At 33.4% G+C, this 144,179-nt stretch overlaps 1 protein-coding gene across 1 annotated transcript; it reads left to right on the forward strand.

The window, feature by feature from the left end:
- The first annotated feature begins 28,900 nt into the window (after positions 1 to 28,900).
- On the forward strand, positions 28,901 to 107,332 carry LOC141394312 (uncharacterized). Its single transcript, XM_073968543.1, is given in 19 exon segments — positions 28,901 to 29,933; positions 85,578 to 85,809; positions 85,878 to 85,945; positions 86,957 to 87,156; positions 87,228 to 87,421; positions 87,477 to 87,642; positions 87,735 to 88,565; positions 88,567 to 88,590; positions 88,765 to 88,977; positions 95,606 to 95,696; positions 96,636 to 97,478; positions 97,575 to 97,708; positions 97,771 to 98,537; positions 104,492 to 104,594; positions 104,648 to 104,818; positions 104,884 to 105,834; positions 105,900 to 106,127; positions 106,192 to 106,431; positions 107,115 to 107,332. Coding segments are annotated over 18 exon segments (5,463 nt in total). The 5' UTR covers positions 28,901 to 29,933; positions 85,578 to 85,627; the 3' UTR covers positions 107,172 to 107,332.
- The last annotated feature ends 36,847 nt before the right edge of the window (positions 107,333 to 144,179 follow it).

The following is a 144,179-nucleotide window of genomic DNA, read 5'->3' on the forward strand; positions in this document are numbered from 1 at the left end:
TGTTCCAACACGTGGTGCACTACGATTTTTAGTGATCCGGCAGTCGGAACACTAAAATGTTTAGTGTTCCGGCAGTAGGAACACTACGATTTTTAGTGCTCCACAGTCGAACACTACGACTTTTTAGTGCTCCATTGTCTAAAAATCAAATCAGATGTTTTACACATTTTCTTCTAATTTTTATTTATTAAATAATAATTTAATAAATAATTTATTAAATAATAAATAAATACATATTTATTTATTCTAAAAACACAAAATATTTAATAAACACATAATAAACAGACGATTATCTTAACATTATTATTAGCGTTTCGGCTCGTGGAACGCTACGATTTTTAGTGTTCCGACAGTCGGAACACTACGATTTTTAGTGCTCTGACAGTCGGAACACTACAATTTTTAATGTTCCGCAGACGAACACTACGACTTTTAGTGCTCCATTGTCCAAAAACCAAATCAGATGCTTTTCACATTTTCTTTTAATTTTTATTTATTAAAAAATATATATAAAATATTTAATTTCCTCAGAAATCATAATAAATTCATGTATGGTTCATTACCTTATAGTTTCAAAACGTGGTACAAAACGATTTTTAGTGCTCCGGCACGACGATCTTTGTGCTTCATTCCACAAAAACTAAATATTGTTTTTTTCATAATTTTGACCAAACTTCGCAATGTGTTTAACTAATTTAAACATACATGGATGTAACAGTTTATCTTAATTTTTATTTGATCAAATTTAACCAAATATTTAATTTTCCTAAGAAACATAATACCTTTATTATTTTTTAGTGCTCCATTGTCCAAAAACCAAATCAGATGCTTTTCACATTTCCTACTAATTTTTATTTCTTAATTTGTATTTATTAAAAAAAACATAAAATATTAAATTTTCCTCACGAATCATAATAAGCTCATGTGTGGTACATTACCTTATTGTATTGCACGTGGTACACTACGATTTTTAGTGCTCCACAACCGAACACTACGATTTTTAGTGCTCCACAGTCGAATACTACGATTTAGTGCTCCATTGTCCAAAAATCAAATCAGATATTTTATTTTACACATTTACTTCTAATTTTTATTTATTAATCAAATTTAACCAAATATTTAATTTTCCTAAGAAACATAATACCTTTATTATTTTTTAGTGTTCCTACACGTGGTGCACTATGATTTTTAGTGATCCGGCAGTCGGAACACTAACATTTTTAGTGCTCCGCAGTCGGAACACTACGATTTTTAGTCCTCCGCAGTCGGAGCACTACGATTTTTAGTGCTCCGGCAGTCGGAACACTAAAATTTTTAGTGCTCCGCAGTCGGAACACTACGATTTTTAGTCCTCCGCAGTCGGAGCACTACGATTTTTAGTGCTCCGGCATGCGGTACACTACAATTATCGTTGTGTTCCGGTACAGTATCACTAAAATATTTTTTAGTGTTTGTGTTCCGGAGCGGTACACTATCGTAGTGTACCTATCCACCTTGGAACGGTACAGAACGGTACGGTACGATACCTTAGTGTTTATTTTCGAACACTGATATTTTGAGAATGTTGTGCAATACTTCTATAATTTGTATTCTTATTATTCTTTAACTGTTTTTGAAAATAGTTTCTAATAAGACCTTGCTATTTATAACAACGCAAGCCAAATGTACATCTACATTATTAATGAAAGTTCTAAAAATTATTTTTGCTGCATTTTCGGGATTAAACTATAGATGCTTCTTACTATCATATTCAAACTCTTAATTTATCTTACACAAAATAGATAATAAGTTTGTATAATAGTTTATAATACCATTATTTGTTGCTCCAAACGCTTATTGATAAAGCTGATGGTACGATTCCTTTATACCAAAATTTTGAATTAATGTTTTTTTCGTTTCACTTCAAACTGGATTGGAACCCAAAAATCTCAGTACATGAAGAGCCTCTCTTTGATTTTTTAGAATAATTCTATTGAATATATAATTGTTTGCATCAACATTCATTTGAACCAATGAAAGCACGGTATCAACTTCTCTTATAAACGATGTTAGAGCAAACTGGTATCACCTCTAAATTCATTAATTCGTTGAGCATCCTTGTGTACCTCATTTATTGAGGTATTATTTCCTTTTCCCTCCAAAATTGAAAAAAATTTGAAAATTTATAGATTCGTTTCTTGCTGCATTTTTCCCTTCAAATTTGTAAAATTTGATTGGTTCTTTCGTTTTCCATCCAAAAATGTAAAATTTAAAAAATTGAATATTTATCGGTTCTTTCCACGAAAGCTTCAGCTTCTTGAAAAAAGGTTAGTTTTTTCTACTGCGCCATCAATATTTTTGATGGTTTAATCTCTTAATATAAATCCTTTTGTTGTTCGTTTTTGAATATTTTATTGGAATTGAATACTTGTTTTGACATTCAAATTATAATTCTTTTGGGCGAAACCTATAACTCTGCGTGTGCGTTCAAAAATACAAAAACAAAATACATGTATTTCAATTTGTTTTTGTTTTTTTTTTTATACGCACACGCAACACGCAGAGTTGTAGGTTTCGCCCTTTATAAAGCAACTTATGCTATGTTCATACCAGCATTTGAATGACGTCGTTCGTTCTCATAATTACGTACACGAATTAACCCGTTCATACGGCATGGTACACAATTCATAGCAACATGATTCACATTTTCATAGTTTTTGTTTATTAATTTGAAGAAAGTTTCAGCCAAAAAACGAGTAAAATTAATTGATATGAACTGAAAAAATATTTGTCCTTCTTACAGTTATCTATTCAATATTAAATTATGTTATTTTCATTCATGTTTTCTGTTTTTTTCTCAAAATTTTGGTGTTTTCAGTATATTTTCAAAATTTTCTATTTTAAAAATTAACGAGATAGATACCTGCCAAAATAACTTTTTGCTATACAGACTTTCCGGCAGGCATTTGATTTTTGTTTCTATATTTGTACGCGAATTTGAAACGATGGACAAGAAATGTAATTGCAAAGAAAGGGAAGACCAAATTTGCTATGATTTGAATGTATACTAGTAGTTAAACCGTTTACTTTTCATTCATATTTTGCAGTTTTTCTAAAAAGGTTTGGATTTGTAATACATTTTTAATTTTTTATTTTTCCTGTCATAATTAATTTATTTCGATAAATTCTCTCATTTGTTAGAGATGGGATCCATTTTATCGTCGTTCTGAGAGTAATTTAAATTGAACAATGTTGTTCGTTCTCAAAATTTTATATGGGAAATGAAGTAATTATATCGTAATTTGGATTCGAACAACGAATATAGACCGAATTAGCCTTAGTATGAACAAGGCACTATTTATTCAAAGGCAAATTCAAAAGTGACAAAATAGAAAATATTTTTGAACTGGAAATGAAAATTATGAATTCAAATATGTTGGTTAGAGAAATTGAGTAAAGTATTAATATTATAATAATGAGGAAAATAAATCATAAGACAATCAACTTAATTAAATCTGGTAAGATTTTGATATTGCTCCAATAGTATACTTGGCCGATTGGGGCCCTTTAATTTAGCCTTATATTGACATATTTTCCATTTTGTCACTTTTCAATTTCCTTTCCAATAAATAAGTTGTAATTTTTAATTTTGAAATATATTGAATTTGAATAATATATTGAAAAAGGAATATAAAACGGATTTATAAATCGGATTAATCATCAAAAACATTACTCCCATATACCACTTCCCATAACCTTCACAGACCCTCACATCCAAATCCAGGGAATAGCGAATACTTCCTGGCATGTAGATATCAGACCGCCTCCCCACCAAATAAGCAATGAAATATACCCCTCCGAAGAAAGAACGTTCGTCAATTTTAACAAGACCGAATGTGAGTTATTCAAAAGGTTGGCAGAAACTGAGTTCTCACTAGACCACCTCCACCTGCCTTGGTAGCTGCAGGAGAAAAACTTTACAGACATATAATCACACAGGCATGCAAAAATGCATACCATAGCCGACCGAAGCCTCGAAGTTAGCCGACCAAAGATACGCCATTAGGAAAGCAAACCCGTCGGACGACAGAGTACAAGATGTCAATAAATATATTGGTATATAGAGGAAACAGATCATCTAAAGGAAACGGATCTTAATACCAAAAGATTTTGGAACACGATCCCACACATCTCAAACCCCACGATTACAGACAATATAAATATTACCATCGACGTTACAATACCAAAAGACAGCAGCTGCATTCTGCAGGCAATTCGTCGGCCTCCCGACAGAGTCACTTCGTGATAGTAGAAGACTACCCGTGCCTTCCGATCAAACACAAACTCAACCACCACAACAATGGATAATGTACATACAAGTATAAAAACCGCCAAAAGCTCCACAGCAATTGTTCCGGATGGCAACAAACGCTGTGTTCCAAAACCTGCAAGAATCAACTAATTTTACTATTTTTACGATAACGTAAAAGAAAAAATTGTTATCATAGTAAAATTTGTGGATTCTTGCAGGTTCTGGAAGAGAGCAAAAGATGCTGAAAGACATTGGGCAACATGGTGCTTACTATCTTGTCAACAACTTCAACATGAAGGTCCCCGACATGTGGAAGGTCAGAAAAATAATCTCGGTATACCACATTCAAGCAAACCGGCTCACATGGGTAGCTCCTACTGTCCCATAACACTGCTATCACCAGTATTGAAGTGTTTTGAGTTCATACTCCTGCCGTACATCACTGAGCACCTGACCGACCATCAAAATGACTTCAGAGCTGGAAGAAGCTCGACCACAGCCCTCAGTGAAGTTACGACAAGGATAACGGAAGGAATAAACAGCAAAAGACCAAGAGAACTGTATTAGTGCCGCTAGACTTGCCAAAAGTCTTCGACACAGTGAAACATAGCATTATCTTGAGTGACACTATTTCATAACTCAACTTTTACGTATCTCATAGCCGAGAACTGCACAGTTGGGCGAAACAATTAAAAAAAAACAATCCTACAAAAATTTGTGCAAATCGGATCGGATTTTGATATAGCTATATATAATCCAAAATACCCAAAATTGGCCAAATATGCATAATGGATCTATTAATAAGAATAATACGGTATTTCATTTAAAATTATGTAATATTTTTATACCATCCAAATAATATGGATATAACTAATTTCGTCATTTCGTTTGTAAAGCATGATCAGCATAAAATTCTAAGTCGATATAACTATGTCCGTCTGTCTGTTGAAAACAAGATACACATCTCAATTTTTAAGATAGAGCTTTATAATTTGGTATAGAAGTTTCTATTACTCCGATGTTTGTTATACATATATCAGTCTATGTTTTGATATAGCCCTCAATATCCCACCGAAATAACTGAAATTTGGTATTCAGTCTTCGTTATGGGTATAGAACTTTCAACCTGAAATTTGTCGGTGTGTGTCCCCGTCTTCATATAGCACCCATAAAACGATACCTCCCGATATTCGGTATTTTAAAGGGTTTAGACTCAGTACAACACTCAAATGGCTGAAAGTTGGTACTTAGTCTTCGTTGAGGGTATAAAACTTTCCACCTGAAATTTGTTGGTATGAGTCCACATCTTTATATAGCCCCCATAGAACGGTACAACCCGATTTTCGATATGTTAAAGGTTGTGGCCTCAATATCCCACCGAAATTTGTTATTTAGTCTTCGTCGGGGGTATAAAACTGTTTACCTGGAGTTTGTCCATATAGGTGCACGTCTTTATGTTACCCCCGCATAACGGTACTTCCCGGATTTCGGTATTTTGAAGATTTTAGCCCTATTATTTCACCGTCTGATATTTAGTCTTTTCATTGAAATTTGTCGGTATAGGTCCGCGTCTTCATATAGCCCCATAGAATAGACCCTCACAATTTTCGGTGTTTTTAAGGTTTTAGCTCCAATGTCCCACCGAAATGGCTCAAATTTTTAGACTTCGTTGGGGTCATAAAACTTTTCCCAAGAAATTTGTCAGTATATAGCTCCCATAGAACGGAACCCCCGGTTTTCGGTATTTTGAAAGTTTTAGCCACATTATTCAACCGAAATGACTGAAATTTGGTATTTAGTCTTCGTTGGAGTTACAAAACTTTTCTCCAAAATCGTCCGTAACTACCGATAGATATAAGGTATTTTCAAGGGTTTCATTTATTTTACATTTTTTCACAGGTGAAAATAAACTTCGATACCTCTAGATTTAAATTATTTAACACCAACTTCTCTGGCAGAAATAGGAATAATTTTCCAATAAGTTTTTATTTTTTTAAAACGCGAGCGTTGAAAGATTTACCTTAATATCTGGTTACCAGATCAGTTTTGGAGAGGTAGAAAGTCTTAGTACAAAAGCTTTATACCTGCTAAGTGAGCTCGATCAATTGTATCCGTGTCTGTTCAAATGTCTGATGTTATTTTAAATAGAGTTGTGTTGTTCCGGAACTAACTAGTTCCAAGGAACCATTCCGGACAATGAACTATATCAAACTCTTGCGTTTATATAGTTCCTTTCGTTCTTCTCCTTATTATATTTAACGCCCTCGTTGCTGTTTATTGACTGCAATTTATTTATTTTTATGTCAATTCATTCACCAAACCATGGAAACATTTCGGTCTCGGAACTATTTGGAACGAAGGAACAAAAAGAAAGATGAATTATTTCGGTCTCGGAACTATTTGGAACGAAAAGAACGATGAAAGAGAAAGATTCGTTGAACTATATCTGTCTCGGAACTATGGAACTAGTTCCTTTTGGGAAAGGGCTCCGGGAACTAGATTGCCCAACCCCAATTTTTAAAAGGGTAATACGTCGAATAGAAAGTTGTTTTATGATATTGAAAGATCTTATCCCATTAAATAAGTAAACCTTTAATGTAGATTTGTGATATTAAATGTTATAGCGTATGTTTATGGGTCAACTTTACGACTAATTATAAATTTGATGAAAAGAAATGTTCTCATTCATTGTTTATAATCACTTTTAAAACAAGTTTGCTTCCGTTAACACGTGTTGGATGTAACGACAATAAATTACGACTACATGTGTATGTATGTGTGTGTTTTTGATCAAAAATGTGTCAGCTACAAACTAACAACTTAAATAAGTATTGATTTGTTACAAATCGATGAATTCGTTACATTCTCTTTTGCTTTTTTTTTAACAAATTATATAAGACACATTTTAAGACAACTTTTAATTTATAAGGAGCTGTATTTGAGTCAAAATACACCATAAGCTGTTTTCAATTCAGACGCAAACGCAATAAATTAATCCGGCACAAAATAATTACATTATAAACCTTATTTCCCGAAATAAAAATATGAAGGTAGGACAACTATATTTTCCCACATTGATAGATAATATAGAAAATTTTATAAATGTAGTTTTTAGCATTTGTTACTGTGCTGCTTTGTTTTGCATTCCTTGCGTCCAGCCAGGTTCTATATCCAGGACTTAAGATTCACCGTGTGCCAGTAATTCAGTCAAATGGGTCCATTCAAATAGTTTCCACTGTTGTGACTGCCCATCCAAGGCCTTTACTGCGGCCAAACCAGTCTCCCCGTCAATTAATACACCAACGTCTTAAAAATCCTAAATACTTTTATACGATTGAAAATAAAGATAAAAAATACTAATTCGAAACCAAATTCTTTCGAATTACTACAAATTTTCTTCTTACTACTAATTTTTTCAGTGAAATCGCTATAGCGTCGGGTTTTTTTTTAATCAAATAAAAAGTAGGATATTGAATATTGTTAACGTTTGACTTTGGGAAATTTAAATTCGGTAAAAATGGATCAATATATTTTTTAAAAGCAAGCAAGAGCGGCAATTAATTCGGCCGGGCCAAACTTTTTATACTCTCTACCACGATTTGTTTTGAAGTAAAATGGAAAAATTACTTTCCTTTAATTTATGAAAGTAATAAGATTTTCCGCCACGTTAAAGCTTATTCATAGGAGAAGTGGAATCTGCTAACTGAACAATATCAATATCATTTAAAAAGGTTTAATACCAATGAGACATCGATGTTTTCTACCCATGGAGAATCCTAACTATCAAGTTACAGCCACTTAAGTAGAAAAGTTCTTCAAAAGACTTCACATAATTTACCTTCTACTCTGAAAACCTGCTATCAAAAACTCAACACAAAATTTTAGCCATTTCAATTTAATAATATGATTTAGACCTTCAAAATTCCGAAAATCGGGAGACAGGTTTTATGGGAGGTATATCAAAACGTGGACAAATACCGAAAGTTTCTGCAGAAATTTTCTATATTCCCAAAGAACACTATATACGGAATTTTATCAATTTCTTTAGCATAATGTGGCTAAAACCCTGAAAATACCGAAAATCAGGCGGAACTGTTCTATAGGGGCTATTGATATAGTGTTGGTCTGTGGACAAATTTCTGCGGAAAGTCGAAAGGAAGACTGAATACCAAATTTCAGCCTTTTCGGTGTAATAATGAGGCTAAACTCTTGAAAATATCTCAATTGGGCGTTAGCGTTCAATGGGCGCTATATCAAAACGTGAACCAGTTGTGAAAAGTTCTGTATCCCCAAAGAAGACTAAATACCACAAGAAAGACTAAATACAATATTCCAGCCATTTCAATGTGAAAATGAAGCTAAAATCTTCAAAATACCGAAAATCGGTAGGTACTGTTTTCTGGGTGCTATATAAAAACGTGGATCGGTACTGACAAATTTCTGCGGGGAAAGTTTGGTACACGCAGAAAAATTTATGTTAGAAATATGTTTGGATCCAAACAAATATATGTTTGGGGCCGGTTGCAAACAAATATATGTTTGGATCCAAACATTATATGTTTGGGTCCAAACAAATATATGTTTGCAACATTTTGTAACATATCTCAATTTGATATGTTTGGCTAAAACATATTTTTTATGTTAGAACATTTTTTTCATGGGTGGAGAGAGGATGTTTGTCAACGAGAGTAATAACAGTGCTCTCGCGGCTGTGGAATGCTGTTTTATAATAAAGAGTTGTGTGTATTGTATAATAGAAGACGTAGAAGCGAAGGAGGCGGCTTTGGTGGCATGTATGCGTCAAACTCGTGTGTTTCTTGTTTTGTTGTTGTTATCCAAGAAGAAGAAAAGAAGAAATGATATAAATTATATTTTTTTCTTTCTTCAGTGTTTTAGTTGCCTTTGTAGAGTCAAGACGGTAAAGTGAGTGAATAAATCAGTGTTTTGTGTTTTCTTAAAGAAATTCTGCTTTTTAGTAAATTAAATGCCCAATACATTTTATAATTGAATCGGAAAGTTGAATGGAATTATTTTATTGGACAAGGAAGAAATCGCATTTAATATTGGTAATTACAAACATACTTATGTATATTTAAAATATGGCATATCCATATTTATTTATTACATTACATAATCATTTGATTCTAGATGCCGATTCCCCGCTGATGATTTCAACTATGAGGACAATTTGTTTTATTTCACAACTAAGGAGAAGCGTTCAACTACGTTTCTATATATTTTTCCTTTTTAAAAGTGTGACTATTTACAAATTATTTCAATCAGTTTTTCCTTTATTAAAGTGTGTTATGTATTTCTTTGGAATTGTGTATGTACCTATGTGTTTGTTGCTCTTTTGCCTTTCAATAAAAAACCACAACATTTGTGTGTATACTATGGAGATAGCCAGTGAGTTCTTACTGAGAGCAAGTGATCACACAATTTTAAGTGTTTTACATTGAATTTTACGCTCCCTTGCTCTCAGTAAGCGCCCACTGGTGCATGTGTTTGTTTTTTTTTGTGCCATTTGGGTTTGTATTTTTTTGCACCCAAACATATAAAATGTTTGCACCCAAACATATAAAATGTTTGCACCCAAACATAAAATTGTTTCCACCCAAACATATCTTTGTTTGCACCCAAACATATATATCTTTGCACCCAAACATAAATATCTTTGCACCCAAACATATATATGTTTGCACCCAAACATATATTTGTTTCCACCCAAACATATATTTGTTTGCAGACCCAAACATATATTATGTTTGGGACTGTTGCAAACATATATATGTTTGCTGCAAAATATGTTTGGGACATATGTTAGAGAGGCCGTTTTTTTGCGTGTAGCCTTAAGGAAGACTAACTGAAAAATTCCAGCCATTTCGGTGTGAAAATGAAGCTTAAACCTTCAAAATACCGAAAACCGGGAGTAACCGTTCTAAGGGGGCTATATCATAACGTGGACCGCTATAGAAAAATTCAAAGCTCTCTCTTTGATATTGCGAGCTGTATCTCTGATATTAACAGACGTTCATGGTTATATCGGCTTAGAATTATATGCTGAAACTTTATAGCGTCTTCGACGAATATTTCGATGTGTTAGAATCGAAATGACAAATTTAATTGTACCCTCCATATTATGGCGGAGGGTATAATAAGCAATGCCAGTAGTGGAATTCTTTAACTCTTTTTTTGGTTACTGACAAAAATGGGGTAAATGCTTATAATTCGGTATTTAACCCTTTGTGGCCCGACGTTGCCTGTGGACAATTTTGCATGTTTGTGTAGGCGAATTTCCCACACCGTTTGAGATATTTATATATACATACTAAGTGGGTTGATTTCAGAAGAATAAAAAAATAAATAGCTAGATTGCTAGATAAATAGCTATTTTAATGATTTTATAAATTGCCTTTAAATGTTAAATTAATTGCATAATTGTAGCCAATTTTTTTTTTAAATCTTACTGAGATGTTGATCTAATAAAAGAAAAAAAAAACATACATACATATTACAGTTCCAATCAGTAGTTATAATAGTAATAAAGTGGTTACATTAGTGAAAGATGCAAATGCTGGTTAGTGGTATTCAGTGAAGTACAAAGGATCGTTGGGACTTTCGGGCTTGTGAAAAATGTTGTATTTTTATACCCTCAGGGTAAAATGTGCCTCATCGAAATAATGGTTTTAGACCCCAAGTATGTTTGGACGAAATGTGTTTCAGACAATTTGGAGTCGATTTAGCAATGTCCGTCCGTCTGTCTGTCTGGTTGGCTGGCTGGTGCGCACGATAACTCTGGAACAGATGAACCGATTTGGTCCAAAATTTGGCTTTCGCCATATACACTTTCATACGGGCAAATATGCCATCGAAATAATGGTTTTAGACCCCAAGTATGTTTGGACGAAATGTGTTTCAGCAATGTCAGTCCGTCTGTCTGTCTGGCTGGTGCGCACGATAACTCTCGAACGGATGAGCCGATTTGATCCAAAATTTGGCTTTCGCAATATTTTGTCCACTACTTCTGGTACCTCCCCCACAAAAGTTCGAAAATGTTCGGAAAATTTGTGCGCACGATAACTCGTGAAGGAAGTAACCGATTTGGTCCATACTTTGCACAACGTGAAATTTCAACCAGACTTAGATGAGGATCCAATATGGACTCAATCGGTTCATTCCTTCGGGTAACTCAAACACAAAATTTTGGATAAATGCACTTTTAGACCTGCTCTCGAATCACTTTTATTTTTGTTGAAGCAACTTGCATTCGATGCCTCAATTACGGCAGTGAAAGTCCATACTTCTTGAGAAAACAGCCCGAAAGTTGTAAAAAACCCTTATGACACACCTATATTATGTTTTTCGCAGGCTAGTGTGATAAAAAAATGCCTATCTATCGACATCCCCGCAAATTTTTGAGCTTTAATCCTATCCATAGAGCCAACATTTTGAAAACCCCCTTAAATATATACATAATATGCTGTTTATATTAGAGCTTTTTGCAGGGTTAACCTTCTTTATAAGGATTTGTTTGAAATATAAGCAATGGAATTGACATTTAAAACCCAGTCGGTTTGTTACGGGGTATAAGTTTTTTTTTTTTTTGGGAAAAAAGTATTTTAATCCACACAGGCTGAGGGTATATCTCTGTTGGCAAAGCCGACTGATACTTTTTTACTTGTTTGGTAGAATATACCGATTCGTTTCGCGTTTATCTTAAAATGTTTATATTTATCCAAGGAAGGATCTGACAAGATATTTTTTTTTTAGATATCGCAAAAAATCAGAGAAAATTTGCAAAAATGTATTTTGAAGAAAGTTAATTGTTTCCTCATATTTCGTTGGAGGCTTTTGTTGTCGACTTATTTCCACATTTTTTAAATTTTTGAGCAAAAAGCGTAAGTGACATTTTATGTTTTAGATTTATCAATATTTGAAAGTTCTAAGAAATTATTTTATTTATGCACTCAAATATTTGAAAGAAATTAAAAATATCCAAATTGTTATTATTAGTGCTTTCGAGTAATGCGATTATTTTTGGGTTATTAATTGGGAAATTAAATACGTTCCGGTGTTAATTTTGTGCCAAGTAACGACAAAAATGTCCTTTATGTGGTTGTTCTATCATATTCCAGTACCGCGGGTTAGAAGATTCGTATATTGATGATCAAGAACACACACAGCGCAGTGTTAAATTTGACGAGTTTCGTGCTTCAAAATATGGATCTTTACCAATTTTTTTCTGTAAGACCTAACAGTTCAGGAAGACCAAATATCACCATTTTTTGAGGCTGAACTCCAAAATACTGCTATCGGGTGGTGTCATTCTATGGGTGTTCCAGATAGTACTTCACCACATTTCTACACCAAAAAAACCTTTGGCACACATAGGGGATAAACAAAACAAAAAAAACTATTTCAATATTAAATCTTCTGTGATATTTATTTAATTTTAAGCCTTCTCTTATATACTTGCTATTTATTATCAAGCATTCAGCTAATTCTGTGATATAATTATATATTTTTTACTTATTTATACACTATATATTGTTCGCGAATTACTTTGTATTCACGCACGGTATTTCACTATTTTATTGTTTATTTTCGTAAACTCTCTATTTGACATTCGCTAAGGCCGGGAGCAAGGCTTTTTCTCTTTCAATCATGTGTTTCATATGGCTACTACATTCATGTGTTAGAATAAGACGATTATAGTTCTAAATATGTATTGTTAATCATTTCCTGTAAATTACACTATTATTGAAAAGAAGAAGACTCAATAAATTCGATTACTTACTTACTCAGCAAACGTGAATGTAACCACCATGGTACAAATACACAGGTAGCCGCATCGGCAATTGTTGGTAACATAAGGTGTCAAAATTTGACATCAATTCAATGCAGTTGACACATTATGTTACCATCAGCTGGCATGATAATGCTACCTGTATTATTGTACCATGGTAACCACTCAGCACATCATAGTCGAAGTAAATTTTAGCAATCGTACTTTTTTTATCTCTTTGCACTGAAAAGTTTGTGGTTTTGTTTTGGTTGTGAGAACGAAACGATTCAGAGAAACTGAAAGATTGTGGCTTTGTGCGATTGGTACAGGAATCGTTTTGTTTGTTTACGTTCATTGTGGGGTAAATGATTTTTTGTAGCTATACCTTATCAGCCGAGTGGAATAGCAAAATATGACTTCAAATTAATTTGTATACCCTACACCAGGTATCGGCACCAATACAAGCGCATTGTTTGCGACCTCACGCATACGACTCTCTCTCCACAAACAGCGTGTGCGTTAATGCATTGCTAAAATTAAAAATCATTGAAACAACCGACAACAGAACCTTCTTCATTGACTTCTTAACGAAGACTGAGTGGTGGTTGTTCTGTTGTTATTCTCATCAAGGGCACGTGTGCCCCTTTTTGCCGGACGTTGCCCTACACCACTATGTGGGGAGGGTATATTAAGTTGGTTTTGGCCAAAAAGTTTGTAACGCATCGAAATAATGGTCGAATACCCATACTTATATATACCAAAATGAATGTCTCGACGAGCTGAGTTGATCTGGCTATGTGTGTCCGTCCGTCTGTCCATCTAAACCTTGTAATCACGCTACAGGTGTAATCACGCTACAGGTCGAAATGATCGGATCGTCGCGAAATTTTGGATGTTGATGGGGGTCCCGGAGGAGTAGAAGCCTATTGATTTTGGTGATGGTCGGATAATATTTAGGGGTCGGAATGGGCAAAAAACTTATGTGGATAAAAAGACACATTTTTTTCAAAGCGAATATCTCAGCTTCTGTATGGGGTATACCAAAAGCAAAACCTGACAATAAAAGTAGAAAATATCACCTTTCTAATAATGTAAAGTAGGTTCTCGTAGGTGATCAACCAACGAAGATAACACAATAGTCCCAAATTAAACCCAAATTTTCATTTTTGCGATTTTAATTATAATGACGAATATCACAGCTTTGGTTGGGGACTTTCCAAAAGAAAATCCTGACTATGAAAGTAGAAGATCCCGTCTTTACAATGATGCAAACTAGGTCGGCGTAGGTGACCAAATAACGGAGATATCGCAATAGTCGGTAATACATACCATTTTTCATTTTTTTTTTTTGAAAATCACGCTAGAGGTCGCAATTTTGATCTGATCGTCACGAAATTTCGAGGATTAATGGAGTCTCTCAGAGGAAGAAGCCTATTGATTTTGGTGATGGTCGGATAATATTTAGGGGTCGGAATGAGCAAAAAATTTATTTGGAGAAAAAGTCATAATTTTATTCCAAAGCAAATATAGCAAAACCTGGCAATGAAAGTAGAAAATATCACCTTTACAACGATGTAAAGTAGATTGCCTTAGGTGGTCAAAAAACGAAGATATCGCAATAGTCGCTAATAGAAACCAACTTTTCATTTTTGCGATTTTAAGAATAATGACGGATATCCCACCTTTTGTTGGGGACCTTCTAAAACCAAAGCCTGGCTATGAAAGTAGAAAATCCCATCTTTAAAATTATGCAAAGTAGGTTGGCGTAGGTGGTCAAATAATAGAGATATCGCAATAGTCGGTAATGCATCCCTTTTTCCACTTTTTCTGCAATCACACTACAGGTCGGAATTTTGATCGGACATCACGAAATTGTCTCACAGAGATAGAAGCAAATTGATGATGGTGATGTCGATAGTAGTCAAATATAAAATTAAATATTAATTATGTTGGTTCAGTTCGTCACTATAGCTTTTTCTCACTTGTTTTTCTAATGTCTAGAGGTTATAGTCCTAATAGAGAACTTGTTTTGACATTGAAATTGCTCCGAAGATGGGGATATTTGTGAATAACTAAAGTTATAGTAAATTTACATTAACAAAATCGAGTGGATTTCAACTTTCAATTCCTTTGTGTATACGACAAATAAAATCTCATCTGAAATCCATTGGATTTCATTTGACGTTTAAGCAATGGAATTGACAGTCGAAATCGAGTGGATTTCGTAAATGTAAACCTAGTATTAGATTTCTAATTCTGTTCTATTTACCGGAGAGCAACGCCTGCAATTTCACATTTTCTGCCTACATCGTGCATATTTACGGCGTTATCACTATTTTGATATTAATTTGATAAAAAAAAACAAGTAAGAACGGCGTTAAGTTCGGCCGGGCCGAACTTTTTATACCCTCCACCACGAGTTATTTTGAAGTAAAATGGAACAATTAGTTTCCTTTTGTTTATGAAGAAGACTAATTACTAAATTTCAGCAAATTGCGTCGATTTATTCCGACAAATTCCTGCGGGAAGTTTTTAAACTCAAAGAAGACTAATTACCAAATTTGCGATATTTCGGTAAGATAATGTGGCTAAAACCTAAAAAATACCAAACATTAACATACTAATAATTCTTTTAGGAATAGATTGTAACCCCCTGGAAAACTAAATAACAAACTTCAGTCATTTCGGTGGGATATTGACGTCACAACCTCTAGAATTACGAAAATCGGGAGGTACCGTTCTATGGGGGGTGAAGCCGAAGATATATACCGGCGAATTCCAAGCGAAATGTTTAATGACCCCTCCGAATACTAAATACCAAATTTCAGTTGTTTGGCTGGATATTGAGGCCAAAACCTTTAAATACCAAAAATCCGGAGGTACCGTTCTATGGAGGCTATATCAAAGCATGGACCTATACTGACGAAATTTAGGTGGAAAGTTTTGTACTTCCAACGAAGACGAAATGCCAAATTTCAGCCATTTCGGGTTCATATTGGGGCCAAAACCTTCAAAATACCGAAAATGTAGAAGTACCGTTCTATGGGGGCTATGTGAAGGCGTGGGCCTATACCAACAAATTTCAGGTGGAACGTTTTATATCCTCAACGAAGACTAATTACCAAATTTCAACCATTTTGATGGGATAATGAAGTTAAAACCTTCAAAATACCGAATATCGGGAGGTACCGTTCTATAGGGGCTATATGAAGGCGTGAACCTATACCAACAAATTTCAGGTGGAAAGTTCTATACACCCCACAATAACTAAATACCAAATTTCAGCCATTTTGGTAGGATAATGAAGCTAAAACTTAAAAAATACCGAAAATCGGGAGGTACCGTTCTGTGGGGGCTATATCAAAACGTGGACCGATATATCCCATTTTCAATACCAACCATCCTGCTAGTAAAAAAAAAACTTCTGTACCAAATATTGGCTCTCTATCTTTAAAATTGCGAGCTGTATATTGATTTCAACAGACAGACGGACGGACAGACGGACATGGTTAAATCGACATAGAATCCCAGCGAAAAGTTTGCCTCCAAAGAGGCAGTTAAATGATATGTACAAGTGATTTGGAAGTGCATCAAATTATGCATTTTCACTCATGATTTTTACAAGGGAGTGACCCCGGAAAGAGGCACTCCATTGCACCGCATTTTAACTGACCCTTTGGCATTGCATTTTAACTGAACCTTTGGCACTGCATTTTAACTGACCCTTTGGCATTGCATTTTAACTGACCCTTTGGGGTAGAATAGGAGGCAGTCCAGAGCTCGTGTTTTGAATAACAAAATAAAATGCATTTATTATTTGTGTAAAACAAAAATATTAATAACTTTATTAAATTAACACAAATTATGAAAATCCTCTATTGAATTCAATCGCAAACATGTGTGTTTCCTCCGCTCTTCATTTAATCCAAGCTTAAGTGCTATTGCTTCATCTGCTAAATGGGTTTGATATTGTCTTCCCATCACCAGTTAAGATTTCGACATGTACTCCAACAGCACTCCATTGAGAAATTTTCTTCTCGTGAGTTATCGGAAAAATGTTCACAAATTAAATATTATTTAGTTTGTATTAACAAATGTTTGGAAATGTTAACACGATTATCTCTTTTTGGAAATGTATTCCGCTGCCTGTAGAGATGTACAAACTGATTTATGTACATGTAGGGATCTCTAACAACTGCTAATAAAATGTAGTGAACGGAGTGCCTTTTTCACGACTCCGCTTGCACTGCATCCGGATGCTGTTAAATTGTGAGGAATTGGAGTGCCTTTTTGAATTGACATTATTTCTGAAGTTTCTGGCCCAAGCACACATGTTTAGGCTTTTCTCGTATGACACGCCACTCTGCCGAAGAAGTACGTATGACTAATACCAGTTTTAAAATTTTGAACTTTCCAAAATAAAATGAAATGATTTGAATAATATAAAAAAATATATAAAAAACAAGTAAGCAAAGGCTATATCGGACGGGGCCGACCATGTGATACCCTACTCCACAACCTGTAGGAATTAGCTATGTGCAACGGACTTGCACTCTGGATGTCCGGGTTCGATTCCCATCAAATTGTCTACGGTTACAAAATACCCCTTAGTAATGTTGGCGATATTTCCTGAGTATTTCAACCATGAAAAACGTCTCTACAAGTGGCAACTTAGGACACGCCGTTCGGACTCGGCGATAAAAAAATAGGTCACATATCAATAACTTAATATGAATCCATTGATATAAGAGAAGCCTCCCTTGTCTTTACTGGGATGTTTGTGGAAAAATATATAAATTTTACATTTCTAAAAAATATTCGAAAATAACACTGTGCAACACGAAAACTATTAACCATATTCTGACACCGCAGTGTGATAGAACACCAAAAATGAGAAGACACGTGTCTCGCCGTTTTTACCTATCTCATCAACTTTCGCGGTTATAGGCCTCCAAAGGTTTGAGGCTTGGATGTAGAAAAGGTAATTTAGTCAGGACTATATCTTCCAAACCGTTAGGAAATTTGAATGTATCTCAGAAGCAAAGTTGTAGCTCGTATCTTAAAGAACAAAAATTGTGAACACATATAACCCATCAAGCTTTATCTGCAAGGTCAAAATCGCCATGGTCAAATTTCTTTTAAATTTTTTTTCTCAAGTTTGGTTTACAGCTTTCAAACCGATCAAGTTTGAAGCAAACAACCAACTACATAAATGTACCTCAGATCTCAGTAAACATCTTTCTAGAATATACGAACTCTGTAGAAATGGATCTTAATAGCCAAAATAGCAAAACAATTGCGATTTTTATCCTCTTTTCTAGGATTCTGCTCCATAGATATTAAACCGTTCAAAATTCAAGAAAACAATCAACAACAATAGTGTAGCAAAGGCTTCAGTAAACGGTTCTTAATGGTAAAAATAGCAAAAATCTTTTGAAAATATACAATTTTTATACTTTTTTCTTTGAATCTGGTCCAAAGATACGCAACCGCCCAAAAATTAAGAATACCGTCGACCACAAAAATGTACCTAAGATTTCAATAAACAACTTTTTAGAACATATGAAGATTCTAGGAATGATTCTTAGGGCTGAAATTCACAAACAATTAAATTTTTTAACATTCCCCCTGCTCAGGTTTGGAAAAAACAAACTGTTCAAAACTCAAGGAAATTTAAAAGGTTTGTTATTTACGGACCTGAACAGGAAAGAATGATCTAAAATTATCGAATTTTGATCTTGAAGAATTGTTCATAGAATCTTCATTTGTTCTAGAAACTTGTTTGTTGAAATCTAAGGTACATTTTTGTGGTTGACGGTATCCTTAATTTTTGGGCGGTTGCGTATCTTTGGACCAGAGTCGGAGAAAAAAGTATAACAATTGTATATTTTCAAAAGATTTTTGCTATTTTTACCATTAAGAACCGTTCATAGACGTTTCGCATATTCCAGAAAGTTGTTTATTGAAGCCTTTGCTACACTATTGTGGTTGATTGTTTTCTTGAATTTTGAACGGTTTAATATCTATGGAGCAGAATCCTAGAAAAGAGGATAAAAATCGCAATTGTTTTGCTATTTTAACCATTAAGATCTATTTTTACAGAGTTCGTATATTCTAGAAAGATGTTTACTGAGATCTGAGGTACATTTTTGTAGTTGGTTGTTTGCTTCAAATTTGATCGGTTTGAAAGCTGTAAACCAAACTTGAGAAAAAATTTTAAAAGAAATTTGACCATGGCGATTTTGACTTTGCAGATGAAGTTTGATGTGTTATATGTGTTCACAATTTATGTTCTCCAAGACAAGAGCTACAACTTTGCCTCTGAGATAAATTTAAATTTCGTAACAGTTTGGAAGATATAGTCCTGACTAAATTACCCTTTTTACATCAAAGCCTCAAACCTTTGGAGGCCTATAACCGCGAAAATTGATGAGAAAAACGGCGAGACACGTGTCTTCTCATTTTTGGTGTTCTATCACACTGTGGTGTCAGAATATGGTTAATAAAACATGACTCAAAAAATTACACACAGTGTAATATATTGTGATATCAAAAATATATTTTATACCGGTAGAAATAAATAACAATGAATAGAAATTAAAAAACATGCATGCAAACAAATGTTTAAATCCCAAAATTATTCATGTACAATTATACAGTAAAGAAGATAGAAGATGTAACACGAGTTTGCTTCAAAATACGTGGAATCTGTAGGTATCGTAATATGGGGCTATACCAAATCAATTTTAGTAAGCTAACTTCTGAGTTTTGGAAAAGTTTGAGAATTACTTTTTCAGATTTGTAATTTTAGTTGGAGCCGGCAGGGGATTTTGGAACTTCTGGACTATAATCTCAGGAAGTATGACTTACCCCGGGAAAGGGACCAGAATAGGGGCAGTAAAAAGAACATTTTTCTTCTTCAAAAAAAAAAGAAAATAATGATCTAATAGATCCGATACGGGTCCTCAAACTGCACTTTTCCCAAATTTTGTGTGGGAGATCCTCGAAGGACGGACCGATATAGTCCATATTCTGACCTGACACATGACTGGATGAAATAATACGATGTGCAAAGTTTCGACCAATCAGAAAACCCCTTGAGAGTTAACTTGCGGATTTGCGGCGCAAGTACAATCTGCTGAAGAAAATTCAAAACAATTCGAGAGGACTCTTAAATTTCCCTTTTCCGAATTTTGTGTGGGAGGTACCCTAAGGACCGATATAGTCTTATCCGATCTATATCTGGAAGGAATTATAATATATGGAAAGTTTGGAGCAAATCGATTACTCAGTTCGCCAGTTATCGTTCACACAATTTTTCGAAAACAATTTTGAACTTATTTGGCGGAGGTGTGGACCGACATAGCCTACATTCGAACTTAAACAAAGTTTGGGCAAAATATTACGTTGTATAAAATTTGGTTCTAATCGGTAGATATGTTCGAGAGTTATCGTGCGCACCAGCCAGTTAGACATTAAGAGAGACAGATGAACAGACAGACTCTAAATTGTCTGAAACGAATTTCGTCCAAATATACTTGGGTCTAAAACCAATATTTCGATGAGACACATATTTGGTCGTATTTTGTTTGTATCCCCTTTACCCAAAATCCTGAGGTATAAAATATGTGGCGAGGCGACCCCATGTTGCAATATTTGTATAAAAATCCAATTTGACAACTGAACTGAAAATTTCTCTGTCGAGAAAGAGACAATTTGTAGCATGGGAGGAAATTGTGGTTATCTGCACAAAACACATTATATATCAGGCAGTAGGTGCGTTATCTAGCAGACACATTATTGCAATTTGCATCAGTGGAAAGGTCAGTAGTTATTATTCCATATGTAGGCTACTTTGCCGGTATATGCCCTCCAGGAATCAAAATATGAACCAAAAATAAAATTTGTATATTTTTCATACAAAAGTAATGTTGTATGTCAACCGCTAAATAATATCAGATCATCATGCAAAATTATAGGCATTTTCTTCAACCTAAACTCTTACCTCGTGCAAAATTTCGTGACTATTGAGCTATAATTGCGACCTCTAGCGGGTTTCTGATTACACTGCAAACAAAAAACTGGATATATTAGGCTGTAACTCTGTTATCTGATCACGTACATCAACATAATTGACATCAATTGAAAGGTCAAGAGATCGTCTTCCAGATATAACTCACGAGTGGGGAATGTGTCTTTCAGGAACAAAGATATAAGCTGTTTATTAAAAATTTTCACAATTTTCCAACAAAAGTTGTGGTCCATTTAACCCTCTAAATATTATCTGATCGCCATCTCAAATTGCAAACTTCTTCTTTGTCATATACTCTTACCTTATTTAAAATTTCGAGGCGATCGGACTATTATTGCGACCTACAGAGCAGCTACAAAATCGGATAAAAGTTATGTTTTTGGTCCATTTCACCCGCTAAATATTTTACGATCATCACCAATTAAAATAGCGATCTATTCTGATGTGAAACCGACCTCCATACCAAATTTCGTGACGATCGGACCAAAATTGGGGCCTGGAGTTTGATTATACCCTACACCACTATGTGGGGAGGGTATTATAAGTTGGTTTTGGCCAAAAAGTTTGTAACGCATCGAAATAATGGTCGCAGACCCATACTTATATATACCAAAATGAATGTCTCGACGAGATGAGTCGATCTGGCTATGTGTGTCCGTCCGTCAGTCCGTCCGTCCGTCCGTCTGTCCGTCTGTCCATCTAAACCTTGTAATCACGCTACAGGTCGCAATTTTGATCGGATCGTCACGAAATTTTGCATGTTGATAGGGGTCCCGGAGGGGAAGAAGCCTATTGATTTTGGTGATGATCGGATAATATTTAGGGGTCGGTAAGGGCAAAAAACTTAGGTGGATAAAATGACAACGATTTTTTCCAAAGCTGATATCTCAGCTTCTATATGGGGTATACCAAAAGCAAAACCTGACAATGAAAGTAGAAAATATCACCTTTCTAATGATGTAAAGCAGGTGCTCGTAGGTGATCAAACAACGAAGATATCACAATAGAAGCAAATAAAACCCCAATTTTCATTTTTGCGATTTTAATTATATTGACAAATATCACAGCTTTGGTTGAAAACTTTCCAAAAGCAAAGCCTGACTCTGAAAGTAGAAGATCCCCTCTTTAGAATGATGCAAACTAGGTCGGCGTAGGTAACCAAATAACGGAGATATCGCAATAGTCGGTAATACATACCATTTTTCTATTTTTTTTGGAAATCTCGCTACAGGTCGCAATTTTGATCGGATCGTCACGAAAATTTGAGGGTTAATGGGGGTCTCATAGATGAAGAAGCCTATTGATTTTGGTGATGGTCGGATAATAATTAGGGGTCGGACTGGGCAAACACTTATTTGGAGAAAAGTCAACATTTTATTTTAAAGCCAATATCTCTGTTTCTTTAAGAGGTATATCAAAAGCAAAACCTGGCAAGGAAAGTAGAAAATATCACCTTTGCAACGATGTAAAGTAGATTATCGAAGGTGGTCAAATAGCAGAGATATGGCAATAGTCGGTAATACATACCATTTTTCTATTTTTTTGGAAATCTCGCTACATGTCGCAATTTTGATCGGATCGTCACGAAATTTTGGGGGTTAATGGGGGTCCCAAAGAGAAAGAAGCCTATTGATTTTGATGATGGTCGGATAATATTCAGGGGTAGGAATGGGCAAACACTTATTTGGATAAAGGTCAACGTTTTATTTCAAAGACATTATCTCTGTTTCTTTAAGAGGTATATCTAAAGCAAAACCTGGCAAGGAAAGTAGAAAATATCACTTTAAAAGGATGTAAAGCAGGTTGTCGTAGATGGTCAAATAGCAGAGATATGGCAATAGTAGATAATGCATCCCATTTTCCGATTTTTTTGTAATCACGCTACAGGTCGCAATTTTGATCGGATCGTCACGAATTTTTTGGGAGTTGAAGCGGGTCCCACAGAGGAAGAAGCCTATTTAGTTTGGTGATGGTCGGATAATATTCAGGAGTCGGACTAAGCGAAAAGCTTATGTGGAGAAAAGTCAACGTTTTTTTTTTTTGCGAATATCTCCGCTTCTGGTTGGAGTATTCCAAAAGGAATACCCGTCAATGGAAGAAGAAAAGATCTCGTTTATTTTGATGCAAAGTATGTTGGCGTAAGGTAGCAAACCGAGATATTGCAAAATTCAGTAATATACCCAATATTTCCATTTTTTGTAATCACGCTACAAGTTAGAATTTTGATCGGATAGTGACGAAATTTTTAAGGGTAGATGGGGGCCCCACAGAAGAAGAAGCCTATTGATTTTGGTGATAGTCGGATAATATTTAGGGGTCGGAATGGGGAAAACCTCATTTGGAGACAAATTCAAAGTTTTATTCTTTGTGAATATATCGGCTTCTAGTAGGGGTATTCCAACGGCAAAGCCTGTTAATGGAAGAAGAAAATATTACCTTTACATTAGTGTAAAGCAGGTTGGCGAAGGTGGTCAAACAAGGGAGATACCACAATAGCCGGTAATGCATCCAATTCTTCCATTTTTTGCAATCAAGCTACAGGTCGTAATTTTGATCGGATGGTCACGAAATTTTGGTTGCTTATGGGGGTCCCAGAGAGAAAGAGGCATATTATTTTTGGTGGTAGTCGGATTATATTCCCTAAAAGTAATGTTTACCAGTGAAAAGTTTATGCACAGGGGTAGTGGTGTAGGGTATCACATGGTCGGCCCCGTCCCGACTATAGCCTTTGCTCACTTGTTACAATTTATAATGGACAGACGGACACACATCTCAAAATCGCTTTATCTCGCCGAGATATGAAGATTGGTATACCACATTGGGGGTCTCCGACGAATATTTCGCGGTGTTACATGAATTTTTCCCAAAACAAACTTATAATACCCTTTCCACATAGTGGTGTAGGGTATAAATATTGAAGCATATAAATTTTACAGCGTGTTATGTATTATCATATTTGTTCATTACTTTGTTGTATATCGTGTCAAAACTTGTCATTTCCCAATTTTTGAAGCAATAACGTACAAATAACAAAACAAATATACCAAAAATGTACTTTCAAAAACTATTGTAATACATTTTGTAAAACGTGCAATTTTGTTACAAATGATTTGGCCACCACTGTACATTATGATTTAATTAATTTGTAAGTAAAAATTATACATATTACAAAAAAAAAGGAATGTAATCACTCTAGCGTCCGCAATAATTGAGACAGAAAGGTAAAATTTTGCACCCTAGTGTATTTTTTTCTATAGGCAGGTCAAGTTCGAAGATGGGCTATATGGGTCCACGTTTTAGTATAGACCCCATATAACGGTACCTCCCGATTTAAAGTATTTTGAGGGTTTTAGCTATATTTTTTGACAATGGCCAAGACATTTCTTTATTTCATTTTCAGTCTATGGTCTATTAAACCTTCCAGACTGAGGAAAAAACTTATATCTATAATTTACATTATTTTAAGTACATAATCTTATAATAATAAAAATATCAATGAAGAAATCTTTGAATATTCTCTCTCAATGCATATTTTGTTGCACTAAAATCAATTTGAGTACATCTATTTAGTAAATTGAAATCCATTAGAGCCCTATTAATGGGGCAATTATTTACGTAATTATTTCTATGACAATTGACATGGAAGAGATTAGCCGTCCTCAAATTACGACTTGGTACATTAAAAGATATATTATACAAAAGATAAGGACAATCTATAGCAGAGTTTATTACATCATATATAAACAAAAAAGTAAGACATTTTCTTCTCCATTCAAGGGATTTCAAATGCATTAATAGGGATCGGGATTCATAACTCGGTAATGGGTGAACAAAATTTAATGACGACAGTGCATATTTAAGAAATTTCTTTTGAACTCGTTCAATGCGATTAATGTGATTTGCAGAAAATGGACCCCATATGAAGCTTCCATATTCAAGTGTAGATCTTACATAAGAAGTATACAGCAATTTCAAGGTATACGGGTCTTTAAAATCACCACTATTTCGTTTTATGAAGGCAAGCATTGAATATGCTTTCGGAATAATATGATCAATATGTTGAATGAAAGTTAGCTTTTAATCAAAAATAATACCATGATCTTCTATCTCATCTACTTTACACAGGACATGCGTACCAAGAAAAAAACTTAATTGGACTGGGTTTCTTGAACGATTAAATGACAGATGGAAACACTTTGAAAAATTAAGCTTTAGCTTATTAACTAAGCACCAAGACTTTAGACTGTTCAAATCATCTTGCAAATGTTGAGCATCAGATAATGAATTCACTTTTAGGAATATTTTCAAGTCATCAGCGTATAACAAAAACTGTGAATGTCAGAAGCATTTGTATATATCATTAATAAAAATGTTAAACAAAAGTGGTCCTAACTACCTTCGAGAAATCTGTATTGATTGTCTCAACATGATACCCAGATCCCATAGACTTTAAACAATAATCAACAAACACGGACAAATTTGAAATTGTCGACCTACCACTGAAAAAACCGTGTTGTTGTGAAATAATTATTGATTTAAATAAAAAATATAATTTATTATGTATAATGTTCTCAAACACTTTAGCAAAAATTCCTTCCTTAAGAGATTTATTAAAAATAATTTTCAAATGCAAATATAGCGAAGAAGAAGTGCGAAGATATACCTTCAGCATCAAAGGAGTGAGAGTTTTTTATATTAGATATTCCCAGTATGACATCCTCATCGGAAAGTGTTACACAACCTAGGTTCAGTGAATTTTCAGTATGATCAACATCAAACAATGTGACGTTTGGGGTTTGCATAGAATCATCATGGTTCCAATTTGATTTAAAGAACTTCGCGAATAAATTGGCGATCTCTTCAGGAGTACTACCAACTTTATCATCATATACAATTGATGAAGGTATATATAATGTGTTTCTTTTAGATTTAATAAAAAATTAAAAACATTTTGGATTTACATTAATTTGGGTTTCAATATTAAGGACATATTGCTTATACAGGAATTTGTTCAAGAAGGTGAATTCTCTTTGACATAAATTGTATTCTTGCATTATTTGTGGATCAGATGACGTAATACATTTTTTATATAATTTATTTCTGCGATTCTTCAATTGCCTTAATCTTTTATTATACCAAGGATGCGATGAACAGGTCTTCTTTTTCCGAGGAACATAGCTATTGCATACAGATAATACAGTATTTAAGAAACATTCATAACTATTGTTTGTATTATGATTTTGTAATATAGAAAACCAATCAATGCTATGAAGGCATGAATTTAGTGCATCAAAATTTACGTACTTGAAATCATGGTTTAATAAGAAAGGTTAGCCAAAGCTTTATGTCAATTTAAATTTTTTCATTCGAGTATGCCTAAAACTTCAAAACAATATAAACAAACTGTGTATGTATGTGTGGTGTTTGAATAATATACCAAACAATTTTAAAAACAATCGAATTCAATGATTTTTAAAATTGTTTTTAGACCATTTGTATGGAAGAAATTGGTGAGATTTGCATTGAAACAGTCGGTTTATCATATTCACAACTCGATTATGTGGAGAAAACTTAACTCTTCATTCATTTTTCGCGTTTTTTATAAAATGCTCACAAAATGCATTGCAAACAAACCCACTTGTTGCTTTTATTTTGAAGTTTTAGGAATTCAAGAAAAACAAGGGTTCTATAGATTTTGTTCATTTAAATCTACCTCTTTACTTATACCATGCTTGAAATTAAAATTTGTTATGTTACTGGAACATGAATCTTCCAAGTAAGTGAAAGTTTCAAGTTCAATACAAATTGCTAAATGATGAACTGTATTTGGAGAAAACGGATTTAGACATTCATGTACTGAGAATTTCACTACTGATGGAATAAATAGTAGATCTAATAGTTTATGTAGCTTATTATATATGTTGTTAACTTGAATAAGGTTCAAACTTAGCAAAGAATCAATGAAATCATTTCAAATTCCTTATTTATATTGGAAGGAATTATATAATTTCCATTTTGGGACCAAACAATGTTATTTAAATTAAAATCACCAAAAATACATAAATTAGTGGATAAATCCACTCCACTAAAAATTGTCATGATATGTCCACGTTGGGGGCTATACCACCTATATAATGGTACCTCCCTATTTAAGGTATTTTGAGGATTTTGGCTACATTTTTGCCCAAATTGGCTCCAATTTAACACATGGAGTTTCAAGAGGTCAAAAAACTTCAACACCAAAAATGGTGGATATAGCTATATTCTGGACCGAATTAGCTGACATTTGACATTTAAGGTTCTCAATGACTAAAAAACTTCTCCACTAAAAAGTAGGTCCAAGGTAGGTCCACATTTGGGTATAGCACCTATATAACGGTATATCCGGATATAAGGTATTTTAAGGCTTTTAGCTACATTTTCTGACCGAATTAGCTGAAATTTTACATTCCCAATGACCAAAGAACTTTTCTACAGAAAATTATCAAGATAGGTCCACGTTTTGGTATAGCACCCATATAACGGCAACTCCCGATTTAAAGTATTTTTGGGATTTTAGCTAAATTTATTGACATTTGAGGTTCTCAATGGTCCCGAAACTTCTCCACCAAAAATCGTCAATATATTTCCATGTTTTGGAATAGCCTCCATATAACGGTACCCCCGATTTACGACATGTTGAGGATTTTAGCTACAATTTTTAACCGATCTAGCTGTAATTTGACACTTTTGATAGGTTTTCAGCGATCACGAAACTTCTTCACCAAAAATCGTCAACATAGGCCCATGTTTTGGTGTAGCCCCCCGATTTTCCTTATTTTGAGGATTTTAGCTATAATTTTAACCGAACTAGCTGTAATTTGACACTTGAAGTTTTCAGCGGTCACGAAACTTTTTCACCAAAAACTTTCCACATATTTTTTGGTATATACCCCATATAAAGGTACAGATTAAAGAAATTTTTAGATACATTTTTTTGCCAAATTTAGGCATTTGGGGTATATGTACGTTTTTTAATTGTCTCTATTCAGGTTGACCTTTCTTTAAAGAAGTAGCGGGTACTTGACATTATATAGTGCTATAAATTCTGTCATTAAAAAGCAATATTTTCTTAAACTGTTGTCACATTAGGCGTATGATTTACATCAGTTTACGTCTTTTAGAAGCAAATTAAACAACATTAGTCGATGTATGTATGTATTTGGGTACAGTTATTTGTAATTCGATTATTTTGTTTTTGTTTTTCTGCTCATATTCGTATTATTCCATTTGTAATTTAAAGGGTTTCACTTGAAATTTGGATTTTTATTTTGTTATACGCAATAAAAAAATTCGATTATTAATTGAAATTTAATATTCAAACTACAAGTGAAATATTGGAATTATTATTTATTTTAAAATTAAATTTTATTCTATATATAAATGTAAAAAATTGAAATTCAAAGGAAATGAAATATGTAATGTGTGTTGAAAATTGTATGTTTACTTCCAGAAAACTATTTAGAATTTATGAGTTGCATTACGAATTGAATATTATTAGAATTTGTTGATAGCGTATCATAATTAAAATAATTGTACAATTTGAAATTTTGAAGTACCTTGAAATTTTTGCAAAATAGACTACAATATGGACATTTCAAAAAATACATTTTCCTATTGGCCAACAAATGGCTCAGTGTGATGCCGAAAATATAAAATAAAGCGCAGAAAGGAAAAAGAGAGCGAGAGGAAAATTGAATTTCCCAAATACTTTGTGGGGCTATACGATCTGTTACAGAAATTCCCACACGTTAGTTCTTCTCCGAGCGTGTTAATGTTTGCAACGAAAATCACAACAGCGGAATCTGTGCCGTACGAAAGGAACGCCCTATACCTGCAGCGAGAGTGAAAGGGATAAATATAGTTTAAATTAAGAATCCATTAAGAAATCGATTTGTGAACAAAAATAAATAAAATAAGCATATTTCCGTTTATAAAAAATACCTATATACAAATAAAATAATATTTCCAAGTGAGAGCTTAGCTGAAAGGAAACTTGTGAAATCCCTTGGTGCACAGTGTAATTGTTAATTTTTCAAGCAAATTTTCTATCGAAAATCAACAGAAAACTTCTGTTGGTTGTGTTGCAATTTCGAAGAATCTGTTCTATTTTTATAACAGAGCTAATTTTTTCAACGAACGCAGTATTTTTTGGTGATAATTCCAAAATAAATTTAGTTCCCCTTCGTTTTCAGTTTAACATAACGGAAGACTGGCTGTCTTTTAAAGTGAAGAATTTAATAAAAAAATAAACATAAACGCACACAAAAACACGCGCGCATACATCAACACCCGGGCAATAATTTATAAAAACGATCGCACTTAAAAAAATGCCACAATTCGATTGCATTTCGATTCCAGGTCAAGAAATTTAGCATTGAGAAGTGAAGAGGCTGTAGCAGCGGCAGTTATAGTAACCCAACTAAATTTTTGAAACTGAAGTGAACGGTCCACGACGCAACGAATACCAAGTACACTGCAAGAAGGCATTACGCAACTTGTTCTTTGTAAAAAGAAGTGGAAAAGTAGCCACAACCACCAAACGCCGCAAACCAAACCAAACGATCGCGCATCATTCATCATCAGTGATTTACGTCGTCGTTGTGAGACTTTTATGCTGTGTGTTGTTGCTGTTTTCTAGGCACCCGGGCGGCCATTTGTACTCTAGTTGTGGCACACAAAGAACTTCCTGCAGTTAGCAGCAAGACACGTCGTCGTCATTGATTGTGTTGTTGTTGGGCGCACTTGCATTTTCCCATTTTGAGCAAATATTCAAAAATATTCTTGTAAGTATCGCTCGCTCGTGTTGTATTTTTTCTACACTTTGATGAAAATTGCTTTGTGTTGGTCTTTGTTCAATCAAAACTATGAATGTAATTCTGTTATATGCCGACTTTTACGTCATACATGTAGGTATATATGTTTCTGTCAGGTGTATGTATACATATATGTATTCATGTTGTTCGAGTTGTTCGCACATACTGTTGGTGTGAACATTAAAAAAAATTTATAAATATTTGTTTTGTTTTCCAAATCTGAATGAATTTGATATTTAAAGTGCATACATATGTATGTATATTACTATAATAAATATTATATACATATATATGTATATCTATTGTAGATATCTGTTATCTTTCCTTTCTTGTGTATAATATAAATATTAAATACCTATCGACATTTTTCAATTGTGTACGATCCAAATATTGGGTGTTGCACCACGGTGACACCCAAGGGTGCAACATTCAGCGAAATTTGTTCTCGGGCATGTTTTGCGTTTCCCTGCATGTCTTGATATCCATATAATGTGCACTGGTCCACGCAAAGGGTTTTTTGTTTCCGGTTCTTTAATATCAAGTCCCAGCCCCGTTCTCCCTCATAGCAATGGCCCATCTGTATAACTGCTAGCAATTGTGTTAGGGTTCAATCGTTCCACATATCTCTGTGAAGATATTAGTGTTTCACACAAGGTAACTACACTTGTTTCGGGTATCTGATCTGAAGTAATATCTACTATTGAATTTCCCCCTGTGACCCTACATATGTTTGGTGGTATGTTCGGTTGTCTCCTTTCAATCACTTGCTGATTAACTTAAGTCTTGTAGCGGCGATGGCTGCTTCATATCTTTCCTGAATTTCTGTGAGATGAACAACCAAATTGTTCTAATGCACTATAGGCCCAATGGGAGGTTTCTGAGGCAAAAAGTCTATTTTTGAAGTCACATATTTGGATAAAATAGTAACGGGATTAGATTCTTAACACACTGAGCCACTTAGAAACAAAATCATTTCAACCTGGCAACGCTTCATGACCACATACAGGGCTGTCAAAGATATTGCATCTTACATTGTAAAACAAATTTGTTTTGCTCGACAACTAAAAACCGCTAACAAAATAAACAGTTTTTTTAATGGATAACACGTGTATAGGTATGTAAAATAAAATTCTGATTAAGAATTAAAAAAAGTTAGATTTGGTAAGGAATATTTGATGTAGACTTGTGGTGTATTTTTCGTGTAGTTTATATTGTACTTTACATATCGACAAAAATTTCTAAAATCGTCTTTTCCATTTCAAAAAAATTAAAAAAAAATTTTGATACTACATCTATGATTTTTGGTACATAGATTAAGAAAAAAATCGTCATTCCAAATCTGTTTTCGTTACCAACTTTGATTGTTGCGCGCAAAAGATATGACCGTTTTAATTATGCTAATTAGAAAAAAATTTTAAAAAAATCGCGGCTTAATATAGTAAGCTGTTATATCCAATTGTCGTTAACTGAATTCGCACCCTTTGAGAATATGCAAAAATAAATTCAAAAAGTTTCAATGGATTCGCGAAAAATTAAATTTGTTAAATAATTTCACGTATTTACAAACATATTATTGAAACAATAGCGCTTATACTTACAAAAAAAATATATAAAAAAATTATAGCAGCATCCGGACATTGTGAGGAATAAAATGAAACCTAAGTCGTGAAGTTTGGAGCTATAGTATTCGTGTTATTTGCAAAAATACAATGAAAATGTGACGAAAAAAATAAAAATTATGTTATTCTAATTTTATTTTTTTATGGTTTTATAGGAAATGTTGAAGAAAAACTGATTGAGTTCTTCGTCATTTTCGTCCAAATTTCACGCAATAATGAAGATATTCCGTTGCAACAACTTTTTCACTTATAGTTTTCCTATTGGCGAATATTTTTAGAACATTATATTAAATCACAAGGAATTCCAATTGTGGCATAACCTTAAAATAATGTTATATTGAATATTACAACATTTGAAACGCATAGAAACTGCGTAATAGTGGAAATCACAAGATGCGCATCCGATTTTCCAAAACAGCGAATCAATCCCTCTTATTTGATATACACTTTGTGAAATTCCATTTGACGACCACGATGTAGCATCAGTTGCATGTTAGGGTGCAAAAAACAGTAAAATGCCCATAATTTCCACGAAGTACATTTGCATTTTATGCGCATCCGATTTCAAGGAACACCATTAAAAAATACATCATCCTATGTCATTTCAATGCGATCCATCAAGAACCGTGGATGTAGCATCGCACTCAGTTTTTAGAAAAAATCTATTATATCTCCGGATTCGCGAACGTTTTTCAATATCTGTTTTCGCACATTTTAAATATGCGTTTCGCTCTATTTATCTAAGTAGGAATAACACATCTAAAACGAGTCTAAATACGCGATATTTTCAAAAATATTTTTTGCATATTTTCGAAATTTGAGGGGTATCATATCCGCCGATCTAGTGGATGGATTTGGACGCATCATGGCTTATTAGATTCAGTTCACGCGGGTCTCACCGACAATTTGATGGCAGTTGCAAATTTTGAATCAAAAAAACATGTTTTTTAAAAAAAAATACGCACAAAAATTTCGACTTTAAGCTGAGCTTGTTGTGAACCTTTGAAGGCTACACGCCCGAGTTATACATCAAAAAATGCGTAATCGCGAGTACTACAATCTCATAATCAGTTTTTAAACGAGTACAGTTGCGCGTTCCGATTAGAGCAAAAATTCAAAAAACCCAATTTTTCAGTCTTCAAAATGTCAGCATCCGTTTGAGATTGATGCGGTGGTTATATTAAAAAATCATACATTAGAAACTTCATCTCTGAAGTGTATTCTTTAACTTCTTCTTTGAACATTATACTCTACATTGTATTGTAAAGCCACTAATTGAAAATTGACTTAAAAAAAATCGTTTCCCTCAACGATTTTTTCCTATTTTTTTACATTAAAACGACCACAGCTTCCGCTCAAATTTCTATTTTCGGACACCCATCGGTGAATCGGACTAAAACAGTTTATTTTACCTAAATGGGTTCAAAAGTTATGGTATATTACAACAATTCGCGAGTTACAATACCCCATACCTCAGTTTCAACATAAGTAAATTTTCTACAAAAAGGCCGATATATGGTTTTTGGAATAGAACTCTCGGTATTGCGACGTATTCACGAAACTATATATATGTGGTAGAAGGTATTAGTGAGTACTATATGTGTAGAAAATTTTATGCCCGTATGGATCCGTAAAGTTATAGAAAAATACTTACAGATAGCGTAACACTTAAAAATTTGAATATTTTTAAAGTATTCGGCTTTGCTGGGAGTGGGACTTTTCAATATGACACAAGTCGCCAAATTTAATAGTTATCTTAATCGAGTTATACAAAGCATTGAAGTCTTTTATGTTCAAGATCTCTTAATTTAGTAACTGGGACTACAAACACCTACTAAATTTAAAAATATTAACCTGTAATTATAAAGTATTCAAAAATCGGACGCGATCGCGGTATTCTACTTCCAAATCATCAATTAATGATGGAGGTCACAATTACTATTGTATTGTATACCAATACGTCTAATAATCTCTGAGATTTTGCGTTTGGCTAAAACCGTTGTGGGGGAGGTCCCCGCCCCCTCTATTTTTTCGGTATAAAAACTACCTTACGATCAATTCTAAACCTAAAGAATCTACAGTCAAAGTTTTATCAAATTCGGTCCAGCCATTTCAGAGGATTTATATGTCGTACATCATGGCAGACCTGAATAATTTTCTATATGTATCTAGATATATATACCTGAACCGATCAGAGCCAAAATTTCCGGACGTGATTCTAAATTGAACATGATTTACCATATCAAATGTTAAAGCGATCGGATGTAAATTGTGACTTTAGTGAGCCTTAAATATAAAATCGGATATAAACGGTTGAAACATATATATGAAAGCTATACCTATATCTGAACCGATTCCTACCAAATTTTGCAGATGTATTTTTATGCTTATTATAAACATCGGGGCTAAATTTGAAAGGTCCAGCAGCTTCCAGTGACTTGTTGCCTCAAAAACCTGTCATTAGGTCCATAGTGTAATGCTCTAGTTGGTGTATGCCTCATTTTCACGCAGATACTTGGGCAACATATTCTGCAGACTTTTTATATCTATCGAGGATTACTCCCAGGTATTTGTTGTTATTTTTTTCAAATTTATTAGTTTAGTGAAGAAAATTTGGCATTGTTTGTCAAGGGAAAAGGCAGCTAGGACTATGGTTTCGATTCTCTCCATAGACTCTCATCAGTTCCCTTGTTTATTTGCGACAATGCCAAATTTTCTCCACTAATAAATTCGTTGTTTAAAAACATTAAAACAACAAAATTGCAACAGCTATCCCAATAAAAACACTCCGCCAATATTCTGTTCTAGAAATGTTTTTGTTAAGTCCAGAGAATTGGTTCCTTGAAAGCCCCCACTTTCTTTCCCAGCAAAATTTATTTGAAGTTGTTCCTTGTGAAGTAGTGATTGAATAGCTTTTTTTGAAGCAATCCACGCAGAGTCATGAAAAATGCAGTCCGTTCTTCACATTTTGACAATGTCCGATTTGAATCCATTTCATAAATTTTTCACATTTTAGAAATTTCAAAATTTTGCAAAAAAAAAAAAACTTAAAAAGACAAAGAACTTAATTTGTTTCTTGTTAATTATAATAACAGCAATATGTTTGCATCCATAAAAAGTAATTTGTATACAAAAAATAATAAAAGTGATTTCGAACTACATCTTTGTTTGTAGCCAAAGAAGTAGTTGAATCATATGTTGTTGTGATTTATTCACTACAAAGAACTAATGCAAAATGTGTGCTTAAGAAGTAAATTAGACAGTATCCTCACTGCACCATGCCCTTGTAAAAATCATGACTTCTTTCACGTAAAAAGATGTAGTCCGGAATCACTTGCACTCATGATTTAACTACTTCTTTGGCTACAAACATTTTGCTGGGTTTTACTACAGAGACCCCATGTTCAGTACCAAAAGTTCATTTGACATAAGTAAGATTTATGCCAAGTTTTGTCAGCCTACGTCAAGTGGTTCGGCAGTTAAAGAGTTTTTACCCAACATTTGGGTAAATACTCGAAATCGGGGTACCCTTATATGGGGGCTATTAGAAAACGTGGACCTATGTTGACAAATTTTTGCAAGTATATTTTCTACATATTGAGAACTCACTGTTCCAAATTGCAGCCACTATTATTGTACAATGAGGCAAATAGACAAAAAATACCTTAAATCGGGAGGTACGGATATATGGGGGCTATATCAAAACATGGACCCAGAGACCCCATGTTCAGTACCAAAAGTTCGTTTGACATAAGTAAGATTTATGCCAAGTTTTGTCAGCCTACGTCGAGTGGATCGGCAGTTATAGAGTTTTTACCCAACATTTGGGTAAATACTCGAAATCGGGGTATCCTTATATGGGGGCTATTAGAAAACGTGGACCTATGTTGACAAATATTTGCAAGGATATTTTCTACATATTGAGAACTTACTATGCCAAGCTACAGCCAATATTATTGTAAAATGTGGCTAATAGACAAAAAATACCTTAAATCGGGAGGTACGGTTTTTTGGGGCTATATCAAAACATGGACCCAGAGACCCCATGTTCAGTACCAGAAGTTCTGTTGACATAAGAAAGATGTAAGCCAAATTTTGTCAGCCTACGTCAAGTGGTTCGGCAGTTAATGAGTTTTTACCCAACACTTGGGTAAATACTCGGGTATTTACCCATGTATTTACCCACTAGTTTAAAGTATTGTAAAACTATCCATTTTGAAACGAATTTACAACCTAAACCCAGGAATAGGGTGTAAAATGTTGTATTTGCCATTCAATATAGTAAATACCCAAATAAATACCAAAAATGGGTATTTACCCACCGTGTGGGTATTTACCGGGTAAATACCCGGTAAATACCATCTCTACTTATCAGTGAAACTCATTTTGTAAGACGTTCGTATATTCACTTCAAAAATTACGTTAGATATCACTCAATACACCCCAGTAATAACGCTCGTGGAGTTAGTGCAGTGATCATCAGAAAATCTATTGAACATTGGACAGAAAGCATAATCAGTTTAGATGAATTCCAAGCCACTATGATACGATACATATCACTCAATACATAACCATAATTGAAAACGGCGTGGCACTTTTGGTTACATCAGTATATAGTTCACCACGCCACAATATTAAATAAGACCAATACGAGAACCTTACAACCTCACACAATCATAGATTCATTATGGGTGGGGACTTCAATGCTAAAAATACTATGCTCTAGCAAGCTAGGGAAGAGAATTATACAAGGCAATAAAATGCAAAGAGTGTCAAATACTCTCGACAGGAACCGATGCAGCTAAAACCCCAGATCTTATAGACTTCTTTGTCACGTGCAAAATTGATACAAACAAGATCTCAGTGCATGATGGGTATGGCCTCACCTCTGACCACTCACCTATCCACTTAACATATGTATAGCAATTAGCCCTCAATGTATTACCCAAGTTATGGACTAACCAACAGATGTAAATTTAAACTCAATGAGTCAATCAAATATGAATCTATAGAGTCTAAAGAGAATATAGAACAAGTGGGAAAAGCGTTAAGTTCGGTCGACCCTCCACCACAAATTTCAGCCATTTCGGTGGATTAATGTGGCCACAACCTTCAAAATACCGAAAATCGGAAGTTACCGTTCTATGGGGGCTATATGATGGCGCGGACCTATACCTAAAAATTTCTGGGGGGGTGGGGGGACGTTTTATACCCCCAACGAAGACTAAATACCAAATTTCAGCCATCTCGGTGTGATAATGAGGCCAAAACCTTCAAAATGCCGAAAATCGGGAGATATCGTCCTATGGGGGCTATATCAAAACGTGGATCTATATAGACACTTTATGTTACAAACGTAGTGACAAACTTAATATACCCCCACCCTATGGTGGATGGTATAAAAAGAAGTAACCACGATTACAAGCATCATTTAACGAGCCTTCTCCACCACAGAAGGTACCACAAACAACACCATCATACCCAAACCACATTAGGGAGTTAGAGAAAAAAAAACGGAAGATGTGTAAAAATGGCAACACTCTAGATCGCCAGAGCATAAAAGAGCCCTAAACAACATTACTCACAGATTAAGCAGGGAAATATAAAGGCGTAATCAGCAAAATCTCAACAATTATCTTACCAATCTTACCTACGATATTAAAACCCACTATTCCTTGTGGAAAGCAGTAAAGCTAAAGAACAAGCCAGTATCTCAGAAGGCTACTATTTTAGCAGAAAACGGCCAATGGACAATGAGTAGTGATGAAAAGGCTAATACACTTGCAGAATATCTACAGACGTTATATAGAGTTTCAAGTAATTCGATAACATGTATTGAAGACAGGGAAACCAGAAAAAATACTTTGCAAACGCCTTCAAACCATGGTGAAGCGAATCATACCAGACCACATTTGGATTCGGGAAAAAACCCTCAACCGTGGAGCAAGTATACAGGGTTATTCACACAATAGAAAATGCATTTGTACCGCTGTTTTTCTGGACCTTTCCCAAGCATTCGACGTGGTATGGCATAGCAAACTTATTGAAAAAAGTGAAACATGACTTTCTCAAAAGTACGCCTACATTTTATCATCTTACCGGTAGTGGAATTCTGTAACTCTTTTTTCGAGTTACCGACAAAATTCGGTAAAATTAAAATGCTTATAATTTCTGTAACTACCGAAAATTGTCGGTAAGTTAACAACCAAAATAAAGCTGTCGCTAAGTCCAACAGATAGCGACAGATTTGTCAACTTTAATTGATACTTTTCATTCATAATTTTGCGTTTTAATTTTACCGTTTTTTGTCGGTAGTTTAAAAAATGTGTTACAGAATTCCACTACTGGACGATAGATTTTCCAGAGTCAGATACGAAAATGAGTTGACCAAATTATATCCAATTAAATCCGGTGTCCCACAGAGCAGTATTCTCATTCTCTACCTCATATACCTTTACACGAAAATTGTTTCATTGGAACTTTCGCGGAGAACACGGTTCTAATGTCAACTGCTCGAAATTCCACCGAATCAACGAAAAAACTCCAATCAGCCCTAAATATTGTAGTAAAATGGACTAACAAATGGAAATTAAATAGCAATAAATCTGTTCGCGTCGACTTTTCAACAAGGCCGATACGATACAAACCATTGTATGTATATAAATATCAATGAGGTACCACATGAATCCTCGGCTAAATATTTAGTGATAACGCTAGATTCAAAAATCAGCTAGAAACAACACAAAGGGAATAATTGAATATCAAGGGTGACATAGGGGATGGAAGATACCAAGGAACGGCCCTGACCGGTTTTAACATGGCAAAGCCCAGGATTTATCTTGGTCCCTCCTTCATCTCAAGTGGACACTGACCTCCCCGTGGTGTCACCTGGGGAACTGCCTTTAACACCCGTTAAAGGTAGTGAGCTAACATGCGCGTTCACCCATAAGAACGTTAAAAACTTGGGTTTGGGCGTCGGGTTAGTAATCCTCCCCTAGAAAAAACAGCCTACTATGAAAAAACGAAAGAAAAGAAAAACAAACCCCTCTAAAGTTGACGAACCCCGCAAACGTTTTAAGAACCATGATCTGCGAATCTGCACCTGGAATGTTCGCACTCTTTATAGAGAAGGTGCAGTCTTCGCATAGGCAGACGTACTTGAAAAGTACAAAGCCGATATTACTGCCATACAGGAAATACGATGGATTGGGAAACAACACAACATCACAACAACACCTAAAGGTGACGACTTGTATTATAGCTGCCATGACGTAAAGCATGAGTTTGGTTGCGGATTTGTAGTTAGTCGGAGACTAAAACATCTGGTATCCAGCTTCACGCCAGTGAATTAAAGACTTGCTGCAATTCGAATAAAAGCTAAATTCTTCAACATCAGCTTTATTTGGGCTCATGCTCCCACTGAAGAAAAGGACGAACAGACCAAATATATATTTTACGAGCGTATGGAAGAAACATATGACCGTTGCCCTGCCCATGACATTAAAATCATTCTAAGCGATTTTAATGCCAAAATTGGAAAGGAGAATATCTTTGGCTCAACAGTCGGGAAATTCAGTCTCCAGAGTGAAACATCTGGCAATGGTATGAGACTGATAGACTTTGCAGCTGCAAAAAACATGGTAGTTAGCAGTACCAGATTTAATCATCTCGATATTCATAAGGGCACCTGGCTGTCTCTAGATCAAAGAACAAGTAATCCAATTGATCATGTTGTGATAGATGGAAGACATTCATCGAGCGTGTTGGATGTACGATCGTTCCGAGGCGCAAACATTGATTCGGATCACTACCTTGTTGCAGCAAAGATACGTACCCGTCTAAACGTTGCAAATAAAGCACGAACAGACACAACGCGGAAGTTGGACATCGATAGGCTGCAAACACAACAGAGAGCCACAGCATATTCCACTCAACTAGCCCAATTGCTTAACGCGAGCACTCCTTGTACCGATAACATAACAACACAATGGCAAAATATTGCCCACTCTATGCAAACAGTCGCAAAATCCATACTTGGATTCCAGAGACCTCCACAAAGGAATTCATGGTATGACCAGGAGTGTCGTGCTGCTACCGAAGAGAAAAATGCGGCATATAGAGCTACTTTATAATGAGTAGCAACACGTAGCGCACGAGAGAGATATCGGGAGAAAAGGAGAGAAATGGAAAAGCGGGAGTGTAAAAAAAACGAGATGTACAGGAGCCAGAATGAAGTCTGAAAATTCTACCAAAGAGTGAAACATCAAACAGATGGTTTTGGTACAGGCACATCCTCCTGTAGAGACCAGCAAGGTAATCTAATGCTCAGGATATGGAAGGAGCATTTTCCAATCTACTGGTATCCAATAGTAGCGAAGACGATGATACCACAGATCCAATCCCAGAAGATGGTATAGAATGTATACCACCCGGCCAAGATGAGGTAAAAACAGCAATCAATCGGCTGAAGAATAATAAAGCAGCAGGAGCCGATGGCTTACCAGCCGATCTGTTCAAAACCGGAGGCGACGCGCTGATAAGGTGTATGCATCAGCTAGTTAGCACCATCTGGCAGGAAGAACGCGTACCCGACGATTGGAACCTGAGCATTCTGTGTCCCGTCCACAAGGAAGGAGATAAGACTGTATGCTCCAACTATAGGGGCATAAGTCTTCTCCCTATTGCCTGTAAGATAGTGTCAGGGATATTGTGCGAACGACTAATGCCAATGGTCAACGAAATAATTGGACCATACCAATGTGGCTTTAGACCTGACAAGTCCACCATTGACCAGATATTTACCTTGCGGCAAATCCTTGAGAAGACCCAAGAGATGCAGATCGACACATATCACCTTTTTGTCGGTTATAAAGCAGCTTTCGACAGTTCCCTCCGATCAAAGGTATTCCATGCAATGTCTGAATTTGGTATCCCCGCAAAGCTCAGTCATCAGTTAAAATTTGAAAGAACCTTTCTGAACAGTTCAGTACCAAAAGAGGTTTCAGACAAGGAGACAGCCTTTCGTGTGACCTATTCAACATTTTGCTGGAAAAGGTAATACGAGATGCAAATGTCAAAAGAAATGGCACGATCTACACCAATAGTCACATGTTACTTGCTTATGCTGATGACATAGACATCATAGGACGATCAGTAAAGGAAGTAACTGATACCTTTAGGAAGGTCGAAGGAGAATCTGCGAAAGTGGGTCTGGCGGTAAACGGCGAAAAGACCAAATTGATGGTGTCGACGCGCCATTTTCTCAGAAAGTATTTACTTGCCCTTGAAAAAACTTGCACCTTAGTCAAAGGGGGTCCGTGAATGCAATTTGCTTCAACAAAAATCAAAGGAATTCGAGAGCAGGTCTTAAAGTGAACTTATCCGAAATTTTGTGTGGGTTGTACCCGAAGGGGTAGATAAATATAGTTCGTATTCGAACGTGATTTATACCTGCTAGATATATTAGGATGTGTAACGTATGGACTAAATCGGTCAATCCCTTCAAGAGTTATCGTGCGCACAATTTTTCCGAACATTTTAGAGCCTTTGTGGGGGAGGTACCTGAAGGAGTGGACCGATATGGCTTATCTTCGAACTTAAACTAAGTTTGGACAAAATATTACGAAGGCCAAATTTGGACCGAATCGGCAGGTCCGTTCGAGAGTTATCTTGCGCTCCAACCACTACACACTGTGTCATAGGGTTTTTTGTACTTTTCAGGCTATTTTCTCAGAAAGTATGGACTTGCCCCTGATGCAACTTATAGCATCGTATGGAATGCAGTGAATACAAGTTACTACAACAAAAATCAAAGCGATTCGAGAGCAGTTCCTAAGCTGAACTTTACCGAAATTTTGTGTGGGAGGTACCCAAAGGTGTGGACTGATTGAGTCCATATTGGAACCTTATCTAAGTCTGAGAAAAATTTGACGATGTGCAAAGTATGGACCCTATCGGTTACTTCCTTTAAGAGTTATCGTGCGCACAAATTTTCCGAACATTTCCGAACTTTTGTGGGGGAGGTACCTGAAGGAGTGGACCGATATGGTTTATCTTCGAACTTAAACTAAGTTTGGACAAAATATTACGAAGGCCAAATGTTGGACCAAATCGGCAGGTCCGTTCGAGATTTATCTTGCGCTCCAACAACTACACACGGTGTCATAGGGGTTGTTTGTAATTTTCAGGCTATTTTGTCAGGAAGTATGGGCTTGTCCCTGATGAAGCTTGTACCGTCGTATGGGGGGCAGCGCATTTAAAAATAAAACACTGTAACTTAATTTTTTAAATATTTATTTTTTATTTTTAATTTTGGAGTAAACACATTTATTTACCACTGAGAACCAAATTAGTCCAATATAAGCCGAAAATGTATATAAAAACCTTATAACGCGTAAAATTGGATGGCTACCGTTATATGGGGGCAATACCAAAACTTGGGCCTATTACCAAAATTTTTGGTGAGGAAGTTTCTGTACTATTGACTCCAAATATCAAAATTCAGCCAATTCGAACAAAAAATGAGGATAAAATCCTTAAAATACCTAAAATTGGGTAGTACCGTTATATGGGGGCTATATAAAACTAGTGAGATAAGGCTATAGTCGGGTCGTCGCCGACTTGTGATACCCTACGCCACTACCCCTGTACATAAGCATAAGAGCGCCTTTGCTCTGAATGTCTTCATTAATACAGCCAATTTTTTGAAACGCATTTAAGTGCATCGTCAGTACAACTCACAAAGTGGGAGGTACTTTTCGTGAGGTTCCGATTAAAACTCCGACCTGCAGTGTGATTGCACAAACATTTTTTTCACATTCCGACCCCTGAATTATATCCGACCATTACCAAAATCAATAGGTATTTCCCTCTGTGGGACCCTCATGAACACCCAAAATTTCGTGACGATCCAATCAAAATTGCGACGATAAAAAATGGGATGTATTACCGACTATTGCGATATCTACGTTATTTGGCCACCTACGCCAACCTACTTTGCATCATTGTAAAGATAGGATTTTCTACTTTCATAGTCAGACTTTGCCTTTGGAAGGTCTCTAACCAAAGCTGTGATATTCGTCATTATTATAAAAATCGCAAAAATGAAAACTTGTGTTCTATTAGCGGCTATTGCGATACCTTCGTTGTTTGACCACCTACGACAACGTGCGTAACATCGTTGCGAATTTGATATTTTCTACTTTCATTAGCAGGTTTTGCTTTTAATATACCCCATATAGAGACGGAAGGACACATATAGCCAGATCGACTCAGCTCGTCGAGACATTGGTCTACGATCCATTATTTCGATGCGTTACAAACTTTTTGGCTAAAACAAACTTATAATACCCTCCCCACATAGTGGTGTAGGGTTTAAAATTGGACCTATATTGGTTTTGGTTTCATATTCATGTAGTGCCATCCAAATCTGAAAAGTTGTAAAAGTTGTAGTTCCATTGGTCAAATACAGCGTGTTGAAAATGAGTTGCTAGATTTGAACTAAACAGACTGACAGACAACAAAAAAGTTAAAAAAACCCTGAAAAATAATTAGTGGAAAATATACCACAACAAAATGGAAGAAATATTTCTTTATTTTATTATATACATATTTTATTTGTTACTAGCTGAACCCGGTGCGCTTCACAACCCCGATTAAACTTAATATATATTATATATATACATATTACCTTGTATTACATTAATATTTACCGTTTATTGTGGATTTTAATGCATAAATATGTATATGAGACATACAGTCGTTTTCCTCCTGGTCAATATTTCTGGTGTAGATTAGGTATGGTAATGTGGTGGTCTACCCTTAAGAAAGTAAGTGGATTACATTTTTCATGTTCTAAGACTTTTACACGCGCTTAATTATTTTCTTAATTTTTTATCATATGGGAATAGTGTTTTCCAAGTGATTATATGAAGCTATTCTGATACTGTAAATTACTCCCAGTACAAATAACACATGTATTGTTTGAAAAAAATTTTGAGTGAAAAATACTACATTTATATGTGGGTCCTATGATGGTAATTGCTTGCTCTGAACCTGCCTGCCTTATATTTTCGCGACTACATACACTGATATAAGATTTATTTTACCAAGGTTCAAATTTCTCACACTTATATTGAGTCAGCAATAGAGTCATATTTAGTATTTGTATCTATCAGGGGACCTTTCCCATCTGATTACCCGCTTACTTTGACCCGTAGCGACATTATAGCACATTGTATGATTATTTTTGTTGTCTACTTTAAAGATTTTTAATCCGATAATAAAGCATAAATTTCAAGAAAATCCGTTTAGCGGTTTTTGAGTTATTGAGGCACAAACAAACGTGCAAACATTTTTATATTTTACTAACAGTACCCGGTGTGCTTCGCAACGCCGACTAAGACCAAATATACATTAATGTACAGGTTCCATTTACCAAGATCTAAGACTTCTAGGGTATTTCGTCAGATAACAGGTACATCTCTCCTGAGGCTAATCTATCCTATAAAGAAATTCGTTTCAGTGGGAATAACACTAAGTTTGAGGACTTCAACCATGAGGATAATTATAAATTATTTTCATCTTTTACCCCATGTTATAAAGTACGAAATGAGGCTACCCGCCTTATTTTTCGCGACTTCGTATATTGCCATAAATTGATCCTTACCGAGGTTGATTTTTCTCAAACATAAAGTGAGTCTGATATATTAAATTTATTATTTTAATACATTATGGGGTACCTTCCCCATGCCACTAGTCTCTTACCTTATTATTAGTGACATTATAAACTATAACGTGGTGATGACTGTTGACATTTGACAATTCTTGATAATAAGGCAGAAATATTAATTTTTGTAGTTTGGTCCTATGGGGTTACTTCCCCCGCCAATTCCTAAAATGAGTTTTTGTTCGTAATATATTTAGTTGGTTTAACCAAAACTTCTTATGAGTTTAAAGCATTTCTAGCTTATAGTGATTCAAATTGATGATATTAAGTATACGCAACACAAAGTGAAGGACAGGTACTCTTGATCCCAACTCGCTTATTTTGTAAGTGATGATTTGCACTTTTTTCGTCCATGTACCAACGTTACACACCAATACTCTCTCTAACTCCAGAAAATACAAATTCCAGCTCTGTCCCTACACCCAACAACAAATTGATTACCATTTATTAATTTTCGAATACTTATGTTAAGTATTTCGACAACCACGTATCTCAACCCTATACTGGCATTAATACAAAATAATAACAGTAAGTTTAATTCCAAATCTCAGGATTCCAGCTGTATCCGTTCATCCAATACCAAATGGTACTAAACTTTTTACCATTTAGTACTCTTCGTACCCATGAGTACGATTTTCCAAAACTACCTGAATCCTACACTTCGACAGTAATCTTAATTCTCAATTCCAGAATTGCAGCTCGTTCGTTCACCCAGATCAAATTGTACCAAATTTAGTACTCCTCGTACCCATAAGCACGAATTTCCTAAACTTGCTCATTCCTACAGGCCAACACTAATCATAATTTCCAATTTAAGGATTCCAGCGCTATCCGTTCACCCAAATCCAAATTGTACGAAATTGTGTACCATTTTATACTTTTCGTACCCATAAGTACGAATTTCCAAAACAACCTCAATCCTACAGCGCTATCCGTTCACCCAAATCCAAATTGTACGAAATTGTGTACCATTTTATACTTTTCGTACCCATAAGTACGAATTTCCAAAACAACCTCAATCCTACACTCCAACAGTAATCTTAATATCTTATATCCGTACACCCAAATCCAAATTGTATCAAATTTAGTACTTTTCGTTCCTTAAGTACCGATTTGCAAAACTTCGTCAATCCTGCACTCAAAAGTAATTTTAATTCCATATTTTAGGGTTCCAGCTTTATCCGTTCAACCAAATTCAAATTGTACCAAATTAAGTACAATGCAGTACGTTTCGTGCCCATAAGTACGAATTTTCTAAACTTCCTAAATCCGTCAGTCCAACAGTAATGTTAATTCCAACGTTCAGGATTTCAGTTCTATCCGTTCGCTCAAATCCAAATTGTACCAAATTTAATACGCTTTGTCCCCTTTAGTACAAATTTCCAAAACAACCTCAATCCTACACTTCCACAGTAATCTTAATTCCAAATTTCAGGATTCGAGTTCTATCCGTACAATTTAGTACTTTTCGTAACAATAAGTATAAATTTCCAAAACTACCTCAATCCTACGTCATAATAGCAATCTTAATTCCAAATTGCAGGATTACAGCTCTATCCGTTCAACCAAATCCAAACATCGTCAATCCTACACTCCCACAGTAATCTTAATTCCAAATTTCACGATTCAAGCTCTATCCGTTCACCCATATCCAAATTGTACCAAATTTGGTACCATTTAGTACTTTCCGTACCCATAAGTACGAATTTCCAAAATTTCCTCAATTCCACACTCCAAAAGTAATCTTAATTTCTAACTCCAGGATTGCAGCTCTATCCGTTCACCCAAATTTAGTACTTTTCGTACCATAAGTAACAATTTCCAAAACTTCGTAAATCCTACACTCCAACAGTAATCTTAGTTCCAAATTTCAGGGTTCTAGCTTTATCCGTTCAACCAAATCTTCAATCCTACACTCCCACAGTAATCTTAATTCCAAATTTCAGCATTCGAGCTCTATCCGTACCATTTAGTACTTTCCGTACCAATAAGTAATTTTCCAAACCTACCTCAATCTTACACCCCAATAGCAATCTTAATACCAAATTTCAGGATTCCAGCTCTATCCGGTCACCCAAATCCAAATTGTACTAAATTTAGTACTTTGCGTATACATAAGTACGAATTTCCAAAACCATTTCCTCATTCCTTGATTCCCATACCAAATATCAAGATTTTAGCTATATCCGTTAAAAATACAAAATTTAGTAACTTTTAGTACTTTTCGTACATTTGTAGTTCGAATTTCTATAAACCCTCTGGTACATCTTTCTACTCTCAATTAGTGATGCCTAATACAAAGGATACCATATTTAGTACCTTTTAGTACTTTTCGTACCCTTCCCGTTGGAATTTCCAAAAACCCAGCCTTATCTCACCCGTACACACCAACAGCAACCCACACTCAAAATTTCGAGCTTCTAGCTTCAGCCGTTTCGTCTGGGCCATGATCTGTCAGTCACTCACTCACTCACTTATCACTAAGCTCTTTTATATAATAACTAGCTGAACCCGGTGCGCTTCGCTACCCTGTCTAAGATAATATATAAAGGAATAGCTATAATTATATAAACTTTTTATTTTTAATACTTTAAATATATAGGGGAGCTATATACAAATGTGAACCGATTTCAGTGTAATTTGGCATACTTATTTCTAGACCAAATTCCGTCACACATTCCAAATTTCATTGAAGTTGGACATACATAGCGTGTTTGGTGCATAAAATACATGAAATGGGAGCTATTTTCAAATCTGAACCGATTTGAATATAGTTTGTCAAATTCCGTTACTTTTTCCAAATGTGGAGACTGTATCTGTAATCGTTCGTTAGATATCAGCATACAAAATCTACATTTTGTGAAGGTACCTCCGATCTTGAGGCTATATCTTCAGATCGACACGAAATTTCAAAAATTCGTATAGCCTATTTTACTTTCATGCGATATTGCAATATACCCAAAAATTTTCAGGAAGATCAGCGGCTTTCGAGTAAATAAATAACAAACAAACGTAGAAACATTTTTCAATTTTATATATATATATATATAATATATATGGGGAATTCCAAGTGAAATCGGACTGTTCGGAGAAAAGTAATTTTTGATTTCAATTGTTTTTGGTTCAATTTATGCTCCTAGCCAAAAGAACATTTTAGTATATTTTAAAATTATTTTTTGACCAACGGTACAGAGATATCGCCTATTGAAATTATCGCATTTTTAAAGAACTATGTTCAAATAACAAAGGTATAAAGGAAAAATTTTATTGACAAATTTTAAAAAATTCAGAAAAAATAGTAATCGTCCGAATCCCATTACCACATAGGGCTTAAAATTTTTGTAATTGAACGTAGTTTAACATAAAATTTTTTTGAAAAAATCGAAGGGTGCAATCATGTTTAAAAATTGATTTTAAATATTAAATCCCGAAAATTGCATTGAAGCCCACTGTGCATTTTTCTTTTAAGTATTTCTTTCGATAGCTGCTAAAAAAACAAACAAATCAAAAAAAGATGGTCCCATTTGGACCAATATTAAAGAAGTTATGAGTATTTTTTTGCATGTAGTTTTTACAGAATTTGACTTTTTCAAGGCGCGATATCTCTGGAACCGTTAGTCAAAAAAAAAATTGAAAATATACTAAAATGTTTTGTTAATCTGCAGCATCGCCACAGCAAAAAATAAAGGAAATCAAAAACCTCATCTTGAAAAAGTGTCCGATTTCACTCAGAAATCCCCATATATATATCGTCACCTGAAATGCCCAAAGACGTAACCCTCAACGTAACCCTTTGAGGCTTACGTCTTTGGCTGACGATATATTAGATAAGATATGAACAAACGTAGTGCAATGGTGCGTATGATTGGCTCATAAAAAATCATACGCTCCTGATCAACCGTCCACTATTGCACACAAATTATTGTCATCTTCTTTGACCAAAGCTCTTATCTCCTGCAAAAATTTGTCAATTTTGTTTGCATTAGATTTTTCTCATTTTGTGCTAAAAATGGGTTGCCGTACTCCAAAAAATAGTAAATCTTTCTCTTTTCTTCTAGACAAATTTGGCCGAGAAAAAACTAGAAGCATGTTTGTTGGCATCTGATTGACTGATACTTTGATTTTGACATTTCTGCCAGATAGTCCCAATTTACATTAGGCGAGTTTACTTACGGCAATTGTCAGTTTGTAGGTGAGAGAGGGTGCTGAGAGGCAAAGGGTTACCATATGCCTCATCTCTCTCTCCAACAAAATGACAATTGCCGCAAGTAAACTCGCTCAATGTAAATTGGACATAGTTAGCAATTTTTGTCAAATTTCCGTCCCCCTTACTTTTTGTACAAATTTGGATGGGGAAATCATTTTTGACAGTTCGCTCTTTTGCTAGCTTTACCATTAAAACGTGGGCACAATGTCGTTACGTCAGTATGGTTGGCATCAAGGGAAAGGTCAAGAGTCCCTTACACAAAATTGTCACTGCTAAATTAGATTTTTTCAACGAACTAGCTGATGTTGATGTTCCAAATGACCAAAAACTTCTCTATTAAAAATAACTGAAGGTAGCTTAACATTTTGTTATAGCCCCCATACAACGATTTAAGGTATTTTTGCGACATAGCTACATTCTTTGACCGAACTAGTTGACATTTGACATTTGAGTTTCTCATTGGTCCCAAAACTTCTCCACCAAAAATAGTCAATACGAGTATAGGTCAATGATTTTGAATAGCCCTCATATAACGGTACCCCCGATTTTCAATACTTTGAGGATTTTAGCTACAATTTTTAACTGAACTAGCTGTAATTTGACACTTGAGGTTTTTATCGGTCCCAAAATACATCCACCAAAAATCACCACATACAAGGTGGCGCAAAAGTAATCCTATCAGAAAATGCTATAATTTTTGCGATTGTTCTGTTTTGACATTTGTGTGGTAAACACTTGTAAAATACACGTTAATAAACAATGTTACGCTACACTGCTCCAGAACTCGGAATATTGGTGACTATTTATTTGACCAATAATCGGTCGGTGACTTTGGCACAACGTGAATTTCGTCGCAGATGTTTAGCCGCTCCCCTCGAAGAAACTGGAACAACACGTGATGCTGCCATGCATGGCAGACCTCGGAGTATCCGTTCTGCAGAGAATATTGCTGATGTAGCCGAGGATGTCATGGAAGCGCCGTAGACATAGGCCAGACGATGTGCCACGCAAATGGGTATTAGTTGGTCTTTACAGCGAATTTTGGTACAAGATTTGAAGATGTTTCCGTACAAAGTCCAGACGGTGCATCAGCTGTTAGATGCTGACCGCCAATCGTGTCTAACATAAGATCAAGCCATCCCTAATCACCACCAAGAGGAAGATGATTTTTCATCAACAATAATCATTAGTGATGAGGAGCTCCAGACTTCTTTTTGTGGGGCTTTTTGAAGTCACGGGTTTATGTCAACAAGCCTCAGACTCTTTCAGCTCTTAAAGACAATGTCCGCCAAGAATGTGAGGACCTATCGCCGGAAGTTTTGGCCAAAGTGATGGAAAATGCCATAAAAAGGGCTCAAAAGACAATAAACTGTGGCGGTGGCCACTTATCTGATGTCATATTTCGACTTGATGTAAAAAAATTAAAAGACCAAATAAAAATAATCCACAAGAAGAATCAAAGTTTTTAATTTTTTTTAATTACAGCCAAAAAACATCGGAATGTTACTTTTGCGCCACCTTGCAGATCCATGTTTTGGTATTTCCCCCATATAAAGGCTACTGTTGGCACTGTTTTGGCATATAGCAGCCAAACCATTGAGATTTTCGATCCAACACTAGTACATTGCAAAAGCATTGGAACGTCATTCCGTCCGTCTGTAGTAATCACTCTAACATCCACAAAAATTGATATAGAACGCTGAAATTTTGGGAAGATGGGTCTTTTGTTTGGGGGCATATTTAGTTCGAAGATGGATATCGGTCCACGTTTTGGCCGAATTAGGTACAATTTGACATTTAGGGTTTGCAGTGATCAAGAAACTTCTCCAACAAAATTTATGGACTTAGGTCCACGTTTTGGTATAGCCCCCATATAATGGTAACTCCGGATTTCAGATATTTTGACGTTTTTTAAAATAAAACGCGGACCTATGACAATCATTTTTGTAAATGCTTTTCTTGATCATGGGGAACTCTAAGTGTCAAATTATAGCTAATTCGGTCTGAAAACGTCGAAATATCTCAAATATGCTGCTCAAAACATTTGTAACTGGAATGACTACTTCACTTTTCATATAGTTCTGAGGTAATTCATGGATTTGAAATGCATTTTTTTAGGTTGATTGTTTATTCACCCTTTTTTACAGATTAAAAAAAAATAATTCGCAGTAAGTGCACTTATTTTACAAAAATATACAAAACAATGCTCGTACTCACTGTTGGCCCTGCTTAAAACATTTGCAACTGAGTAAATTTGATTCAAAATCTAAGGAAATTAGTTTTGTTTTGATAATATATTGTGAACTAAACCTTTTATTTATTATCTGGACACATCAAAAAGGTATCTAATTAAGTAAATAAATTAATATATTTTGGAATCCTGTCTCTAAGGATAATTATTCAATACCAAGTTTTCATTCGATATTTAATAGTTGAGAGCTCATCTTAGGATCCCGGAACCTCCTAGATGAATTTAGATCATTTAAGCTGATTGGTTCCGATAAGAACACAAACAATATTTGCAAAAAATACTAGATTTACGTGGTTAAATATACGTTTAGTGGCGGTATTAAGCCAAAACAACCTATTATACAATATCTGTGGTGTGTACGTGGTGTGATTTCGAAATGTCATATCGACACCTCCAAATAATAGTATGCTAAGTCTAAAAAGTGAGTTTTGCAGGAGAAGCTCTCAAAGTGTGGAAATTTTTTTGAACTTCAGTACTATGCTAAGTCAATATTTGTTTATAACTTCTGTTCGGATTGACCGATTACTACCAAAATTTGACAGAATTTAAGTTAAAGAACGTTCGACACCTCCAAATAATAGTTTGCTAATTCTGAACAGTGAGTTTTGCAGGACAAGCTCTAAAAGTTTGGAAATTTCTTTGACCTTCAGTACTATGCTAAGTAAATATTTGTTTATAACTTCTGTTCGGATTGTCCGATTATTACCAAAATTTGACAGAATTTAAGTTAAAGGACGTTAAATATAAAAATGTAAAGAACTTTAAAACATGCTAAGTCGACATAGCATACTATTGTTTGGAGGCGTCGATATGTCCGGTTATTTTTTAAATCTAATAAATATCTCGACCTCCTGCCTATAGTACCATCTCTGTCCACAAAAATACCTCCAGGTCAATATAAAACACCATCCACCTTTTAGGTAAACTTTTTTATATAAGGGGACAAATTCGATTAAATTTATATAAAAAAATTAAGTTTTCCTGGAAAAGACCGTTTTCCTAAAATTCGCCTATATGGGTACACCTAAAGTGTAGTTTTTGGTACCAAATATGTTCATATCTACCACTAACATGTTATACTTCTCTAAAACAAATTTGTTATGGATTACTTCTTACTGCACTCTTTGCAAAAGTTAGGTGAAAGTAAAATATTAATATCAAGCTAAATGAACACCATATTGACCAAACTTAATTCGAATATTGAAAAACAATATATTAACTTAATTTTTATGCAGTTTTGTGTTTGTTAGGAGGACTTTTGTAATGCCAGTTTTTCAGTATAATTAAATTTCATTTAAAGTTTTAGTTATGTTCCCTCTATTTCCCCTTAACTAAATTTTTTAAAAAGATCAGTAGTAATCTAAAGATTCTATTCAAAATATCAGCTGTATCTGTCCCCATCTTTGGAACTTGTTCTCAAAATACTAAGGATGCCTTTCAGGGTGTTTCTGTCATTGTGCGGTTTAGTTACACTATGCGACACTGAAAATGCAAACAACTTCTAGTATGCATTTTTTGAAAGTACATATTGAGACGACAAAAACCCTAGTAAGGCTTTGTCCTTTCGGATCCAGTTCGGATTTTATGGCCTCATCTAAACCGGGCTAAAACAACAGTTTTTTGCATTTATCGGGCCTTTAACTCTGAACCGATTAGGAATTTGGCATCAGAATCGATAAAATATAGAAAATTTTACAAAATTGCTGAAATGCTGGTCAGTATCAGAAAATCTTCCAAATAAAGTTCTCAGCAATTCTTCAGAACATTCTGAAATACAGTCGAAATCGCTTATAACGTCGTCGTTTATAACGTCATATCGCTTATAGCGACGAAATCCAAAAGTCCCGAATTTCTGTCCTTTATATTCCACACAAACAAATATCGCTTATAACGTCATCGCTTGTAACGTCATATCGGCTGTAACGTCGGTTTTTTGCAAAAATATTTGAATTTTGCTATCGGTTATAACGTCGAATCATACGAAGAAGGAAATTTTTTCTCAATAATTTGTTGTATGTATATTTTTTCAAACTCAAACAACAAAATACCAAACTTATGCACAACATGTTCGAAGATGGCGGTCTCAAGTCAATTATGCTTGAATTTTTGCCACCCAATATCACATCTGTTTTACAACCCATGGACCAAGGTGGAATAAAATCATTAAAATCATGTTGCCGTATCGGCGAATATCCACTATCCTGGCAAGAAGAGAAAAGGATCAAATTACGAAATTAAATGTGGATGCCGTGTTATTGTTAGATGAATCATGGAAAATGTAACGTCTTCTGTCATTGGTAATGTTTTCATCATGCGGGATTGTTAATGGTCCTTTGAACGATTCTGAAGACATTTATCTGCATTCTTATTTCTCCCAACACGTAGAAAATATTGATTAATTAGTTTCCATCGATGACAAAGATTTCACATCTGCCATATGTAATGACGACGACATAATGTTGGAAGTTTTAGATGGAGGCACTTCCAACGAAGAAAGATACAGAATTTCAAATGCCGTCAGATGCGTGTCTAGATGTAGAAACTCTTCAAAAATATATTTACTCAGAAGATGTTACTAACAAAAATGTGGAAACCCTTTCAAAATCTGAGTTAAATTTAAAACTTATGTCAGAATTCCTATCCTATATCCTATTTTAAGGTGATATATCTCCTGAAGAATGAATTTAATATCGTTATGTTTGTTGTTGGTATTTATTGTTGACCTGTTGTGTGTTAATTTGAAGTTATTTTTCGGCTTAAGGTCAGTGAAAAGACTTGTTGATTTTTGTTTATAAGCTTTTTATTCCAATATTTCGGTTGACATCGTCAACCATCTTCAGGGATAAAATTAAATGAGAAAGGCCACTGGCTTCTTCTGCCGTTTGAGCTGAACTTCAAATCGTTATTTTTGTATTATTTTGTTTTTAGTCATTTATACTTATGTATATAGAATAAACAAATAAAACATTTAATTGATTTTATTTATTTACTTAATAAAACAACGTATTTGTACCCAAAAGTCACTATTCATAATATTATTTTACCTCTTTTATAAATATCGTTTATAACGACTATCGCTTATAGCGTCCGATTTTGGCTGGTCCCTTGACCGACGTTATAAGCGATTTCGACTGTATATCATATCTTTTACAACACGTATTTCAAACACAGTTCACTCCAACAGTTTATTTTCGCATGTCGGATTTCACCACATTATTGACATATTTATTAAATAGTAGTTGAAAAATATACTGAAAACAATGTGATAGAGGCATTTTACAATAATGACATGTGTTGAAGAGTTGTGTACTATATTTCAGCGAATATCCTTCCAAAAGAAAACATTAAGAAAAAATTAACGGTTTTGGAGATATGGTGCAAAATCTATACAAATTATGGAAACTTTCGATATTTTATAAAATTTGAGTCAATAAATGTAGTTTTTCGAGTTCATTATTTCTCCAAATATTTTTATTCTTGACCTTATCTTTAAATTTGCTTCAGAGGTCAGACGAAGATTCACATAGGTTTCAGAGATATAGCCCAGAATTTCTTTAAAAAGTCAATATTAAACCATGTTTAGATGGGGCCATAAAATCCATGCTGGATCTGACACAACAAAATCCAACTAGGGTTTTTAACGTTTGGGTCTGTACTTTCAAAAAATCCTAAGCTCAAATTCTTTGCACAAGATTACCTTAAAAATGCTGCACAGTGTTATATGAAGGATACGTCAAAATGTGGTTCTCAATGTATAATTTCGAAAATTCAGCCATTTTGATTGATTATTACGGCTAGCACTCTAAACTTACCGAATATTAGGCGGTACTGATTTATGGGGACCTACATTAATCGACAATTTTCTGGATTAAGCCTACCTCCAGGAAAGATTAGATTTTAGATTAGATTAAAAAAAAATTAAAAATTCCGAAAATCGGGCGATACCATATCAAAATGTGGACCCAATTCAAAACATTTTTGCAAGAAGGTTTTCTAACTCGGGCGATACCATATCAAAATGTGGACCCAATTCAAAACATTTTTGCAAGAAGGTTTTCTAACACTCGGGAGTACCGATAGCCAAATTTTAGCAAATTCCATTGAAAAATGTGGCAAAGACCCCCAAAATGCCAGAAATTAAGTGGTACCGTTCTATGTGGGCTATACCTAACGTTGTACCTATGTTGAATTTTTTGTTGCTTTTTTATTTGTGTTGCTAAACCAACCTTTACTGACATTTTCGTATTGATATCTGCACAGGAAGTATTTCTGGCCGCTCTTCCCATCCAAATTAGACCACCGGTATCCATGTATAGAATAATCGATCCTAAGCCTTTATTTAACACATATTTATGACCTCTGAGAGATCTGCTTAATAATTCGCATTACTATTTGATTATCCCCTAGTTGTCCATTCCCCTTTCTTCTGATTAAAAACATCACATTAAACATCAACATGCCAAGCAATACAAAAAACTCATCAAAAATTAAGTAAAATATATTCGAACCACGAACCATGTTGCTAAAACACGTGATTCTTCGATATTTCATACATTATTATAAAATATGTAAGTGTTAAAAACTGAATAATCATTTTTATATATATACCGTTGAATTGTATTTCTTCATGACCAACGCTTTTTTTGCGCTGCCTTTGAAGTTATTTCAAAAAATAAAAAGGGATTTAAACCCGCGTCCTTTTGCTCAGAACAAACCCAGGAATCAAAAGCGACACACGCCCTTTTAAGGTTCTCAAATCGCCTCGGCCTACTAACAGATTGTAGAAGTTTTTATATACATTTTTATAATCTCAGCATTTATGCTAACGAGGGTAAATCACAAATGCTGTCAATTATATCATATTCCAATAAAAAAAAAAAGTAAAACTATTTTTTTTCGTGCTACATCAAATATTTTTTGTACACAGGTTAAGAAAAATTCCTAGTACGAATCCGCTCCCGAGTCAGTTTTTGGTTGATGTGGACAATAGTTATGGCGGTTTTATTTTTGCTTTAAAGAAAAAATTATTATAAAAACTCTAATTATTATAAAATGAAATAAAAATATATTTACATTTACCCGCCAAAAATTACAACAAAATATGTTATAGCTAAAATAAGCACATATTTGGGTAACAAACAATAAATGTTGGTTTGAGAAAATAGGGAAACCTTCTATGTGAATGCAGATAAAGAAAAATCCGCCCATTTTCTTGTGATTTTCAAGAAATATAAAAGAAGCACTCCCATCTTATTTTCCAATACTTTCAACTCTAGAATGCATGTGAACATTCTAGAGTTGAAAGTATTGGAAAATACGCAAATGCATTCACATAGAAGGTTCCCATTGAGGCAAATTATTGACTTGTTGAGTTAAATCATTAGACTTCTTAAATGGAAGTACAGTTCAAATGAACCGTTTTAATTTAAATGCATTTATAAAATATGTATAACGCGTATATATGTAAAACGCTTAATTATCAAAATTACTTTGTCCGCATGTGATTTTCATGTACAGCAAGACCATATATACCCATATTCCATAGCATTAAAAAGCCTTTAAAACATTCGTAATTTGCGTAAAATACATACACCATGTAAACCTACATCGATATACATATATCCCCTCCAAACATTTTCTATCGCATGCATGACGCAAAAGTCACTGAAAACGGATTGTTGTGTCTACTGCGACAGTCGTATTTGTTTCCGAAAAGACAAAAATGACTAAAGAAACTGTTCCACTTATGCGGTCCAGACTCTATTTTCGCTTCCGTCACTGTTGTATGTTTCTTATGCGATTCAGATGGAGTGTCGGAAGCGGGGCACTTTGAGTGTACATTAGGTACTCATGCAGGTACCGTTTACGAAACTTTCAGTAGTGATGGAACCGACAGTATTTGTAAAAGGCTATTTAGTTTGTTTTATTGTTTATTTAAATATATTATTCATTTGAATTTAATGTTACTGTTACAAAAGATGCATTTTATTATAAAATTGATCAAAAAAGAAACAATTTTTATAATACAATGCACCTTTTATAACGGCATTAACATTGAATTCAAATGAATAATAATTATAATACGCTTGATTTACTTTTTTATAAAAGTTGTAAATATACAACCAAGAAACTAAACAGCTTTATTTTCATTTAAATTTTTGTATCAAGTTTGCACCGATTGCTAACAGAACGTCACAAGAACTGAAGAAATCACGTCAATCAACTCAACTGTTTGCAAGATAAATTGTTTTTGTAATGCTGCCACTATTGTTTTGAAAACATTACTCTCTATAATAGAGAAAAGTATCAATACTCCAGACTTTAAGCATTTGTTTTTGTACAACATAAGGTGTCGCTTTTTATAATACTGTAAGTCGCGCAGTTGTGACCACATACGGATAAAAAAGCGATAACAACATATTTGTTTTTGTAAATAGACAACATTCGCATTTTTAACTGAATGCAGGCACTTTACGGAGACGCATTTACTGAGAGAAGATATATTTAACTTCCAAATGTTTGGAGGGTATTTCAAGGCGATCAATCAATTGTGGATGTAGCATCACACACTATTTTCTGGTATAAAATGAATGTAGTTCCCTTATCATTGAAGTTTTTAAATCTCTGTTTCCGCAAAAACGAAGATGCTGCACTAGTTTTTTCATTGCAGTGGAAACCACCCGCAGAAAACGCGATAAAATACGCGATATTTTCAAAACAATTTCTAGGTATATGGATTTTCACGGGGAATAATTTATTAGATCCGGAACGTCAAAGACTAAAATGTGCAATGAAGTACGAGATAATCGAATGGCAATTGTAAGTATTAGACTCGACAAATATGATTTTTAGAAAAATTTTCGCACAAACTTTCCGCATTTGGATGCAGATTTCTGTGAAGCTGTACATACCCAGCAAAAAAAGTCCTCCCAAAATCATGGGTTTTGTAAGGGATTTTTGGCCATTATTTTTACAAGGGCATGTCGCACTCAATTTCTAGTTATTTTTTGACCACTAGAATAACTAGTTATTCTGTGGCCACTAGAAGTTGAAAAGTTAGGTGAAAGAAATCTATTTTTAGAACAGTTGATGTAGAGAATTTGTTTTTAATTTCATCACAACATCTTACTTTTATTTTACTTTATTTTATTTCGCTGTCTGCCCGAGTTGAACCCACGAACCCTCTGATTTCTATCCAAAGACACTACACACTGTGCCACGCACACGAATATTAAGGGCTTAAATGTGCAGTGCACATGTGCACCACGAACTGGTATTTTTTAATTAACAAAAACTCGCGTGCCGACGGTGAGCGTTGAACACACAACCCTAGGATTTATAGTCGGACACACACACTGTACCACCGTCCTCATTACTTAGTGAGGAGTAAAGTAAGTAGGTTTGCCTTGTAATTTTTTTTAAGAAGTAACCCATTACTTTTCGGATTACCTGTAATGCGAAAAGAAGCTTGTTTACATTACTTTGTAATGGGTTACGTAATGACTAACGGATCCGAATTTTTGCTGGGTACTACATTCACGATGTATGTACCAAATAACTCAAAATCGCATGTACTACAATCCTATAAGTACCTTTTTGAAAAATCTCTTTACGGAATGCGACTAGAAGAAAATGTAAAAAAACACTGTGAATCTGGCTTCAAAATGTCAGTATCAGTTAATGGTAGAAGTACAAATTTTGAAAAGTAATAGAGTAGTAAAATTATCCTTATTTAGTTTGATTCTACTTTTACAAATCGAGAGAAAACAAAAAAGACGCGCTGGCTTCAACCCATTTTACCCATTTTTTAACATAAACATAGCCACAGCTTCCACGCAAATTGACTTTTAAGGTCAATACAATACAAAAAGGGTAAACCTTGGCTTCAGCTATGTTAAAATTTCAAAAATATTGGTGATATACACTTTCATACGGACAAAATGTGCCTCATCGAAATAATGGTTGTAGACCCCAAGTATGTTTGGACGAAATCAGTTTCAGACAATTTGGAGTCGATTTAGCAATGTCTGTCCGTCTGTATGTCTAGCTGGAGCGCACGATAACTCTCGAACGGAATTACCGATTTGGTCCAAAATTTGGCTCTTCTCAAAAATTATGCGCACGATAACTCTCGAAGGGACTAACCGATTTGGTCAATATTTCTACCAGGCATAGATCATGTTCGAATATGCACTTTATCGGTCCATTCCTTCGGGTATCTCCACACAAAATTTCGGAAAAGTGCAGTTTAAGATCATGTACCACCTTTTTGTCGATTATAAAGCAGCCTTCGACAGCCCGCTGCGTTCAAAGGTATTCTAAGCCATGTCTGAATTTGATATCCCCGCAAAGCTCATCCGGCTTTGTAAAATGACTTTAACTGACACGAGATCCCCAGTTAAAATAGGAAAGAACCTCTCCGAAGAGTTTTGTACCAAAAGAGGTTTCAGACAAGGAGACAGCAACACGGATCACATGCACAGATCACACGAAAATCTCTTCAACATCCTGCTGGAAAGGGTCGAAAGATCTACGGACCAATCTGCGTTGACGGTGAATATCGACGCCGCATGAACCACGAGCTGTATCTGCTATACAACGACATCAATATAGTTAAACGTATCGAGATGCAGCGATTGCGTTGACTAGGCCATATCATAAGAATGCGCGAAGGTGAACCCGCTAAAAAGGCGTATAAATACGAACCGCTTGGCGGTGCACGCAGAATTGGCAGGCCAAGGAATAGATGGCGCAAACAAGTGGATGGAGAGATGAAAAGGTACGGTATTTCAGAGTGCGAAGCAACAAATAGAGAGAATTGGAGATCTTTTCTTAGTTCGGTCTATGGAACAAATGTTCTGTAATGGGCCAGCTAAGTAAGATCTCCTCTCGAATAGTGTTGACTTTTTTATAGCAACTTGTATTCGCTGCCCCCATTACGACAGTACAAGTTCTTTCAGTGGCAAGTCAATACTTCCTGAGAAATTGGACCTCTAAATACCCGTTTAGGCACCATATGTCGTGGATTCTTCGCACGATAACTCTCCTACAGGATAAACCAATTCGAACCCAAATTTGGCAGTCGAAATATTTTTGCGAAAACTTAAATCAAGTTCTAAATTGGGCCATATCGATCCACTCCTTTGGGTACCTCCCCCACAACAGTTCAAACATAACTCTCGAAGGCAGTAACCGATTTGATGCTTACTTTGCATATGGTGATATTTCTACGTGACATAGACAGGTTATAATATAGACTATATATGTTAACTCCTTCGGGTAGATCCCACACAAATTTTCGGAAAAATGCAATTTAAGACCTCCTCTCGTGTCGTTTTGATTTTTCTTGCAACAGGTTCCACTCAATGTCCCTATTACGATGGTACAAGTTTTTTTTGAGTGGCACGTCCATACTTCTTAAGAAAATTACCCGAAAGCTGTAAAAAACCTCTACGGCCAGTAAGTGCGAATACTACGTTGGTCCACCCTTAAATAAAATTCGAAGGTGGTGTTTATAGGTCCACTTCTTCCGGTACCTCCCCCACAATACTTCGAATATATTCCCTAAAATGGTACGCGCGATATCTCATAAACGGAGCAATCAATTTGGTCAAACACATTTTAGTTCAGAATATTTTATGGTGGAGGGTATAAAAAGTTCGGCACTGCGAACTTAATGTTTTCTTGTTATAATCTAAAACGTTACAAAGATTGGTCCCAAACGATGATATTTGATGTAAGTTTGAAAGAAATTTTACGATTTGCAGATTTTCGGACAAATCGGATACTCAATTCGTAAGTTTTCGTGCTCATCAGTCATTTGAGTTGATGCTGACAGGGTTATTTAGAGCTTTTGGGATATTATATCATTATTGCCCCCGAAAAAAATGTATCGTCGTGAAAAGGGCTGCGAGCAAAACCTGCTGCAAAAAATAGTCCATATTCGAACCCACATAGTCCATATTCGAAGCTTATCTATGTGTGGAGGAAATATTACGACATGCGAGATGGGGGAGGTATCTGAAGGAGTGGACCGATATGCAACTCGAAAGATGTTTTCAAATTGTATTTTTTAACTAAATTTAATTAAATTTTACAATATTTGTACATTTAAATCATAGTCTGTAAGGAATGTATGTTCTATAGACTGAAATAAATAAATAAATAAATCTATATATATAAAAGAGCTTAGTGATGAGTGAGTGAGTGAGTGAGTGAGTGACTGACATATCATCGCCCAGACGAAACCGCTGAAGCTAGAAAGCTGAAATTTTGACTGTGGGTTGCTGTCGGTGTGTAGGGGTGAGATAAGGCTGGGTTTTTGGAAATTCGACCTAGAAGGGTACGAAAAGTACGAAAAGGTACTAAATATGGTACCCTTTGTATTAGGCAAACGGGAAGAGCTAGAATTCTGAAATTTGGAATGGGGGTAACTGATGGAGAGTTAGAAAGATGTACCAAAGGGTTTTTGGAAATTCGACCTATAAGTGTACGAAAAGTTACTAAATTTGGTACCAATTGTATATTTTGAGTGGATATAGCTACAATGTTCATATTTGGTATGGAAATCAAGGTTGGAAAGTGGTGTTAATAAAAGGAAATGATTTTGGAAGTTCGTACTTATGTGTACGAGTAGTACTAAATGGTACTAAATTTGGTACAATTTGGATTTGGGTGAACGGATAGAGCTGAAAACCTGAAATTTGGAATTTAGATTACCGTTGAAGCGTACGATTGAGATATTGGTGTACTTTTGGAAATTCATACTTATGTGTACGAAAAGTACTAAATGGTACCAAATTTGGTACAATTTGGATTTAGATAGACATGGAAACCTGAAATTTGGAATTAAGATTACTGATGGAGTGAAGGATTGAGGTAGTTTTGGAAATTCTTACTTATGGGTTCGAAAAGTAGTAAACGGTACTAAATTTGGTACAAATTGGATTTGGGTGAACGAATAGAGCTGGAATCCTGAAATTTTGAATTTAATTACTTTTGGAATGTAGGATTGAGTTAGTTTTGGAAATTTATACTTATGGGTACGGAAAGTACTAAATGGTACTAAATTTGGTACAATTTAAATTTAGTTCAACGGATAGAGTTGGAATCCTGAAATTTCGAATTAAGGTTACTGATGGAGTGTAGAATTGAGGTAGTTTTGGAAATTTATACTTATGGGTACGGAAAGTACTAAATGGTACTAAATTTGGTACAATTTAAATTTAGTTCAACGGATAGACTTGGAATCCTGAAATTTCGAATTAAGGTTACTGATGGAGTGTAGAATTGAGGTAGTTTTGGAAATTCATACTTATGGGAACGGAAAGTACTAAAGGCACTAAATTTGGTACAATTTATATTTGGGTGAACGGATAGAGTTGGAATCCTGAAATTTCGAATTAAGGTTACTGTTGGAGTGTAGGATTGAGGCAGTTTTGGAAATTCGTACTTATGGGTACGAAACGTACTAAATTTGGTACAATTGGGATGTGAGTGAACGCATAGAGATGGAAACTGAAATTTGGAATCCGGAAATTATAATAAATAATAAATAATAAATAATAAATAATAAATAATAAATAATAAATAATAAATAATAAATAATAAATAATAAATAATAAATAATAAATAATAAATAATAAATAATAAATAATAAATAATAAATAATAAATAATAAATAATAAATAATAAATAATAAATAATAAATAATAAATAATAAATAATAAATAATAAATAATAAATAATAAATAATAAATAATAAATAATAAATAATAAATAATAAATAATAAATAATAAATAATAAATAATAAATAATAAATAATAAATAATAAATAATAAATAATAAATAATAAATAATAAATAATAAATAATAAATAATAAATAATAAATAATAAATAATAAATAATAAATAATAAATAATAAATAATAAATAATAAATAATAAATAATAAATAATAAATAATAAATAATAAATAATAAATAATAAATAATAAATAATAAATAATAAATAATAAATAATAAATAATAAATAATAAATAATAAATAATAAATAATAAATAATAAATAATAAATAATAAATAATAAATAATAAATAATAAATAATAAATAATAAATAATAAATAATAAATAATAAATAATAAATAATAAATAATAAATAATAAATAATAAATAATAAATAATAAATAATAAATAATAAATAATAAATAATAAATAATAAATAATAAATAATAAATAATAAATAATAAATAATAAATAATAAATAATAAATAATAAATAATAAATAATAAATAATAAATAATAAATAATAAATAATAAATAATAAATAATAAATAATAAATAATAAATAATAAATAATAAATAATAAATAATAAATAATAAATAATAAATAATAAATAATAAATAATAAATATCTATATATATAAAAGAGCTTAGTGATGAGTGAGTGAGTGAGTGAGTGAGTGACTGACATATCATCGCCCAGACGAAACCGCTGAAGCTAGAAAGCTGAAATTTTGACTGTGGGTTGCTGTCGGTGTGTAGGGGTGAGATAAGGCTGGGTTTTTGGAAATTCGACCTAGAAGGGTACGAAAAGTACGAAAAGGTACTAAATATGGTACCCTTTGTATTAGGCAAACGGGAAGAGCTAGAATTCTGAAATTTGGAATGGGGGTAACTGATGGAGAGTTAGAAAGATGTACCAAAGGGTTTTTGGAAATTCGACCTATAAGTGTACGAAAAGTTACTAAATTTGGTACCAATTGTATATTTTGAGTGGATATAGCTACAATGTTCATATTTGGTATGGAAATCAAGGTTGGAAAGTGGTGTTAATAAAAGGAAATGATTTTGGAAGTTCGTACTTATGTGTACGAGTAGTACTAAATGGTACTAAATTTGGTACAATTTGGATTTGGGTGAACGGATAGAGCTGAAAACCTGAAATTTGGAATTTAGATTACCGTTGAAGCGTACGATTGAGATATTGGTGTACTTTTGGAAATTCATACTTATGTGTACGAAAAGTACTAAATGGTACCAAATTTGGTACAATTTGGATTTAGATAGACATGGAAACCTGAAATTTGGAATTAAGATTACTGATGGAGTGAAGGATTGAGGTAGTTTTGGAAATTCTTACTTATGGGTTCGAAAAGTAGTAAACGGTACTAAATTTGGTACAAATTGGATTTGGGTGAACGAATAGAGCTGGAATCCTGAAATTTTGAATTTAATTACTTTTGGAATGTAGGATTGAGTTAGTTTTGGAAATTTATACTTATGGGTACGGAAAGTACTAAATGGTACTAAATTTGGTACAATTTAAATTTAGTTCAACGGATAGAGTTGGAATCCTGAAATTTCGAATTAAGGTTACTGATGGAGTGTAGAATTGAGGTAGTTTTGGAAATTTATACTTATGGGTACGGAAAGTACTAAATGGTACTAAATTTGGTACAATTTAAATTTAGTTCAACGGATAGACTTGGAATCCTGAAATTTCGAATTAAGGTTACTGATGGAGTGTAGAATTGAGGTAGTTTTGGAAATTCATACTTATGGGAACGGAAAGTACTAAAGGCACTAAATTTGGTACAATTTATATTTGGGTGAACGGATAGAGTTGGAATCCTGAAATTTCGAATTAAGGTTACTGTTGGAGTGTAGGATTGAGGCAGTTTTGGAAATTCGTACTTATGGGTACGAAACGTACTAAATTTGGTACAATTGGGATGTGAGTGAACGCATAGAGATGGAAACTGAAATTTGGAATCCGGAAATTATAATAAATAATAAATAATAAATAATAAATAATAAATAATAAATAATAAATAATAAATAATAAATAATAAATAATAAATAATAAATAATAAATAATAAATAATAAATAATAAATAATAAATAATAAATAATAAATAATAAATAATAAATAATAAATAATAAATAATAAATAATAAATAATAAATAATAAATAATAAATAATAAATAATAAATAATAAATAATAAATAATAAATAATAAATAATAAATAATAAATAATAAATAATAAATAATAAATAATAAATAATAAATAATAAATAATAAATAATAAATAATAAATAATAAATAATAAATAATAAATAATAAATAATAAATAATAAATAATAAATAATAAATAATAAATAATAAATAATAAATAATAAATAATAAATAATAAATAATAAATAATAAATAATAAATAATAAATAATAAATAATAAATAATAAATAATAAATAATAAATAATAAATAATAAATAATAAATAATAAATAATAAATAATAAATAATAAATAATAAATAATAAATAATAAATAATAAATAATAAATAATAAATAATAAATAATAAATAATAAATAATAAATAATAAATAATAAATAATAAATAATAAATAATAAATAATAAATAATAAATAATAAATAATAAATAATAAATAATAAATAATAAATAATAAATAATAAATAATAAATAATAAATAATAAATAATAAATAATAAATAATAAATAATAAATAATAAATAATAAATAATAAATAATAAATAATAAATAATAAATAATAAATAATAAATAATAAATAATAAATAATAAATAATAAATAATAAATAATAAATAATAAATAATAAATAATAAATAATAAATAATAAATAATAAATAATAAATAATAAATAATAAATAATAAATAATAAATAATAAATAATAAATAATAAATAATAAATAATAAATAATAAATAATAAATAATAAATAATAAATAATAAATAATAAATAATAAATAATAAATAATAAATAATAAATAATAAATAATAAATAATAAATAATAAATAATAAATAATAAATAATAAATAATAAATAATAAATAATAAATAATAAATAATAAATAATAAATAATAAATAATAAATAATAAATAATAAATAATAAATAATAAATAATAAATAATAAATAATAAATAATAAATAATAAATAATAAATAATAAATAATAAATAATAAATAATAAATAATAAATAATAAATAATAAATAATAAATAATAAATAATAAATAATAAATAATAAATAATAAATAATAAATAATAAATAATAAATAATAAATAATAAATAATAAATAATAAATAATAAATAATAAATAATAAATAATAAATAATAAATAATAAATAATAAATAATAAATAATAAATAATAAATAATAAATAATAAATAATAAATAATAAATAATAAATAATAAATAATAAATAATAAATAATAAATAATAAATAATAAATAATAAATAATAAATAATAAATAATAAATAATAAATAATAAATAATAAATAATAAATAATAAATAATAAATAATAAATAATAAATAATAAATAATAAATAATAAATAATAAATAATAAATAATAAATAATAAATAATAAATAATAAATAATAAATAATAAATAATAAATAATAAATAATAAATAATAAATAATAAATAATAAATAATAAATAATAAATAATAAATAATAAATAATAAATAATAAATAATAAATAATAAATAATAAATAATAAATAATAAATAATAAATAATAAATAATAAATAATAAATAATAAATAATAAATAATAAATAATAAATAATAAATAATAAATAATAAATAATAAATAATAAATAATAAATAATAAATAATAAATAATAAATAATAAATAATAAATAATAAATAATAAATAATAAATAATAAATAATAAATAATAAATAATAAATAATAAATAATAAATAATAAATAATAAATAATAAATAATAAATAATAAATAATAAATAATAAATAATAAATAATAAATAATAAATAATAAATAATAAATAATAAATAATAAATAATAAATAATAAATAATAAATAATAAATAATAAATAATAAATAATAAATAATAAATAATAAATAATAAATAATAAATAATAAATAATAAATAATAAATAATAAATAATAAATAATAAATAATAAATAATAAATAATAAATAATAAATAATAAATAATAAATAATAAATAATAAATAATAAATAATAAATAATAAATAATAAATAATAAATAATAAATAATAAATAATAAATAATAAATAATAAATAATAAATAATAAATAATAAATAATAAATAATAAATAATAAATAATCTATATATATAAAAGAGCTTAGTGATGAGTGAGTGAGTGAGTGAGTGAGTGACTGACATATCATCGCCCAGACGAAACCGCTGAAGCTAGAAAGCTGAAATTTTGACTGTGGGTTGCTGTCGGTGTGTAGGGGTGAGATAAGGCTGGGTTTTTGGAAATTCGACCTAGAAGGGTACGAAAAGTACGAAAAGGTACTAAATATGGTACCCTTTGTATTAGGCAAACGGGAAGAGCTAGAATTCTGAAATTTGGAATGGGGGTAACTGATGGAGAGTTAGAAAGATGTACCAAAGGGTTTTTGGAAATTCGACCTATAAGTGTACGAAAAGTTACTAAATTTGGTACCAATTGTATATTTTGAGTGGATATAGCTACAATGTTCATATTTGGTATGGAAATCAAGGTTGGAAAGTGGTGTTAATAAAAGGAAATGATTTTGGAAGTTCGTACTTATGTGTACGAGTAGTACTAAATGGTACTAAATTTGGTACAATTTGGATTTGGGTGAACGGATAGAGCTGAAAACCTGAAATTTGGAATTTAGATTACCGTTGAAGCGTACGATTGAGATATTGGTGTACTTTTGGAAATTCATACTTATGTGTACGAAAAGTACTAAATGGTACCAAATTTGGTACAATTTGGATTTAGATAGACATGGAAACCTGAAATTTGGAATTAAGATTACTGATGGAGTGAAGGATTGAGGTAGTTTTGGTAATTCTTACTTATGGGTTCGAAAAGTAGTAAACGGTACTAAATTTGGTACAAATTGGATTTGGGTGAACGAATAGAGCTGGAATCCTGAAATTTTGAATTTAATTACTTTTGGAATGTAGGATTGAGTTAGTTTTGGAAATTTATACTTATGGGTACGGAAAGTACTAAATGGTACTAAATTTGGTACAATTTAAATTTAGTTCAACGGATAGAGTTGGAATCCTGAAATTTCGAATTAAGGTTACTGATGGAGTGTAGAATTGAGGTAGTTTTGGAAATTTATACTTATGGGTACGGAAAGTACTAAATGGTACTAAATTTGGTACAATTTAAATTTAGTTCAACGGATAGACTTGGAATCCTGAAATTTCGAATTAAGGTTACTGATGGAGTGTAGAATTGAGGTAGTTTTGGAAATTCATACTTATGGGAACGGAAAGTACTAAAGGCACTAAATTTGGTACAATTTATATTTGGGTGAACGGATAGAGTTGGAATCCTGAAATTTCGAATTAAGGTTACTGTTGGAGTGTAGGATTGAGGCAGTTTTGGAAATTCGTACTTATGGGTACGAAACGTACTAAATTTGGTACAATTGGGATGTGAGTGAACGCATAGAGATGGAAACTGAAATTTGGAATCCGGAAATTATAATAAATAATAAATAATAAATAATAAATAATAAATAATAAATAATAAATAATAAATAATAAATAATCTATATATATAAAAGAGCTTAGTGATGAGTGAGTGAGTGAGTGAGTGAGTGACTGACATATCATCGCCCAGACGAAACCGCTGAAGCTAGAAAGCTGAAATTTTGACTGTGGGTTGCTGTCGGTGTGTAGGGGTGAGATAAGGCTGGGTTTTTGGAAATTCGACCTAGAAGGGTACGAAAAGTACGAAAAGGTACTAAATATGGTACCCTTTGTATTAGGCAAACGGGAAGAGCTAGAATTCTGAAATTTGGAATGGGGGTAACTGATGGAGAGTTAGAAAGATGTACCAAAGGGTTTTTGGAAATTCGACCTATAAGTGTACGAAAAGTTACTAAATTTGGTACCAATTGTATATTTTGAGTGGATATAGCTACAATGTTCATATTTGGTATGGAAATCAAGGTTGGAAAGTGGTGTTAATAAAAGGAAATGATTTTGGAAGTTCGTACTTATGTGTACGAGTAGTACTAAATGGTACTAAATTTGGTACAATTTGGATTTGGGTGAACGGATAGAGCTGAAAACCTGAAATTTGGAATTTAGATTACCGTTGAAGCGTACGATTGAGATATTGGTGTACTTTTGGAAATTCATACTTATGTGTACGAAAAGTACTAAATGGTACCAAATTTGGTACAATTTGGATTTAGATAGACATGGAAACCTGAAATTTGGAATTAAGATTACTGATGGAGTGAAGGATTGAGGTAGTTTTGGAAATTCTTACTTATGGGTTCGAAAAGTAGTAAACGGTACTAAATTTGGTACAAATTGGATTTGGGTGAACGAATAGAGCTGGAATCCTGAAATTTTGAATTTAATTACTTTTGGAATGTAGGATTGAGTTAGTTTTGGAAATTTATACTTATGGGTACGGAAAGTACTAAATGGTACTAAATTTGGTACAATTTAAATTTAGTTCAACGGATAGAGTTGGAATCCTGAAATTTCGAATTAAGGTTACTGATGGAGTGTAGAATTGAGGTAGTTTTGGAAATTTATACTTATGGGTACGGAAAGTACTAAATGGTACTAAATTTGGTACAATTTAAATTTAGTTCAACGGATAGACTTGGAATCCTGAAATTTCGAATTAAGGTTACTGATGGAGTGTAGAATTGAGGTAGTTTTGGAAATTCATACTTATGGGAACGGAAAGTACTAAAGGCACTAAATTTGGTACAATTTATATTTGGGTGAACGGATAGAGTTGGAATCCTGAAATTTCGAATTAAGGTTACTGTTGGAGTGTAGGATTGAGGCAGTTTTGGAAATTCGTACTTATGGGTACGAAACGTACTAAATTTGGTACAATTGGGATGTGAGTGAACGCATAGAGATGGAAACTGAAATTTGGAATCCGGAAATTATAATAAATAATAAATAGTAAATAATAAATAATAAATAATAAATAATAAATAATAAATAATAAATAATAAATAATAAATAATAAATAATAAATAATAAATAATAAATAATAAATAATAAATAATAAATAATAAATAATAAATAATAAATAATAAATAATAAATAATAAATAATAAATAATAAATAATAAATAATAAATAATAAATAATAAATAATAAATAATAAATAATAAATAATAAATAATAAATAATAAATAATAAATAATAAATAATAAATAATAAATAATAAATAATAAATAATAAATAATAAATAATAAATAATAAATAATAAATAATAAATAATAAATAATAAATAATAAATAATAAATAATAAATAATAAATAATAAATAATAAATAATAAATAATAAATAATAAATAATAAATAATAAATAATAAATAATAAATAATAAATAATAAATAATAAATAATAAATAATAAATAATAAATAATAAATAATAAATAATAAATAATAAATAATAAATAATAAATAATAAATAATAAATAATAAATAATAAATAATAAATAATAAATAATAAATAATAAATAATAAATAATAAATAATAAATAATAAATAATAAATAATAAATAATAAATAATAAATAATAAATAATAAATAATAAATAATAAATAATAAATAATAAATAATAAATAATAAATAATAAATAATAAATAATAAATAATAAATAATAAATAATAAATAATAAATAATAAATAATAAATAATAAATAATAAATAATAAATAATAAATAATAAATAATAAATAATAAATAATAAATAATAAATAATAAATAATAAATAATAAATAATAAATAATAAATAATAAATAATAAATAATAAATAATAAATAATAAATAATAAATAATAAATAATAAATAATAAATAATAAATAATAAATAATAAATAATAAATAATAAATAATAAATAATAAATAATAAATAATAAATAATAAATAATAAATAATAAATAATAAATAATAAATAATAAATAATAAATAATAAATAATAAATAATAAATAATAAATAATAAATAATAAATAATAAATAATAAATAATAAATAATAAATAATAAATAATAAATAATAAATAATAAATAATAAATAATAAATAATAAATAATAAATAATAAATAATAAATAATAAATAATAAATAATAAATAATAAATAATAAATAATAAATAATAAATAATAAATAATAAATAATAAATAATAAATAATAAATAATAAATAATAAATAATAAATAATAAATAATAAATAATAAATAATAAATAATAAATAATAAATAATAAATAATAAATAATAAATAATAAATAATAAATAATAAATAATAAATAATAAATAATAAATAATAAATAATAAATAATAAATAATAAATAATAAATAATAAATAATAAATAATAAATAATAAATAATAAATAATAAATAATAAATAATAAATAATAAATAATAAATAATAAATAATAAATAATAAATAATAAATAATAAATAATAAATAATAAATAATAAATAATAAATAATAAATAATAAATAATAAATAATAAATAATAAATAATAAATAATAAATAATAAATAATAAATAATAAATAATAAATAATAAATAATAAATAATAAATAATAAATAATAAATAATAAATAATAAATAATAAATAATAAATAATAAATAATAAATAATAAATAATAAATAATAAATAATAAATAATAAATAATAAATAATAAATAATAAATAATAAATAATAAATAATAAATAATAAATAATAAATAATAAATAATAAATAATAAATAATAAATAATAAATAATAAATAATAAATAATAAATAATAAATAATAAATAATAAATAATAAATAATAAATAATAAATAATAAATAATAAATAATAAATAATAAATAATAAATAATAAATAATAAATAATAAATAATAAATAATAAATAATAAATAATAAATAATAAATAATAAATAATAAATAATAAATAATAAATAATAAATAATAAATAATAAATAATAAATAATAAATAATAAATAATAAATAATAAATAATAAATAATAAATAATAAATAATAAATAATAAATAATAAATAATAAATAATAAATAATAAATAATAAATAATAAATAATAAATAATAAATAATAAATAATAAATAATAAATAATAAATAATAAATAATAAATAATAAATAATAAATAATAAATAATAAATAATAAATAATAAATAATAAATAATAAATAATAAATAATAAATAATCTATATATATAAAAGAGCTTAGTGATGAGTGAGTGAGTGAGTGAGTGAGTGACTGACATATCATCGCCCAGACGAAACCGCTGAAGCTAGAAAGCTGAAATTTTGACTGTGGGTTGCTGTCGGTGTGTAGGGGTGAGATAAGGCTGGGTTTTTGGAAATTCGACCTAGAAGGGTACGAAAAGTACGAAAAGGTACTAAATATGGTACCCTTTGTATTAGGCAAACGGGAAGAGCTAGAATTCTGAAATTTGGAATGGGGGTAACTGATGGAGAGTTAGAAAGATGTACCAAAGGGTTTTTGGAAATTCGACCTATAAGTGTACGAAAAGTTACTAAATTTGGTACCAATTGTATATTTTGAGTGGATATAGCTACAATGTTCATATTTGGTATGGAAATCAAGGTTGGAAAGTGGTGTTAATAAAAGGAAATGATTTTGGAAGTTCGTACTTATGTGTACGAGTAGTACTAAATGGTACTAAATTTGGTACAATTTGGATTTGGGTGAACGGATAGAGCTGAAAACCTGAAATTTGGAATTTAGATTACCGTTGAAGCGTACGATTGAGATATTGGTGTACTTTTGGAAATTCATACTTATGTGTACGAAAAGTACTAAATGGTACCAAATTTGGTACAATTTGGATTTAGATAGACATGGAAACCTGAAATTTGGAATTAAGATTACTGATGGAGTGAAGGATTGAGGTAGTTTTGGAAATTCTTACTTATGGGTTCGAAAAGTAGTAAACGGTACTAAATTTGGTACAAATTGGATTTGGGTGAACGAATAGAGCTGGAATCCTGAAATTTTGAATTTAATTACTTTTGGAATGTAGGATTGAGTTAGTTTTGGAAATTTATACTTATGGGTACGGAAAGTACTAAATGGTACTAAATTTGGTACAATTTAAATTTAGTTCAACGGATAGAGTTGGAATCCTGAAATTTCGAATTAAGGTTACTGATGGAGTGTAGAATTGAGGTAGTTTTGGAAATTTATACTTATGGGTACGGAAAGTACTAAATGGTACTAAATTTGGTACAATTTAAATTTAGTTCAACGGATAGACTTGGAATCCTGAAATTTCGAATTAAGGTTACTGATGGAGTGTAGAATTGAGGTAGTTTTGGAAATTCATACTTATGGGAACGGAAAGTACTAAAGGCACTAAATTTGGTACAATTTATATTTGGGTGAACGGATAGAGTTGGAATCCTGAAATTTCGAATTAAGGTTACTGTTGGAGTGTAGGATTGAGGCAGTTTTGGAAATTCGTACTTATGGGTACGAAACGTACTAAATTTGGTACAATTGGGATGTGAGTGAACGCATAGAGATGGAAACTGAAATTTGGAATCCGGAAATTATAATAAATAATAAATAATAAATAATAAATAATAAGTAATAAATAATAAATAATAAATAATAAATAATAAATAATAAATAATAAATAATAAATAATAAATAATAAATAATAAATAATAAATTATAAATAATAAATAATAAATAATAAATAATAAATAATAAATAATAAATAATAAATAATAAATAATAAATAATAAATAATAAATAATAAATAATAAATAATAAATAATAAATAATAAATAATAAATAATAAATAATAAATAATAAATAATAAATAATAAATAATAAATAATAAATAATAAATAATAAATAATAAATAATAAATAATAAATAATAAATAATAAATAATAAATAATAAATAATAAATAATAAATAATAAATAATAAATAATAAATAATAAATAATAAATAATAAATAATAAATAATAAATAATAAATAATAAATAATAAATAATAAATAATAAATAATAAATAATAAATAATAAATAATAAATAATAAATAATAAATAATAAATAATAAATAATAAATAATAAATAATAAATAATAAATAATAAATAATAAATAATAAATAATAAATAATAAATAATAAATAATAAATAATAAATAATAAATAATAAATAATAAATAATAAATAATAAATAATAAATAATAAATAATAAATAATAAATAATAAATAATAAATAATAAATAATAAATAATAAATAATAAATAATAAATAATAAATAATAAATAATAAATAATAAATAATAAATAATAAATAATAAATAATAAATAATAAATAATAAATAATAAATAATAAATAATAAATAATAAATAATAAATAATAAATAATAAATAATAAATAATAAATAATAAATAATAAATAATAAATAATAAATAATAAATAATAAATAATAAATAATAAATAATAAATAATAAATAATAAATAATAAATAATAAATAATAAATAATAAATAATAAATAATAAATAATAAATAATAAATAATAAATAATAAATAATAAATAATAAATAATAAATAATAAATAATAAATAATAAATAATAAATAATAAATAATAAATAATAAATAATAAATAATAAATAATAAATAATAAATAATAAATAATAAATAATAAATAATAAATAATAAATAATAAATAATAAATAATAAATAATAAATAATAAATAATAAATAATAAATAATAAATAATAAATAATAAATAATAAATAATAAATAATAAATAATAAATAATAAATAATAAATAATAAATAATAAATAATAAATAATAAATAATAAATAATAAATAATAAATAATAAATAATAAATAATAAATAATAAATAATAAATAATAAATAATAAATAATAAATAATAAATAATAAATAATAAATAATAAATAATAAATAATCTATATATATAAAAGAGCTTAGTGATGAGTGAGTGAGTGAGTGAGTGAGTGAGTGACTGACATATCATCGCCCAGACGAAACCGCTGAAGCTAGAAAGCTGAAATTTTGACTGTGGGTTTCTGTCGGTGTGTAGGGGTGAGATAAGGCTGGGTTTTTGGAAATTCGACCTAGAAGGGTACGAAAAGTACGAAAAGGTACTAAATATGGTACCCTTTGTATTAGGCAAACGGGAAGAGCTAGAATTCTGAAATTTGGAATGGGGGTAACTGATGGAGAGTTAGAAAGATGTACCAAAGGGTTTTTGGAAATTCGAACTATAAGTGTACGAAAAGTTACTAAATTTGGTACCAATTGTATATTTTGAGCGGATAAAGCTACAATGTTCATATTTGGTATGGAAATCAAGGTTGGAAAGTGGTGTTAATAAAAGGAAATGATTTTGGAAGTTCGTACTTATGTGTACGAGTAGTACTAAATGGTACTAAATTTGGTACAATTTGGATTTGGGTGAACGGATAGAGCTGAAAACCTGAAATTTGGAATTTAGATTACCGTTGAAGCGTACGATTGAGATATGGGTGTACTTTTGGAAATTCATACTTATGTGTACGAAAAGTACTAAATGGTACCAAATTTGGTACAATTTGGATTTAGATAGACATGGAAACCTGAAATTTGGAATTAAGATTACTGATGGAGTGAAGGATTGAGGTAGTTTTGGAAATTCTTACTTATGGGTACGAAAAGTAGTAAACGGTACTAAATTTGGTACAAATTGGATTTGGGTGAACGAATAGAGCTGGAATCCTGAAATTTGGAATTTAATTACTTTTGGAGTGTAGTATTGAGTTAGTTTTGGAAATTTATGCTTATGGGTACGGAAAGTACTAAATGGTACTAAATTTGGTACAATTAAATTTAGTTCAACGGATCGAGTTGGAATCCTGAAATTTCGAATTAAGGTTACTGATGGAGTGTAGAATTGAGGTAGTTTTGGAAATTCATACTTATGGGAACGGAAAGTACTAAAGGCACTAAATTTGGTACAATTTATATTTGGGTGAACGGATAGAGTTGGAATCCTGAAATTTCGAATTAAGGTTACTGTTGGAGTGTAGGATTGAGGCAGTTTTGGAAATTCGTAGTTATGGGTACGAAACGTACTAAATTTGGTACAATTTGGATGTGAGTGAACGCATAGAGATGGAAAACTGAAATTTGGAATAATTATAATCTATATATATAAAAGAGCTTAGTGAGTGAGTGAGTGAGTGAGTGACTGACATATCATCGCCCAGACGAAACCGCTGAAGCTAGAAAGCTGAAATTTTGACTGTGGGTTGCTGTCGGTGTGTAGGGGTGAGATAAGGCTGGGTTTTTGGAAATTCCACCTAGAAGGGTACGAAAAGTACTAAAAGGTACTAAATATGGTACCCTTTGTATTAGGCAAACGGGAAGAGCTAGAATTCTGAAATTTGGAATGAGGGTAACTGATGGAGATTTAGAAAGATGTACCAAAGGGTTTTTGGAAATTCGACTTACAAGTGTACGAAAAGTTACTAAATTTGGTACCAATTGTATATTTTGAGCGGATATAGCTACAATCTTCATATTTGGTATGGCAATTAAGGTTGGGAAGTGGTGTTGATATAAGGAAATGATTGTGGAAGTTCGTACTTATGTGTACGAGTAGTACTAAATGGTACTAAATTTGGTACAATTTGGATTTGGGTGAACGGATAGAGCTGAAAACCTGAAATTTGAAATTTAGATTACCGTTGAAGTGTACGATTGAGTATGGGGGTAGTTTTGGAAATTCGTACTTATGTGTACGAAAAGTACTAAATGGTACCAAATTTGGTACAATTTGGATTTAGATAGACATGGAAACCTGAAATTTGGAATTAAGATTACTGGTGGAGTGAAGGATTGAGGTAGTTTTGAAATTCTTACTTATGGGTACGAAAAGTAGTAAACGGTACTAAATTTGGTACAAATGGGATTTGGTTGAACGTATAAAGCTGGAATCCTGAAATTTGGAATTTAATTACTTTTGGAGTGTAGGATTGAGTTAGTCTTGGAAATTCGTACTTATGGGTACGGAAAGTACTAAATGGTACTAAATTTGGTACAATTTAAATTTAGTTGAACGGATAGAGTTGGAATCCTGAAATTTCGAATTAAGATTACTGATAGAGTGTATGGTTGAGGTAGTTATGGAAATTCATACTTATGAGTACGGAAAGTACTAAATGTACTAAATTTGGTACAATTTATATTTGGGTGAACGGATAAAGTTGGAATCCTGAAATTTCGATTTAAGGTTACTGTTGGAGTGTAGGATTGAGGAAGTTTTGGAAATTCGTACTTATGGGTACGAAAAGTACTAAATTTGGTACAATTTGGATTTGGGGGAACGAATAGAGCTGGGATCCTGAAATTTGGAATTAAGATTACTGTTGGACTTAGTCTTGGAAATTTGTACTTATGGGTACGGAAAGTACTAAATGGTACTTAATTTGGTACAATTTAAATTTAGGTGGACGGAAAGAGCTGTAATCCTGAAATTTAGAATTAAGATTACTTATGGAGTGTAGGATTGAGGTAGTTTCGGAAATTCGTACTTATGGATACGGAAAGTACTAAATAGTACTAAATTTGGTACAATTTATATTTGGGTGAACGGGTACAGCTAGAATCCTGAAATTTCGAGTTAAGGTTACTGTTGGAGTGTAGGACTGAAGAAGTTTTGGAAATTCGTACTTATGGGTACGATAAATACTAAATTTGGTTCAATTTGGATTTTGAGGAACGAATAGAGCTGGAATCCTGAAATTTGGAATTAAGGATACTGTTGGAAACGGAAAGTACTAAATGGTACTAAGTTTGGTACATTTGGGATTTGGGTGAACAGATAGAGGTGGAATCCTGAAATTTATGATAAAGTTTACTTATGGAGTGTAGGATTGAGGTAGTTTTTGTAGGATTGAGGTAGTTTGGTAGTTTTGAATTTGGGGAACGAATAGAGCTGGAATCCTGAAATTTCGAGTTAAGGTTACTGTTGGAGTGTGGGATTGAGGAAGTTTTGGAAATTCGTATTTATGGGTACGAAAAGTAATAAATGGTACTAAATTTGGTACAATTTAGATTTGGGAGGACGGATAGAGGTGGAATCCTGAAACTCGCAATTACTGTTGGAGATAGTTATTGAAATTAGTGCTTGAAAATTACAAAATTGCAATAAATTTAATATTGGGCTAAAGAATAGAAGTGAAATTCTGATATATTATTGATTTGTCAGGTTAATTGTTAGAGGTGTTCTGATATATTATTGATTTGTCAGGTTAATTGTTAGAGGTGGTCGTACAATAAGTGTACTAGAAGTATTAAGTAATACTAAATATTGAAACACTGGCATTGGGTGAATCGATAATTGAAATTTGTTATGATGATAACTGTTGAGATTGGATCAGAATGTTTATTTAAATCCGCCTTTAAATGTATGAAAGGTTTCTACATGTAATACCATTGACATTGGGTGAACAAGTAGAGCTAAAACTGTAACATTTGAGCTAAGGTCCTGGATTTTAAAAATTGTACTGAATAACACGAATTCGGTTTCTAAATAATGTACTGAAATCAAGAAGTCAAACGTACCTATTCAACAAAATTGTTTTTACCATTGTTGTCTATTCTAAACGTTATAGTAAGTTCATTTGAAAAGGTAGATCTATGCGGCTAATGTTTTATAAGAAGGTTTTTACATCCTGAGAAAAAAAAAGGCCTAAAATAAAATGTCTCAAAAATTAACTGTTATATAGGGTAACATCTTCTGTAGTGCGATTCTCTAACACATTTTTTGAGTTACCGACAAAAATCGGTAAATTAGAACGCAAAATTATGAATGAAAAGTTCAAATAAAAGTTGACAACACTTGTACTATCGGTAGAACTTTACGACTGCTTTTTATTCATCGCTAACTTACCGAAAAATATCGGTAATAACCGAAATTATAAGCATTTTAATCTTACCGACAATTGTCGGTAACTCTAAAAATGTGTTAGAGAATCGAACTACTGAATAATGGTTTTCTACATTTGATATCACAAATTCCAAAAATCGGTTGGAAAATGTGGATAAAATTTTAAAATACCCATACCGTTCTAATAAAACATGGACTGAAATTTAAAATGTAGGCCGCTGTTGAAATGTAGAGGTTTTTTTTAAATTCGAACAAAACGTGTACGAGCAGTACTTGAAAGAAATCAAAATTTTCTGTTTTCTCCATATTAAATATTGTTTATTTGTATATTATTCCTTTACCGCTTACGAAGTAGCGGGCATTTTGCTAGTAAATAAATAAATAAATAAATAAATAAATAAATAAATAAATAAATAAATAAATAAATAAATAAATAAATAAATAAATAAATAAATAAATAAATAAATAAATAAATAAATAAATAAATAAATAAATAAATAAATAAATAAATAAATAAATAAATAAATAAATAAATAAATAAATAAATAAATAAATAAATAAATAAATAAATAAATAAATAAATAAATAAATAAATAAATAAATAAATAAATAAATAAATAAATAAATAAATAAATAAATAAATAAATAAATAAATAAATAAATAAATAAATAAATAAATAAATAAATAAATAAATAAATAAATAAATAAATAAATAAATAAATAAATAAATAAATAAATAAATAAATATGGCATATTTTTGTACTTGATCTAAGTTTGGATAAAATATTACGAGAACCAATTTTGGATCAAATCGGTTGAAATTGTTAAAATTAAGGCTACTTAGGTTCCAATGCCTCTAGGGCCGATAGCATAGATAGCATTTGCCAATTGAGCCGGGGCTGTTAACCAAAAGCAACATCCTGTCCTTCTCTCGTTTTGTAAATATTATATTATTATGAAAAATAATTACACATACATACAAAGGTATGTATGTACATTGTACAACAACTTTGAAAATAAAATTCTTTAAAACATTTGGCACATGAGATCGGGTGGGATCTGTCGTTGGGAAATCTCTCATACTCACACACATATGTACATATGTATATATTTTCGAAATAATGTATTAAATGTAAATTTCTCAATTGTAAACAATACAAATGCGCATGCTCATTGAGAAAACAAATACGGAAGCAACGATAACGCAATTAAATAATGAAAAGTGTGATCAAAACAAAAAGTTGAAAACATATGTTTTATACATGCATACATACTACATTGACCATCTGCAGATGGTTGATGGAATGTACATTAGGGTTATAACCAATTGACGCGTCGAATGCATTCCATTTTGTAATGCATTGATTTTATTTTTAGTGAAAGAATCTTTGAAATTAGTACAATATGCTTGTAATGTACAATATGAGTCGAGAGTACAAATATTTGGTCTGTTCCAGTACTGCCAGAATCTATTAATTTTTACTATGTATTTTTTTTCCGATAACATAAAGGAAAAATTTTATGGTAGATATTTAATAGGAACACCAACATGTCTTGTATAAAAGTACTACTGGTTTTTTATGGAAGTCATGTGTAACTTACTGTAGTGGGATTCTCTAACTAAATTTGCCGTTACCGATACCTGTGGAAAATTTCATTTGGAGATGAAAGACGTAAGAATCCAAAAGGAAATGTTCGCCATAGGTCAAGCTTCTGAGATATGGCGCGATGAAATTGTTTTCCCTATAATACTTGGGAAAATAGTTCCATATCTCTGTTTGGAGTTGTTGTAGCTTCGTATTGAGGTGACATGTCTTCAGTCAAATCTATGGCGAATCTTTTCAGAAGTTTGACCTATGGCAATACTGTCCTTCCGGGTTCATCATATTATCTTCATTGACATTCATCGCCAAAATTTTTTTCACATCAGATATCACTTGGAACTGATCACAGCATTGCATATAAGAAAATACAAAACGAAAAATTAGTCCGATCCTACGATAAGGGTTGAAGTAGGGAAATTAATATAGAGATGTGCCTCCAAACAAACTGTTAAATTCAAGTTTTTATTACTATAATTTTTGGGATGAGGTGTTTTTGAACTATCATTATCCACCATAAATTATAAATATTCAAATCAGATTTCAACCATTTCGGAATGATAATGTGGTTAAAACATTCAAAATGCCGAAAATCGGTCGGTACCGTTCTATGTGGGCTATGTCGAAACGTGGATCTACATCCAGAATTCGCTGTAGTTGTATACCCTATCGAATACTAAAGACCAAATGTTTGTCATTTTTGTTGGATAATGTGGCAAAAATCTTCAAAATATCGATAATCCGGATGTACCGTTCTATGGGGGGCTATATCAAAACGTGAACCAGTACCAACAATTAACTGTGGAAATATTTTATATCCCCGACGAAGACTAAATGCCAAATTTCAGCTATTTCAGTTGGCAGAATTCTTAAAAATACCGAAAATCCAGAGGTACCGTTCTATGGGCTCGGTGCACCTAAACTACATTTAAATGAAAGGACCTTACATCTGGAAAGTTTTTGCGGATTCTGAAACTACAATATTCATAGATAAGAAAATAAAAAAATTGCCGGAGGGATTTTTAAATAAATCGCTGTCAAATGTCTTATAATTAGGGTATTTTAGGTTTTCAGGATTTTGATTGGAAATTTCTAGCCTTTTCGAAATGAGACTAAAGAAAATGTTGTAGAGAATTTTCACTGCTAGAACATTTTATACTCTTCGTTGCGAGTTCTGAACTTTCGCCCAAGAAATTGTGACTATAGGTCCATGTTTTGATATAGTTACCTATCCTAAATCGAAATAATTAAACTTTTCGTCAGAAAGCCATATTACTTTACCGAAATGGCTGAAATTAGGTACTTAGTCTTCGTTGAGGGTATAAAACTTTTAACTTGAAATTTGTTGGTATTGGTCTACGCCTTCATATAGCCCCCATAGAACGGTATCTCCCGATTTTCGGCATTTTGAAGGTTTTAGCCTCATTGTCACACCGAAGTGGCTGAAATTTGGTATTTAGTCTTTTTTGGGGCTACAAAACTTTCCCCCAGAAATTTATCGGTATCGGTGCACGTTTTGATGTAACCCCCAATTTTCGGTATTTTGAAGGTTTTAGACTAAGTATAACACCGAAATGGCTGAAAGTTCGAACTTAGTATTCGTTGAGGGTATAAAACGTTCCACTTGAAATTTGTCGGTATAGGTCCATGTCATGTGTTTATATAGCTCCCATAGAAGGGCCCCTCTCAATTTTCGGTATTTTGAAAGTTATACCCCCATTATTACAACTTTCCTTTTGTTACATTTTGGATTTAACGAACAGATTTATAGCTTTCCTGATACCATAATGTTAAAAGTGAACATTAAATTTGATGAAGGTAATTTGTACCAATGATTTTTAATGTGAAATTTATATTTTAAAGCCACCAAATTCCTCTATTTTGCCTTTTAAAATCTAACCTTTAGCAAAAGGAAAGATGTAATAATGGCCCTTAGCCACATTATTCAACGGGAATAACTGAAATTTGGTATTTAGTCTTGGCTGGAGTTACAAAACTTTCCTCCAGAAATTTATCGGTACAGGTGGACGTTTTATACAGCCTCCATAGAATAGTGTTCCCGATGTTGTTAACTATCCAAATCCAGAATATCCAGGTATTGCCCAATTTTTTGTATATCGCTCAATTCCGAAAATTGTAAATATTGGTCCATGTTTTGGAAAGAACAAAGATATCGCCCCATATGAGCTTTCATAAACGAAATGAAACAAATTGTTCCTATTCACTTCAAAACAGTTCGTGGTGGAGGGTATAAAGCCCGGCCGAACTTAACTCCGTTCTTACTTGTTTTATTCTGTTTCAATACCTGCAATTTTTTGGTCGCATCAAACCGCGTTTTTGGCCTAAGCGTACTCAGCACAGTTTGACATACGACCATATGTTGGGTTGTTTACAGTGGCTTGATTGTGACACCTCCAAAACATGGTTTTTGGACGCTTTTACAGCATCTTCTGTTGACGAAAATCGTTGACAACGCCTTATTTTCTTGATGTGCTGCAATCAAATGAAGTCATTGGATCCCAATTCAGGGTTGTACGGCGAATGATTTGAATGGTTTCATTCGATGTGAGAGAGCTCGCATTGTCGTGATGCAGAACGATTCGTCTTCTCTTGTTCGCTTTTCGAAATTATGAGTAAACAAGCTACTCTTTCGGCAAATTGTCATACAATTTTAGTTGTTTGTTTTCAATATTGTAATTCTTCATATCTTCAACTCTGAGACCAATGCACAGAGGGGAAACATAGGCCTAAAGTTGCTCAAAACTCAAAATATGAAAATCGTTTTTTTATGAAAAAATTTTGATAAACGGCAACCAGACTCTTTTCTACATTTGCTATAACCATCCTCGACTTTGTAAGATTAACCAATCCAATGCAGCAGTCGATTGAACTCAGCCATACTGAAAACAAAAAGTAAATTTTCGAAAACTAAGAAATTAGGTGAACATTAAAGTGACATTATTTTCGCGAAAATTTATATTTTTCAAGATTTATTGTTTTTGTACAGTCTCCGAACAAGATTAGCATTTAAAATTTTTAGATTGATTTTACATCTTTGCTCTTTAATAATGGTGATACATATCCTCTTTATGAAAATTTTTTATGATAATTTTTAAGATTACTATAATTTCAATAGTGAAAAAGTCTATTTCCCCGTCGTTTCCCGACCATAGTTTCTTCTAATGTTTTATGCGCTTGAGTCTCAAATATCAGATTCAATAATAAAAAATTGCGCATATTTGCGCCATTCCGAAAAAATCTAATTTTTCTCAACTTAAATATGAAATATTTTTATATGGAATTGCAAGGTTTACTCACACTAAATGTTGATCTGCCTTATAACCGGGGCTCTTATTTATCAGACTAAACCAACACCTATCAAATATGTTTGCATTATTCAGAAACATTCACGGCTTTTCTCATGTGAATTGAGAAAAATTTAATTTAAGTAAGTTTCAAAAAATAAAATTTGGAATGAAATATATGTATATGGGACTATATATACATCTGTACCGATTTGTTTGAAAATTGGTTCAATGTTTTTTTTGGCTAGTTCAGGATGCATGTGTCAAATTTTAGTGATTTTGGTGCATTTTTATCTCATATCAGATGCGAATATATATGGAAGCTGCATCCAAATCTGGACCGATTTTCATTATTTTCTATAGGATTAATTCTTGTACAGAAGATATGCTTTGTGCAAAATTGTATATCAATCGGACTATAAATGAGCTTTCTAAAGCTTTTGATCAACTTTTAACACAAATTTCCCCTCTGTGCAATGTTCCAAAATTTCGATATTGGCTTTAATGTACTAATGTTTTCTAAGTTATACAAATGTTTCCATAATCTAATCTATTTCCGAGAGTGGAACAGACAATTCTTTGTTTCGTTTATCTGAGTGAGGGCAAAACTGTAAAAGTTTTCGATTTACGAGGTTGTTGTCTGAGATATTGAGAAGCCGGTCATATGTTAGTTACATGCGATATTGTATGCGATATTTATTGTGATTTGGACAATGAATATGCAAATTAATTATTATTACATACATACAGATAACATAAAAAAGAGTAAGAGAATACCACTACTAGTCTGTGGGCACCCAGTTGTTCGGGTAACTAGGGAATAACTAGCAATTTTGCTGGCTACTGGTAAACACCCCTAGTTACCGCCCAATCTACTCGCAATGTTATAGACTGGTGAATTTAACATGGGAATGTCATAGGAAGGGGTCTATTGCCCCCTCACTGCATTACCAGTAACCAGGCAATTCGATAGTCTTGGAAAATCAATTGTCCCTTCATTGCATTACCAGTAACCAGGTAATTGGATAGTCTTGGGAAACTTAATTGTCCCTTCATTGCATTACCAGTAACCAGTTAAAAAATTATAGCCAAAATCACTAGTATGTTTTGATCAGTTAAATGGGTAAATGCTTAACGTGTAACGTATCAGTTTAAAAAATATAATTATAACAGTTAACCTGTATATGCGCTAACCACGCTTTATTTAATTACATGACGTGTATATACATACATATATTACAAAGGACAATTTAATGTTAATCATTTGATTCTTGTAATTGAAACTTGTATGTGAATCCATGAACTAGAACTGTATGTTTGGTCCTGGGAATGTTCATCTCAAGTGTCCTTCAGATAATTCAGTAGTACCTGAAATAAAATGTACAAAATAATGAGATAATAAAAAAATCTATTGTCCCAAAAATATCGATACTTCCAAATATTCTTCTGTTCTCCACATTTGATGTATCTTCATTTAACAACAACTTTTTGCACATCAACGCATCAAAATACGTCTTTTATAAATTCAGAAAAAAATTAAATTAAATTGACATTTTTTCTATTTTGTTTTCAAAAAGAGAAACAATAATTTTTGAAAGAGATTACAAGAGAGAAACATTGTTGATTACACTATCCATCGGTAGTCTATAAAATAGTCAATATATTACACTCCGCATTACCAGTAACTAGTGAATTGACAGGGTAGGCATAGAAGCCCATTTCCAGTGACAAAAGCAGGCTATAGGCTATTTTGTGTGTCATTTTTGGGTGTAAAGTAACTAGGATCAATGAGTAACTAGTTACATAACTATGTCAAAGTAGACAATTGCTATTTCTTGAACAACTGGGCAATAACAAATTCTAATTGACATATGACAACACTGTAAAATATATATGTATATTGCATTGCATCTTCCAATAATTTACATTCAATATTTCTCTTTTATATTTCAGCACACACACCTATATATATATGAGTTAGGAACGGGTTGTCGTTTGATTAAATGCATCATTTATATCCATCATTGAAAGGAGATCAGCTATGTCCTTTGGGCTTCCATCCACAGACAAGATATCCCACAAGATGTAAACGTTGTTTTCGCGATTACAAAGAGCATGGTGGACGAAGAGGAATCGAAGATGTAGCTGCATCATCGCCAAATCTTTCCGATGGTCTGAATTCTAGGTACATACTATAGCAACGTTCACTAACAATACAATGGATGAGAATTAACTTTAAACTAATTTTTTAAGGCCTTCATCACGAACATGGACTTCAACGCAAAATTTATCATCCTTAAATGGCAGTAACAATGATATTGGTATGACAGAAAAACCAGCGAAGAAGTTTCTTCTCCTAATAACAAAAATCATTTAAAATAGATTTTTCCAAATTTACTAACAAAAAAGTATATTTTCTTTTGTTTTGGCATGTTTGATTTATTTTGGTAGTATTTGGCGCGCACACATAGATTTTATAAAGTAATTGTTTGTTGCACAGTGGGACAATTTTAGAAAAAAGTAACCTGTTCTAATTGTTCTTAGGCATAAGCTCGAATTTTGACACTATTTGGGTGTGATACATAAGATTTGGGTAATCCGAAGACCTACTAATTATCTCATTTTTTCATTACAACAGGTTTTTGAATTAACAACTTTAATATATGAATAACTAAAAATTCATAAATTTTCCTTTTTTCTGAAACTGTTCACGGCTCTGTGCTCTTTGTGTCTTTTCAAATTAACTGACATTCATTAATTTTTTTCTCGTACATTTTCTATGCATAATCGCATTACTTGTGATATGCGGCCATCAATGTTATCACCAACATCATCACTACGATTAATTTTTGAATTTTTACTACCAATGCAACTTATTTTACTACTGCTACTACTACTACCATCACCACTACTACTATTACATACTACTTTGCGTCATAACTTCATGTTTTACACGGTTCCATATGTGGTTGTATGCGTGTGGTGGGTACGCGCTCTCACTCGCTCAAACACTCAAACATATTATTTAACTGGAATTTGTGTTATTGGCCGCCACAACTACGGATGTTTTGTGTCCTTTTTGCGTCCGTGAAACCATCGTTTTGGCTCGCTAAATGGATGTTTTGACTCGGCCATGTCGTAATTTAACAATTTTAAAATGGTTTGATTGGTGACTAATGACAAATATTGAAATTTACCACAAATAATACCACAATTGCACATTATGGCCAACCGCAATTTACTCACACACGCACACTCATGAATACGTAACGTAATGTTTGGTGCAACGCATGCATGCATTTTCAACTGTGCGAATGTTTACTCAACAAAAGTTGTACACTTCAATGTAGAGCTGAAGAAACGGCCGCAATCATGGGCCTCCACCCCCGACATCGACGAGGTTGATGACAAGGCAAGGGCCACGCCCCGTTCTAGTGGAAAGCCAACAGCAGCTGATGATAATGATGTCAACGTTACCATCAAATTGCCCGTGCCTCAGAGACGCCACACTACAACATTGGATCTCAAGGAGGTAAGTTATTTTGGGGGCTCAGAACATACAAATAAAGATTTTTTTACATTTGTCTTCATATCTCATTGCAGGTGGAAAATTCCTTATTACAAAGTTCATCGCTGACCCCATCATCATCTTCGAAAAATATTCCCGAGGAATTAATCATTTTATCCACCGATAGTTTGGCGGAGAGGGTAAGGAAAATGAATTTATTGAAGAAACAGAGGAGTCAGAATTCTCGAGAATCAAGTCGTGAAAGGTCTGTACCACGAAAGAATGAAGGGTAAGTAGTAGTGTAAAGGGGGAACTAACAAATTTATTTTACAATTTTTTCATAGGGAGAGCATTAATGAAAATGGAGATTCCAAAACACCACCAGACCGACCTGAACGTACAAAGTCTTTGTCTTCAGCAATAAGTAGTAGCAGTAGCAGCACCAATAAGGATACACCAAAAAATGCTGCACTGCCTCCAAAGAAGGTTTCCTCTACATCCAGTTCAACTGCAACATCAACAAGGCCAACATCGGCTCCTGCTGGTGATACGAAATCTGTTTTACCGCCAATACCTGCCAAAGCTACTCCAACTAACTGAAGACCACATCATCATCCGCGTCGTCGTCATCATCAACCACAACATCTACATCCACTTCTGCAGGAACAACAGCAACAGCATCATCGTCGTCATCTTCATCTTCGGCAGCTCGCAGAAAGGAAGCCGATCGACAGAAAACTGCTCAGGATGTTGCATTTATGCTCAATATAAAAGAGAATAGTTCTCTAGGCAAAAAACCCAGCAACGACAACATGTCAATGATGACAGAAAGTCCGGAGATTCACGATACCCAGGAAGAGTTAAAGAACCTACGCAAAGAACTGGATGCTATGAAGCAACGAGCAGAAAAGGCTGAACGAGAAAAAAGCGACATTTTGCTTAGACGTCTGGCTTCAATGGACATGGCTCCAAATCGCACTGCCGCCTCTGAAGCTCTAATGCTGCAGCAAAAAGTCAACGAACTAAAGGAGCAACTCGAAAAAATTACGGAGGAAAAACGAAAACTAAATACCCGCATGAAGGAATTGGAGAACAATCCAAAGAGCGCCGAAAATGAGTTACGTCGAAAATTGCAGGCTGCCGAACAAATATGTGAAGAGCTAATGGAAGAAAATCAAGAAGCTAAAAAGGAAATAATGAATTTGCAGGCGGAAATGGATGAACTGCAGGACACATTTCGTGAGGATGATATTAAGGCAAAGACCAATCTGCAAAAGGATCTTGAGAAAACAACGAAAAATTGTCGCATATTGAGTTTTAAGTTGAAAAAATGCGAACGAAAGATTGAAACTTTGGAATTGGAGCGTCAAAATAGTGGTAATACAGAACTACAGGCTAGAATTAAGCAGTTGGAAGATGAATTACGTTTCTCACAGGGAACTATCGAAGAAATTGCAGGTAGGAATTGTGATCGATGTATTTAAGTAATCAGTAGTGCTAACTCATTTTGTCATTAAAATTCGACCAATTTTATATAAACTTTTCATTCATAATTTCCCGTTTTGATTTTAGCGACTTTTGTCGCACTACAAACAGCCGTTGTTATAATTGTTTTCGTTTCTTTGCTTCCAGTCTGAAGCCGAAGAATTACGAAACCCTGGCAAGAAAAAGCCTCCTATGTTGGGAGTTTTGGGAAAATCAACTTCTGCTGACGCTAGGTTTACCAGAGAGTCATTAACTAGAGGTGGATCACAAGAAGATCCCCAACAACTAATGAGAGATTTACAAGACTCAGTCGAAAGGGAATCGGATCTGAAGGATCAATTGAAATTCGCTGAAGAAGAAGTAAGTTTATTGATATTATACTAAAATATGAAATGCACATGAAATTCATATTGAAATACATAATAACGAATACAGATTAAAATGTTGGCAATATCATAATATTGAGGATATAATAAACGTTTCGTTTGTAACACAACGAAATATTCGTAGGAGACCCTATATAGCACGTATGGGGAATTCTGAGTCAAATCGGACACTTTTGCAACAAGTGGTTTTTGATTTCCTTTATTTTTTGCTGTGTTTGTGCTGCTCATCAGCAAAACATTTCAGTATATTTTTAGATTTTTTGTGACTAACGGTTCCAGAGATATCGCGCCTTGAAAAAGTCGAATTCTGTAAAATTTACATGCAAAGAAATACTCATAACATCTTTAACCCTTTGTGGCCCGACGTGCCTGTGGGCAATTTTGCATGTTTGTGTATGCGTATTTCCCACACCATTTGAGATATTTATATATACTAAATGGGTGTCGATAGGTTGATTTCAGATAAAATGGAAATTACCTTTAAATCAATGGCTAGATTGTCGAAGTTATGCTTGTTTAAGTATAAGTAGTCGAGTAAAATTTTGGTCAAATTAAATGAATTGAATTATTGCAGGCAACATTTTTTGAAAAATCTTACTGAGATGTTTATCTAATAAAATGAAGAAACAAACATTCAATTTACAATGTTGCCCACAGCAACATTTGGTAACTCCCTGACCGCGTGGAATTGATAATATTTTTTTTCGCAGAGGACTTATTTTTGCGACTATATATATGAAATATACTTTTATCTCTACGGAAAAAATTAGGGTTTCAAAGGGTTAATATTAATTAGTTCAAATAGAAAAAATCTTTTTGTGTATTTTCTGTATTTTATCAGCTGTCTAATAAAAAATAGAAAACAAATTTCGACTAGGGGCATGGGCGCAATTTTCGCGATGTAATATTTTAAATCAATTTTTATCAATGATTGTACTCTTCGATTTTTTGAAATTTTTATTAAACTACGATTAATTACAAAAATTTTAAATCCTATTTGGTAGTGAGATTTGAGTTGTTACTATTTTTTCGTATTTGGTTTTTGTTTAAATTTGTCAATAAAGTTTTTTCTATATACCAATGTGCAAAATGTTTTATTTTACCAAAAAAATAAAAAAGTGATTTTATTAACATTTGTTTTGTTGTTTTATTTAGAAATTCAGCTTGAACATCTTAAAAACATCTTAAAATGGTTTAGCATTTATTGTATCAGCATTAGTGGACACTACTAAATGAAATTTTTTGTTGCCCGCGATAAGTTTAGCCATTTAATATCTCAAATTGAAATCCTCCTTCGTATCTTCTGGAGAAAATATTACTTTAGTATTTGGCAGATTACACTGTGCAACAAAATGGAGCTCAAAGTCTGGGGGGTGGAAAATTCCTATTGGAGATGAAAGCCCTTGGTGAGTATATACAGAACCCCGAAGGACAGATTCGCCGTGAGTCGAAATTTCGCGATATGGCGTGATGAATATTTTGCTGGAGACCCTAAAAGCCATCTGGAATCAACGTTATATCATTGTTCGCTGTTTTTTAAGCTTATATTGAAGATGACATGTCTTCAGTCAAATCGAATGGGGATTATTTTCGTAGAGCATTTCGACCTTCTAGCTCGCTTCCTTCAATGTCCTTTTCGTCCTTTATTTTAAGAGCCGCTATAAGAGTACCACAAGATGACGTTTTTCAGCTTCGAAATGTTCTGCAAAAATGTCGGCCAGAAAATTTTAGGTACGGGTCTCATTGACAACAAATCGATGTTGTCGCGTTTTCGTGGTCGTTTTGTGCATTTATCCTGTTTTTGTTCAGAAAATCTCCAATAGGAATTTTCCACCCCCCAGACTTTGAGCTCCATTTTGTTGCACAGTGTAATCTGCCAAATACTAAAGTAATATTTTCTCCAGAAGATACGAAGGAGGATTTCAATTTGAGATATTAAATGGCTAAACTTATCGCGGGCAACAAAAAATTTCATTTAGTAGTGTCCACTAATGCTGATACAATAAATGCTAAACCATTTTAAGATGTTTTTAAGATGTTCAAGCTGAATTTCTAAATAAAACAACAAAACAAATGTTAATAAAATCACTTTTTTATTTTTTTGGTAAAATAAAACATTTTGCACATTGGTGTCTCGGAAGTTTTTGAGATGTTTAAGATACATTTCTAAATAAAACAACAAAACAAATGTTAAAAAATGTAATTTTTTTGATAAAATAACAAATGTTTCACAGTGGTATAAAGAAAAAAGTATTGACAAATTTTAAAAAATAAAGAAAAAATAATAATTATTCGAATCTTACTACCAAATAGGACTTAAAATGTTTGTAATTATGATAATTGAAGAGAGCAATCATTGATAAAAATTGACTTTAATAGTAAATAGCGAAAATTTTACCCAAGGCCACTGTGCAAAGTTTTTTTTTTTCATTTTTTATTAGATATGTAGCTTATAAGAAACAAGAATACAATAAAATTTGTCTATGAATTATCCCAATTTGAATATATATCTCAAAAATGGTAAAACCAACGAACATATCATAAAGGACAATCTTGTGGAGAATTTTCATTGCTACAACATTTTCTTTCTTTAATCTCATTTCGATAGGACTTTCAGTTTCCAAGCAGAATAGTGAAAACTCAAAAATACCCTAAAAATGTGAACTTTGGCCGCGATATATGAAAAATGCGCTCCGGCGATTTTTTTTTTGCTTTTTGATTTTTCTCATCTATGAACATTGTAGTTTCAGAATCCGCAAAAATTTCCTAGGTGTAAGCTTCTTTCATTTAATGTTGGTTCAAGAGCACCGTGTATGTTAAGCCTGAACATGAATACCATTTTATGAACATATTTCTCACATAGATTTTCCTTAATTTCCTAGCCATATGCTCGGATGTTGTTGGGATGTTTTGTATGCACATACGATGCTCTACTGGACTGGAATGGAATATTGCTATATTTTAACATTGTTTATACCCTACACCACACCGTGGTAAGGTGTATTGTCTTTGTGCATTTGTATGTACGTAACGCACAAAAGGAAACGAGATAGACCCATAGTTCCTTCTAGGCATACCCAGCAAAAAGTTTGCCTCCAAAGATGCAGTTAAATCATATGTACAAGTGATTTGGAAGTGCATCAAATTATGCATTTTCACTCATGATTTTTACAAGAGCGTGACTGCTGAAAGTTGCACTCCATTAGCACTGCATTTTCACTAACCATTGGAATAGTTAACCTTTGGAATCGCATTTTAACTAAACCTTTGGGTAGAATAGGATGCAGTCCTATCCATTCAAAGCACGCGTTTTGATGCAGTGCTTTGGATGGAGTCTAAAGGTATTCCTCGGAATCTGTTTTTATGCAGTACAAAGATGTAATAAAAATGCAAGCCATTCCGAAATATCCCAAAATAAATAAAAAGAATTTATTATTTGTGTAAAACAAAAATATGACGAACTTTATTACATTGACATAAATTATGAAATTTCTTCATTAAATTCAATCGCAAGTGTTGGTGTGGTAACAGTGTTTTGTATTATGTGATTGTATTTTCTTTCTTCTGCCTAATCTGGCTCCGCGTCAATCTCCAGTTCCAGGAACGTGGCTGCTATGATGGGATGTAACCACAATTCCACTCGAGTAAGTTGAGTAGGTTTGGCAGGGCTTTTGAAAATGTGCCTCTTGTGTTGTGCGGGGCTGTGTAGCATGCAGGGCAGATGTTTTGCACAGTGCCGTCGATCCTTGCCCAATATGAGTTTTTACGGCTGCACTTTCCCGGGCGTAGTTGAGCCAAAACTACTCTGGTTTGTCGTGGCAGCTGACGCTTCTCAGCTACCATCTGCAACTGCGGTCGTATGAATGTTGTTCTAGATCAAGATTCTCCTTGATCTGCCTGATCACCACCATATGGTGATTAGGATGGCTCTTACCGGGCAGGTAATGCAACGAAAGCATGTGATTGTGACGCTGTTCTGGAAGAATATTTGCATCATTATGTAGAAGGCCCACTGTAGTCATGAGGAGGCACCCTGTTGCGGTTCTCAGGGCGGCATTCGGAAGTGTACATACTTATGTTTGTACATATCGCAACTGTGTTTGTTTCCTCCGCTCTCCATTTAATACCAGCTGTTCTGTTTTTTATTGGTATGTTAAAGGCGTTTCCATATAGTCTTCCCATCAGTTAAAATTTCGACAAGTTCTCCAACAGCACTCCATTAAAAAATTTTCTTCTCATAAATTACCGCAAAAATTTTCGCAAATTATTTTACTTTATAACAAATTTCAGCAAATATGATTGTTTCAGAACCTACAAGTAGCTACTAATTTTTAATACGAATACAACGTTTCCTTTATGACATCGAAAAAATAGTAAAAATTAAAAGATTCTTGCAGTACTGGAACAGACCAAATGTTAACACGCTGGTCTGTTTTTGGAAAAATTGATGCCGGTAGAGATGTACAAACTGACTTATGTATTTGTAGGAACCTCTAGCAACTGCTTATAAAATGTAACGAACGGAGTGCCTTCTTCACGACTCCATTTCAACTTCATCCGGATGCTATTGAAATGTGAGAAATGGATGCCAATCTTTGGATTGCATCCGAATGCGGTTAAAATGTAAGGAATTGGAGTGCAATTTTCACGACTCTTATTGAACTGCATCCGGATGGAGTTAAATTGTGAGAAATGGATGTCATTCGTTGGTCGCATCCGAATGCGCAAAAAAGGTGGGGAATGGAGTTCATTTTTACGACTCCGTTAGAACTGTATCAAAGCATGCCCTGATAGAACTAGTCTACATTCCACTACTTCCAATTAATTTTGCTGGGATATACATAGAATCAATTTCTGATTCGATTTATGCATGTCCGTCCGTCTGTTCACAACGTACAGGTTGCATTTATTGTCCGATTCAGCTGAAAATTGGGGAATATCACTTTTAGCCAAAAGAAGAACGCTATTGCTTTTGGAGAAAATCGGTTCAGATTTGGATATAGCTTCCATATATATTTTCGGTCGATTTCAAGTATTTTCTGCACCAAACACGCTATATATGTATCATTTCGATGGAATATGAAATGTGTGACTGAATTCGGTCTAGAAATTAACGTGCCAATTATATCGAAATCGGTTCAGATTTGGATAAAGCTTCCATAAAAATTTTCGCCCGATTTCACGTATTTACTGCCCCAAACACCCTATATCTGACCAATTTTGATGAAATTTGGAATGTGTGACGGAATTTGGTCCAGTTATAAGTGCAATATATCGAAATCCGTTCAGATTTATATATATCTCCCATATACATATATTTTACATATTCACAGTGGTGTAGGGTATCATATAGTCGGCCCCGTCCGACTTTGATCCTTTCCTTACTGGTTTTAATTTTAAATATTCAATCTAAACTAAAAATGTACACGTGTATTTTCTGCCGTTGAGTTGTTTTTTTATTGATTTCTGCAAATGTGTACATGTTGCAAGGAGATTAGTATTTTTGTTGTTTTTTTTTCGTAGTAGAGTTTTTTTTATGATTTTTTCAAAAGTTGAACACGTACATATGTTGCTATGATATTACTTCGTTTTTTCCATAGTGCCACGACAATTCAATCTGTTTTTGAGTTATTATATCAACAATTACATATGCCTACATATATCCTTAATAATATTTTCTATGATGGAAAGATAAATAAACTGAAAAATACACAGAGAAAATCACTTACACATCAAGGAGTACAGACCCAAGATTTGGTAGAAGACGTTTTAAAATTCCCCAGATCAACACAAACAGATAATATGGTGGAGAGAAGAGTTTCGTCATTTACACAAACGCATATTTTGAATTTTGTTGAAATCGACATGCAAACCGACAAAGCAAGCACTACTGATAAGGACACTCAAACTGTGGAGACCAACTACTCAAGCAATACTGCTGATAAGAATACCCAAACTATGGAGGTATTAGTTACTGCAGAAATGGCGTGCCACACATGTGAAATGCCAACCGAAACAAATGGAGAACAATGGCAGGTCTTGGAATACGAAGCAGTCGAAGCAATAATAAAAGAACCACATTTGAAAATAGAATCGGATTCTGTAGATGCGGAAACACAAACGGAAGAATTGCCTGTGAAAGTTGGTTTAGAAAACACTGATCCCACAAATATTTCGGCAATTTTCAAAAACATTCGAGACCGTGAACGATCACCATTTGCAGCCACCCTCACATCGATGTCTACCATGGCTGTGCCATCAGCATTACTGTTTCCCAGTATGATATCGCATGCTCTAAGAGCAGGCGCTGGGGCAGGTACAACGACTAATCCATTATTTAGTTAGTAGTGGAATTTAGTAGTGGAACTTCTCGTTGTTGATTTCTAATTTCTAATTCGTTTTTCACGACTAATCCTGTTGAGAATGTTATTAATAGAACGATAAGTCCGATTTGTCGATAGCTCCACAATATCGCATTCACGGCGCTTCGTCCATTCCATCTCACCAAAAACATTTGGGATATTCAAAATAGTGTATTATTGTTGCTCATGTTAACTGTATTTGGCTAAAATATTGTTTTCGTTTTTTGTTAATATTTGCAGGCTGAAAATTTGAGGAAAAAAGTTGCCCGCATGGAGGATGAAAATGATTCTCTAATGATGCAGTTGAAAAAAATGGCAACACGTTCTCGAAGTATGTTAAGATGTTGTTGTTGTAATTATCATTATTGTTGTAGCATTTAATTGACTATCTCATAGCGAAGAGAGAAAGTGTTTCCACATTTTGTCAGCCACTGGAGTAGCTGTAAACCAGAGATGAACGCTGCGAGCAATCGCTTTACGTTTTCGCTCTTATGTTCATCTCTGCTGCAAATCTACGAGCTTTCATTTTAATGATATTTGTTTTATTCTTATGTTATGTATGCGTGTTTACTTCAGGGAAGATCTTCTTTGTAAAGACTGTGTATTGCGGGATCCCAATGAGTTGTTTTTGCGTTTGCTTCGTTCCCTCAAGTACAATGCAAGACAAAAGAAAAGCAATCAGTTCAACACTGTAAAACAAACTTGTTCAGATGAACCATCAATGCCATTTGTATGTACCCAGAAAAAACTTTTCATATCTACCCATTCAGACAAAAAGTAAATGTCGTAAAGATAATGACAAATATGACATACACTAGGGTTTGTATATAGATGAAAAATAACAGCACATATGACATTGGTGACTCGTGTGAACTATACCTTAGCGATGATTAATACAGCACTTTGATCAGAAGCTGTTCTGTGGAAGCACTTTCTCTTTATTTATTTATGACGCTTTGAATTCGACGTTTATCTTTACTAACCACAAAAACCGCTAACTCTGCTCATTTCCTGCACCCTGTATTTCCCCTCTTTAATGTACATGTGTATGACTCACTCCTACTAAATGTGTTACATTGCCATTTTTTACAGCTGCTCATCAATCAATGAATTTGGTTTTCTTTAAATTGAACTCATTTTCCTCTAAACTTAACTCTTTTGTACATCATTCACCTGTTTGCAGTTACTTTTCTTTTGATTGAGCATGCACTGTTATTGAAATCATATTGAGCCTTGTTTCGTAGTAAATTTTCGTTTTATTTCTGCACAGCTCGAAAACTTAGTCCCACACCACGACGTTTGGCACCAGAGGTTCAAGCAGAACGTGACGAAGGTATATCGGACGAGGATGATCCAGCCGAGTTGCGAATTTTATTGGAACTGAATGAACAGGAAGCTTCAATATTACGTCAAAAGGTAGATGATTTGGAGAAACAGAATACAGAAGCCAAAAAACAGGTACGAGAACTTCAAGAGAAACTTGGCTCAACGGACAAGAAATCTAGTTTGTTTTCGGCAAACAATAGCTCGGATAAGAAACTTAAAGCATTGAATGATGAATTGGAGCTATTGCGAAAGTCTGTAACGGAAAAAGATAAACAGATTGAACGTCTACAGTCTTCTTCGTCGTCCCAGTCAAACGTGAATGTAAAACGTCAGTTGGATATGGTAGAGCAAGAGGCAACAGTGCTTCGATCCAAAATAACTGCCCTCGAAGCAGAGAATGAACGAATACAAAAGGAAAACAAACGATTACAGTTATTATCACTAAAGAAGTCTTCATCTACTGACAATGGGGAGCTTGCGAAGGTCAAACAAGCTCTGGCAGCTGTCGAAGAACAAAAGAATGGACTAGAAACGAAACTTAAGCGTATTATGCAAGAAGCCGAAACCAAAATGCCGCCTAGACTTGAAATCCGTGTTACAGATTTAACGCCTAAGAATCAACTGAAAAGATGGGTGGAAGAATTAGACGATGAAATTACGGAACTAAGGGCTCTTGTTGCGAATAGTAATGCCCTTAGCTTGAAAAATTTGCAATCAGAAAAGAAGTCATTGGAGGAAGAGTTGAATAAATACAAAGCCAAACTAAGTCAGGTTGAAAATGATTTGCGTGAGTATAAATGTAATATTTAAAAAATTACCACACATAATTTTCGAACCATTCTGTCTGTGAATGTTGTATATCATTAACCATTTTCCATTTTAGAGAAATCCAAAACATCTTCAACACCTAAGATTTCTGAATTGGAAAAACAAATAAAGAAAGCCGAGGAGGAAATTAAACAATCCACCTCTAAAATTAAGGATCTCGAGGAGAAACTTAAGAAGCAGGAGGGCCTAGTATGTCTCAAAACCCATAATACCTGTTACATTTTAGTCAAACAATTATTGTTTTTTTGTAGGTCAAACAAACGGAATCCAATAAACTTTCCCTGGAGCAGCAAATGAAATCGGATAAGGAAAAAATTTCAAAATTAGAAAAAGACTGTGAAAAAGAAAGAAAAGATCGCGAAAAGCTTGAGACTAAATTGTCACAAAAGGATAATGAGCTGTTACAAGCTCGCAAAAATGCCGATAAAACAAAACAATCATTGGAGAAAGAAATCAAGGACTTGAAAACTAAATCATCCAAATCGGATTCGAAGCAAGTGCAAGAACTTAAGAAGCAAGTCGAAGATCTTCAGGAATCCTTGAGCAGTGAAAATAAACGATACAATGATCTGAATGTGCAATGGGAGAAATTATCAGAGGAAACAATATTGATGCGTGCTCAGCTAAGCACTGAGAAAAATACCCTTCAGACGGAGCTTAATAATGCCCACCAAAAGATATCTGAACTTGAGGCGATTCGAGTAAACCGGACGGAATTGGCCAAGAAGTTGAATGATGCCCAAAAGAAAATTCAAGAGTTGGAGACCAAAACCCTTAAGAATAGCTCAAAGGAATATGAAAAAACAATGTTGCAGAACAAGTTGGACGAGAAGAAGCACGAGTATGAGCGCCTCAAGAGGGAAAATGAAATGAACATTGACCTGGTGTTCCAGTTGCGCAAGGATAACGATGAACTAAATCGTAAACTGAGCGATTTTACACGCATAGAACATGCCAAGTCGTCGCTCAATGGCCATAGTGCAGATTTGGAAAATGAAATAAAATCATTGACTAAAAAGTAAGTTCAATACCTTCGTCACCATAGGATGGAGGGTATAATATGTTTTTTCTTTATTTATTCCACTTGGGAACATAGGATATCTACATGTTTATTCCATTTTATTTTATCATTACAAATATGTATGTTTTATTTCATTAAATGAAAGACTTATTTTTGCGATGTCCGTTGTTAGCCTTTTTCGCATGTATTCTTCGGACTTCCACGTCTTTTGTTTACTTGTGGATTCCGTTCCAAAGCATATCTGGCAATGTTGTCGGGGGTTTTACGAAGAGTATGACCTCTTTCTTCGCATCACTTTCTTCTCATCAGTTGTTTGCCAATGAGTAGATAGCTTGACTTCCTTCAGAGTTCGCTATTTAATATTGTATTAAATAAGAAATACGCCAAATTATTCGTAGGAATTTATTTATGTTTCGCTGTCGTACAATAACGTTTTGACGCAGGAATTGAATATACGCAATTTAGTTTGGAATGGTTATTTGCGGAGATCTCCATATTTTAGTCAATCGTCCAAAGCCCAGACCAGCTTAAAGTTCACATCATCCTCAACTTTTCATTGGGATGACAGAATTAAATAGCCGAATTGTTCCACAAAGTAAATCTCTACAGTATCTATATTAAATGTCCGGTGTTGTTGTTTATTCTTACGGATGTTGAATTCTCGTCTGCAAAGTCTAAGTCTTCAATATGACGCTGAAATCGCCATACAATTCCTTTCTTTCTCTCGAGCCAATGACTAGTAATATATCCCGACTAGGAACCTTTACTATAATTGCCATCAGTTGCTCAAAGAATACGTCTTTTTCATACTCTCAGTTTCTTCTGTTGGGGCAAAGCATTGAACAATTGTAACACATTCCCTCATTGCAGTATTGAGGCGTGCCGTCATGATCTGATCACTTCCCAAGATTTTAATGAATGTTTAGTTCCTTCACGTTTTCCCCTTTGCCGCTAAACAAAACTAGATCCCCGTTTGCTGTTATAAACGTCCCATTTTTGGTCCACCGCATTTCACTTGTCCCTAGGATTCTGAAGTCAACGATTTCCATTTAACATGCGCAAGTTTTGTAGAATCGGATAGTTCTAACGATCCAAGTTGCTATTCGTGTCCTTTTACGTGTGCCAAAGTTTGTAAACGTTAAAATCGATTAAGTTTCAGGTAAAGGGGTAATTGTTCCACTGTACCCTAGAATGGTGGTTGGGCTAGCTACCAGTCTGGCTTTATTTGTTGTTTATTCGTTTTTCACTCCGCACAGAGGGGAAATGTATGTTAAAAGTTGATTAAAACTCCTGAAAATCTTATTTATAATCCGATTGATATAATATTTTGCACAAATCATATTTTCGGTCCAAGGACAATTTCTGTAGAAAATAATCAAAATCGGTTCAGATTTCATACATTAGCATCGTATATGAGGTAAATAATGCACTAAAAGCTTGGTACAAATGGTGAAATTTGGTACAAACATACAAAACTAGCCTAGAACACAATGTTCCAATTTTGGTTGAAATCGATTCAGATATAGTCCCCATATATTTTTAATCGATTTTCTTATTCAATTGCACGAAAGCTCTAGTATATCATCGTAATTTTTTGTAATATAACCGAAATGTACATATGTACATACACATATGATTTCAGTCTATTTCATACAATTTTCCTAAAATGCCGTTGAAATTTGGTACAGAAAGGATAAAAATAAAAATAAGACAAATTTATTATGAATTTACTATAAATACCTACATATTTCGAAACAAGCACTGGTTGTATTACCCATATTTTATTTGAGAAAAAAACGTGATTTTTCCGAATGGCGCAAACATTTATCAAAAGTTTTGATTTAGTCTGATAAATAGGAATCCCGGTTATAAGACCGGCCCAAATTTAGTGTTGGCAAATGTTGCCAAAATATTTTTTTAATTTTTTAAATTTGCTTTGTATAAATTATTCCAATTTTACTTGAGAAAAATCAGTGATTTTTCGGAATGGCGCAAACATATATCAAAAGTTTTGATTTATTCTGATAATTTAGAATCCCGGTTATAAGACCGACCCAAATTTAGTGTTGGCAAACGTTGCCAAAATATTTTTTTTAATTTTTTAAATTTGCTTTACATAAATTATTCCAATTTTACTTGAAAAAAAAAAATCAGTGATTTTTCGGAATGGCGCAAACATATATCAAAAGTTTTGATTTATTCTGATAAATGAGAGACCCGGTTATAAGACCGACCCGAATTTAGTGTTGGCAAACGTTGGAAAAATATTTTTTTTTAATTTTTTTAAAATTATTTTATATAAATTATTCCAATTTTACAGGAGAATTTAAAGGTTTTAATGATTTCAGTTGAATAAATGAGTTTATTTCAGATTGGCACAACTATGCGTAGCGTATTATGTTTGAATCTGATATTCGAGAGTAAAGCGCATAAAACATCAAAAGTAACTATGGTTCGCAAACGTTCGCATCATGTAGTTTTTCGCCATTGAAATTTGAGTTGTCATAAAAGATATCTATGAAAGAAAAACAACTATTTTTGGCTATTATTATGAACTCTAATGCACATGCGTACAAATAAAATAAGTAGATTTGGCGAACTCTGGAACCAAAATATATTTCTATTTTGTAAATGTATTTCTTAAATACTTCAATATTTAAATATTTCAATGGCTTTAGTTGATAAAAATGAGTTTTTTTCAGAATGGCGCAAATGTGCGCAAAATATTATGATTGGAACTGATGTTGGAGACTTAAGTGCATAAATCTTCTTCTTCTTCTTAGCCGGCTTTTGCATTAAACAGAACGTGTTATTCCATAAGCCGAACTAAGAATAGATTTCCAAACGCACCGATCTTTTACTTTACTTCTCCAATTTTGGATGCCATGTTCTGTGATATCTTCTTCAACTTGGTCCTTCCGTCGGAGTTTTGGCCTTCCCTTGGGGCGTATACCGTCGAGTGGCTCGTATTCAAATGCCTTTTTGGCGGGGGCATCTTTATCCATCCTGCTGACATGGCCAAGCCAACGCAATCGTTGTAGTTTGATACGTTTTACTATATCGATGTCGGTCGGCTGGTATAGCTCGTGGTTCATACGACGTCGGTATTCACCGTCAACGCATATTGGTCCATAAATCTTTCGAAGAATTTTTCTCTCAAACACACCAAGTTCTGCCTCATCTGCTTTCGCAAGTACCCATGCTTCAGATCCATACATAAGTACGGGTAGTATCAGTGTCTGGTAGAGCGTAAGTTTTGTTTGACGAGAGGTGGTTTTACTTTTAAACTGTTTACTTAGACCAAAGTAGCATATGTTGGCCAATATTCTTCTTCTTTTGATTTCAAAACTGATGTTGTTCGTTTTATTTATGGCGGTGCAGAGGTAAATAAAGTCATTTACTACCTCAAAATTGTAGTTCTGAACATCAACAGTTGGTCCGAGCCTACTGGACGTCTTGCGTGTTGATACCATAAACTTTGTGTTACCGCCGTTGACTGCCAGACCCACTTTGGCAGACTCTTTTTCAATTTTCGCAAAGGTGGCTGTTACGGATCGAGTTGATCGACCTATTATATCAATATCGTCTGCGTAGGCCAGTAACATTATATCCTTATTGTATATAGTGCTATTTTTATCTCTATCGGTATATACATTCGATTCTCGTATGCTCTTTTCCAATAGAATGTTAAATAGGTCACACGATAGGCTGTCACCTTGCCTGAAACCTCGTTTAGTTTCAAAAGGTTCCGAGAGGTTCCTTCCTACTTTAACAGCTGATCTTGTATTAGCCAATGACATCCTGCATAATCGTATAAGTTTTGCAGGGTTACCAAACTCAGACATGGCTTGAAACACCTTTGATCTAATTGGGCTGTCGAAGGCGGCCTTATAGTCGACGAACACGTGGTATGTGTCGATCTGTCTTTCGTGGGTCTTCTCCAGTATTTGGCGCAGTGTGAAGATTTGGTCAATTGTCGATTTACCAGGTCTAAAACCGCATTGGTATGACCCGATTATGTTATTGACCATGGGTTTAAACGTTCACACAGCACACTCGACAGCACTTTGTATGCGATTGGGAGCAGACTTATGCCTCTGTAGTTTGTACACACCGTCTTGTCTCCTTTCTTGTGTACGGGACATAGGAGGCTGAAGTTCCAATCGTTGGGTATGCTCTCTTCCTGCCAAATTTCGGTAATTAACTGAAGCATACTCCTTATCAACATTTCGCCACCGGTCTTGAACAATTCGGCGGGCAGCCCATCAGCTCCTGCTGCTTTATTGTTTTTCAGCCGATTAATTGCTGTCATGACCTCGCTTTGGCTAGGTGGAAGACATTCAACGTCGTCGTTTGCGATTGGTTCTGGTGTATCTTCATCGCTGCCCATATTCGATAATAAGACCTTCATGAAATGCTCCTTCCAGATCCTCAGTACGCCATCTGTATCAGTTACCAGATTCCCTTCATGATCTTTGCAGGAGAATGTGCCTGGACCATACCCTTCAGTCTGGTGTTTTACACTCTGGTAAAATTTGCGAACTTCATTCTGACTCCTGAACATCTTGAGTTTCTCACGCTCACCTTTTTTGTTGCTCCTTCTTTTTTCTTCTGAAAATACGCTTCTCCTCTCTCCTCTTCTCCCGATATTTTTCTTACGCGCTTCGTGTTGCTACTGAATGCAGGGTTGCTCTGTATGCCGCGTTCTTTTCTTCAGTAGCCTTACGGCACTCCTGATCGTACTATAGATTTTTAGGTGGTGGTTTTTGGTACCCAAGTACAGATTTTGCGGCAGTTTGAAGTGAGTGGGCTATTCTTTGCCACCGCGCTTCCACATTATCGGGACAAGCAGTTCCGTCTTCCAGCATGTGAGTCAGAGTCATAGGCTTGTGCTATCTGTTGTGTTTGCAGCTTCTCGACATCCAGCTTCCGTCCTGTATTAGATCGCACTTTTGCCGCAACATTAAGGCGAGTGCGTACCTTTGCTGCTACAAGGAGATGGTCAGAATCGATGTTCGCTCCTCGAATCGATCGGACATCTAACACACTGGACGAGTGTCTTCAGTCTATCACAACATGATCAATCTGGTTTCTTGTTTTCCCATCTGGGGATATCCACGTGGCCTTGTGTATGTCGAGGTGTTGGAATCTGGTGCATAAATCACCAAAAGTAATTATGGTCCGCAAAAGTTCGCATCATTCATTTTTTCACTTTTGAAATTTGAGTTATCTAAAAATTTTCATAAAAAATGCATAAAAGAAGAGACATACCACCGTTATTAGAGAATGAAGATGCAACAATTTGAAATTTATATAAGCTTTTCTTGTTCAGGGAATGTACAAAAACAAAAAACTGGAAAAATATAGTTTTTCGCGAAAATAATTTTATTTTAATGTTCACCTAATTTTATAGTATTCGAACATGTACTTTTTTGCTTTTATTGTGGCTGAGTTAAATCGACTGCTGCGTTGGATTGGTTAACCGCAGAAACTTGCGATGGTCATAACGAGTGGGGAAAAGGGTTAGGTTACTGTCAACCAACAGCTTGTTTTTAAAAACGCGATTTTCATATTTTGAGTTTTGAGCAACTTTTGCCCTATGTTTCCCGTATGTGCTCCGGCGTCAATTACTGAACGTGTTACTACAGGGATCTCAGAGCTGTCTGCGTCTGCTTATTTAAACACTAAGCTGTCTGCGAGTGCTTATTTAATTCGCAGGTACCCAAAATATCTACAGGGCTTTCCACTATCCGCAACCCGTGGACGCGTCCGATAGCATTCAGCCATACTTTCCAATATTATGTTTGTTACTTCGAAATAATCATTTTAGAGTTTGTGTGTTACCTTAGACAAAAACTTAAAAAATGTTAAAACTTAAAATTTTCACATTTAAAGGGTCAGTAGTTAATTTGTTATTAATTTTGTGCCGATTTTAACTCGATTTTCTGCAGGCTAGAGAGTGCGGAACTTCAATTGAAATCGGAGGTGGCATCAACACGACTTCGCTACGAACAACAGGTGAAAACGCTAAGTGCCGAATTGACTTCTATGCAGGTAAGTGAACCCCATATCTCGACTGAGCCCTTAAACATCGTTGCAAATTACAGCGCCAATGTGAGAGATTTAAGAAGGACCGCGATGCATTCAAGCAAATGTTAGAGTCGGCTCAAAAGAAAATTGGGGATCTTAAGGCAAACAATGCTGGCCGACAAAGCCGTGGATCAATGCACAGCAGTGATGAAGATGATAAGAGCAAGATTGCTTACTTGGAACAACAGGTGAGATCGATGAGCACGATGAACAACAGCCATTCTAATGCATACTATATGCAAATATATTTTAGATCGGTTGTCTGGAGGATCAACTGGTGGAAGCTCGTCTAGAGGTCAGCAAAGTCAAGACTGAATTGGTTTCGGAACGCAGTGCTAACGAAATTAAAATATCCGAAATGCAATCGAAGCTTAATGAATTCGAGGAGGAACGAGTCATAGGTTCGGGTCGCACGAAGATTCCTGGCATGAAGACAAAACTTGAACTGTCTTGGCAAAAGGAGCGCGAAGATCAACAACGACTTTTACAGGAAACATCGACGTTAGCTCGAGACCTGCGTCAAACATTGTTTGAAGTGGAACGAGAACGGGATAAGGAACGCCTGGAATCAAAGAGACGTCTTGAACAATTGAAACGAACCACCGAAGAAGAAATGGAGGAGGGTCGTCGAAAGATTGCTGAGTTACAATGTGATCTCCTAGAATTACGGGATGTTCATGCAAAATTAAGAACATCAAATGAGAAGCTTAGAAGGGAACGAGAACGATACGAGAAGGAGTTAATAAAACGACGCATGGAACAAGAGGGAGGTGAACGGAAACTTGGAGCTCTTCTTCAAACTGTAGATGAGTTGGTCAAGATAGCTCCTGATTTAGCTGGAAGTAGAACGGGTGCCACACCAAACGATTTACGACCCGAACCAACAGCACCTAGGAGAAATCGCAGTCCGTCACCATCCATGAACACTTCCAACATATCTGGCGTACTGGCGCGCTTGGCAGAAGCCTCTGAAGAGGTACGCAAATTCCAACGCATCAGCGAAGAGGAACATGAACGCTATCGTATGAGACGTAATAATTTGAGACGTGCTGCATCACAAGAAAACGATCCACATGGCAGTCAAAGTTCCGTGGCCAGTGCTGCAAGTACAAGCAGAAATGGAACAAAAGTATCGCGTTCAGGACACAATGGTAGTTTAATTAGAAAAAGTCTTTCACTGGATCATTCAATACAAAGGGATCAGGTATTAATCAAGCATCCTTGACATTCATTATTATTATTTGTATTGACTTATATTTACTCCCACAGAACATTTGGCGTCAAGATGACGGTAGTGTATCCTCCATGCAATCCATTGATTCAGAGTTGGGTGGAATGGTACGGGACTCAAGTTATGATTCACGATTAGATTCAAGACTATCTGGTGGTTCGACACAGAGTGATATACCACGTGGGCCCCGTAAAAAAAAGAAGAGTCTTATGGGAAAACTGAGAAGTCTCACAAAGAGTGGTCGTAATTCCGAGAGTGAAATATCGGTGGGTATTGGCAAATTCGATTCCTCTATTCTATTTAGTTATTCCGAATACATGTTTTTATTAGATTCAAGGATCAGACTCCGACATAAGTGTGGCCAGTGACATGAGAGCGAGTAAGAAAGATTTACGTGGTCGACTATCCGGCATGTTCAAAAGATCTGGATCTACATCACGTAGTGGCAGTACAGAACGTATGTCCAGTGAACAAAGGCCAGTGGCCGTGACAGTGGTAGGTGATGAAGATGGTCCACAGCCCAGAGAGCCACCACCTGCGAATGCTGTAACACCAAAACCTATTCGATCGGTAAGTCAAAAAATGTTAATAAACATAAAACGAACAGCGAACGTTTATTAAATCCCATTTATGGCATTTTTATTATCTTTGGCATACACCTGCAAAATCAGTATATCGCTTTTTTACTCAAATAGTGTCTTAAGTTATACAATCGATTTTTTCAGAAAACGCATTTTAAGTTGTCTATTGAATTTTTACTTGCCGACTTAAAAGATTATTACATAAAAGATAATATTATTAAACTTATCGAGTTTTCAAAATATCAGCATTAAAGGCCTACGTTTAGAAAATACACTTAAGGAGGATGGAAGTGGAAAAAATTGTTCGTATTGGCGATTTTCTGGGAATTCTTTTTATATTCTTCGTAATTGGCATTAGTTTCAATGTTTTCTAAACAAGAACTGCTGCAACAGAATGGCTTGAGAAAACGCGTGAATCAATTTTAAAATGGAACAACAAAAATTGCCACAGAAAAAATTGCCGAATGTAAATCTGCACAAACTTTAAGACAATATGTTGTAAAATGCATTGAAAAAAGGAAATGAAATTGTTGAGTGTGGACACTCTTTGAATAAATGAGTGATATATTTGAATTTGTACATACATATGCAATTTGTATAAAATACATATATATTTTATTATTTCACTTAAACATCCTACAGATCTAATGTAAACACTTTCGTTTTTTACAGATTGCTAAACCTCCAACGCCAACCACTCCAATTACAAAGCGCAAAATGGCTAAATGATAACTCAATTCAATCAACCAATCAATCATTTGTAGTCTATTGTTATTATTTATGAATTTTAAACATTTTGTTTTCATTTCATTTTTTTCACATACCATAAAAATTAGAACTTTTTATCGAATAAAGTATAAATTGTACGTATGTACAGTTATTGTTACGTAGATTTCGTAGTATTTTTATTTACTTATCACCGAAACAAGGATAAAATAAATAACAAAAAAAAAATTACTTACAATGAAGTATTTTCTTCCTTTGATATCCCTGTTGAAAATAATAGGTTATTGTACGTTTAGAAAGTATGTACTTGCGACAGCTAATAATTGGTTAAATAACTCATTATTTGAAAAGATTTATTTTTCCTGGATGGGCATGTATTGTGGCGGGGCATTCGTAGTGCTATGGTTAACATGTACGCCATGCATAACAGCGCTGCTTAAAACATTTGCAACTGAGATGCCTTTTTCACATTTAATCTATATATTTAGGGGCATTTTGAGTTTTGAAATATATTTTCTCAGATTCCATTTCCTTTCAAGTTTTGTTTCCGTAATGTGTCGCAATATGCCCCAGAATTTAAAATGTGGACCAAATTATTAATTTTTGGATATTTTTCCCACACAACTTATGGTCAATTTCGCCCGTTAAATATATCCGATCATTATCCAAAAATATTTGCATTTTCCTTGGCCAAAACTCTTACCCCGTGCAAAATTTTGCCAGTTTTGAATGAACTGTGGGATCCTTGTATACTCTAGGCTGTAACTCTGTTATGTGATCATGTGCATCAAAATATAACTCACGTTGGCGGAATGTGTCTTCCAGAAATAAAAATATAAGATATATAGTGAACATTTTACCAATTTTCACACAAAAGTTTTGGTACATTTAACCAGCTAAATATTATCTGATCACCATCTTAACCTCACCATATTATCTGATCATCATCTTAAATTGCAACCTCCTTCTTTGTCACACACTCAAACATTAGTCAGCCGATCAGACTATAATTGCGACCTACAGAGCCGCGAGAAAACCGGGTAAAATTTTTGTTTTTGGTCCATTTCAACCACTGAATATTTTGCGATCATCACCAATAACTATAGGGGTCTATTCTGATCCGAACCCGATGTCCATTTCGTGACGACTGGTCCATAATAGCGGCCTCTAGTTTGATTACAATTTTAATGGATGGTTCAGGATCAGGATCAGCCACAGTAAGTGGACACAGAATTTTTGATTTTTATTCAATGGATGGCTTGTATTTTCGAATTTCTTAGGAGAGAGGTACAGTTCGTAGGATTTGGTGATGTTTGGGGAGTACCCCGCGCTGTTGTGTCCTCAACGTTCTGGTCTAGTTCCACAAGGAGTTCGTCTTCCTTCTACACTGACGCTACGTGGTTAAGTCGGGGTTACATGACTAAGTTTAGCTAAAGTATTTTCTTTCCACAAGCCTGATATCCCGAAGACCTGAATAAGGTCTCACACCTAGCTCTGGTTCAACCTATCCTGAGAAAGAACAACAAAGTAACGGTTGCAAAAGACTGGGACACGAGTAATCCAAGAATTACGGACACCTCAAGGGCTGGGACCTGGTAGATTTTTAGAATCAAATCTTTTTATGTTTGTTATTTTTTTTGTTTTAATAAAATATGATTTCAAAAGAAATAATAAAATAACTTTTATTATGAAGGAAAATCAATATTTAGGTTATAAAATTCGATTGTTTATCCTGTCTAAACATTATTTTTTTGGCTAGGTTAACGACGTATCTGACGTGTGTAATATAAGTCTGAAATGTATGTCAGATACGTCAGAATTTCCATCACAGACCATCTATGGCTAGGCCATGAGTAACCCAAGGGTTGCGGACACCTCAAGGGCCTGGGATACGAGTAACCCAAGGATTACGCACACCTCAAGGGTTAGGATACGAGTAACCCAAGGATTACGGACACCTAAAGGGTTGGGACACGAGTAAACCAAGGATTACGGACACCTAAAGGGTTTGGATACGAGTAACCCAAGGGTTGCAGGCACCTCGAGGGCTGGGACTTCGAAAGGACGATAACCGTCGAAGGATCTTCGAGTGGATAACTCGCGAGTTAACACTGAATGATTTCGAACTCTCACCTGGTTATCTGCGACTAAATCCACTGTTTTTACTTTGTTCGATTAAAATTCGCGCTTGTTACTTCAGTGTCTCTTGGAAACTGACTAAACCCTCTTCAATGTATGTCAGTCCTTTTGTAGGAAAAACCAAATGGTATCTATTACCTACTAAATAATTTATTGGAGGGGTACCTATCTTTAGGTGGTACCTATCCCTACTGCATCATTTATTGGAAACCACGTATTTCTTAATTCATTTTATTTGGTAAAAAAAACTATTAAGTAATTCAATAATTCAAAAGACAACAATAAAAAATAAAGCGTTGTAAATTTACGCAAATATATACATTGTATTGTATAATTCATAAAAAAATAATTTTATATGATATATGTTATGTATGTATGCACATTTTGGTAAATATTAGCCACAATACCTCGGTAATAAGGATATTTCAATATGTTTTATACCCTCAGCATTTATGCTAATGAGGGTATGTATACTTTCATACGGGCAAAATGTGCCTCCTCGAAATTTGGCGTTGATTTAGCCATGACCGTCTGTCTGTCTGGCTGGCTGGTGCGCACGATAACTCTCGAACGGATCAACCGATTCGAACCAAATTTTGCACTTCGAAATATTTTGCCTAAACTTAGTTTAAGTCCGAAGATGGGTTATATAGGACTACTCCTTCCGGTACCTCCCCCACAAATGTTCGAAAATGTTCGGAAATTTTGTGCGCGCGCTAACTCTTGAAGTGTGTAACCAATATAGCTCATACTTTGCACATGAGGAAATTTCTACCAGACTTAGTTGACTCTATCGGTCCATTCCTTCGGGTACCTACTAGAGTTGGGCAATCTCGTTCAATTGAACGATCCGGATCACTATCTCGTTCAATGGACACCGGTAATTTCTTTGACAAAACTGCGTATACTTAATTACTTAATTTCACACGTTGGTTTTAATGATGTTACTCATTCGTCTTTGAATGCGGACAGTGATCCGGATCGTTCAATTGAACGAGATTGCCCAACTCTAGTACCTACCACACAAAATTTCGGAAAAGTTGAGTTTAGGACCAGCTCTCGAATCGCTTTGATTTTTGTTGTAACAACTTGTATTCACTGTCCCCCATACGACGGTACAAGTGTCATCGGGGCAAGTCCATACCGAGAAACTACACAGAAAAAAATATTTCAAGAATTTTTTACATCTTTTCGTTCGTTATGTAGTTTTTTATACTGTACAGGTACCTCACATAAGATACATGTGCAGTTTCTTGTTTCCATCCAAAAGCCACTATTTTTTCAAAAATATGTAAGATTTTCATGAGATACAAAATCATTTTCTTATTTTTCCCTATATTCCACTATTTTCTCTCATATTTCCTCTCTTGGTTGGTAAATGCTCTCAACTTTGTTCTCGTTTTGTTTTGAATGGTCTCGTCGTCTCACCATCGTATTGACAATGTATCAACAAACCACAACACAACTCCCACCATCGTCTCACCATATCATTTAGACTATATCAACAAACCACACCACACACATACCCACCAAACAACATACCTAAACTACGTAGCAACCATTTTGTTGTTAGTTAACTGACAAACCAATCAACTACAGTGCGTTTGGTGTCGAAAAAACAAAGTGTTTGGGGCTCTATAGTTCGCAACTACAAATTTTTAATTTCTTTAATATAAAGCCAACATCTAATATCTGAACCTAGTGCTGATAGACTTAACATGTATGTACATATGGTTCGTATTGTTATGCTATGTTCACAAGACGATAACAACTACAGTGAAAATCATTAGAAGAAACGGTAAGTTACAATAATACAAAATAAAATAATTAATAAAAGTAAGTAAAAGTAGTTTGTAATGTGTGGCGTTTGTTAGCCCAACAATAACAAAAACAACAACTCGTCAAATTTTTTTTTTCAATCTCTCAGAAAAAACCATTATTTTTATTTGCTTTATGAAAGGCGTTCATGAAATGCAGAAATTTGAACTTTGGCCAGACTTTATGAACACTATTCCTGAAATGCAATAATAATTTTTTTCTGTGTAGTCTTAAAGGTGCAAAAATCCCTTTGACACCGTGTGTAGTGGTTGGAGCGAGCGCAAGATAAATCTCGAACGGATGTGCTGATTCGGTCCAACATTTGGCCTTCGTAATATTTTGTCCAAACCAAGTTTAAGTTCGAAGATAAGCCATATCGGTCCACTTCTTCAGGTACCTCCCCACAAAAGTTCAAAAATGTTCGGAAAAATTGTGCGCACGATAACTCTTGAAGGGTGTGAACGAATTGATCCATACTTTACACATCCTAATATACTCACCAGATATAGATCAGGTTCGAATATGGACTATATTTGTCCACTCTTTCGGGTACCTCCCAAACACTTTAAGACCTCCAATCGAATCACTTTGATTATTGTTGAAGCAACATGCATTCGCTACCTCCATTACGACGATAAAAGTTTTTTCAGGGGCAAGTCTATATTACGGCACCATATGTAGTGGCTGGAGAGCACGAATACCGGCCCACAACTTATGATAATTATCCCCAATATTTAAAAATATGTCACTACCATGTCACTTAAACGGGGCAACCAATTAGGATCTTCCAATATTTTGTCCAAATTTAGTTCAACATCTAAAATGGACCATTATAGGTCCTCTATTTAGGGTAGCTCCCCCACAAAGTTCATCATTGTGTGTAAGTCCAGTTTAGGGTCTGTTCGAAGATTCTTTTGAAATGTATTCCGATTCTTTTCGTTGTGGTCCTGTTTACGGCGATATTATGTTTTCTGTGGACAAGTCCAAGTTTCCTGGCATACTGATCCACTTCCATAATGAACTATCCATTCCTTCAAGTACCTCCTCCTTTAATCCTAATTCATATTTTTGTCGGCAAATTCAAATGCCCAATTCACATAGGCTGATGGTATATCTCTGTCGGCAAAGCCGACCGATACTTTTTTACTTGTTTTCTTCAGCAATTGCCATAGCTTGAAGTTTGTTGACGCATTCGTCGCATATTTTTAGATGTCTACGTGGTAAAAGAACCGTGTTTGGGGCCTTTACCATGCAGACAATTCACAAATTTTTCTCCCTTTGTATTTTTCGACGATTTTGTCATCTTTTGAGGAAGAATCTTCGCGAATTTCCTCTTGGAAAATGTCTATGTTCGGGACCGCATTTGTACATGTACCATGCGAGATAAAAATGTTTCCATTGTTTTCAACATCTTTGTTGAATTGTTTATTTAGTTGTCTTTAACGTCACTGCTCTTTCGTTTTTTTTTTCTTTGATAAGGATCCACCACTCTCACATATCATGTTAAAACGACGGCTCTTAAAAACTCTTCGATTCGAATGGTTCCATCAAAATTAAAAAAGTGAAAATTTTTCTCCAAATTGTTTCCCGTTTTTTCTCAAAACTACAAAAGTTAATTTATGTAAATTTTGAGTTATTGGTACCACTTAATTGTAATTTTTGAGAGCTTTTTATATTCCGTTTTTTGAAAAAATTTCTATTACTATTACCCAGGTAGTGGCATCGTAAAATTTTGAATATGTTATGTCAAAACTTTCTTTATGTTTTTGGGGAAATTACAACAAAAATATTCTTTTTATAATGGGATTTGACTTTTCATATTCCATCAGCTGGTGTGAAAGCACTACCTGGTAGTTCTGCCATGGCCTATTTATAAAATACTTGTTACAATAAACTTATTATTTTCAATTTATTTTTATATAGTTTACACCCAAACATAATTCTCGTTACATATGTATGTAGCTTTTACACAAAAAGAGACCCATGACCTAATAAACAGGCCCCTCAGCAAGAACAGCTGATCATTCACTGAACTGTTATAGTCAGGGTTTCGGAGTCGGAGTCGGAGTCGGAGTCTACGAGTCGGAGTCGAGCAATTTTGCTGGAGTCGGAGTCGGAGTCTGAGTCGAAAAAAATAACTCGACTCCGACTCCGGGCAAAATTTTTTTCTACGTTATAGATATATAACCTTAAATTTGGAACAAGAACATTTCTTTAAATGATTATTTATTTTAAAAGAAAGGTAAAAGAAAATATATATGCAAATTATATATTATACTAAGTTAAAGGACAATTCACAGGATATTTACTATCCTCTGAAGTGTAGTCTATTCATCCCTATTTTGTTGATCCAATTGATTCTTCACATTTTTGCAAACAATAGTAAAGTTCTATCAATCGAATTAAGATTGGACCTTTAACCTCTTTCATCAGAAGTCTTACTGGTCTTCTCACAAAGGTCTATAGGTATTCTCATCTTGTTTTTTTATGAGAAGTCATCATTGTCTTCTATTAAAGACATTGTGGTCTCTATGGGAAATCTTACTGAATACACTGTGACACAAAGCGGAAGTTAAGATCTGGGGGAGGAAAATTCCTTTTGGGAATGAAAGCCCCAATTGAGAACCCCAAAGGATCCCATAGCTGAAATTTTCTACAAAAATGCTCTACCGAAATATATATGTAGGTTTCCCATATCCAAGAAATCGATATTGTCACATTTTAATTGTCCGTTATCAGTTTTACCCGTTACTTTCTCAAAAACAAAACGTATGTTTATGTATTTCGGTAAATTTCGCATAATGTATTAACTATATATAAAATTCGGATGGTTACGCTTCTGAATTAGGCATCATAAATTCGTTGTTGGTAAACAGAAGCCTCACAAACGGCGAATCTTTCATCTAGGATTCATTAAATACTCAATGAGGGCTTTAGATGTAGATATTCAAATAACCGAATCTGTCAGAGTTTTCTGCACATTCAATTGCATATACGAAACTTAATGAAATACATAATCATATAGTTTTCATAAGAAAGGATCGGGTAAAAGTGATAAAGGACAACAAAAACATGACAACATCGATTTCTTGTCCTAGTGAAGCGACACTACATAAAATTTTCCTAGCAACATATTTGTAGTATATTTTCATTCACGAAATCTTATCGTTTGCTAATTTTTCAGTTCCAGAAAACATCCATCTGCCTTCGTGCTAAGTGGTGTACACAATATATCTCAAATATTTCAATAAAATTATCCACTCCACACCAAAGTTCAAAATGTGAGCGCTGAATTTTAGTTTAAGGGGTGATCCCTATTTATAAATTTCAGAAAAAGGTAGAAAGTATAAATAGCATAGAATATGTGGTCAAATTTTTAAGTCGATCGGAACAATATTGCCTCAGTATGAGCGTTGGATGGGAACAATTTATTTTATTTTGTATGCAGCATAAAAACCTTGTTTTTCTCCGAATCGGCGACAAAAATATATGGCAATTGCTTTATTAGTTTTCGAGATAGAGTTGGCACCGCCAAATGTTTTAATGAAAACAAATTTTCGTAGACTACCTCAAACCTTCGTAATATTTTTCTCTTTCAGATGAAAAAAAAATTCTGCCAAAAAGTAACGTAGTTTTCTCAAAAAAAAAAAAAAAAATCCTGAAAAATGGCTTTAATTGAGCTTTACAACTGGTCTCCTTTTAAGGCTAAGCACACTAAATCGTAAATTGCTTATAGTTTTTATTGCATGTAGTCCTTACGATTTGTATTGCCCCATCATTTTCAAATATTTTGAAGGCTTAAAGATTTTCTCACGCGGAAGAAATCCGTCCAGAATATACTCGTGCAAAAAAATGAAAACCGACAAAAACTTTCTAACTTTGCTATTTTTCAATGTAAGATTCGGCAGAAACAGTATTGATATGTTCGAATGTATTCGAACCAATGCCCTTTCTAATGAATAAGTAAGAAAAAACTAACACATTAGCCTATATAGGCCAAAATATAGGAAAAAGTTAAAAATTTGTGCACATTTTATTCATTTTTAGAGGTATAGGAATTCACTCTCGGAGTCGACCCGGAGTCTGAGTCGGAGTCGGAGTCGTGAAAAAAACTCGCCTGGAGTCGGAGTCGGAGTCGAACCAAAAATACCTCGACTCCGAAACCCTGGTTATAGTACATTATTGTGTTGGAAGTTCTGAATGCGAATGGAGGGTATAATTAAATTTGTCATTGCGTTTGTAACACATCGAAATATTCGTCGGAGAACCTATAAAGTATATACATATATTATTGATTAGCATAAAATTCTATGTCGATTTAACCATGTCCGTCCGTCTGTCGGTCTGTTGAAATCAAGATACAGCTCGCAATTTAAAGATAGAGAGTCAATATTTGGTACAGAATTTTTTATTACTTGCAGGATGGTTGGTATCGAAAATGGGATATATCGGTCCACGTTTTGATATAGCCCCCATAGAATGGTACCTCCCGATATTCGGTATTTTGGAGGTTTTAGCTTCATTACCCCACCAAAATGGCTGAAATTTGGTATTTAGTTATCGTTGGGTGTTTAAAACTTTTCACCTGAAATTTGTTGGTATAGGTTCGCGCCTTCATATAGCCCCACAGAACGGTACCTCCCGATATTCGGTATTTGAAAGGTTTTAGTTTCATTATCGCATCAAAACGGTTGAAATTTGGTAATTAGTCTTCGTTGAGGATATAAAACGTTCCACCTAAAATTTGTTGGTATAGGTCCACGCCTCAATATAGTCTCCATAGAACGGTACCTCCCGATCTTCGGTATTTTGAAGGTTTTAGCTTCATTATCCCACCAAAATGGCTGAAATTTGGTATTTAGTTATCGTTGGGTGTATAGAACTTCCCACCTGAAATTTGTTGGTATAGGTTCACGCCTTCATATAGCCCCCACAGAACGGTACCTCCCGATTTTCTTAATTCCGAAGATTGTGACGAAATTCCCACTGAAATGACTGAAATTTGTTATTTATAATTTGTTAGTTATAAAATATTCCAGAAAAGAATTATTAGTGTAGGTCCACGTCTTCTTATGTCCCCCATAGAAGCATACCTCTTGATTTTTGGTCTTTTTTACGTTTTAGCCACAATATCTTACAGAGATATTATTAGTATTTGTCTTCTTCATAAACGAAATGAAACTAATTGTTCCATTTTACTTCAATACAACTCATGGTGGAGGGTATAACAAGTTCGGCCCGGCCGAACTTAACGTCGTTCTTACTTGTTTTTTTGTTGGAATCTTTTGCAGTTTTCTCCTATTTTTGAATCAATATTGTCACAACTGACCATTCTGTGGGCTCGTTTGCACATTTAATTTGAAAGAGTAAATAAAATCAAGAATGGAAAATAAGGGCAAAGGCATTAGCATTGATGAAAGGAAAATTATAGGTAAATAATGGAAAAAGCTCTCGAAATATTTGTGAAATTGTAGGTAGAACATATTCGTCCATATTGCAAATAACGACAATAAGAGAAGCCATTACTGTTCCACAATAATTCCCTTTCCTGAAACATTGATCTCAGCAGTATGCTTTCAAACGTTAGCGCAGGTAAGATAAGTTTTTCTGCACTTTGGTTCAAATTGTGTTCCAAGCTGTTTTGGTAACCATACTTGTCCATTGTCGATTCAATAAATATAAGTTGGCCCACTCTAGAAGCTGCCATACACCCGAAACCATAATACAACCCCCACAATATTTTACCCACACAAGATTTTGTTTTTCAAGCGCTTTCCAGTTTTTCTCCAAACTATTTGACGTCCTTTAATTGCAAACATACAGAACATGCTTTCGTCCGAAAATATCAGAATTCTGGAGGCTTGTTTACGTATTCATTAGCAAATTCAATACGCTTCTGCCTGTTCACTAGGGATATGTATGACATTCGTCGTTCGACGTCGTTCTTTTTGGCGGTTTCTGCTCAAAAACTTTTTTGAATGCAACTTTCATATTTTCAACCATTTTCGAAATAGTTATCGCATGGTTTGTTTTGACTATATTATATATGTTACGCTCCTCCCGTTCTGGGCTTTAACGTGAAAATTCCGGCTTCTTTATAGTTATTTATCACTCTCTGTATGGACGAATGTTTTCTCTAAACTATTTGACGTCCTATTATTGCAAACATTCAGAACATGCTTTCGTCCGAAAATATCACTTGTTTCCAGATTTATGGAGGCTTCTTTGTGTATTCATTAGCAAATTCAATACGCTTCTGGCTGTTCACTGGTGATATGTATGACATTCGTCGTTTGACTCTACACCGATAACCAGGTTTATGTAGTTATTTCTGGCGGTTTCTGCGAAAATATTTTTTCTAATGCCACTTTCATATTTTCAACCATTTTCGAAGTACTATACAAATAACTTTTGTACATGCTTTTAGTCTTGTGGAGGCGCTGATATTTAAAAATAAATTTTCCATTCGAGTTTCCAGCAGCCTAAGTCAATAGATATTTTATTACCATTATGAGTACTCATCATAAGTGGTAAATTATGTTTTCCTATTTAGAACACATTGAATAGAAGATAAGCGTTCAAAATCCCACAAGCAGCGATAGCTGTTGTCATTAGTGTTGTGTGTGCATTACTTGTTGCATTTATGCGCGATCGCGCTTAAGGTTTTCTGATTCTTTTTATGACACGCACAATGTGGGAAAATTGTTTATTGATCAACGGATTGTTTGATTTGGTCAATGAGGTATTTAGAGATAATACTTGTATATTGTAGTTACGTTATGAAATATTTTGTAAACTAGCAAGCAAGTTGTAAACATTTTAAATGAAATCAGTGTCTCATCAGCACCCAACTTGTCAACCTCTTTTCCTGTACAAGTAGTTATCGGAAGGTTTGTTTTGACTATATTAATTATGTTACGCTCCTCCCGTTCTTGAAATTCATTTCTTGATATTATTCACTCTTTTAAGTTGAATGTGCAAACGAGCTCACAGAACGATCAGTTGTGGCAAAAATTGTGAGAAAACGGCATAAGATGTCAAAAAAACTAACGGTACTATTACAACATACAAAGTGAATGTAGACTTTTTGGTTCTCTAATTTAGCAGTGGTGCAATGGTATGCACACCCGCCTTGCACGCTGACGGTCGTGGGTTCGATTCCCCGGCCAGTCAACATCAAACACTTTTCAACGGTGGCAAAATACCCCTCAGTAATGTTGGCGACATTTTCTGAGTATTTCAGCCTTGTACAACTTCTCTACAAGTGGTGTCATAGACACGCCGTTCGGACTCGGCGATAAACAGTAGGTCCCATATCGTTGAGCTAATATGAATCGGGTGCACTCATTGATATGAGAGAAGTCTCCCCTGTCCCGCCTTATACCGTTAACTTCCTAATAGTAATGCATTTTCTGGAGTTTTTCTTTTTATACCCTCAGCCTTTAGGCTAAGGAGGGTATATACACTTTGATACGATGAAAATGTGCCTCATCGAAATAATGGTTTTAGACCCCAAGTATGTTTGGACGAAATGTGTTTCAGACAATTTGGAGTCGATCTAGCCATGTCCGTCCGTCTGTCTGTCTGTCCTGCTGGCTGGAGCGCACGATAACTCTCGAACGGATGAACCGATTCGATTCGAATTTTGGCTTTCGTAATATTTTGCCCAAACTTAGTTTAAGTTCGAAGATGAGCTACATCGGTCCACTCCTTCCGGTACCTCCCCCACAAAAGTTAAAAAATGTTCGGAAAGTTTGTGCGCACGATAACTCTTGAAGGGAGTGACCGATTTGGTCCATTCTTTGTATAGCGTAAACTTTCTACCAGAGTAATATCAGGTTCCAATATTGTCTCAATAGGTCCACTCCTTCGGGTACCTCCCACACAAAATTTTGGAAAAGTTCAGTTTAGGGCGATCTCTCGAATCGCTTTGATTTTTGTTTTAACAACTTGTATTCACTGCCCTCCATACGACAAGTACAAGTACAAGTTTCATCAGGGGCAAGTCCATACTTCCTGAGAAAATAGCATGAAAGTTGCAAAAAAAACCGTGGGAGGTGGTTGGAGCGCAAGATAACTCTCGAACGGATTTGCCGTTTCGGTCCAAAATATGGCCTTAGTAATATTTTGTCCAAACATAGTTTAAGTTTGAAGATAAGCCATATCGGTCCACTCCTTCCGGTACCTCCCCCACAAAAGTTCAAAAATGTTCGGAAAAATTGGTCGTTCGGCAACTCTTGAAGTGAGTGGCCGAATTGGTCTATACTTTACACATCCTAATATATCTACCAGATATAGATCAGGTTCAAATATGGACTATATTTGTCCACTCCATCCGGTACCTCCCACACAAAATTTCGGATAAGTTCACTTTAAGACCTAATATCGAATCACTTCGATTTTTTGATCACTATGGCACCATACATTGTGGCTGGAGATCCACTTCCATAACGGTCAATGTCGATCCATTTAGTATCTCCTGCGCAAAACTGTTGATCTTTAATCCTAATCAACATTTTTGTCCGTTTAAACGCCCAAAATTTTTAAAACCCCCTAAATACATACGTATTTTGAGAAAAAATTGTTTCAATATACACAGGCTGAGGGTATATCTCTGCCGGCAAAGCCGACTGATACTTTTTTACTTGTTATTCTTGTACTAAGGAGTACGAATAAAAAATTTATGTTTTGTATCACTTTTGAAACGAAATAAGGAAGAAGAAGAATATTTTGATTTTCTTTTAGTTTAGTTTCGTTATTTGACCTGAAAAAAACTGACAAAATTTTTGAAATAAAAGTTTTTATTTTTTTTTTCTATGAAGATTGGGTTATAATTTATAAAATAAATTTCACCGAAAAACAACGCAAGTGTACATGTGTTATTTATATTCCTCCGCTAGAAAACAACATAAGTATAATTGTGTTATTTTGCGCAAAAAAAAGCGAATACGCAAAGACTTGAAAAATTATTGTTTAAGTCTGGAGTATTCCCCAATTGGCATAATTTCATATTGCTCTCTTTTATGGAGAGCAATGTTTACAAAACGAACTGACAAGCATTGAAAAATTTACTGATGGCTACATACGATTTCATCCCGGCGAAGGGAACTTTCAATTGGTTTTTTCAGGTTTCTGATTCCATGTTTTTTTTGTGAAACCCCATTTCAATGAGAATGACACACACTTCTCGCCTTTCTCAAGACTTAAGCGATCATCTTCAACAAAAACAGCGAATACACTCGCAAAGGGAGTTTTAAATAAAGTTCAACAACTCACTCACAGGTAACTGTGTTGATGTTTTTCAACTTACAGATCTCGAGGTTGAAAACGGGATGGTAGTTTGCAAATATTTATTTTCTGATGTTTTTTTGGAAAGGCGAGAAGTGAGTGTCATACCCCGGCTACACTTAACCGGATTAACCCAGTGGGTTTGGGTTTCAAATGTCAATTCCATAGCCCAAACGTCAAATAAATCCTCATGAAGTGGGTTAACCCGGGCGGGATGAAATCATGATATTGGTAGCGAACAGAAAATTTTGCAATGTTTGTTAGTTAAGCCAATGGGGGAATATTCCAGACTTAAGCAATCATATGATTGAATCTTCAACAAAAATAAACAAAAAAATTCCCCAACAATCGCGGATATTGTCCTAGACACACGGCTAGAAAACATACTCGGAGAACTCAAAGAAAAACGCATTGAGGTTAAATTAATTGCGAAATATGTAGACGATATTTTCACAATATTAAACAAAAACAAGTAAAAAAGTCTCAGTCGGCTTTGCCGACAGAGATATACCCTCAGCCTGTATATATTGAAACAATTTTTTCCCCAAAAAAGGTATGTATTTAGGGGTTTTAAAAAATGTTGGGAATTTGAACCGACAAAAATGTTCATTAGGATTAGAGAACAAAAGTTTTGCGGAGGAGATACTAAAAGGAATGGATCTACATTGACAATTATGGAAGTGGATCTCCAGCCACTACATATGGTGTCATGATGGTTTTTACACCCTTCGGGATGTTTGCTCAAGAAGTATAGACTTGCCCCTGAAAAAACGTTTGCCATCGAAATTGAGGCAGCGAATGCAAGTTGCTTCAACAAAAATCAAAGTGATTCGATAGCAGGTCTTGAAGTGAACTTATCCGAAATGTTGTGTGGGAGGTACCGGATAGAGGACAAATATAGTCCATATTTGAACCTGATCTATATTTAGTAGATATATTAGGATGTGTAAAGTATGGACCAATTCGGCCACTCCCTTCAAGAGTTACCGTATGAACAAATCTTCCGAACATTTTTGAACTTTTGTGGGGGAGGTACCTGAAGGAGTGGACAGATATGGCCCATCTTCAAATTTAAACTATGTTTGGATAAAATATTACTAAGGCCAAATTGTAGACCGAATCGGCAGATCCGTTCTAGAGTTATCTTGCGCTCCAACCACCTCACACGGTGTCATAGGGGTTTTTTGCAACTTTCAGACTATTTTCTCAGGAAGTATGGTATGAATACAAGTTGCTAAAACAAAAATCAGAGCGATTCGAGAGATGGCCTTAAACTGAACTTTTCCGAAATTTTGAGTGGGAGATACCCGAAGGAGTGGGCCGATTGAGTCTATATTGAAACATTATCTATCTAAGTCTGTTACACATTTTACGATGGGCAAAGTATGAACCAAATCGGTTACTCCCTTCAAGAGTTATCGTGAGCACAAATTTTCCGAACATTTTCGAACTTTTGTGGGGGAGGTACCGGAAGGAGGGGACCGATATAGCCCATCTTCGAACTTAAAGAAAACATTACGAAAGCCAAAATTTGAACCGAATCGGTGCATCCGTTCGAGAGTTATCGTGCGCTCCAGCCAGCCAGACAGACAGACGGACGGACATTGCTCAATCGACTTCAAATTGTCTGAAACACATTTCGTCCGAACATACTTGGGATCTAAAACCATTTTTTCGATGAGGCACATTTTGCCCGTATGAAAGTGTATATACCCTCGTTAGCATAAATGCTGAGGGTATAATCATGTAGATGTCACTCTAAAATTACTCTATTCGTATCACAGCAAACCTAAATTTACCGTCAAAATGGAAGATAGCAATAAACTACCGTACTGAGACATGAAAATAATACGATAAAAACAACATATAAAAACTGACTGGTACACAAAATCAACAGCTTCAGGACGCATGCTTAACTATTACTCCACAAAGCCAAAAAATGTGAAAATAAATACAGCAAGCAATCTCATTAATAAAATATTTCATTTAAGGTACCTAATAAGGACGCGCAACAAGATAGTTTTCAAAACTGATAATAGGATTATAGAACTCGTCATTTTACGTCATTTAATATATATCTCATGAGTGTGCTCCTTACAGTATCCTAGTAATTGGAGTCTAAAGGCCAAAATTTCATGCGTGAATTTGTTTAAAACCCCTATTTTTTGCGTTCAAAATTTACAAGCGTCATTCAATTTCCTTTGAATACCGCGTGAATTTAGAATTTAGGTAAACATGCGAGTTTCTTTAATTTTTTTACATAAATGGAATCCTTTATACACGATTAAAATATTTGCGAAAACTCGTGCCATAAATAACGGAGATACGCGAGTAGTATTGGTCTTTTACGCAAAATACAATGTGGAGGCACACCCGATGTTCTTGAAGAATCTATTTGAAATGGTTATATGTTGACGTATTTTTGATGGGCGCTAATGAAACAGGATGCGCATCAAAATCGTATGCACATTGCGCGACTATTACCCACTTTATGGTTTTTGGCATTGTGAGATGCAACTGACGGCACACAGTGACCGCTGAGTCAAACATCGAAATATGCATAGGTATTGAAAGAGATTGATTCGCTGTGTCGAAAATCGGATGCGCATCAACCAACTTTAACTAATTCGCGAATAACAAGCATATCATATTTTCATATTTTTTGAATGATTTTGATTTCAATATTACTCTTAATTTCCTTTCCTTATAAGTTATCACGGTAAGCAGTTAAGCTCTCGCGATGGTAAACCATCTTTCTTGATGCAGCTTTAACAGTATACATTAATTATTGTATGGGATTTTAGGGAAATAGTTGGAAAACTCCCAAATATCTTTCTTCTATTCGAACCGAAAAATATATTTGGAATAATATTTTAACAAAAAATTTGTTTTATCTTTTTTGTTGCTATAATATGCTATTTATAAAGCCAATGTTTATAATTTTGGCTTCACCTTGTTTTACGCTATGTGTAGATTCTCTACGTATTTTTAATTTATTTTTTTAGAGGTTTATACGGACTCTGAGGTAGTATAATTTAGGTTTGCTCCCAGATTTTGGTAATTTTTTGATTTTCCGCGAAAATAAAAACAAATTTTAGAAATTATGGTGCATCTGCGGATGAATGTCAAATGCTGTTACTGATATATGCATACATTTTCTCAATACAACAAATAAGAAATTTTAAAATATTTTTTCTTTATAGGGCAATAAAAACCGCTATAACTTTTGCGCGCATCGGCCAATTTTGTAAAACGCGAATAGATTTGAAATCAGAATTTTTCCTTAACATCTATACCAAAAATCGTAGATGTGTAGTAGGTACGTGTGGGTGGTCGTACAGCGGAGATATCACAATAGTCGCCAATCCAAAGAAATTTTTTACTTTCGGGATTTGAAGTATAATGACGAATATCACAGCTCTGGTTGGGGACTTTCCAAAAACAAAGCATGACAATGAAAGTAGAGCATCTTACCTTTACAATGATGCAAACTAGGTTCGCGTAGGGCGTCAAACCTAGGAGATATCGCAGTAATCGCTAATATGTCCCATTTGAAATATTTTGTGTAATCGCGCTACAGGTCGCAATTTTGATCGGATCGGCTCGAAATGAGGGCACAGATGCACTGTAGTCGAACTTGTATGGGAAGAGCGGCCAAAAATATTTCCTGTACTGATATCAATACGAAATATGCAGTAAAGGCTAGTTTAGCAACCGAAATAAAAAGAGTAAAAAATTTTCGACATAGGTCCAACATTAGGTATAGCCCACACAGAACGGTATCCCCTGATTTCTTGCATTTTGGGGGTCTTCACCGACGTAGCCAGGGGGGGGCCCGAAATGATTTTAGTTCCCATAGGATATTAGCTTATGTTACACATTTTTTAATTTTTGAGTAAAATTTTAAGCTGTTTTAAATTGTTCAAGAAATATGTAAAGTAGTTGGAAGCATTACAGAGAATTATTTAACTACATTGGTATACTTATTGTTCAACATATTTGAAAATATAAAAATAATGAACAAGTTAGGCTTTTTGAGCAATTTTATGCATAGTTCTTGTTAAGTTTTAAGGTGTTGTTTAAGCGTTTAAGCGGAATTTTAGGTTGACGGTGTTACTGAGTTCAGAACAATACGTTTATTTGTATTTATTGGACGTTTGTTTGTAGGTCCAATACTTTGGCTTGGCAACATCCAGAAAAAAAAACATTTTTGCGACATTTTGTTTTTGAAAATTTTTATAAGAGCAATTCAACAATAAAATGTAAAACTGTTGCTTAATCTTTGTGGTTTTAATTGTTTGTATATTTTTTCTAACACGTTTTTATAATGAACTATTTTGAAATTAATAACAATTACAAATTCTTTATTATGTTTGAAATTTGCAATAAAAAAACTATGTATATCAACCATTTTTATGATATAATTTCTGTTCCACCGCAGTGTCGTAAATGTCTATTGGACAAAAGGATTTTTCTGTCGAATTTTTATGTTTTGTTCGACCTTTCGAATGTTAATAAAATCAAGATTATTGAGCTTGAAGTCAATGTTTATATTTTATTAGCTGACCCTGGTGGGCTTCTCTACCCCGAATAAGGTAAAATATATTTTGACAAATTTATTTGTAGGCCAATTTTCGTCACTCATTGCAACTTTCATTAAAATCGGGTATATAAAGCGTGTTTGGTGCATCAAATACATTAATCGGAGGAATATATATATGGGAGCTATATCCAAATCTGAACCGATTTCAATATAATTTGAAAAATTTATTTCTAGACCCAATTCCGTCACACATTCCAAATTTCATTGATATTGGACATACATAGCGTGTTTAATGCATAAAATACATGAAATCGGCCGAAAATATATATAGGCACTATATCCAAATCTGAACCGATTTCAATTCTAGACCATTTTAGACCGATTCTAGACCAAATTCCTGCACACATCCAAAATTTGGAGACATTATCTGTTACCGTTCTATAGATATTTGCATAAAAAATCTAAATTTTTTGGAAGTACCTACGATTCTGATGCTATATCTCCGGATCAACGCTGAATTTCAGAAATGTTTATAGCCTATGTTACTTTCAGGCCATGTAGTGATATACGAGTACTCTGAAAATTTCAATAAGATCAGTTCAGCGGTTTTTGAGTCCATAAACTTCAAACAAACAAACGTACAAACATTTTTCTACTTTATATATATTGATTTATTACATTTTATTTCCAATATTTCAAAATTACAATGAATTTCATCTTCAGAGATTTTTCTGTCGATTACTCTTTGAATAAAACCAGAAGAAAACGTCATAGAAACCCACAGCAATTGTATTTTGGGAAGTACTTTCAATGGATGCACATTTCTAGAAATGTTAATTTTTCCTGCTTCAGTAAAGGACCTTGTGACGACAAAGGAAATCTAAAAACTGATCGGAAACAGGTTCTTCTTCGTCAACATTTCAACAAGTACCACTCGATTTTGCGGACAGGAATATACCCTGAGTCTGTGTGAATTGAAACTTTCATCTGTAGACAGATAGAATAGCCACTACACAGCCAAAATCCTTAATACCGCTCTAAACTGCACTTAAACAACTATTTTGAAGGTTTGTGAGGGAGGTACCATGGCCCATTTTCGAGCAAAAACTAAGTTTGGAAAAAATAATACTAAATCCAAAGTTTGGACCAAATCTGTTGCTCCGTTCAAGAAAACTCGCGCATACCACTTTAGCTAAAATTCTTGAAATTTGGGGGGAAAATACCAGAAGAAGTAGACCGAAAAGCACCATCTTCGAATTTTGTGTATATAAGGCTCGCTGAAATATTGTGATAAACAAAGTTTGGACGAACGCAGTATCCGGTTCGAAAGTTGTCGTGTGCACTAGCCACTACACATGATTGCCTTAGGTGTTCTTTACAGCTTTCGGGCCATTTCCCCTGGAAGTATAGACTTGCCTCTGAAAAACTTGTACGGTAGTAATAGGAGCCCCGAGAACACTTGTTGCAAAAAAGCAAAGCGTTTCCAGAGAGTTTATTTTATATTTAGTTATAACTAATTATTAGCATAAAGGAAGTGAAGCCATGACCATTGAGTTCTTAAGCTTACACAGGTTATCCATAGAGGTCTTAAAGTGCACTTCGCTGAAAATTTTTGAAATACTCTGCGGAAGTTTGAAGAAAGAGTAGATGGATCAAAATATCACGAAGGCCAAATTTTGGACCGAATCGGTTGATCTGTTTGAGAATTATCATGCTCCCCAGACGAACGGACATAGCTAAGTCGACTCCAAGTTTTCTGAAACAGATTTCTTCCAAACACATTTTGGCCCTAAATCCATTATTTCGATGAGGCACATTTTGGCTAAAGGCTGAAAGTATAAGAAATGTAGATTGGGAAAAATTGTGTTTATGGATTTTTGCTAAAAGAATGTATACATGTATAGACCTTGGATTAGGCGACATAATTTCATGTTAAACGAAGTTAAGACTGAATTCCAGAGATTCCCTTGTTCCTGATAAATTTATGAGAAGATCCAGAATTTCTATAAGTGAAGTCCGACGATTGGACGCCAAAATTAGTCTATTGACAGATGTACGATTTGGCGACAGAATTTGTCATTTACATATCCGCTATTAGGTGCTAGAATTTCTTTATGGATAGATTAACTATTGCTCAGCATTAGTTCTCGGCCTTCAGAAATTCTTTGCGATATGTAGACATCGGAATTTTGCATATTTTTGAAAATTGTAATGTTAAGATATTTGAAATTTAAATGTTATGATATTTCTAAGGTTTCTAAGTGATATCACTGAATTTCATAACATTCACTGTAGTTGTGAATTATTTGATAAATGATCCGCCGAAAATATATGGCATTATTAATATATTCTTTGTTTTGACCATATATTAACTGTGACATATTGTCAAAAAAGTTCTAAAAGATAAAATTGGCCAAGAAGTCTTGCGCCATATGAACTAAAAAATAGTATTGAAAATTATTTCATCAGTAGAATAAGTCTAAAATAAGGTTTGCATCTTTGCTAAATATTACATTTTCGCTAACATGAACTTTAAAAATTTTGGTCAGGTGGATCATTTGATGTTTTCCTCATAAATCGGTACCGCCCAATATTCGGTATTTTTAGGGTTTTGGCAGTAATAATCAATCAAAATTTTCAAATTTTACATTGAGAACCACATTTTGGCGTATCCTTCATATAAATAAACCTCTCAGTGTCTCTTCTATATATTTAAAAAAGCTGTAATGTATCACCTGCACCTGCAAAATGACAAAAACACCCTGAAATGTACCCTTAGTATTTTGGGAACAAGTTCCAAAGGTGCAGAAAGATGCAGCTGATACTTTGCAGATAGAAACTAGAGACTACTATTTACCCTTTAAAAAAATTTCGTTGGGGGGAAAGAGGGGGAACATAACTAAAACTTTACATAAAATTTAATTATACTGAAGAAATGACATTACAAAAGTCCTTCAGTCAACACACGTATTCAGTAATGAATCCAAAGATTAACAAACACAAAACTGCATAAAAATTAAGTTAATTCATTGTTTTTCAATATTCGAATTAAGTTTGGTCAATATAGACTTCATTTAGTTTGATATTAATATTTTACATTCACCTAAATTTTGCACTGAATTCGCCTCAAAATCCAACCTGTTAAAATTGCTCTTTTTTGATGCTATTTTCAAAAGAGTACAGTAATAAATAATCCATAACTAATTTATTTTAGAGAAATTTAACATGTTCGGAGTAGATATGAACAAATTTGGTAACGAAAATTGGAGTTTCATTTTTATAATTTTGGCCAATGGCAGCGACCACTGTGAGATGGAAAGAAGCCTATTGAATTTGGTGATGGTGGGAACATATTCAGGGATTGAAATAGGCAAAAAAACTTAAAAAAGAAACACATCTTTGGACACGTACATATTTATTTCAGCGAGCAATTGACACTTGGGTATAAAAAGTTTCTTGTTGAAAAACAAGAAATAAAGGAAATGATGAGGATCTGTGGCGAGATCCGAAACGATAGCCTTCCCTGCCTTACCCCTTGGTAAACATAGCCAATTTTTTCCCACTAATAAATTAAAATTTGTTTTTATAAAATATTAAAACAACTACTATGGGATTATGTCTGACTATTTTGAAAAGCAAAATAGAAGTCGTCATCCCAACTAAAACGTCAACCTCCTAGTTTTGTTCTTATGCAAATATCTCCGCTTTTAGTAGGAGTATTTCAAAATTGAATTTCTTCCATTGATGGAACAAGAAAAGATATACTTTACTTTGTTGCAAAGTAGGTTGGCGTTTTGAAGGAGAAAATATCACCTTTATGATGATGCGAAATAGGTTGGCGTACATTTCAATTTCCCATTTTTTTATTGTACTGACGAATGTCACAGCATCTCAATAAAAGGAAAGATATTCCGAGCTTTAAATTGGTTCCAATTGCGTTACAAAAATTGGTCAAATACTAGCGATGTAGAAAGATACGCTCAGGTATACCAATTTGTGGAATTTTATTGCCATGACAGATATTTCTGCGTCTGTTGAACATATTCCTAGGAGAGAGCTTGATAATGAAACTAAACCATTTGAGCTTTAAATTAATACAAAATGTGGCAAGTATGGTAAAATATCAGAGTTATTGCAAAAGGCGCTAAGCTATATTAATCATTTTAGTTTAGGTCGCCTTAAGTCATTTGATATAAAAGCCAGATAGGTGAAAACTTTTCCCTAAAAGAAATGGTAGTGGTGTAGGGTATCACAAAGTCGGCCCCGTCCCGACTATAGCCTTTGCTCACTTATTTTAGGTTATAAAACACTCTCCTAGAAATTTGTCGGCATAGGTTCATGTTTTGACGTGCCCCACATAGAACGGTTTCTTCCCGAATTTCAGTATTTTTAATGCTTTAACCACATTACACTGTACGACTGTAAAAACCTTAGATGGGCTTTGTATTGTTAGATCAGGGTTGGATTTGATGGTCTCATATTAACCGGACTAAGACGAGGCTTTACGAGGCTTTGTTCCACTGATCGGACCTTTATCTCAGAAACTAATAAGAATTTTGCTTTGCAGTCGTCAGCAATATTGTTTGACTTACATGTCAAACAGACGAACAATGAACAATTGAATCTAGCTCAGCTCATCAAAATCGCTATAATATAGAAAAGTTTATATCATTTATGGTCAGTAGCAAAATTTTTCCAAATAATGTGCGCAGCAATACTTCAGAATATTCGGAATCTCGAAATCTCTATATAAGGTTGTTAAGCGGTATTTCATATCATACCTTCTACAAAAATACTTCAAACAATGTTCACACAGGCAGTTTATTATCATATTTGGGTTTTTAATGCACTTTTGTCGATTGCGTCTTTACTTTCATAAAGTGCTCGGGAGAAGTTGTTTGCACACGATTAGCTTAAAAATGTTGCACAGTGTTATTTTTAAGAATTAGCTAAAATTTGTTTTTTCGTCTTGTTTGTGACTACAAAACTTTCTCCAGTATAATTTGTCAGTATAGGTCCACGTGATAGCCTATATAGACGGTTCCTCTTGATTTTCCGTATTTTCAAAGATTTAATCACGTTATCTTACAGAAATGGTAAAATTCGGTTTGTAGTTTTCGATGTATACCTTCCGATTTTCGGTATTTTGAAGGTTTTATCGGGTTCTCTGTTTGAAAGGCACTACAGTACCGCTCGATGTGAGATTTTTAAAAGGATTAGTCTACTGTTGGGACTGTAACATCGTATTTTGGATTCAGAATGTGCAGAAAACATCGATGTCTCATTGGCATTCTATGTCTAATTATTAAATTAGATTCTAATCATTGGATATATTCGACTGTATATACAATGTATATTATACATACGTACGCGTATGCTTACAATGTTGCACTTATGCAATTGTTTATAATAATAAACAATAATATACTATGCATACCTATGTACATATGTATATAAGTACATATTTATATTCACTATACCGATAGTTACATGTACAAATGCATTCCGATGTGTATATATGTACGTAAACACGAAAGTAAATTTGTATTGAAAATGCAAATACACACATACTGGAATTACTTGAATCTATATTTTGAAGAATGTGATTATTAATATTGCATATTTATCAGCTGATAAAATGTAAACAAAATATGCGCATTCTCCTGTCCATATCACCGAGTCCATTTGCTCAGCTATGTTTACTCTTTCCAAATGCAATAATTGTTTATCGCACTTTCATTTTTTCTGCTTCGGGGTTAAAATGGCGGGACTAAGCATTGCGCAAAATCCGGACTCTCTTGCTGAGAGTTATAATCTGAAAGCTTTTGAAATGTTGAGCACGCAGAGTAGTCCTCCGTGATTGGTAATGTCGATAAAAAGCTCATTGTGTTCAATTGTAATAAATAACTGTGCACTGAGGACTACCTATCAGTCGTAATTAACATTTGTCGTAACTGGATTGAAGGTATTGATGTCCGTGTTTTAAATGGATTTCCAAAAAACGGAGGTTTAGTTATCATACGTAATTTTTGGTATTGCCTTAATAAATACTCTAAAATACATTATCTTTATTACGGAATTTGATAACATATTTAATAACTGACTTGAATTTTTAGGTGTAGAGCAAAGTTTAGATAATCTTAACAAAGGTTTCTCAAAAAAAAAAAAAAAAAAAAAAAAAATTGAAAAATGTTAGGCTTTATTTAACCTAAACAGCAAATAAATCTTTTCTCGAAATAGCGAGTTTATTCTATGAAGCCCTTCAACAATGTATTTTATATTTAATAGTAAATTAAAATCCCCAAGCATTTGATTTTTTATGTGTTCCATTGCACTGTTCAACATTTTTAAGTTAATCTTGAGCAAAGGATTTTTTGAAAGTACAGACCCAAACGACAAAACCCCTAGTTGGTCAAAGTTTCATTTTTTTAGGTTTTCACTATTTTTGATGGTTTTCATTTTTGTTCCGAAAACTTTTTTAGTTCCCCTCGAATTTATTTGGGTGTTTAATATATTGAATCGCCAATACAATATCTTACACCATATTCCTGGGTTTCGTATGTGTAATCGTTTCAAAATAGAGAGTTTTATAATACTTTAGCACTACACTTTGGGGTCGGGAATTCCGGGCCCGGGATTTCCCGAATTTTTTTGGAAGGGATTTCTCGGGAAGTTTTTTGAAATTCTCGGGAATATGGGTATATATAAAAAAATAGAAACATTTTTGTTTGTTTGTTTATTTGTGCCTTAATAACACAAAAACTGAACAGATTTTCCTGAAATTTTGAAAGTATATTCCAGCGTCGCCTGGAAGTAACATAGGCTATAAAAATTTTTGAAATTCGGCGGAAATCTGGAGACATAGCATCAGAATCGGAGGTACCTCCAAAAAATGATAATTTAAAATTCGAATATCTATAGAACGATTACCGATATAGTCTCCAGATTTTGCCAACATAAGCGGGAAGTAAGTGCACATCATCTCTTACAGAATAAGCGGGGTGGGATCAGGAGTAGCAGTCCTCCCCTTTGTGCTGCTAATATCTAATATCATCAATTTGAATCACTATAAGCTAGAAATGCTTTACACTCATAAGAAGTTATGGTCAAACCAATCTAATGTGTCACGAGAAAAAAAATCATTTTTGGAATTGGCGGGGGAAGTTATCCCATAGGACCAAACTACAAAAATTAATAATTCTGCCTTATTATCAAGAATTGTCAAATGTCAATAATCATCACCACCATAATGCATTAAAATAATAAATTTAATATATCAGACTCACGTTATGTTTGAGAAAAATCAATCTCGGTAAGGATGAATTTTATAGCAATATGCGAAGTCGCGAAAAAATAAGGCGGGTAGCCTCAGGGGAAGTAAAAAAGTACCCAAATATCACATTTGGTACTTTATAACATGGGATAAAATATGAAAATTATTTATAATTATCCTCATGCTTGAAGCACTCAAACTTAGTGTCATTCTCACTGAAACGAATTTCTTTATAGGATAGATTAGCCTCACCTGTACTCTGACGAAATAGCCTAGAAGTCTTAGATCTTGAACCTGTAAATTAATGTATATTTGGTCTTAGTCGGCGTTGCGAAGCACACCCGGTTCTGTTAGTAAAATAAACAAACTCAAAAACCGCTGAACGGATTTTCTTGAAATTTTGATTATATATTACATCATCGCCTGAAAGTAACAAAGGCTGTAATAATTTTTAAAATTCCGAGGTGTGGCGGAGATATATGTAGCATCCTAAGTTGAGGTACTTTTTTAAGATTTCGATTTTCTATGCGAATATCTTTAAAATGGTAACAGATACAGTCTCCATATTTTATCAAATTAAGTGCGAAGTTAGTGGACGTCTTCTCTTACAAAATAAGCGGGGTCAGGGTCAGGGGGAACAGTTCTCCCCTTGATATGATAATATCGAATATTATCTATTTGAATCAATATTAGCTTGAGGGACTTTAAACTTATTAAAAGTTATGCTGAAAATAATCTAATACGAGAAAAAATGCAGTTAGTCAATGGGAAAAAACCCCTTTGGATCCAAAAATAACATTTAATATTTATGCTTTATTATCGGATTGAAAATCTTTAAACTAGACAATAAAAATAATCATACAATGCACGATGGGGCCAATGGCAGGTTTTTGAGGCAAAAAGTAATTTTTTCAAGTCAGCGATTGAAATCAAATAATAACGGAATTATATTCTTAACACTTTCAAACCTTCAAAACCATAAAATTACAATCTGGCAAGGACCCACGGCGACATGCCAAGCTGTCAAAGATGTCATAATTATGATTCCGTTTATTTCTGACATTCAGTCGATTTTAAACAATTTAAGTATTTTGGCGCCAAAACCTGATCTGTTGATATTATCTATTTTTTAAAAATGGAAAATACGGGTAATGGTATGTAAATTAAGATTATTATTAAAAGTGTAAATGTAATATTAGATGTGGGCAATAATTTGTTGTGTCAGTAAGTTATGGTTTTTGATGTAGTCTGTGGTATCGTCCATGTGTTCTTTGGAGTAGAACTTTCGACTTCAGGGTGCTTTCTCGTAAAAATATATATCTGGTGAAAGGTGACAATGTCGGCTAACATATTTTGAAAAGAATTTTTGCGTATACTTGCGAATAAAAAAATTATCAACTTCCAGATTTCGTAAAACTTAAAAACTTGGATATTTTTAATTTTTGGTTGGAAAATCAGCAAAAACCTAAACTCCTTATAGAATGGATTTCTGCAAAATTTAATCGAGGTGTCAAAGACAACTTCATGACGGAAGTTAAAAAGCAAAATTATAATATTTGTGCACGCCTTAACCACAAATGGATAAAAATTGGAGGTCAAAAAGTCGTGTATTGCAATTTGAAAGCTTATGGTTAGCGACACAGTATTTACGCTAGAACAAGGTAATGAAAAAAAGAAGAGAGTGTGCCCTAATATGGATTATAGTGAAGGAAGAAAACTTGCTTCGGAAGTCTGCTATGAACACGGCAACAGTACCAAACCTTTGATTCATGCCGCCTCTGTTTCGGCCAATTTGTCAAAAGAAAAATATTTAAACTATGTTCTCAAGGAAGTTCGGTATCAACCAACTAAATTGAGAAAACAATTAACTTCGACAGAGAAAATTTATGAACGATATATCCAAATCTGAACCGATTTCAATATGATGTCTCAATATTGTTTTCTAGACCAAATTCCGTCACACACTTTAAATTTCATCACAATTGGACATATATAGCGTGATTGCTGCACGAAATGCCTAAAATCGGGTGAAAATATATATGGGAGCTGTATCCAAATCTGAACCGATTTCGATATAATTTGGCATACTTTTTTTCTAGACGTAATTTCGTCACGCATTTTAAATTTCATCGAAATTGGAAAACAGATTTCTAGACCAAATCCTGTCACACGTTTCAAATTTCTTCGAAATTGGACAGAAATTGCGTGTTTGTTGCACGAAATACCTCAAATCGGGCGAAAATATATAAGGGAGCTATATCCAAATCTGAACCGATTTCAAAATAACTTGACAAACTTATTTCCAGTCCGAATTCCGCAACATATTACAAATATCATCATAATTGGACAGAATTTTCGTGTTTGGTCCATCAATTACTCGAAATCGGGCGAACATATATATGAGAGCTATATCTATATATGAACCGATATCAACCAAATTTGGCAGATTAGCTTCTAGACCGATTATAAACATCTGCACGAGGTCTAGCTTGCCCCTGTGATTTTTTGCCTCAAAAACATATCATCGCACAGTGGATCCACACATTGGCCAAAAATAAAAAAATTAATGTCAAAATTTTGGTACAACATCTGGCAACTCTGACAGCTATGACATGGACCTTTTTAAAAATATATTAGTTTTTGTTTCATTCGAACGCGATCTTCTTAAGAATAGCATCTAAAGTCGGAACATTTGACAAATATTTTTTGTTGTGAGTACAACCTATATTTTAAGTGCAAGTATATATTTAAAATATCGCGAAACTAATGCGTATAGCAAAATATTATAGTGGGTTTTTGAAGGAGAAGGTAATAGCTTAATTTTCATTAAAAAATAGTGTTTTAGCGTGTTGCGGAATTCTAGTTAGCTGCATATTTTCTTAGTGTATTTTGTAAAGCCAATTTGATCATATACTTAAATTTGACCTAAGGTTTTAGTAATGATGCCCACCAGTGCCCACCTCGGGAATAATTTTCCAAAGTAGGTCATGGGTTTAAGATTATTCAGAATTAAAACCGGCTGCCATCTAGTGCCAGACTATAAGTGGTGGATCGCTGACTAAAGCTGCTCTGGTATAGGGTTTCTATGGATATATTAGCGTATAACTCTGTTATCTGATCACGTACATTAACATAATTGGCATCAGTGGCAAGATGAAGAAATCTTCTTCCAAATTGGTCTTACCTTGGCGGTACGTGCCTTCAAGGAAGAACGCTATAAGATCTATATTAAAGACTTTACCAATTTTCAGACAAAAATTTTGATTTTTTAATCCGCTAAATTGGTTGGATTTTATGTTGTTTTGGAGATTGTTTTGTTTCCCCAAGCCTATTTTTGCATCATAAGATAATCGGGAGCTTTGTTCATGTCATTTTGTATTAACAGCATAAAACAATTCTTAACGTATACCCCCTCCAGAGGGGAAAGGGGGGAGAATGTTACGCTCGTGGTTTCTTAAAACACTCTTCGCAGCATCACAAAGCTGTAACCGGCGCATTGGCTTGATTTCTACACTCTAAATATTTTTGGCCACTTTCTCCATACAAGTGGATCCACTGTGCATCGGCCCCATCGTGCAATGGGCTATAATAATAAAAAAATAAATAAATAAATAAATAAATAAATAAATAAATAAAAAAATTAATAAATAAATAAATGAATAAATAAATGAATAAATACATAAATAAATAAATAAATAAATAAATAAATAAATAAATAAATAAATAAATAAATAAATAAATAAATAAATAAATAAATAAATAAATAAATAAATAAATAAATAAATAAATAAATAAATAAATAAATAAATAAATAAATAAATAAATAAATAAATAAATAAATAAATAAATAAATAAATAAATAAATAAATAAATAAATAAATAAATAAATAAATAAATAAATAAATAAATAAATAAATAAATAAATAAATAAATAAATAAATAAATATATAAATAAATAAATAAATAAATAAATAAATAAAAGTTAAGGATTTCCAGTCGAGTTAAATTAAAAAAATATATTTCAAAGGCAAACCAGGGTGCCTGTTTCTATTAGTAAAACACTGAAGTTATCACTTTTAATTCACTTTATTAATTTACTTGACACCTATATTATTACTTTGAATTACTTGACACTTTAAGTATAAGGCAACGTTTACAATCGACTGCGTAACTAAGACTAACTTCTGTATTCGATTAATGTCTTCAGCAGAACTCCCAATCGATGGTATTGCATATATTTTGAGTCGTGGGAAATGCATGATCAGGGAATAGTGTAATTGGGCCGGATGCGCGTGCAATGCTTGGTCAGTGGTTTTAGCTGGTCGTAAGTAAAGGTGAATGGAACTATGCTTTTGATGATGGTATGAGTTGGGCGCGTGCAGAAGTAATATGCTGATTCGAACAATTATAATTGGTCGGCAGTGTCGACTACGTTCTTAACTCCTCCCTCCTTAAAAATCTGCGTCCCGCATATCACATGGGTAGGGGTATTCATGGCTTGTGGTAATTGGATTGTTGGCAGGTTTAGTTTTTTGGTGATTTTATGCCAGAGAATCCCAATACAGATGCCAGCTAGTATTAAGATCGTAATGTAAGTTCCTAGAGATATATCCAGTTTCGAAGCAAGGCTTTGAAGTTTTTGAATGTTGCGCAATCCAATGCTATGTACGTGATCAATGTCCAAAACAAAACTTTCGGTAGTTACATTCATTAGGACTGGTGGTAATCGCTGCAATCTGGAACTTAATGTACTGGAAAAGTTCCTGTCACCAATAGTAATGCTTTCGTTGTAGAGTTTAATTAAATAAGTACCGTTGAGGGTTTTAGTGTGTTGCTGGAGATTTATAGCACCTTTGTAGTTAGTAAGGAACAGGATGTCCGTAGTGATCATTTCTATAGTATGTTCATTTGTTAGCTTGTATCGGCAGCTGGCGTTTCTGCTTTTAAGAAGATGTGGTATGCAAGTGTCCTCAGGTAATTGCTTTAGTGAAGATTGTCGACATACCGTTACATTATTGATTTGTAGGCAAGGGCTATAAACACCATAAGTTTCAGCTTCGCTAACAAGGACTTCATCGTAGGGTAGTTCGATTTGTTTTCCGTTTTTAATAGGGGCTCTGAGGATGAGTCGATGGTAAAGATCTTTTCTCAATTTTGGTATGGACAGCACATATAGTAACACGGATCCATTTGTATAAATTGATGGAGTGCCGTATTCAATGGCTTCGACTGCATTCGCATATGGCACGGTTTCCATTTCGTCTATGACATCCTCGACTTCGCCTTTGTTTAAGAGATTGGTGTTGATGATGCCATTTTTTGCCAGTTGGCATGCCCTAATTATCTCCTTGAGGACGTCCTTCAAGACAATGACTTGGTTCATGGTGTTCTGTCCAATTTCCTCGTTTTCTCTGCCGTTGCTTATCTGGTTAATGGAGTCGACAAGTTCATTGGTTTTCCGAATTACATCTCTCGTAGAGTTAAGAAGATTTTCATTGATTTTGTATTGCTCATTGTTATTTCTAATGATGGAGTCTTGGCTTCTGAGCAAATTATTCCAATCCGCTGCGTCAGGGTTTCCGGCTACCCATTTCCATGCTGACCCAATCCAATCTATGGATCTCTTCTGCTTCGTAGCGCAACCTAATTCCTCCAACATTTTCTTGATTTGGCCGATTTGGTACTCAATCATATGCTTCTTTTGGGTTGGTGGCATCCTATTCCCGACCAGTTCAGAATTTTCCTCTGCAATTTTGGCGTAGTCTTGTAGGTTGATAACGTGAACCAACTTGAAGTTTCCATCTATTATCCACGCGTTTCCCACTCGAATGGTCACTATGGGGATGTCATACTGAAAAATCTTTGCTCCCTCCAATGTATATATGGCGAAGCCTGCCAAGATGGTGAAGACTTCTCGTAAAAGCATATCTCTATAATGTAATAATTGTGTTGATTAGGGGTTAGTAGAAAGGCAAAGCCCTTTTTTTTTTTTGTATAGTTAATTATTGGTTAGTATATAGTATATATATTTATTTTTGGTTGTAGTATCTGATTACATTTTTTTTACAAATTAGTTTATTTTTTGGCCAATGTACATGGGGATATCCCAATTTTCAATTTACTATTATTCTTTATAAGGTGAAGGTCGATTATCTATCATTATAAGAAAGGTAAAAAAGAAGTCTCTTAAGCCATGGACAACTTTTTAGTCCTTCAACCGATAGGAATCTTCCCTACTTCATTTTTTATTTTTAACATATTTTACATTAATTTTTGTCTTGGCCATTTATTATAATCATTGAAATCGTAATGTTTCCAGTTTTAGGCATTTGCCATTCATATATCATATATCCTCCATTCAGTGGAGGATTTTATTTAATTTTTTTCAGATTTTTTATGTGTGCCTTGTGTATCCTTTTACCACTTACCGTGCGAACTGTGACCTTATTATCTTTATCTACAATTTCTTTCCTATAAACTGGCTTATTCTTGCCTTGTATGTTTTTAATTCGGACAAAAATAGCATCGCCCTTCCTAAATTTTCTCGGTGGTGAACGTTTCATATTCATGCGTTTATTTTTTTCTTTTGCATTTCTCTTTATAATATTTCTAAGGTCTCTATTTATACTTATACGTGCCTCTATTAATTTGTCAAAGTCTGTTGTATTAAATCTGTTAAAAAATATATCGTTCGGTCTTTTTCCTGTGACTGAATGTATTGTATTGTTATACCTGTCCACCGCAACGTATGTGAGTTCAAGAACGCTAAGCTCCGCCTTTTCTGCCCTTAAACATCTGTAAATTTCATGAAGAGTAGAGTGAAATCGCTCTACTTGGCCATTCACTTCGCTGCGTTGTGATGGAGTTAGGTATATCTTTATACCCAATCTTTCTAGAAAATCTCTAATTAATGGGCTAATGAAACTACTCTCGTTATCCATTACCAGAATTTTCGGAGCGGTAAAAAAATGTAATATTTTCACGAGTTTTTCTCTGATTGTCAGGACTGACCTATCGCTGATGTGAAATACCTTAGCAAACTTTGAAAATTTATCAAGTACTGATATAAATTTGTGACCTTGAATTTCAACTATATCCATATGCAAAATCTCACAAGGCATCGTCGGTATAGGTGTCTCTTGAAATTGTGGTCTTGTAGGTTTCCTATCATATTTATTTGTGTTGCAAATATCACAATTTGCCACGAACTTCCGAATGAGTGCAAACATGTGAGGAAAATAATATTTGTCTAATATTTGTTTCTTATTTTCTTTGGCAGTTCCTTGAGTATTTCGAATTGTCGGTTTTCGCAGTTAATGTCAGTAACTTTGTTCTGGGCTATCCTGATCTTGTATTTTGAAAAGTGCTCCAAATAGAGACTTTGTAATATCGACAAATAACACTCTGGAATTTTTATACCATTAACCACACCTGGGTTCAATAATTCTTTTAATTTTCGTAGTAGTGTTTCTCGATTCCATTCACGAGACGAAACATAATGACGTATGAAATTCTTGTGTGGTGTTTCATTTGATTGGAGTTCCGGTCCATTTTGTATAATTATCTGGTTTCGGAAAACGTTAATTGGGACTTGCATGTGGGGTATAAGGTCGGAAGCATCCTGATCTGCGCTGTGAGCCGTTGATCCTGTGGATTCAATGTCTTCGTTATCGATCTCCGAAACTATTACTGTACCTTCCGATGCTGTTCTTGTATATTGCGAATCGCCTTCACTAGCAGTATCCGTCGATGTCTCACTGATGTGGTTGACACTTGTTTTTAATCTAGAAAGAGCATCAGCGACGAAGTTTGATCTACCAGGCTTGTAGATCAACTCGTGATTATACTCTTCTATACGTGCTTTCCATCGTTTTAACTTGGAGTTAAAGTTCCTATTACCTAATGCGTAGGTAAGTGGTTGATGGTCCGTATATATCTTTATACATTTGGCACCGTATAAGTAATTCCGTAGATTATCAAGCGCCCATACGATGGCTAGCATCTCTTTCTCGTTAGTTGCATATGCTTCTTCAGTTTTATTAAATGAACGAGATATATAAGCAATCGGTCTATCTTTGCCTATTTCTGCTTGTGAAAGGACAGCACCTATAGCATAGTTTGATGCATCTGTTGTAAGGTTGAATGCCTTATCAAACTCTGGAAATGCTAGAACCTCCGCTGATGTTAATAGAGTTTTTAACATTTGAAAAGCTACAAGTGCCTCATCGGTTAAATCTATAGGAATCTTCCTAGACTGGTTGGCTTTGACTTGTGCATTTTCCCCCCTAGTCATATTTGTCAAAGGTTTCGCTACCTTTGCGTAGTCTTTAACGAACCGTCTATAATACGATGTCATTCCTAAAAATGATTTTAGTTCCTTGAGGTTACTTGGGGGTAAGATATCGAGTTTTCCAAAAACTAAGTCAACGTTATTCAGTAGTTCCTTCTCACTATTACCGAACACAATTATGTCATCAATATAGACGTAACACATTTTTCCGATATAGTCCTTTAAAACATCATCGATCATCCTCTGAAAGATTGCCGGAGCATTCTTTAATCCAAAAGGTAATCGTAGAAATTCAAATTTACCATTCATCGTTGAAAATGCAGTTTTCGGTATATCAGAGGGTTTCATTGGAATCTGGTGAAACCCAGAAGTCAAATCTATAGTTGTAAAATATTTGGCATTACCAAGACTTGCCAGTGTAGCGTTAATGTCGGGTATGGGGTATGTATCTGGTATAGTTACTGCATTAAGTCTCTTATAATCGATGACCAGTCTAAATTGTTTCTCACCGTTTGGTTTAGATTTTTTTGGAACTATCCAAACGGGGGAATTGTAAGGACTTTTGGATGGACGTATTATTCCTTCAGACAACATTTCCTTAATTTGTTTCTCTACTTCTTCCCTTATTGCGGCTAGGTATGGGTAACTTTTAGTATAAATCGGGTCAGGTGTAGTTGTTCGTATCTCCGCTTTTACATTCGTTGAAACTGCATGACTTTTGTCTATTGGCCCAAATAAATTTTTGTATTTTTCCAGAAGTTGGTTAATTTTTTCTCGAGTACTAACTGGTACCGAATCGTCTAGTACATAATTTAAAGCATTGCTGAATTTAGCCTTTAGGGGAATTACTATCTTATTTCTGATAAGGAGAATATTCTCCCTTCTATCTATCAATGCATCTAGTTCTTTAAGACAGTCGTCACCTATAATTCAATGAAATGTTGTTAGTCCGGGTAAAATGTAAAAGGTAATTTTGTCTGATATTCCAAACCTGGAAAAAAATGCTCCTGTTATTTTTTTGGTTATCAGAATTTCTCCACCCGCCGTATTAACTACAATTGGTTTAATTAAGGGTGTACTTCCGGCAGACAGGTCTGGGCTGCAAAAGTTTTTGTTCGAGCCGGTGTCGATCAAAAACTGTAATATTCTATTTTTTCGGTCTACGTATTCTATGTAAGGTAGGCTTGATGGCCTTCCTCCATAAAATTCTGTTCACTCGTCTCGTCATTGACTTCGTCAGGCAGTGCTTCCTCACTGATATCATGTGGATCAGGATCTTCACAATTAGCATCTAGGTGAAAAATACGCGGCTGTTTGTCCCTATTATGAATTTCAGATCCATGTCTTTTCTCAGGTTGCCTGGGGCGATTCATGTAATTAACATTCCTTGATTGTACAGAACGATGCAAAATATTATTCCTCATTGTTAGATTTTGTAGTTCAAGACAAGCAGAATATGCCTCGGGCAATGTCCTTGGTCTTTGTATGATCACCATTCTGGACAGAGCCGGGGTAAGACCTCGTATAAATATGTCTAATGCTCTGTTCCTATGGGTACTTATTAAAGCATTAATAGTTTCTTCGCTATATGATTCACTTTTTATTTTGTTAATTATCAGGGACAACTGGTTATTCACAGTTGAATAGAATTCGTCGACCTTCGACGATCCCTGAGATAGCTGGTTGAGTTGATGCTCCAGCGTCTGGACATCCCTCTTGTCTGCATAATGCAATGATAATATTTTCTTTACGTCTTTCCAGTCACTGTCGAAGATGTTGTAGGACACCCGTGCCGTGTCCGCTTCTCCAATAACTTTTTGCCTAATACTTTGCATGATTGTCCTATATATTGGCTTATCCTTTACGATCTCGAAGTCCTTTAGGACCATCTCCACAGAGTGGACCCAAGAGACATAATGAAGCGGGTTACCGTCAAAAGTGCGCAACTCTTTGACACTATCCGGTAGCCGACATATTGACTTAAGGTCTTCCTCAGTTCTAGGAACTGCTAATGTATACACCGCTTCCTCAGTGTTTGGGGTTCCATTTTGCTTTAGCCGTTCTAACTCGTCAAGTCTCCTATTTAATTCCGTCATATCATTTGATTGTTCAAGTCTCCCTAGTCTATTCTCTACTAACTTGACCTGTTCTAAAAGCCTATTGACCGCCCCGGTAAGGGTTGTCAAAGTCGTTCTCATTTCCTCCATTATTGTCACAAATTGGAATGGTAAAAGGACTCACCTGGTTATACGGCTTGTTTCGTTTTTGAACACTCTCACTTCACTTCTCACTTTATAGGATTTTTTATTTAAGATTTATTTTCTTTTCTTTGGATTCTATTTGAAAAAATTTTAAGGATTTCTTCCTTTTCTTTCTTTCTTTCTTTCCTTTTTGGAATATTTTCTTTCTTTTCTTTTACAATTTTTTTAAGGATTTTTTTCCTTTTTTGTTTGGTATTTTTGATTTATATTTTATTCTTTCTTTCCTATTTAAGGATATTTCTTTCCTTTGTGGAATATTTTTCTTTCTTTTTTTTCGTTGAGCCTTAGTTACGCGACGCGACGCGATCGACTGGATATCCTTTGTTATCCTCGCGGAAGGTCCGTATTTTTCCTTTTTGGAAAACCGCTTTTATGCTCACGGTAACCTACTCGGGTACGGGTAGCTTCACATTCACTCCGGTAATCTTCTGTGATATTTTAGGGTTAATTGATCACCAGGAATACCGGTTTGGCGAAGGAGGATAACTATTCTGGAGGGTCCCGTAGGATTCGCAGAATTTTTTGTTATTTTAAGGATCCCGCTTTTTTACACTTTTCACTTTTGTAGCGGTGTCCCTGCCCCGGGCGCCAGTTAAGGATTTCCAGTCGAGTTAAATTAAAAAAATATATTTCAAAGGCAAACCACGGTGCCTGTTTCTATTAGTAAAACACTGAAGTTATCACTTTTAATTCACTTTATTAATTTACTTGACACTTATATTATTACTTTGAATTACTTGACACTTTAATTATAAGACAACGTTTACAATCGACTGCGTAACTAAGACTGACTTCTGTATTCGATTAATGTCTTCAACAGAACTCCCAATCGATGGTATTGCATATATTTTGAGTCGTGGGAAATGCATGATCAGGGAATAGTGTAATTGGGCCGGATGCGCGTGCAATGCTTGGTCAGTGGTTTTAGCTGGTCGTAAGTAAAGGTGAATGGAACTATGCTTTTGATGATGGTATGAGTTCGGCGCGTGCAGAAGTAATATGCTGATTCGAACAATTATAATTGGTCGGCAGTGTCGACTACGTTCTTAACTTAAATAAATAAATAAATAAATAAATATATAAATAAATAAATAAATAAATAAATAAATAAATAAATAAATAAATAAATAAATAAATAAATAAATAAATAAAAAAATGAATAAATAAATAAATAAATAAATAAATAAATAAATAAATAAATAAATAAATAAATAAATAAATAAATAAATAAATAAATAAATAAATAAATAAATAAATAAATAAATAAATAAATAAATAAATAAATAAATAAATAAATAAATAAATAAATAAATAAATAAATAAATAAATAAATAAATAAATAAATAAATAAATAAACGGCTGAGGCTAGAAACTTGAAATTTTTAGTGTGGGTTGCTGT

The sequence above is a fragment of the Musca autumnalis genome, unplaced genomic scaffold, assembly GCF_047663935.1.
Source record: "Musca autumnalis isolate F117 unplaced genomic scaffold, ASM4766393v1 scaffold_2, whole genome shotgun sequence".
NCBI classification, from domain to species: Eukaryota; Metazoa; Arthropoda; class Insecta; order Diptera; family Muscidae; genus Musca; species Musca autumnalis.